The sequence below is a fragment of the Nannobrachium achirus genome (genome assembly GCF_963921795.1).
Source record: "Nannobrachium achirus genome assembly, chromosome: 12".
Lineage (NCBI taxonomy): Eukaryota > Metazoa > Chordata > Actinopteri > Myctophiformes > Myctophidae > Nannobrachium > Nannobrachium achirus.
In genome coordinates this window covers 26,893,642-27,037,820 of record NC_137832.1, presented here as the reverse complement: position 1 = coordinate 27,037,820, position 144,179 = coordinate 26,893,642, and the positions used below count along the sequence as shown (strand labels likewise).

General features: G+C 42.8%; 4 protein-coding genes across 5 annotated transcripts in view; 2 read left to right on the top strand and 2 right to left on the bottom strand.

Annotated features, from left to right (window-relative positions):
- Positions 1-1,986, top strand: part of htr7c (5-hydroxytryptamine (serotonin) receptor 7c) — a gene marked incomplete at both ends in the record, with an annotated part of 66,956 nt that extends 64,970 nt beyond the window's left edge. The window contains one exon of the mRNA XM_080738537.1: positions 1,203-1,986. Within this exon, the coding sequence (XP_080594663.1) occupies positions 1,203-1,986 (784 nt within the window). The remainder of the gene's footprint in view (positions 1-1,202) is intronic.
- Positions 1,987-75,760: 73,774 nt separating this feature from the next.
- LOC308296211 (general transcription and DNA repair factor IIH helicase/translocase subunit XPB-like) lies at positions 75,761-78,115 on the top strand (the record flags this gene model as incomplete). The annotated part of the gene is made up of 1 exon (XM_080739382.1): positions 75,761-78,115. The coding sequence occupies one exon, from the start codon at positions 75,761-75,763 to the stop codon at positions 78,113-78,115; it is 2,355 nt and encodes a 784-aa protein (XP_080595508.1).
- Positions 78,116-92,745: 14,630 nt separating this feature from the next.
- Positions 92,746-112,503, bottom strand: LOC308295197 (ATP-dependent DNA helicase DDX31-like). 2 transcript variants are annotated; one of them, XM_080738195.1, is made up of 22 exons: positions 112,450-112,503; positions 112,258-112,345; positions 109,629-109,748; positions 108,909-109,277; positions 108,291-108,439; positions 107,649-107,724; positions 107,293-107,336; positions 106,475-106,545; positions 106,255-106,364; positions 105,996-106,037; positions 105,378-105,442; positions 104,148-104,267; positions 102,724-102,830; positions 102,323-102,549; positions 100,782-100,925; positions 100,053-100,112; positions 99,815-99,865; positions 99,480-99,619; positions 98,150-98,234; positions 96,859-96,970; positions 95,996-96,191; positions 92,746-93,965 (listed from the first exon to the last, which is right to left on the bottom strand). In XM_080738195.1, the coding sequence occupies exons 3-22, from the start codon at positions 109,722-109,724 to the stop codon at positions 93,779-93,781; spliced, it is 2,451 nt and encodes an 816-aa protein (XP_080594321.1). In that variant the 5' UTR covers positions 109,725-109,748; positions 112,258-112,345; positions 112,450-112,503; the 3' UTR covers positions 92,746-93,778. The 2 variants fall into 2 exon arrangements, with proteins under 2 accessions (XP_080594321.1, XP_080594322.1); XM_080738196.1 differs by having other exon boundaries at positions 92,746-93,911.
- Positions 112,504-116,179: 3,676 nt separating this feature from the next.
- LOC308295484 (adenylate kinase 8-like) lies at positions 116,180-131,170 on the bottom strand (the record flags this gene model as incomplete). The annotated part of the gene is given in 11 exon segments (XM_080738534.1): positions 116,180-116,299; positions 117,001-117,076; positions 117,672-117,752; positions 118,902-119,043; positions 123,422-123,511; positions 124,378-124,509; positions 127,810-127,870; positions 127,872-128,011; positions 128,504-128,575; positions 129,642-129,729; positions 131,159-131,170. Coding segments are annotated over 11 exon segments (1,014 nt in total).
- Positions 131,171-144,179: the final 13,009 nt, after the last annotated feature.

The following is a 144,179-nucleotide window of genomic DNA, read 5'->3' as shown; positions in this document are numbered from 1 at the left end:
ACCATGCAAGGCACAAACCTGCTTTGATGATTTAACCACTTGAACCACTTTGTCTTCTCTAGGCTGGATTACTGCAATGCACTACTTATCGGGATCCCTAAGGCCGCGCTCACACATGTGCGTCACGCATCATCATCTTATCGTCTGAGAATGGCCACTGGGGGCGCCGTACTAATGCATTGTCAATGGAAGGTTGTTTGGTTTTTTGTCGTTGCCGTGTCTCTAGCTCAACCGCAGCCTGTACGCTCTTGAAGAGACACGGCAACGACAAAACACCAAACAACCTTGCATTGAGAATGCATTAGTACGGCGCCCCCAGTGGCCATTCTCAGACGATAAGATGATGATGCGTGACGCAGATGTCTGTACGGCGCCTAACAAGAGCCTCCAGAGGCTTCAGAACACTCAAAACAGCCCTGAGAGCGCGAAAATACGACCACATCACATCACACCCATCCTTCACTTCACTCTCTCCCCATCTCCTTCCTTCAGGACTGAATAAGAAATCTCTTTTCTGACGCATCAGTGCATCCACAGCAATGCTCTCCCTTACCTCAAAGAACTCCTTACCCCACACAATATTAGTAATGAGATTCTATGTATTTATGCTGTAGGCTCTTGATTGCATTATTTATTGCTCTACTGTCTTCCTGTATGTATTTTCTTGCAGTGTTGTTTCTGTTTAACAGAGACCACAATGGAAATAAGTCGCAAGACTTTTTTGTGTTTGTATTGTATCCTATCCTTGACGATGTTGTAACTTGTTTTTCCTGTATGATGTCATGTCTAAGAAAATCGAATCAAGTCAAACCACAAACCTCCTCTTGCAGCCTCCGTTCTACTAATACCAACTTTCTACTTCCAGGTCCAAGCTCCACAATCGGGCCTTCTGCTCTGCTGCTCCATGTCTGTGGAATGTCCTCTCTGACCCCTGGAGAGCACCACAGTCTACTTATCTCTTTTAAAAATGGACTAAAAATCTACCCTTTTAACAAAGCTTTTTCATTTTTTTTATGCCTCGGGTTTTTTTTTATCTACTTTTTAACACTAGTAGTCTTATGTTGTTTTTTGTTTTATTATTAAAAGCCTGTATACTTACTTCACTATTTCCCTCTACAGTTTTTTATTCATTCTCTTATACAAAGTTATTGTCACGTTAAACATTCTGTGCCAATTCATTCTTGTCCTCTCCTCTCCACCAGGTACCTGGGGATCACACGGCCGCTCACCTACCCAGCCCGGCAGAATGGTCAGCTGATGGCCAAGATGATCCTTGGCGTGTGGCTCGTGTCTGCCTCCATCACCTTGCCTCCGTTCTGTGGTTGGGCCAAGAATGTGCACACGGCCGGCGTGTGCCTGATCAGCCAGGATTTTGGCTACACCATATACTCCACAGCTGTAGCCTTCTACATCCCTATGCTGGTCATGCTGGTCATGTACTACAAGATCTTCCGGGCAGCGCGCAAGAGTGGCGCCAAACATCGCTTCACTGACCTGGCGCGTCGGCAGCGCTACGAGCGAGCGGAGATGACAGTGATGGCGGTCGCTGCCAGTGAGGCACTGCGCATGCAGGGCCTGAAGGCCCCCAGCGGAGTTGGAGGCAGCGCCATCGTGCCCGAGGAGTGCGCCACCTTATCGCGCCTACTGGGCCGTGAGCGGCGCAACATTTCCATCTTCAAGCGGGAGCAGAAGGCGGCGACCACGCTGGGGGTGATCGTGGGGGTCTTCACCGTGTGTTGGTTGCCATTTTTCATCCTGACCACGGCCAGACCTTTTATTTGTGGTGTGGAGTGCAGCTGCATGCCCATCTGGCTGGAGCGCACGTTGCTGTGGCTGGGTTATGCCAATTCACTCATGAACCCCTTCATCTACGCCTTCTTCAACCGTGACCTGCGCTCCACGTACCGGGACCTGCTCCGCTGTCGCTATCGCAACATCAACCGCCGCCTGTCAGCTGTGGGCGTTCATGAAGCCCTGAAAATGTGACGAGCAGAAGATCCTAAAGTGGCTGTACAGTACCTGTATAATTGCAGCTTAAAGGGCAGCCTGTGACTGATGGGTTTATAGATGGTAAATGGACCGCATATACCAAACATACTGCCTTTCTAGTCGGTCCTTCAGAGTGCTTTATTATTGTATTCGTATTCACCTATACACACACAGACGGTCGGAGGAGACGCAAGGCACCAACCTGCTCATCGGAAGTAGTTTGGGGTTAAATGTCTTACTCAAGGACACTTCGACACGCAGCCAGGAGGAGCTGGGGCCGGGGGGTCAAACTGAGAACCTTTCGATTGCAAGACACCTGCTGCTCCTCCTGAGTCACTGCCAGCCCACCTCCTGAGTCACTGCCACCCAAGATAAGACACAGCGTGACAGAACAGAAGGCTCTGTTGGTGGCGTTCTCTTCCACGGCAGTAGATGATCACTTAGACAGACTAGTGTCTGTATGACCTGTATGATGCAGTCAGTTCAGTTCTTTTTTTGAGGGGGTGATCACGGAGTGTAGTTGATGGTCTATTCAAGTTGGCAAGGCTTTTGTGCACAATCCATGGTTCAGCCCTGGTTCTATACTTAGTGACAAAGACGATGACAGACAAGCATATTTGTAGAAGGCAGCCAGCCATGCTGTCAAAATGTCAGTTCTTTTAGTGATCTATGTCTTAAATAAATCACTTGTGCATCGGAAGCTATGAATCTGCGGTGACTAATGTTTTTATAGACAAGCACACTTTGTCAATAACTTTGATTGAAAGTTAATTGATTTACCACGTTTTGCCAAACCGATGTGAAACCATTGGATTGTGACCATTACTTAACAGTCCTTAGGTCAAACCTAAGTATGAAGGGGAGGACTCACTGTCTATAGAACTATTCATACTGTATTTATTTTCCAGTATTCACAAGTGTTTTCAAGACAAAAATAAATGAAGTTGAAAAAAATAAGACATAAGATCTAAGAGAAATAAGATCTAAATGAGCCATTATGTTGATCAATGAATTGCCATGTCTCTCATTATCTGTCATTTAGGTCATGTCACCGAATTCAATTCCACTACTAGCTGATGAATAACATCACTACTGAAATCAGATGAACACAAACAACTCACCTCTTGCACTTTCTTCAGTGGTATCTGTATGAACACATGTCTGCTACTGTATTATTCATTAACTATGGCACAAAAACAAATGCATAGTAAATTCCATAGTACATAAGTACCACGTTTAACCCTCACACATGAAAATAGAAGTGCACAATATAAAGTTTGTGATAGAACAATGATGATGTAAGACATGTCTTTTTCTTTTACCATGATCCATTTAATTTCAGAGTTGGCTGCTGGCGTGCTGGGTTTTTACTTAAAAGCTGATGCAGGAAACTGGAAAATGAGGCGGGTGCACAGCTCATTGCCACTCCTGGGCCTGACACTCACAGCCTGAATTTTCATTTCGTTTCACTCCATTATTCAGTGTGAAAGCCTTCTCAGTGCAGCCGTTTTCTTAGATGGTGGCGTGGCCATACTGGATCATCCATCCCCATTGGGGGAAACCCCGCCATTCGACAGTGTCACCAGACCCCTGAGGCGTGGCTAGCGATACAGGGGCTGGAGCCAGGCTGAAATCCTGGTTCTACAAGAGACACAATAACAATGTCAGGAGGACACGCTTCTGCTCCATCACAGCTAAAATTCCAAGTGTTCATTTTAAAATGTTACACCCAGGGACATGCTGGGCCCCTGATTCAGCCCGGGAAAAAGAGTTGGAGAGGCCCTCATTGCGTGCTATATAGAGAGAGATCTCTCTCTATAGCGCTGCTGCTACTCAAAGATTTGCAATTTCAGATCATGACAAGTGACAAGCCAGTGGTCCAATTACATGAGTTATATTTCGTAGTTGTCGGGTGGAAACCTTGTATGTCCAAAACCGTTTGTTTTGTATTTATCATTTTAAAAATGAAAACAGCCGATCTACAAGCACACAACGCCTCGCGGTGCGAGGCGTTGTGTGCTTGTAGATCTGCTGTTTTCACTACTTTTGTGCGACAGCCTTGTATGATGAAGCAGGGCTTTACTTTGCGAAAAATTTACAAATTTGAAACTTGGAGATACAAGGTTTCTGCCCGACAGTGACGATTTACTTTGTTGGCCGCCCAGCCCCCAAAATGGAACGACATTTTAATTTAAATTTTTTCCTAATGGCCGGCCTGGACCGGCCGGGAATTAACTGGCCGTTTGGGAGTTGTCCCGCTTTTCCCAATGGCCAGCACGTCCCTGCTTGCGATTCAGGGGCTGGAGCCAGGCTGAAATCCTGGTTCTACAAGAGACACAATAACAATGTCGGGAGGACACGCTTCTGCTCCATCACAGCTAAAATCCCAAGTGTTCATTTTAAAATGTTACACCCTCAGAGTTATTATTGACACTCAGGACTTTGCTATGATTGGGTTGTTGAAGGTGTTTCCTCGTGCTCTTCTCAGCCAAGGATGTGGTTAACACCTCTGTGAATGCACTCCCATCTGAACAAATGAACTCTACATGACCTGTACCAAACCATGTCAAAGGTAATAATTTAAGCAGCGTGTGCTTTTGCTCTACCTCTGTTTTTTTTCTATCTACTGTACATAGAGTATGAACAATCCTACAGACAGACTGCTGTCCCGTGTCATATTTATAAATTAATATACTATTATTTATTGTGTTGGAGCTGACCCACGATGTAGCCCTCTGCTATTATAGCCTACTATAAGTGCAGTGTTACCGTTTTCCGAGATAACTTGTCGGGGTTGTGACAGTGGCAGTGCATTTCTTCACTTTGTAAATAAAGCAGTTGCTTTAAAAAGGTAATTGGGATTAGAGGGCTCCTGTGTTCACTCATGCTCAAATGCTGATCAGGTTCATGTGCTCAAAAAACGCTGGTTCAGTTAGAAAACGTTTATGTTTTTCACACAGTTGATAATCCTCTGGTCTATAAGCAAATCAATCCTTGTCAGTGTATTATGCAAATGTATTTCCAACTCAGATAGATATGTCATAATGAAACACCTTTAGGCATGCCATTTGCTCTTGAAATCATAATATTACTTAGTGAACTGACTAAGAGATTGGCTCTCATACAGCATCCTGAGCATTGATGCACACTACGTAACTGTAGTGTCAAGCAAGGTATTCATATGAGGAAGTGTGTTCAACCAATGTTCCCTGGATGAATAAAGGTTAAGAATGAGGTCTGCATTAGCAAGGTCAACAGAAGAACTGCCCTCGCCAGCATGTTGACATTTCAATTCATAACATGAAGTAACAGGCATAGCTAGTGGACCGCCTGCATCTCCTCCATGACAGTCCAAGCTAACAGCAGCAACGTCAACAGGCGTTACTCTCGGGCTATGAGCACATAAGTGCACACGACAGGCAGCCACTCTGCACTTATTAGAGTCACAAACGATCTTTATCTCTGCCAGGCCACCAGGCTGGGAGGCGGAGGTTACAGTGGCGTCAGTTAAGCAAAAGCTAGGGTATGACAAAGATGGGAGTCCTCATGGTGTGCGCGAAAAAATCAGGTTTTGTAAAAATTTTACCCGGTTTCTACGGTTTCTTGGGCTGGATTGGTTGTTCAAGTGCAGCTAAACCTGGCATGTTAGTAAACGTGCCACATTATTAATGTGGCACGTTAATAATTAATAATGCATTGCACCTGTGCAACTGACCTGCGGAACCTGGGCTGGGAATATACCATTTTGTCAAGATGGGGAGAATACAAGTGTGGAGAATGTAATTATAATACCTTGTTAAAGTGACCATTTTGTTAAATTTTGCATTTGTAGATATTTTACTGTAATTTAACAACAATAACCAGAACAGATAGACAAAGAGACATTCATGGATTTATATTTAAAAGTAACTTTTATTTTCCCCCCTGGACCCAGGGTATGGCAGCTGCTTACCCCTGCCATACCCAATTGACACCCCTGCTTATTAGAGTCACAAACAATCTTTATCTCTGCCAGGCCACCAGGGTGGGAGGCGGAGGTTATGTTTTCACCCCCATCTGTGTGTCTGTGTCTCTCTGCGTGTGTCTGTTTGTGCACAGCTAATCTCAGAAACTACTCGACCGTTCAGCTTCAAACCTTTTGTACACACTGGCAGTAGGCCACGGAAGTCACTCCACCCGAAATTGGCCTCATGGTGGTGCTAATCTAGGCTGCTTTAAAATTGTGGCCTGTAACTCTTGAACCATGGGTCTTACAATTAATGAGTTTATTCACTACAACAATGTATGTGTAACTAAGGAACTAATTCCCTGGAAATATATACATTTTTAGGTGTACAGAGTATCATTCCCTCTCTCTCTCTGATGAACTGTAAACAAACAGTGGTGTTGGATTGATTATGCATGCTCTGTCTTAATAGTAATAGATCCCTTACGTTCCTTTGCCTATTGCCAGTGTGTACAAGACAGGATTTGTAGCCACATTTCTTAAGAAAAGTCACACAGACAAACATAAAGAAACAGAAAACATAACCACTAGCCCTGCTGTCAGCCTTGCAGAGATATAAAAAGTGTGTTTAAAGAAATATAAATATTTATTTGGCCGAGACGAGGCCAGACATGAGCATTACAGTGATGAAAGCGTGCATTCTCGATCTTGGCTTGAGAGAGAAACAGCCTTATTTAGACAATATCTTTACTCTGTGGGGTTCATACGGTAGGGATGTCCGATATTGCCTTTTTTTTGCCGATAATCGCTTTTCCGATATTGTCCAACTCTTTATTTCCAATTCCAATATCAACCAATACTGATATATGCAGGCTTTTTTCATAAAATTAATGTCAGGTAACAGCACACAGCGCGCTGTGTGTGAAATAACACTGGCTTCGTTCCTAATGTACACTTTGTGTGTGTGTAGATATATATTATGTGTGTGTGTAGATATATATTATAACTTATTGGTGAGTTCGAAGTCACACACACACACACACACACACACACACACACACACACACACACACACACACACAATGATGCAACAGTGAAGTAACTAGTAAGAGGCCTCAGGGCGACATGCGGCCAGTGATGTATATCGGACCAGTTAACCATATATGGAGACCCCTGGTACCCATGGAGATCCATGTACTGTATATGGTACATCCCTTTTATGCCCATACATGGAGATCACTGTCTGAACCAGCCACACAGATATGGCATTCCCATATGAAGTTAGATCTGGGCTTAATATTGATGACACCAGGGATCTCCATGTATGGGCATAATAGGGATTCTGTTAGAGTGGTTCCCATGACATCACAACATACAATCCCTTATGCCCATGGATATTATGGGGCATCTATAATCAAGGATACTTGGTGACCTGGTTCTGGTTACCAAGCAAGGCGCAATATGATAAACCTCTTAAGGCAGGGTGTGACATTTTGTTTTTGTCCTGGTTTAGGCATAGAACGTTCTGAGCCTTCCATGCTTCATATCTAAAATATAATTAAAATACAATTAAAAAAGACCTGAACCAATTAGGAACAGTACCACCAGCCAGATAGGCCAACCAGAATGTGGAGTCATTATAAAAGAATTAATGATCCATGATCCATGGTGTTAAATGCTGCATTCAGGTCAAGTAATAATAAGGGAGAGAGTTTCTTGGCATCCATTTTGGTCATAATGTCATTTATAAATTTTACTAGGGCAGTCAGTGCCCGAGTGGGAACCTGCAGGTTGGACAGACTCAGCCACTCAGGTTTGGTAAATGAGACAATCTGTGATTTAGCACATGTTGGACTTCTACTCGTGTGGATAATGCATGTTAACCCACTTTTTGTTTACTTAATTCTAAGTTCAATCAAACAATCACTACATTAAAGTTGAAATATTAACCACACACTAGATCAGCAGGATCTGTATAGAATGATGCACATATACTGTATAGGCTACAACATACCGGTAGTGTAAATCCATTATTGTAAGTGTTGTTGGGGCATTGCTCAAGGCTACATTGCACAATGAAGCCTTGGTTGCACACTTTCTCACCAAAACATCCACTATAAATAAAACGGTAAACATGCAAATTAAAGGTTAATCCAATTTACATGGTTTGACCTGAAATATCAACACCTGCCCACAGACACGTGGCCAGCCAATCACAGTGAGAGTGTCTGCTATCAGTTGGTGTCACTCACTCCCTGAAGGGACTGGCCCATAGCAAATTAACGCGTTAAGGGGCCACTTACAAACTTGCAAATTGAGAGCTGCAATTGTTGTTTGCTTCTATTCTTATGTCTGGAGGCAGTTTTCTGTATTTAGTAACCTGCTAGACTGCTGCAAGGTAATTGTATTTGTAATGCTTTTTAACATGATCAAAGGAACAGTACACAGCAGTCACTCTCCCCCTAATCCACTTAAAAGGAAATAATCTAGGTATCTCTTAACCACATGATCCCTACCGTTGCTATTCTGGGTTAAATAATAGTTTAGAATTACAAGTTCGAGATCAACTTTTTTCAGCGAAGATATTTAGTGTTGAGCAAATCTTCAGCAAATACAGCCTCATCCACCGCCTCATCCACCCCCCCCTGCCGAGTCTGGCAACGTAAGGCTACTATTATAGAGCCCTGGGAGACTTTGGTCAACTAAGTTTTAAATAAATAAATATTCCACCTAATTGTGAATGTCAATGTTTCCATAACTGATTCCTAACTAATTTGCACTTGACATGAGGAGGGAGCATGCATTTGATCTTGTAAGTACATGATCAAAGGACACAACCTGACACAATATTCTTGCATTCTTTTCATAATTACACAACTTCAGTCCTACCCAGACCCAGACCCAGACAAAACTAAACCTCTCCATGAAGAGTAGCCACATATTAATCTTTCAATTTTCAAATGTATGAAAACATTTTAAAGGCCAGGTACATTCAGGACCAACTTTTGTGGTAATCAAATTGTGTAGTGTTGCAAAGAGAATTCAAGGCAGAGTTTGAGGATCTATTGGTTCAGTTGTAGAACATTTATTATTTTTTATTTGAGCATTTCCTACATGAACCAAGTTTAATCTAAAGTTAGTGTGTGGGAGATAATAAATGGACGTAACCTCGAGACCTAATCTGACTGGTGACAGTAAAAAATGAGGGGATCTCCCATCAATGTGAAACTGAGGTTTAAAAAAGGTTGAATAAATGATTGAATACCTCAGACATCCTGTTTCATTTGACGTTTTAGTCATTCAGCTGACACTAAGCCAACTGAAGCCTGCTTCCTGAAAGTGTTCCCTTGAGAATTCCTCAAATAGCTGATTTGCCATGGCATAATCAAGGCTATCAAAACTGATTGAGCAATGCTGTTATGTTATATATAGAGATTTTGATTGCATCCCTTTGCTGATTTGATTTGATTTGATGCAGAACCAATAAGGAATTAGGTTCTCATGACAAAAAAGGCAACACATTTGATATACTAAAATATGAAGGAATATAAAAACATTATCCCACCTAGAATTTACACATTAATCCATTCCGTTTTGTAGAAGGGTTTCAGAATTCACTCAAGCCTATGTAGTCTCACCACTTCAATGCAGCTGAACAGTTGAACTTTATTGTTTACATTCACCATGGTAACATGAGCCATGGCATCACAAGTTTTGTCGTTTCCTGCATTTCTCCTGCAGAGCTTCTTCAAAGATTTCCACCCTGGAAGGAGGTTTAATTTTTTTGCTTTTTCTACCCCCGAAAACGCTATTGTGGTCTGAACAGCGCCAGGGCGCCAGGGGGCGTCAGAGGTCTGCCTGCCCGCATCCCATTAGCCAATTTTAATATATATAGTAGGATATTATATGTACAAATGAGTTGAACCTGTTCTTCAATACCCACCCCCCATGAGCTCAGCAGTGCAGCCTGTATTCTCATGAAGCCCTTGATAAAGCCCTGCGTTGTAACCTGACTCTGCCAGATGGTGGCAGCAGTGTGTACCGCATCCATAGAGTTGTATATAAATAGAGGACTGACAGCCCCGCCCCCAGCTATTCATTTCAACTTAAGTTGCTCAGTGGCGTTTGAAGCACCCGGAAGACTGCCAAAAGTATCTATACATTGCACGCTGATTGGTTGGCCTGCGTCTATGTGCCAAATTTTTGATTGGCCGAGGCCCTGAGCATGCGCACTAGGGTAAACATTAGCCTTAGCAGTTAGCATACGCACGCGCAGTAGTGTTTAACTGCACTCCCAGGTTTGACCACTAGGCTAACGGCTGCTTCAATGCTCTATCGTGGTTCTGGGGGCTTGACCATATCTGGCGGAATCAGGTTACTGCGTTGTTCATTAACCTCGCCTCACCAGGCTTTCCCCTGAGAGAAAGCCTGGTCTTCGTTTACTAAACGGGCCGTTTGATCCGGTCGGGAGCGGAAGAGCTCTTACGTTTTTCTGTAGTCCAAAACGGACTACACTTGGCCGGAAACAACGACCGGAAACAGTTTCAACCCAGTTTAGCGCATGCGCAAGTAGTTAGCGCATGCGCAAGTACGGGTTAAAACTGTTTCCGGTCGTTGTTTCCGGCCAAAGTGTAGTCCGTTTTGGACTACAGAAAAACGTAGGAGCTCTTCCGCTCCCGACCGGATCAAAAGCCCGAAATTGGAAGCCAGCCCAGGCTAGTTGTTCATTGGCGGGAGAGCAAACCTTATCGTGTGCAGAGTCTGTAGACATTGCCTTTTTTTCAGCCTGTATTCTCACCCACCAGCTCCTGTGGCCCTTTTCACACCTCCGCTCACCAGTGCACATATCCACACGCCCCAATCCCCAGCCCCCTACCACAGGAAGCAGCAGCTTGTCTCCTACACACAATGTCAAACTACCGATATTCTCTTTCTTAAGACTGCTGCTATTCTTGACTATTGCTATTCTTATAGGTGATATTAAAATAAACAATAATAATAGGGCAAATAATAATAACTAGAAGGATGCAATTCTGGGAAATTGCAAGTGTGGTTGCACTGAAGTGAGTCGTGAGGAGTCCACTGGGAGATGAATTGTTGATTCAGCAAAGGACTGTTCCATTGGCAAGCCAAGTGTTTTTAAATTTGTGCCATTCATTTAATTTAGTTAACCCTAGATCCAACGGATCTATTGCCACATGCTTGCAATACAGTTGTCACAACTTTGCAGGTAGTGAAATCCTTCAACATTGTGGATCAGAAAACATAATTATCAAAAAAACACTAAATTTCCTTCTTCTCTTACAAAACTCTGTACAGGTCATTGATTTACAGATGTGGAGCTGATTAAATATTGTGCTACTACATGATGTAACATTTTTGTCCCAGGCAGGCAGATTATTAGGATGAAACTTGAAACTTGAAAAACTGAGTGAAGTTAAAACTTGAGTGGAGTTGTGAAGCGATTGAGGTGGGGACTAAATTGCGCAGCTTGTCTGTGTCAGTTTGTTGAGGCAGTAGAGTAGTAGAGTAGGTTGTCAAGTGGGGACTGACAGCATGCATTTGGTCCATGGTAATAGGGTATGTGTGCCAGTACTGCACAGTATGTGTGTTGAAGTACAGCCCAGTGCTTTAGCCCTGTCTACATGAGTTGCGGAAGCAGTCAATCTTCACCTGCCTCCTGTCACAGTGCATTGGTGCTGACACACAGGGCTATACACAAATCGACGGTTTCCCTCAGCCCAACACCTGTTCTAACGCTACCTCAAATGTCCTCTCTGCTCACTTCCTTGTGATTGACTCATACAATTAACAACACCAGTATTAACACCACCATACAATCCCTCAGCTGTGATGTCAGAAACGAGAATAGTGCTAGATTTCCAAATGATTATGATGACTGAACCATAATGAAAAGGTCCAGGGGTCAATCTCCGATCCCGTAACAACCTTGTGTTCAGTGTTCAATCCCCGGTAATTAGAGCTATTTGACAGGTCACGTGGCATTTTGAACACCAAACCCAATGAAATAGTGAATCCCTGCTAAATCCTGCTAGAGCCACCTTTTCTCTTTCGCTCTAAGCTACCAATGATGACATACTGGATCCACATCGTGCAACAGTTCACCATTGGTGACCTTACAGACCGACCTGAGCCCCATTGACTTCTATTACAAAATTATATATTTCAAAAAGTAATAAACACATGTTAAAAACATTAGTGGAGGAACTAATTCGGCCTACTGGCAAGTGTGTGCACAAAATAATTGGCACTGATCGTTCCAGCGGTTTGAGATAGCTCCGGACACACAGAGAGACAGCCAGGCACACAGACCAACCCTCTTATAGACAGGTAGCCTGCTGCAGAGCCTTTGAATAGAACAAATCTAATTATTTCAAGCCTTAATAAGGGGAGACGAGAAATTATATGCAAATTTCACTCCTTCTCCCAGATGAGCTATTAGTCACACATGCGCTTAACTCCTGAAGCAAGACAACAAAACGTGATTGGGATGCCAGTGCAAGTTGGCACAGCAATGAGAGTGTGATGTGGCATTTCAATACTCTGGTAATGGAGCAGAGTGAGAAGAGGAGAGAGGGCGAGTGCCAAAGTCCGTCCGGCCGTCGGCCGCAGCCGGCCGGTATATTTGGCCAGCCGGCCGGTAGTTGGAGAAGAGGCCTTTTGGGAATTGGAAGGTAGCTGGATTGACTCCAGGCTCGCCCAGAATAATATGTGTGTCAAAGTGCCGTGCCCCTGAGCAAGACACCCTGCCCTGTGTGCTCATCAAAGCCATAGTGTAGTGTAATGAGTAGTGTTGCATGTCAATAAATAATGAATGCAGCTTAATATGACCATGCAAGTCAGGAAGGTTGCATTGAAGACCCGGAAGCGTCCAGGAAGTGTCGTTTCCGGCTTTCAGGGCAGAATTAATTCACTTATCAAAAATGAATAAATATCATAAACGATGGAGAGCCACCCCCCTGCCAGAAGTTCGCAGTGATTAGTTACCAGCTACAGATCGTCAGCCAACCTAGCCGCCACAGTATGACAAAATCTCTATGCCAAATATGGTAAAAATTACCAAAATATAGGAGCTCCTATATTTCGCGTTACTTTCTCCTCACCGTTCTCTGTGATGTCACCACCTCAGCAAGGCTAGTCCACAAGGCGCAAGCTGGTATAAAAGGACTGAGTAATTTCTTGTTTATTTTTGGAACGTCCTTAAATGACTGTGATCTAAGATTCCCCTATAGGGATTTAAACACAAAAAATGATAACAGGCCCCAGGGGGATAGCGCCCTCTAGCGGCAGTGACGTCAGGACTTGAAGGTTGTCTATTCAATGCTTCCTCCATAGATCCATAGTCAGATAGATACAGATACGCCTCCTGGCACTGCACAACCCGAAGCCAAGGTTGAGTCTGTTCAGTCAGACAGCTCCCAAGTTATGCCGGGGCACACACATCCACAGGTTTTGTGAATTAACAGATTGAAGATTATTTATTTATCTTGTTTTAATTCCTAGGTGTCTTCTGGCGGTACAAATTGTGAATTGATTTATGCTAGGACCTCTCATCCCCTAATCTAGCATCTGGTACACACAAGTATAATACGGTAGCTTTGACACATAAAACCTTAGGGAGCACCTTACCAGCTTATCGTGATCTTGCTGGCACCTCCGTTCCACTGCCAAGATGGCTTACTATTGGCTTGCAGTTGTTCCTGGCAATTTGCTTGCCAGGAACTGCTCCCCGCCCTTCTCAGATAAGGTGAATTGTAAATTAATAATAATGACTATGCCAACTCCAAACAGCCCCCAAGACACGACACCAGCACTATTTGACCCTACTGATTCCCGAAAAACATTAATTATTGTTCTGCAATATAGATTTGCTTGCCAGGAACTGTTTGTTTGCCAGGAAGTGTCCACCTTCCTTTTCTCAGACCAGGTGAGTGGTAAATTAATAATATTGGCTATGCCAACTCCAAACAGCCCACGTGATGCCAGCACTATTGACCCCACTGATTCCGAAAACAGACATTAAAGGAGACGGACTGTATTCTGCAAAATAGATTTGCTTGCCAGGAACCGTCCACCCCTCTTTTCTCAGATGAATGTAAATGAATAAGAATGGCTATGCCAACTTTAAACAGCCCAAAAGACACCATGCCAGCACTATTTGATTCAGACCGATTCCAAAAACATTAATTAACGCATTCTCTGCCAGACGAGATTTCTCGTCAATTTGTCCTATACTATCCACAACTTTCCAACATCCCTTTGTGCATTGCGCAGAAGTTGCACGGAGCTTCCGGCGCCGCAGTCGAGAGTGATCTACAAGCTCACAACGGTTGCATCTACAACGCGATGTGAGCTTAATATGTCTGCTGTTAACCGGAAGTGTGGTGCAAAAAATTCTCCAGTAAATTCCCACGGAAAGAGGTGGATAGGTCCACACCAAAGACAAGATTCTTGTCATTTGCGTAAGTGGTTGCTATGCAACCAGACTATTGTTCTAGGTCCGAGAACTTTTATTTCACTTAAAGTAAACCAGTTTTCAGTTAATCTTTTTCTGTCACCTAAAGTAAACCTGTTTTCATTTAACTTTTCTGTAATCCCAAAAGTCCATTGATTTCAATGGACCTTTTTCTTTTTATCTGTATCTTACCATCCACTTGAATGGAGAAAGAGATTTTTTTATCTGGAGAAAGAGATTTCTTTTTAATCTGGAGAAAGAGATTTTTTCATCTGTTATCTGGCCCAGTGGGAATGGGCCTTAAACCTTGCTTTCCAGTTGGATGGATGGATATTAGGAACGAATCCCGAAAGGTAAGTTAAAACGGAAATACTTGAATCCTAATATTGCTGCATCTTGATTAATCCCACACCAACAGCTTAATTTGTAATGCTCTGTTTCTTCCTTTGAATAAGTTGTAGGAACAAGGAGAATTTGTGCTGTGTGCAATTCTCTTAAGCATTCAATAACAGATCAACGCATTCTCAAGCATTATCTTTATGGTATACCAGAGTAATGCTGTGTTCGTTTGCCTATTGTGTAAAACAATTAACTTCCTTCCTTTCCATATATTATTAATTTATGAAAAACAGAACTTCTCTCTCTTCATAAATAAAGCCATGTGTTGTACAGTACAGTATTTTTCTCATTGGTAGGCTCAAATTGTTCAGAGTCAAGTATGAAATATTTAACCTTATACATACGGCCCTTATACATAGATTAAAAGGATGTTAAAAGGATCCCTGGCTAATAAGCCTTACTGTATACGCCTTCTTAATACATTATAATTGCCCTCTATAAATTAAAACACCTTAAATATTTTATTTATATCAGAAACAGTTGTCTTTCACTGAATAGGGACCGATCCCTTTGCAAGTTGATGATGTCCATGAGTGGTCGTGTCCTATATAATTTATGTTTTGCATCAAAGCAATATTTAAAATACGTTGTTTAAGGCATACGGTATAAGCGTATTAGCCAGGGATCCTTTTAATGCAGATAATTGGATTAGGATATGTGTTCATATTTGGATAAGATGGAAGGCTGATACCGTGGAAAGACCGAAAGAGAGAGAGGCTGGGAGCAGAATGGAGAGGAGATAATGTAAGAAGGCAATATAGCTTCTGTTAGCTTTTTAATGTCCATCAGCAATGGTTGCGAGCTACTAACAACCATGCTGATGGACAGGGACATTCAAAAGATGTGTGTTGGCTGTGTTACAAAGATGCTTTTAAACTGGCCACAGAACTGTAAGATGGCAGCAGCAACATCCCACACTATTTTCATTAATGACACAAGAAAAATAAAACCTTACCGACAGACCAGACTATTTGGAAAGTTGATGAAAGCGTTTGCAGTTTGATCTACTGTTTTACGAGAAGATAATTATGCCACACAGGGAACTGGCTTTTTATTCCTACGTTCTTCTCTGCAGGGGGAAGACGCCCACTCTCAATTTTCACCATGGGGCCACACAGCAAAGAATCCCGTGTTGCCATGGGTTTTATCGAATGTCACCAGCCCCACACTCTAATATGATAATGACACACAAACACACATAGACCAGATACACCAATACGCATGCATGTGGGTGATATGTGGAATTTGGCCCTCCCAGGGCCAAATCATAATTATTTGTATTTTATTATTATTTTATGGCCGCAAGGATTATGTACTGTATTTCCCCCCCGTGTGTCCATGTATCCGTGCGCTCTTCACATGCCCAAAACTCCAGCCAGAGCCCAGCCCTGGCCTTTGGTGTTCGAGTCCAGCCCGGGAGGAACCTGATCCTGGTCTGAAATAGCCAGAGCCAATTGAATCTCTCTCTGACGTGCCCTTTCTATGATGTGTGCTCACCTGCTGTCTTTGATGCATGCAAACACTGACAGAACATGTATGTTGTTGCATACAAAACTACAAAATGTAAACTTTTTTATTAAACATAACAAGTGACTAGTGCAACCGGCAAAAATGCTCACATATTAATAGGCTTTAGAGTACCGACTGTCCATTACAGAGACACGTAAGCAGCAAGGAACGTGATCAAGAAGCGAATAACATTAAAATATTAATAGTGACTGTCCAACCATTACAGAGAAGCATAAGCATGCTGTAAAAAAATAAGTTATGTGTTCCAGCAGCAAATAAGTAGGCCTAATTAAAGTATTATAGTCATGGTCTATCTTGCTTTCTTTGGGGTGAACTGTGAAGAATCATCTTTTAAACATTACTGTATATCCCCCCAAAATAGATATCCCCTGAATGGTGTAGGCACAGGATGTTTTTATTATAATGAGTCTTGAATGCCATTGACTGTTTATTTTGAGTAGGAGAGCAACACTCAGGCTTGAGAGACTAATGTACAGTAATGCACTCTCCTTTCAAGGAGAGAGGTTCAATTCACTGGTGAATATTGTCGCGCTGTCGTAGCCTACTCTATTTCCTCCTGCAGCTTCTTACGCGTAGCACATCATACTCACATGAGATTTGCCAAGCCTCCTCTTCCATGCTGGACATGCCCAACAATGTCTTGGATAAAAACAACATACATTTTTTTTAATTATCACTCCAAGCCCTATAACAACAAACGTTGTATATATAATATGTATAACGTGTAAAAACTGTGAGTGACAATAAGCATCCGCAAGAGGTCATCAGTAGGCCATGGGTATGTTTAAGTGTACGAGGGAAGTGAAATGAATCATTGACTCTCACACAACTCTTGTTGTGAGCTTGTAGATCGGCTATTTTTGGCATACAACAGTTGTTCCACGGAGCATACAGTACATTAGGAATGAATCTTTCATGTTATGTGTTTCACATCTAATGTGGGCCTCCCCCATGGAAACCTTATGCCCACCTGTCGACACACACACACACACACACACACACACACACACACACACACACACACACACACACACACACACACACACACACACACACACACACACACACACACACACACAGATATGAGAGAGAGTGAGAGAGCTGCAAGTACTGTCAAGGGAGGTTATAAAGAGAAAGGCATTCCACAGTCAGTGCTCTGCGCTACTTCCAGATGGCTCACCATCATGCAGGTTTGATTTGCTTTGATTTGAGGAAAAAAAAACAATGGGACATTACTACAACAAGAATCTTTCTGCCGCAGAGTGAGAGGGCAGAAATTGTTGAGCAAGCTGTTATGACATGAATGATCCCATTTGTTTGCACCATTTTGTATTCTATTATTAACAGCCGTTTTCTTTGTGGAACAATAACTAGAAAGGTGTAATAAGTGTGGTTGCACCGACTCGGGTTGTGGGAATGCGCTGGGAGGAATAGCGTTGGAGGCCTTGCGGCAAGCACTTCAAATTTAGTGCTAATCGGATCCTGCATTTGTGATAATTGCCATTAGTGTTATAGCCAGATTACAATGCATGTATACTTTAATTATGTGAGTCATTAAAAAAGCCATATAAAGCCAAATCTTTGTGTTATGAATATGATTATTCATAACACATTATAGAAGCATTATCCATATTATTATGAGTGTAAATAACTATAATTATACCGTTTTATAAGAAGGAATTTTAAGTTATAACACAATAATATATCTTCTTTAGCTAGTGTTAACAAATCGTTCTTTGGACTACACTTTTACCCCTTTTTCTCCCCAATTCATTATGCCCATTTAACATACAACACTTTGTGTTGTCATTGCTGTTGTATCCTACTGGCTCCCCTGCCAGTGCGGAGCCCCCACCGGGAGAAGGTAGCACCTCCTTCCTCCTCCTTCCGCTCAACACTAGCGAGTTTAAGCTAGATGATTTTCAGGACGGCAACGCCAGGCGGACTACGGCTGCTATGACGTAATCGCCGTAGCGATCAAAATGGTTAAGCAAAGCCTCGGCGGCGACGGGTTCCCACCCCTTTCACTGAACGCTTTGGTTCCCATGGTGACGCGTACACACAGCAGACGGAGTAGGCGCTACGTGGGAAGGGACCTTCTGCCGTAGTAGAGACGGCTGGGGCGATGGCAGGTTTATCTATCGAGCGCGGATCATTTCCGTTTACCGTTGTCATCTGCCGCTGCCGTAGCGTTGCTTAAGGTCGCTACTCCCAGCTAGCTGACAGCCGCCCCAGCCTGCTGCCGGAGTGCATGCAGTGACAAATATTACCCCCACCGCCCGGCTTCCTTCTGCGAACACGGGCCGATTGTTTGTGTTTGTATCAGGGGGCCAGTTGTCCGGATTTAAAATGAAGCAAACACAGAACTAAAAGTTCCTATGTTGGCTGCTAGTTGCACTGTTCTGGTACCAAAAGCAACATGTTCTCCATAGGATTCCATTCATTTTCCTAAATTTTTACATTTGATTTTCTTACCTTAATAAACATTTTCATACATAGTTTATGGTTCCTGTCGCTAGTTTAAAGCCTTGTTTCAATCACCATTCGTGAAAATATGGTCCAATTTATGTTATAATTGATGTTGCAGGGTATACAGGAGGGGCTTGTGATCATAGGCTTGTGATGGTTCTTCTTCGTGTGCTTTATTTTCGGCAAGCTCAAGGCAATGTCACATGTATCCCTGCAGTTGCACGTGACCGTTGGCAGCCAATAGCATTCTTGGTACCCACATTAAAACAATGATGGCGACACCCACATAAGGGCAAATAAGCTTCATTTTCGCAGCATAGAAACAAATGGGTTCCCAGTTCCCACGTCCATATTTTTTACAGTCTATGGTTTGTATAGACACTCCTCAAAGCCGGACGCGCCACCACGGTGGCTTTGAACCACTCTAGATGTGGTGGTGGGCAGGTACTTTACCAATGCACCACTTGAGCGCCCGTTCTATGGACTGCTTTATTGGGTCTGACAGCACAGGGCTTCAGTTCCCCTCCTAAATCAATGATAAGATAACCTCATCAATCAATCACAAGGTTCACCGACCCTGCTATTGTGAAGTGAAGCATCATTGTGAATATGAGTGTGAGTTTTGATATTTTACTTGAGAGCCGAGTTGTTCAGATCCCTGCACATGGCTCGAAGGGACGAGATCAATATCACCATCTCAGTCACCATCAGTTGCATAAATTCCAGCAAGACAGATTCCTATGCAACACAAAGGCACAAGGTTCCATTTTTATATATTGGTGTAAACTGTACTCTCTAAATCCCTGCAACAACCATGTCTGGTCAAAGAGCAAGACACTGCAAATACCTTCACAGTAAAATCCTCATTAGTAAGTCTGGTAGTGTACGTATTTTACACTCTCAGTAGCCTCGGAAACCAAGCATTTCAAGAAGAAAAGCCTGGGTGAGCCCCCTTGTAACTGTGGTGACATTTTAATTGTAATTTTGCTCATATAAAATATATGTAGCCGTCCAGATATCTTATTTTACATCAGTATTGTTCATGTGAACTGGATTGTTTATGCTTATCCATTATAATGATCAAAATCGCTATGATTTATCACTCAATTTCCAATGCGGATTCACTTCCTCATTTACTCATGCGAGTGGCCACTGAAAAAGCAGCAGCGCAGCAGAGAGAAGTGAACATGGGGGGAGGTGAACAAATCCTATTGGCCGGTGAGATTTGCTGGGTAGTGTACGGGGCGCGAGTATACCTACCATAGGAGAGTTGGTTACATAAATTAGAAGGCGCGGCTTGTGATTAGCTGGAGCGGAGGTCTGGAGCGCTCGGCTGTGGTCACTTGGACTGCGCGGGCGGGTGTGAATGCGTTTATCGTGGGCTTGCCCAGGCCGTAATATAACGATTGCATTCACCACGGCTTCGTAACTCGCGCGGCCGCTCTTCGCGGCCACTCGCGCCTGCGGCGCTCGAGGGCGAAGAGCAGGACCAAGGTCCGCTGGCCTTCGCGCCGCTTGCAATGTCGTGGACAATAACTGTGACATCTAACCATAAAACGAGCGCTCCTTCAAACGAAGTCTCCTACGTTTGGAATAATAGCGTACGGGGCATAGAATGTCCGCGTTAGGCTAGCCTACACTCTCAGTAACAGAGGATTTGGCATACAAAAAAGTGATTTGTATTCAAAGCTAATTTGCGATCCCTGTTTGGGATTTTGGCTTTTAAAATACATGATCTCATTACAGAGTATAAAACAGTTCAGTAATAAACTAGAAAATATTGTTCCTTCGAAACAATTGTGGGCTTGCTTCAAGCCAGAAAACAATGGCTATAAAAGTACAAAATGTCAATATCGCAGGCAGTGCTCTCTTTGACGTTACTGACGCAATCGGACACTGCATGCATGATTTGAGGCATTTTGTTCCAAAAATGTGTGACCCGCTGGTCACACAGGTAAGGCCAATGTGAGAAGGGTGGCATCTGTTCCTTGACCTAGTGGGAATGTGCTTGCAAGATTTCATGCACATCGCAGGCTGTGTTCATGATTTGAGGTGTTTTTGGCCACTTTGTCGCTGCTTGCAGCTATATTTATTATTATTATTATTATTTTTTGTGTTTACTTCATGATAGGCATGTTAGATAAAGGTCCTTAGATTGTGTGTAGAATGTTTCATGCAAATTGCAAAAAAGAAATCCTAGAATAAAAACGGGTTTAAGCGTTTCACAAACTGCTCAAAATGATATAGCGCCCCCCTTTGGCCAATTGGGGTAAGATTGGTTTTAGTGATATCTATACTATAATTTTGCGAATGTCTGTCTGAGTGAGTGAGTGAGTGTCTGTCTGTCTGTATGAAACAGCGTTTCTCCTCGGTGGCTGGAGCAATTGATCTGAAATCGCATCACCATCAGCATATGAACACACCTGACATAACTGCGAAGCCCGTTTGTCACTTTCACAAATCGTATGCTGTATAATAGCATTTTTATGGTGTATCTATATCTATTTAGCCTACAGTACCTTTTGTGACCACACATGTTAAGGGAGGGGCGCTGTTGTTCAGGCCATGCACAATCACACACAAACCCACACACACACACACACACACACACGGGGGGGGAAGTGTGTGTGTGTGTGCAGGCGGGCAGGCGGGCGGGCGGGCGGGCGGGCGGGCGGGGGGGGGGGGGGGGGTTAGCCATTAAACGAAACGGGTATTTCTTACATTGATGCTCCTACATATTATCATGCACGCACCAGTTAAAGTTACTTTCCATCCCTCATATACTGTATGCACAGTGCACATCCCATAACCCACACACTGCACATCATTTTGGAGCTCATATCTTTGAACGGGTAAGGGCTAGTATATATAATCGACCACAATGTAACCTGGTCATTTGTATGAATACTTTTTGCAAACTGAAAAATCAATAGGCCTAAACATGTTTTAAAAAAATGAAAGAATGTAACCTGGTAAAACTAAGTGGAGATGAGAAACCAAAAAGTAGATTCAGTAGATTGTGCCATGCTTAAAAATGTTTGAGAACCTTGGGGGAAGATTCCAAGGCCTTCGATTCAAACACTTACAAACTACAACAGGGTTCCCCAATTTGTTTTCCCCAAGGGCCGAATTATGTCTAGGGTACCAAGCCGAGGGCCACAACATTGCAGGGGGCGACCGTGGCGTTCCCACTACACCAGCGACAGTTTTCGTCGTTGACGGGTGAAAATCTTGTATGTCCAAAACCGTTAGTTTAGAATTTATTTATCATTTAAACTTGTGAAAACAGCCGATCTGCCTTGTATGACTTGCGAAAAAACGTACAAATTTGGAGAAACGAGATTTCCAGCCGACAACGACGATATACTAGTGTTGTTGCTGCTCTTATACCACCATTATTACTGGGGTTGGTGTGGGCCAGACAGTAGCCCCCCGCGGGCCGCAAATGGCCCGCGGGCCGCCTATTGGGGAACCCTGCATTACAATAATAAAAACTGCAGAACTGAGCAATAGAAAATAAATAATAGAAAACACAATCAAGTGACAGCAAAACAAAAATGTGGCTACTTTGGCTTCTGTACAGCTCTCTGCCTAGCTTTGGATGTACCACTTCAGTCACGAACAAGATTAACTGTAATAGTGAAAAGTAGCTGTTGGAACTTTGTGTGATTAAGTCAATTCAAATGTCAGGTTATCTGTTGGCAGGAGATAGCACATATGATCCAAGTCTTTTACCCGCTAATGCGCCCTGGTTAATTAACAATGGAGTCAATATCACTGTCTAATTCTGACATTTTATTTGACTCCATTTCAAATTACCTCCTTAAATCTGGTCATTATTGCTGTAAAAAATGAAGCACACAGAGACACATCACTGAATAGAGATTACTGAAATTGAATATTTATCAAATCAAATGAATTGATTCAAGCTCCAACTTTATCTGAAATTAAATTAAAGCTATACTGTGTAAGTTGCTCAACTAGTGGTCAGTAGCGTTATAGCAAACCGCGGTCGCGTCTGCTTTTTTCGTCCGTTTTTCGCCGCGGACCGGGCCTTCAGACCACCGCGTCCGCCTCGCCTCTCCGAGACCTATCCATAGAGGTCTTTCGTGTCCCTCTACGAGCCTCGGTTGGGGAGCTACATGCTAAACTCCTAGCCCAGTGTAAACACTGCAGTGTATTTCCTGAAGAGCTCGGCAGTGTATGATCTGGGCTTTGATTGGCCGGTAGGGAGACACGTGTACAGAATGATGCATATGACGTAATTTTGCTGGGAAAAACAGCCCCGGTCACGGCCACCAGGGCTGAGTAGAACACATATAAAGAAAAGGCTTTGGGAGCTGAAATGAACAGAGTGGGTGTTCTAAAACTTTAGCGATTTAATAATTAGGACAATTTTAAGATTTGTTTTATTAAAAAAGTTACATAGTATAGCTTTAATTGGTGGATACTGCATAGACTACTCACTTGTCCTTAAATAGGTCAGGGTTTTTGGAGTTCATACTGTAAGTAGTAGATCTTGGAGCAAGAGGCTATGAAAAGCCAAAGTGGAAACTGCCCAACCAAGTGACTGCATTGTACTCTCTTGCATTCAATGACACAAACATTCAATAATAGTCCTCCATCTGTGTGAAGCTCTCTCATGAGGGCTGAAGCTCAATCAACAATGACAGGCAAGAGTACCGTGAGGGGATCAATGAATGAGAGAAAGAGAAATCATGTGAAGAGAAAAGGAGGGTGAAGTGAAAAGAAGCAAGATTGTTGAAAGGTCACCCAGACTCTCACTCCCAATTCTACGCTGTAATCTGAACTCTCACGTCTTCAATCTCCACCTTAGCCCGTTGCACAATGTAAACACGCAAGTGCTGATATTTCTACAACTAAGCTACAGTAATCGAGCAAAGGTAGAAATAGAAGTTTGACCGTCAGGCAGAACCTCTAGACAACCAGTAGCAGTCCTACAGAATCTAACTGTTTCAATAGAAGAGCAGGGAGACCAAATCTAACTTCAAGGTTTGACATTTTGTGCTTTCAGAGATGCTCTTCTGCATACCTTGTTTGTAACGACTAATTACTTGAGTTAAGACAAGGCCATTTCAGCCTATAGAACTGCAACTCACCGGAATTCTTTTTATTTTTTGCACCATTCTCTGTAAACCCAAGAAATGGTTGTGTATCAATTAAATCCCAGTAGATTTAGCCGTTTCTGAAATACTCGTCTATTAGCCAGTTTGGCAACAACAACCAAAATGAACTTTATGAACTGTAAATCCCCTTTCTTCCACATTCTGACGCTGTTTGAACTGCAGCAGATCCTCCTGACCATGTTTAAAGGCCTAAATTAATTGAGTTGCTGCCATGTGATTGGCTGATTAGAAATGTGCGTAAACGTGTTTGTTTGAAGCCAGGAAGGCTGCAAAGACAGAGCTGTGAAGGGATAGTGCTTGCTTGGTCCCTAAGCTGACTTCATACTAAACAGGATAAACAGATGTCTTAGGAAGGCCCTGGACTGACAGGGCCCTAAAAACAAATGTTGTAATGTATTGTTGGGCCGTCAGGTCGCAGTTACTATCAAAACCTCCACCGCCTGTCTGTCTGTCCGTCAGTCTGTCTGTCACGTCACACTTTTGCCCTACTCATATCTCCGCCATCGTTGCCCCTATCCATGTGAAATGTTCCACACACAATCCTTGTCAATCGGTACACAGTATGTCTACACTCATCTCATCAACGTGGATCTGTCCCATATAGCACCACCATCAGGCAGATTTTTTTTTAACACATAAAAAAATGTGGACCTAAAATCACGCTGCGACCTGACGGTCGCTTATCTCCCGATTAGGAAGTCTTACTGGTAGGGATGGTCCGATCAGGTTTTTTGGAACCGATCACCGAGCACCGATCACAAAAGTTTGATCACCCGATCCCGATCAATCACCGATCCGATCAAGTTATTATTTATATTTTCTAAATGTTAATGTTTTAACTTTATTTCATTCATTCACTCATGAATTCATTTATATATTTGCCTTATAGTTATTTACCAGCATTACTATGTATTTATTATCATAGCAGTAACTAATTATTCCTTCAGCACTGTGGAAATCAATACCCCAAAATGGCCTCAAGTGGGCATACTGAACGGCTGGTTGATCAGATGCACCGATCCGATCGGATCGGTGAATTTACCTTTTGATCTAAACCACCGATTATCGCCGATCATGCTTTGATCGGCCCGATCCGATCCATTGCCGATTGATCGGTAACATCTCTACTTACTGGTTTAATATTGTGCATCTCATGAACCTGTATCCAGAACACATACATTTGATTTCTGTAGATGAGAGCCTTGGTGGATGCTATTATAATGAGCTGTCAAGGGAAGAAACAGAGTGAGCACATCCAGGCTACTGTACTCTCCAACATCTCATCTGAGGCATTAACATTTAAAAGGAGAAGTGATGATTGCATTCTTGTGGTAATATTTAAATAAGGCTGTAGAGCATAAAGCCGTAAGAGCGGATAAGCCTTATATGCTCAGAAAGCAAGACAAAACTGTCTGATGAAAACCGCATCTGTCCAAAACCGTTCCTTTACTAAAAAGAAATCAAACCTTGGTTCAAAGTGAAGCGGTGAATTTTTATTCTGTGTGTTCTAGAGCTTTGAAATCTGCGTTCTAGGTCTATACATTCTGTGTTCTAGATCTATACTTTCTATGTGCTTTAGTTCTATACTTTTATGAATTCTGAATGAATGAATGATTTTGTCTGGAGGGCCAAATTGTCATGTGAAGCTTGACCAATCCTCAATTCTGCATGCACGGGACATGTACGGGACATGTACGGGACAGACATTCTCACTCCTTGAGAATCTATGCGAATCCTCAAAAAAACAGGTACGGGACAGACAGACAAAGCCACTCCTTGGAAGCGGCTTTCACCGCTTCAAAAAAATAATTAATTGCTCTACAAGCTCAGTTTTGAGCTTGACCTTGGAGATGGGTTCTTATAGTGCATGATGAAGTAGGTTTACGAAAAAACATAAGGTTTCTGCCAGCGCCAAGGATATGGTCAGAAAGCAACAGAATATCTGGGACGGTTTGAAGTGGGTATGTTCACTAATGAATATGCAGATGGGCACTTGAAAGAGATTTCAGAGAAACAGGGTTGCAAATGGGGTTCCAGTTGTTTATGACATTAGCTGCTGGATATGTTTTCTCCCCGTCATTAGCAAATGTGTGGGATTACACAAAGCTTGTAAGTTATGGAGATGTAAACATTTTTTAAATGGGGGGTGCTGCCTTAAAGCTATACTAACCTTTTTTGTGAATATTATCTATAAGAACGAGAAACTGACACCCACCAAAATTGGACAATTAAAGATTAGAAAATGTTGTTTCTCTAGGGACACATTTTGTCTAGACTTCTCAAATCAATCTGGGCTTCAAAATGCAGATGCTTTGCAAATGCAAGACTCAGCAATAGCATAACCCCTTTGGCACAAACAAAATGTGAAACTTTGGGGGATTTCCTTTGTCAAGCTTTGAAGAATATCACATATATACTGTATATACAGTATATATTTGAATCAATCACATTGCATCCATGGACAATGTACAGGGCAAAAACTATCAAGCAAGAGAAAAAGCTATCTGCAACCAATATTCTCCTATAAATCTCTAACACTGAAAGAATACAATACACACATCATCAGCCAAGGTTTACCCAAAAACAAACCTCCTAATTAACACGTAATTTAACTAATTCATCTGAGAGGTTATAGGTTGGGAAAGATGTCACTGAGATAGCCTACAGCAGGGGTCTTCAACGTTTTCAGGCCAAGGACCCCTTAGCTGAGAGAGAGATGAAGTAGGGACCCCCACAGTACTAATACAATTGTGTTGCAGATTAAAAATGTTCATAGATTTCTTAGACAGCTTAGACTTGTTTGACAGCACTGTCATCATGTTGGAGTAATGTGTATTTCCAGACATTTAAGCACTTGAACCGTCAAATACTCTTCTTTTCCCTCTAAAAATCTCTTTGCCAAAAATAGCCGATCTACAAGCTTACAACGCCTCACGCTGCGAGGCGTTGTAAGCTTGTAGATCTGCTATTTTTGGCTAATGTTACACTCAGAATAGGGACACTAGGGTTCAAGTGGTTAAGGTAAAACATGATCCTATCACACAAGGATTTGGCGGCCCCCCTGTAGCAACTCTGAGGACCCCCTAGGGGTCCCGGACCCCCTGTTGAAGACCTCTGGCCTACAGTACTTGTCTCAGGACAGTGAGCCACCTCCATTCCCCTGGTCCATACAGAGAAGCCCCCACCCCTGTGGCAGCGAGAAGAGGGTCATGACCAGGTGCAGAGCAACATTAATTATAGAGCATGATCCCATCTCTGCTTCCCACAGTGGGGGGCTGAGCTTTTGTATCGGCCTCATCAGCATGGTTAATGGAGCCATATTGTTTACAGGCACACGTAAATGTGTGTATTGTAATAAATCTCAAGGAGCTGTGCCAAGGATTGCAAATAATTAGGTTGGATCGAACCTTGTTGTTCCCAGCCTTTTCTCATCACACAAGGAGAAAAGCCTGGAAAGGAACTATGTCTGAAAGTGGATTGTAGTAAATTTCAAGGACCTGTGTGAAGGATTGCAAATAATAATGTTGGATTTGACCTTACTTGTTCCCAGAAATGTCTCACCTCACAGAGAGAAAAGCCTGGTACGGCAGAAAGTGTCTATTTTCGGCAAGTATGTGTGTGTGTGTGTGTGTGTGTGTGTGTGTGTGTGTGTGTGTGTGTGTGTGTGTGTGTGTGTGTGTGTGTGTGTGTGTGTGTGTGTGTGTGTATGTGTAAGGGTGGCCCAACTCACATTAACTGCCAGTATTTAAACTGGTACCCTTTTGTCATTACCTTGTTACTGAATTTGCCAATAAATAATTGTAAATACACCTTTTTGGTTTGATGTATATCATTAAGTATTACCATTAGCAGATTATATAATTATAAGTTTCCGACAACGCCACCTCGTTTAAAGAGGAAAGTAAGTGCACAAAAGGCACTACCTTTAAGGACACACAAGTTCGTTTACGGGATATCAGAGCAATATGAACATTGAGGAGAGACTGACCAGGACAACAGTTTAGAAAAAGTATAACAAATCTTTATTTCTAGTGACAGCGGCCTCTATAATGCCAAAAACACAATAATAAAATAAAAGGGAATCCTATAATCCTATGGCGCCACTAAGCTAAAACCTAAAACAATAAGAACACTTCCAACAATAAAACAATACTTCACCCCCCCCTTCTTATCGTATCGTTTCTTGGGACAGTTAAAGTGCACTTAGCGTGTAGTTCCAGGCCCGTTACGGCCTCAAATCGTAATAGTATAATAATTACGATAATTAATTATAATGCAAGGAGCGCAGATTTAAGGACGAATAAATGTTATATAACTAAGCAGATATGAAATAATAGGCAGAGTATCGTTTCAGCAGGTGGGAATAGTGACTTCTACAGCAGGTGGGATGGCACACACAGCGGCACACAGCTCATCTTTGGTCATCTACGTCTTTAGTCCACCGTTCTGTGAATACAAAGAATACGCCAGTATCCTTGTCGTGACGACTATACAGCTCAACTCTAGGCCAGTGACTTTAGTGACAGTGGTGTACAGGATTGGATACTCACACGCAGGCAGGCTTGTGACCTGCCGCTGCGAATAGTTCACACGACACCACAGTAGTCACAACGACCCCTCTCGTTAGCCGGGTAGCCGGTTCGGCTCGTCAGGACCCTCTCGCTCGTCTCTGGATGGCCGGACCCTGCCTGGTACCGCTGACACCCGGATCACCGTCTGGAATCCGCTGGGTTTGTAAGGTAAAGCGCTACTCGGTCCTAGCACTTTAGTTCAATAAAGTTCAGTTCAGTTACTGCCTGGCTCGGCCTGTGCCTGTCTCTCTGCTCATCACAGCCGGCCACCTGAGTCACTTCCCTCAGCCTGCTCCACACACACGTCTGCGCCCCTTGCTTGTCAACCTAGACTGAGCCTGGCGTTCCTCTTAAAGGGCCGCCTCCCACTCTGCCAGCCGCCCATTGGCTGGTCATGACGTCAGTCCCCCATACATTGGCCAGCACCGGCGTCTAGTTATCCTATCAGTTCGCAGTCAGACTCACACATGGAAAGAGAGGAGGTTGTTAGAGGGAGACAGCAATATAGCATTATCACAACGAAACATATTAGAGAAATTATACAAAACATGCTCAAACAAAAGGAAATAATTGTAAAAACAAACAATTATTAAAGAAAATAAAAAATGAAAAGGATAACGCTACTTCCACCCCCTCACACTCCCCCCTACTAAATCATTAGCAGTCCCTGCGACCAACTCAACCAGGGCTGTAGCGTACGGGCGGCTGCCCAAAATTAGCCCGCCCTGAACGTCGTTGAGCTACGGGGAAAAAACCATAACACTGCTGCCACACCGGCCCCACGACTGGCTGCTGGGGTGTCGGTTCGGGACACTGGGGCACCTCTGGAGGCGCTACACAGACTTTCAAGGCATTACGGTGCACCGTTCGATCTCGCCCACCCTTTTCTGGTCGAATCCTATAAACTAGCCCAGCTTCGCCCACTGTTTCTAGTACAACAAAGGGTTCTGGGTCCCACCAAGAAGCCAACTTCCCGTGCCCCTGTCTGTTCCGATTTCTCACCCACACTCGCTCTCCGGATACCAACGGTGGGATACCCGCCCTCTTGTCATACATGCGCTTGCGCTGTTCTGCCATCCTTTCCATCCTTTGCCCTGCGATGCGATACGCATCATTCAACCGCCGTTGGTGATGCTGAACCCAGTCCCCCACCCCAAATCTGTCCTGCCTAGGCTGTACTCCCAGTTCCACGTCTACAGGGCGCCGCAGATGGCGGCCAAACATTAGAAACGCCGGGGCATAGCCAGTGGCGCTGTGAGGAGTGTTATTATACGCATGAATCAACTCAGGCAGATGCTCAGGCCATCGGCCATGCTTATCAGTGTCCAACGAGCGTAGTAAATTAAGTACCGTTTGATTACAGCGTTCCACGCCACCATTTCCGGCTGGATAATACGGCGTAGTACGGCTCTTAGTAATACCATAATTATTACATAACTGTTGCATGAGCGCAGACTCGAAGTTAGCGCCTCTGTCCGAATGAAAACGGGCGGGGCAACCGTACGGCTGTATAATATGGGTCCATAACACCCGAACAGTGGTCTGAGCAGTTTGATCACGTGTGGGTATGGCCCAGCTATATTTAGTAAATAGATCTGTGGCTACAAGGATATTTTGACAGGTGTCGGCAGGTCGACCCAGGGTAAGGAAATCAATAGCCACCACTTCTAAGGGGTACGAGACTTCGAAAGGTTGTAAAGGGGCTCTAGGCTCGACCCTAGTTTTTTGTAAGCTACAGTTTACACAGCCCTCATGGAAACGACGTACCTCCCCCTCCATGCCTTGCCAGTAGAAACGCCGCCGGAGCTGCACCAGCGTCCGGTCCACCCCCGCATGTGCCGCAGCCACATGCATCTCTCTCCACACCTCCTTCCTCCTGGAACCTGGACAGACAACTTGTAAATATTCTTCCTGGGTGTAAGGGTCAGTCACATTACGGTACAATATCCCCCCCTCCACCCGCAGTTTCGTCCATTGGCGCAACAGCTGGGCCGCCTCTTTCGTCCAGCTCCTCTTCTCTGTCAACGTAGGGTGGATGCCCCTCTCCACACACCGCGTCACCACCTGGATAGCCTCATCATCCTTCTGTGCTCGCAGCCACTCAGCACCAGCCCAGCCAGCATTTCCTGCTGCGGGCGTTAGTTCCACCGTCGCGACCGCCCCGGTGTCTACAGGAAATCTAGATAGGGCGTCAGCATTAGCATTGTTCTTGCCTGGCCGGTACTTAATCTCAAACGTAAAAGAAGCCAATTGGGCCGCCCAGCGTTGTTCGATAGCGCCCAAGCGAGCTGTCTGGAGGTGCGCCACCGGGTTATTATCGGTAAATACAGTGAACCGCGCCCCAGCCAAATAATCTTTAAATTTCTCGGTTACAGCCCATTTAAGGGCCAATAACTCTAATTTAAAGGAACTATAATTAGCATCATTTTGTTCTGTTGGGTGCAAACTACGACTCGCATACGCGATAACTCGTTCCTTCCCATCTTGGATTTGGGCTAGCACTGCACCCAACCCCCGGTTGCTCGCATCCGTATATACCACAAAAGGTTCCTCATAGTCAGCATAGGCCAACACCGGAGCTTGGGTGAGGGCACCTTTTAGCGCATCGAAAGCAGCTTGACATTCTGCCGTCCATATAATCGGTTTCTGTGAGGACTTGTTATCAACGGGGACCCCAATTAAGAGATTATTCAGTGGACGGGCTATAGCAGCGAATGATTCTACAAAACGGCGGTAATAGCCTGCAAGACCCAGAAATGCACGAACCTCCCGCACCGTGGTTGGAATTGGCCACCCTCGCACCGCCACTAACTTGTCTGGGTCGGGGCGCACTCCCTCCCGGTCCACCACATGCCCCAAGAACTGCACTTCACGTTGTAACAGTTTACATTTATCAAGGCGCAGTTTCAGTCCGTGCTTCCATAGTCGCTGGAACACCCGATCCAGCTGCTGTAGATGAGAACAGAAGTCAGGGGAGTAGATAATAATATCGTCCAAATAAACTAATAAAGACTCAGCTACTTGTCCACTTAAACAGTGCTGCATGAGTCTCTGGAACGTAGCAGGCGCATTACACAGCCCGAAGGGCATTCGTTTGAATTCAAACAGACCCAGTGGGGTCGTAAAGGCAGTCTTTTCTTGATCACGTGGATCCATGCCTACTTGCCAATACCCACTGGCCAAATCAAGAGTCGAGAACCACTGTGCTTTAGTCAAACTGGTCAATGTTTCTTCAATACGAGGTAAAGGGAACGCGTCTTTATGGGTAACTGCATTCAACTTACGGTAGTCCACGCAGAACCTCCAGCTGCCGTCCTTCTTCTTAACCAGCACAATCGGTGCGGCCCACGGACTACAGCTCTCCGCGATGACTCCTTTCGCCAACATGTCACCTAACAAGGCCTTCATTTCTTTGTACATGGAGGGCGGCAGTGGCCTGTGTCGCTCACGAATGGGTGCGGCGCCCGCTGTGTGGATTTGGTGTTGCACGGCGTCCGTCCGCCCGAAATCTTCATCGTGTACAGCAAACACCTTTTCCCATCTCAGCAACATGGACTGCAGTCCCTCTTTCTCTCCCTCGGGCAGGTCAGTGCGATCAGCCAGCCCACCGAGTTCTTGGGATAGGGTGCGCACGGGTCCGTCTTCCGCAGCGCTCACCAGGGCAACATCCACCAGGCCATCAGCGGACATGGACAGGCTCAGATCTTGACTTCCCCGAACATCAGCATCATGCACAGGGTACAGTTTCCCCAACTTCTGATAGCGCCTCACCGTCAGGCTATAAGGAAAGGGGTTACAGAGACGAATAGGGACCCGCCCGCCCCGTACCGTAACCAAGGCGCGCGCCAACCCCAATTCCTTCATGTCTGGTAGCGCCTCGACCAGAGCCTCAAAGTCAGTTCCTCCCGGTCCCCGACGTGTGCGTCCCCATACAACCATTTCACTGCGGGCGGGGACCCGAATCCTTTGGCGACTGACGGGCCACACATAACCCAAAGACCCGTCATCATTAGTCACAGCCTCAACTCTTTTACAGGCAGCGAATGCGTCTCGCCACAACGCGTTCGCTTGACGCGGGGGAAACGCAACCCTCCCAGGCCATTTAAACAGTGTACGCCAGCATGCACTCACTACGTTCATGCCAATAATCAAGGGCTGCGTACAGTGTTCATCTTTAACAATTACGACCCCTCGCCCTGGGACTTGCACTCCCTCTAGCTCCAAATCAAATACCGCATAACTAGTGTACGGTATGTCAAGGCCATTTGCTGCTCTTAATTTAAACACAAGTGGCCCTGCACCTAAATCAGTTTGAGAGAAGTGTTCTTCAAATAAGCTCTGTTGCATTAAAGTGACTTGGGACCCCGTATCAAGCAACCCTTTTAAGTGAACGCCTCCCATCTTTACTTTAATCATGGGGCATTGCCCGATAAATGCATCATTGGCCCGAGTATGTGTCACAGATAAGGGGACTCCTGTTGCCTGGACCTCGGCAACAGGACGATTTAGTTTAACGACGGCTGATTAGTAGTGCACCATCTAGCTATATGTCCTGACCGTTTGCATTGACGGCATATGGGCCTCCCCTCCCCATCCCATTCATATCTCTGAGGTGGCGCGTACCGGCGCGCAGGTGGCACATAGGACGCCTCAGACGGCGGTGGTTGGGGACGCACAGCAGGAGCGGCAGCCTGGATGAGCGGTCGGAGTTCACTCATCAACTCTTTCGTCATACCGTGCAACTGCGTCTTGACATCCTCCATTATTTCTCGCTTCAGCTCATCTCTCCACGCAGAGGTCTGTGGTGGCACAGGGACAGTTACGGGGTTAATAGCATGACAAGCGATTTCAGTAGCTGGCGTACCTCCATGTTCCGTGTCCAACGTCAAGGCCTCCTGTCGCAGCGCGGCGAAGTCTTCGTCAGGGTGGCGTCGAGCATATATTCTCAGTGCTTGACCAAGTGGGCCCTCAGTTAACCCCATAAGAAACTGGTCTTTCAAGACGGCCTCGGAGGGGGCTGTAGTCGCATCATAACGCCGCAACCCACAAAATAATTCTCTAAGTCTCAGAATAAAGGCACTGACACTCTCTCCAGGGCGCTGTGCGCAACTATAAAATTGTGAGCGTACCTTTGCAACAGGGATTGTTTCCTTGTACACGTTATCTAGATGAGCAAAGATTTTGGCCACAGTATCTCGATCCCCCTCATCCAACACATTAACTTGCCGTCTAGCTTCATCAGTCAAGGTTTGTAATAGAATGGCAACCTTTTTAGCCTCATTAACATCTTGCGTCCCCAATAGCCCTTTAATCTGTACTTTCCATTCCCTGTACTTAAGTTCACCCTCTGTACCTCCAAACGTGGGCAGCCACGGGGCGCCCGGATACACCGGCATCATCATCATATTAACAAGTTCACAATTACACACTTATTCACTCTCTCCTCTATATTGCTCTGTGTCCGATCCTGCCGCTACAAACGCCAATTTATGTAAGGGTGGCCCAACTCACATTAACTGCCAGTATTTAAACTGGTACCCTTTTGTCATTACCTTGTAACTGAATTTGCCAATAAATAATTGTAAATACACCTTTTTGGTTTGATGTATATCATTAAGTATTACCATTAGCAGATTATATAATTATAAGTTTCCGACAACGCCACCTCGTTTAAAGAGGAAAGTAAGTGCACAAAAGGCACTACCTTTAAGGACACACAAGTTCGTTTACGGGATATCAGAGCAATATGAACATTGAGGAGAGACTGACCAGGACAACAGTTTAGAAAAAGTATAACAAATCTTTATTTCTAGTGACAGCGGCCTCTATAATGCCAAAAACACAATAATAAAATAAAAGGGAATCCTATAATCCTATGGCGCCACTAAGCTAAAACCTAAAACAATAAGAACACTTCCAACAATAAAACAATACTTCACCCCCCCCTTCTTATCGTATCGTTTCTTGGGACAGTTAAAGTGCACTTAGCGTGTAGTTCCAGGCCCGTTACGGCCTCAAATCGTAATAGTATAATAATTACGATAATTAATTATAATGCAAGGAGCGCAGATTTAAGGACGAATAAATGTTATATAACTAAGCAGATATGAAATAATAGGCAGAGTATCGTTTCAGCAGGTGGGAATAGTGACTTCTACAGCAGGTGGGATGGCACACACAGCGGCACACAGCTCATCTTTGGTCATCTACGTCTTTAGTCCACCGTTCTGTGAATACAAAGAATACGCCAGTATCCTTGTCGTGACGACTATACAGCTCAACTCTAGGCCAGTGACTTTAGTGACAGTGGTGTACAGGATTGGATACTCACACGCAGGCAGGCTTGTGACCTGCCGCTGCGAATAGTTCACACGACACCACAGTAGTCACAACGACCCCTCTCGTTAGCCGGGTAGCCGGTTCGGCTCGTCAGGACCCTCTCGCTCGTCTCTGGATGGCCGGACCCTGCCTGGTACCGCTGACACCCGGATCACCGTCTGGAATCCGCTGGGTTTGTAAGGTAAAGCGCTACTCGGTCCTAGCACTTTAGTTCAATAAAGTTCAGTTCAGTTACTGCCTGGCTCGGCCTGTGCCTGTCTCTCTGCTCATCACAGCCGGCCACCTGAGTCACTTCCCTCAGCCTGCTCCACACACACGTCTGCGCCCCTTGCTTGTCAACCTAGACTGAGCCTGGCGTTCCTCTTAAAGGGCCGCCTCCCACTCTGCCAGCCGCCCATTGGCTGGTCATGACGTCAGTCCCCCATACATTGGCCAGCACCGGCGTCTAGTTATCCTATCAGTTCGCAGTCAGACTCACACATGGAAAGAGAGGAGGTTGTTAGAGGGAGACAGCAATATAGCATTATCACAACGAAACATATTAGAGAAATTATACAAAACATGCTCAAACAAAAGGAAATAATTGTAAAAACAAACAATTATTAAAGAAAATAAAAAATGAAAAGGATAACGCTACTTCCACCCCCTCACATATGTATATATATATATATATGATAATATATTATCATCCATTCTTTAGTTAATATATTTCTGTAATAGAAAATATAATCATGATAGCTCTCTATACTTTACTATAGTCTTGTATTTAAACATTTTTTTGATTTTTTTTGGAAGCTTTGTGGAACAGATACACTAAGACAGAGAATAGAGTTGCCAGAAACATAATTAAATGGAACGTAACTGTAAAAGGTCTGTGGGCAAACGAGGATACATACAATCACAATGCAGTATTTCTACTACACACTACACAGTTACATCCTCAGTGTTAATTCATTGCCAAGTCTGATGAGAGTGTAGATGTAACCAAATGGACCGTGGACAGTTTTACTGTGCAGATAATAAAGAGGAAGACAGCACTCAGGAGGAACACAGGGCATGCACTGGCAGGATCCAGTGCAGTCTTTATAAATCTAAGAGTGTACAATTTTTATGCCATGGCCAAAGCTCAAGCAATCCAGAACAGTGTTTATGCATACTACACGTATGCCTGTCCCCTCAAAAGTAATCCAGTCACAGCTCACGCCACCTTGTGTATGAAAAAAGAAACACCTTGGGGCCATAAATAGTTTGCATGTCAAGAAAATGTCTGGTGAAGTGATTGTGAAACTTGTATTTGAAAATGGGATGACCAATGACAGGACATCGTGCTGAGAGAACTGGCAGGGATAACATCTGCTGTTGATCGCTCCAGGCTTGATTATGCCTGATTCCGCTGACAGGGTCCATTATGGATTCTTACCACTTGTATCTGATATGACATAAAAGGCTCAGCTTCAGTTGGACCACCTAGCAGCACACTGGTTCTCAAACGTTCCCAAATTAATGTGCATTTGGCCACGGACCTGGACCCCCCCCCCCCCCCCCCCCCCATATTCGTATGAAAATATTTTGTGACCCCCATACAAAATGTATGTTTCAAAGATATTCCAAATTGTATTTTTCTTTTCAATATTATTTTTTAATAGGCGATCGCAACCTGACATGTTGACAGCTTATAGATCGGCTATAAAAAAAATTGTATCGTTAAAATAGCCTATGCCTTTTCCACGTTTATTGGCCAGCCTGGCAAAAGTTCTCCAATTGTGTAGTACTGAAATGGAGATTTCTTTTTTTTTGAATATTTTGTTTTATTTTCAATTTTCTCAAAAGTATACAATGCACAAACAGCACACATACAATTCTCCCAATCGCCCTCCCCCCACCCCACATACAAACCCACATACAAACAAAACATAATACAAATAATAGTACATCAAAAATAATTATGGAAAATAAAAGAAACAAGAAGAGACAAATATACTGTGTAAACATTAAATAGCTTCAGGAGACAACCGACCCAGACCGAGTCAGCTATCCACGAGTTTCCAACGCCCCATAGTGCATTGCGCAGACGTCTGCACCGAGCTTCCGCCGCCGATTTACAAGCTCACAACGGGTTGCATCTGCGACGCGACGTGAGCTTGTATGTCTGCTGTTAAACCCGGAAGTTTGGTGCCGATAGTCTCCAGTAAACTCCCGCGGAAACTTGTGGATAAATAACTTACAACATCTCTGACACAGGTAATGACAACGTTTCCATATGGTTCAAATAGGGTTGCCAGATTTTCAAGAAAGTCTCAAATCCTGTTTGACTTCTCAGAATATAAGTAATTTTTTCTAGCGGAACACAGCTGTTCATTTCTGCGAACCATTTTGCAATGGGGACGGGGGAGTCAGACTTCCAAGTTATTGAAATACATTTCCTAGCAACTCCAAGTGCCACCTCTATAAACTTTATTTTGTGTTTTCTTATATTTGCACTGATGGTGGTGAAATTGTCCAATAGGCAAAGTTCAGGGTCTAATGGGAAGGGGGCATCTATAACTGAAATGGAGATTCATTTCATGAATAACTCATAGCTTTGAGTAACTACTCTGAGATTAATTTGAATCAAAGATCCGACGGCAAACACTTTTATTAAAGGTCTCAGTCCTAATCACCCAAGCTTTCATCCACACCGCCACAGAGAAATAAAATGCATCGGCATGTATTGCCATCTCCCAAGGCACAACAAATTCTTCATTAAGTGCCACATTTATATTGGCAATTTACTCTACCCTAAGGGGAAAATCAAAATCCAATCCAACAAAAATATTCAATGGGCTCCATGAATGAATCAGGGTTTGAGATACTTTACCTGGAGTTATTCACAGAACTTCTGCGTAAACAATTGCCCGCCTCTCATTGAAAATGAATGACTAATTATAACTTAATCATCATGTGTCGTGATAATTATTGTTATAGAGAGCCAAATACAACCACAGTAATCATATCATGGGCTGCCCATAATGTTCCACTCTGAAATTTCATCACTGGGAGTATAGGTTTAAGCTCACAATACACAATGTGTAAGCTTTTGCAGCAGATAAGCATTCTTCCCCACATACTAACAAGTCAACAAGGTGCTGTATGAAAATGTTAGGGATTTGCACACACACCTACTCATCATGAAAGTGTGTTTCAGAACAGATATAAATCACACCCAAATACATATATCAACATAAATCACCAAATGAACTCCATGACACAACACTACTCATAAAGGCCCAACACACAATCCCCCAATGGTTTCCTATACTTACATAACAACATTCAGGTGTAACATAGAGTATATATATATAATAGAGAACGGATAGTCCCGCCCCCAGCTATTCATTAAAATGCAAGTGCTCAGTGGCGTTTTGAAGCATGCGGAAGTAGCTGCATCCAGGTGCATTGTGGGGGAATTGATCATCTGGAATGGATGATCCAATTTTTCTTACGTCGACGAACGTCTTACGTCACGAAACGTCACTCAACGTCCATTGAACCCTATTGTAGACCCCAGCGGTGCTCTCTTTTGCTTGTGCAAAGACGTGTATGCATTTTTCACCCCGCCTGCAGTTCCAGCTTTGGCCACCATTGCTTGTGCTTCAAATATAGCCCTGGGTTCTGGGGGCTTGAGGTGTAAGTATATTTACTTCTTGGCACCAAAGTGCATCATGGGAAATCAACAGAGATATTCAGAAAGTATGGCCCCATACAAACATTTCAGAGCACATGGTCACTGTTCCTCAATCACACAGCCAGTGTATCGAGTGGATCAGGTGGGTATGGTCAGGTAAGGTATATCTAAAAGCCAAATTATTGTATGGGTATTGTAAGTATAAATAATGAATGAATTAAACTGTTAGAAGTTGGAATAGTTGTTGGAATAATGGAATCGTACAGACCTGCGGCAGCTCCAGTGTTGTGCACCTCACTGAGCAAACTGCAGACTGATTGTTTTATACAGGGTGTGGTGATGATTGCGGCTGGTTGTGACTTGGGGACCGTGAGCAAAACATTGCATGAAAAAATAAGAAAACATTCCATTTGAAAAAAAATTATATATATATATTTAATCTGAACCCTGGGTTACACATAGCCTATTGATGTAATCTGGGATAACTAATACAAAATACTACTTTAATGAATAATACTTAACTTGAAGCCTAGCGTATGTATATTTTGGGGGGAATATTAGCAACAGCGCAACACATTAAGAGCTTATGTTGGCGATGTTTGGTGTATTTTGTGTTTGTAGACAATCAGATCCCGTTTACCAAGTCTAGGGGGTTTAAGTGGTTAACATACTGTGTTTGTGTTAGTTGCAGTACTGGGCAAAGAGAAGCCTATTCTGTTTCAAATAATGATGGGTAGAAAACTAAGCTTTGGATTGTATGGCCTCCAGTTAAAATCAGTGTACCAGCTGGAACATCTATTAAAAGGAAAAAGAATCAGCGTCTGTCTGTCCTGTTCAACTACAGTACTAGGAAGACAACTATAATGTTCCCATGGAGCCTCTCAATGCCCAGAAGCAGAAAAGAGCAAAGAGCTGTCGTTGCTCTGGGCAACCTTCAAGTGTGAATGTGTGTAATAATATGCATGCTAAGCAGAGTGGTGCTTAACCCCCCCCCCCCCCCCCCAAACACCACCAACAGAAGAAAGTGCAAAATACAGTGCTCAGCAATACCATTACCTAGACAGATAAATGCAATAAAACGTTAAATAATATATTGAATGAGGGCAGAGCAGACAGATGGTTTCTGTACTGGAGATATCTATAGAGATTAGGGTTTTTGAGCTATCCAAGGACACAGTCCTTGTGAAAAAAGTGGACAAGCCACTATCAGATGAAAAATGTAACCCCGGTTCTCTGTTAATATCAGCGGGGTGTCTCACGTATGCGTTCCCCAAATGTGAGTCACATAAGCAAATATTAGAAAATGTAAAGTTTCAGGGACGTTAGATGATACTCTGGTCTAGGCCATTTAAAAAATACGTTCTTGTTTATTTGAACATTAAGATCTGTCCTTTAGCAACAAGGATTTTAGTTTGAGCGTGGTAATCTTTATTAGCAAAGAAAATTAATTTCACTCCCATTGATTTCCAGTCAGGCTTTCTTGATGCTGGTTTTAGACGGTGGGTTAAGAGAGGCATCAAGGACTTTTTTCAGGTAGTATTACCAGAAAATAAAATGTTTTAGATTTAGAAATATAGTGTCCTTAGAGACCATTTGTTTCATTATTTGCAAATAAGGTATTATATTATGCATAGCACAATATTAATATTATTATCATTAATTATTAGTGAGAAAAGTGCCCTAGACTCGTGCCTTTGAGAGAGAGGTCCAACACCATGTTCCAAGAAATGGAATGACATTTGGACACGCCAATTTCATTTAAGTTTGTAATCGTGCCAAAGCAATACAATTTAACATTAAATAAATAGAATAGTTTAACCCTACTCTCTCAGTCATGACTTTTCGTCTTGTTGTAAATTACAAAGGTACTAATGTAATAAATATGAGGTTTGGAACTGGACATGGACCCTGTGTCCCTTATCCTGTGTTTCCCATACTGTATACTGTACAATAGTGTACTATGCGTGGGGGCAAGGGGGAAGAGAGATCGATTCAAAGAAAACAAATTATCTAAATATTTATGTGTATCCTTAAACCTTTCCACTGCAGCACCATCAATGAGGATGGGTGCACGATCTCTCTGCAGCCTCCTGAAGTCCACGATCAGCTCCTTGGTCTTGTCGACGTTAAGGGTGAGGTTGTTCTCCCGGCACCAGAGTGCCAGTGAGTCGTTCTCATCTCTATACTGGTCATTGTTGACAATCCGACCTATCACTGTCGTGTTGTCCACGTACTTCATGATGGTGTTGGAGTTATGTATGGCTGTGCAGTCATGCGTGTACCGTGTACAGGGAGTAGAGGAGAGGGCTCAGCACGCATCCCTGGGTTGCTCTAGTGTTGAGGGTCAGGGGGTCAGATGTGATGCTGCTGGGGGTTTCAGTAAAAAAGTCAAGATATTCGGTGTGAGATTGCCTTAAGTGCTTGTCTGTCATACCTCCTTATACTCCTCCTGATGGTGTAGATAAAAAAAGAAAGGCTAAAAACTTTAAAAAAGGAAATAATGTGACAATGCTATGGAGCCTGCACGGGAGCCGCTTTCCCCCTCCATGGCGCTCCACAGGCTTTTTTAATTCATAATAAAGCAGATTAATGAATAGTTTATGAGAGCATACCAAAACCCATAAACACAAATAACAATGGGAAACAATACCCAGCAGCATGGTTTAAAGTGCTATATATTGCCACATAATATGCATAATGGGTCAGTGCAAGTTCAGATGTCTAATAGCTAAGGCGTAGGTGCTGTCTCTGAAGCGAGATGTTTTACTCTTAATGCTTCTGTATCGTATCTCCTGCCTGATGGGAGGAGATTGAAGAGGTAGTGTGCAGGATGAGAGTTGTCTGCTTTGATTTTTTTAGCCTCCCTAATTATTCTTATGGAAAAGAGAGATGAAAGTGAGGGGAGGCTACGTAAAATGATTTTTGATGCTCGGCGTACTACTCTCTCTAGCTGAGTCTTGTCCTGGGAGGTTGTGTGACTAAACCAGACAGTCATAGAGAAGTTAAGCACACTTTCTATCGTAGCGCTATAAAAGTGAATCATGGCTTCTTGGCTGAGCTTGAACTAAACCCGAAAACTGGCAAAAACTCCAGGCGAACGGACACCTCCCGGGTGAAAGGACAGAAAATAATAATTGGCGAACGGCCAAGCGGCCGAACAGACTTGCTACCACTCACCATAGGCCTCGCTTAATTCCATCTTGAACTCCTTATTTTTGCAGGAGTTGGCAACTGTGCTTCCATATAGTTATTCTTATTCCATTCCATACCCGTTGGATTTGTGCCGCATATTTCATGTGTGACAGAGGGCACCTCCCGGATGGGGTTGGTTAAGGTTGATGACAATGAACAGTAATGTGTGTTTTTGATGCCAGCTAATAAGACTTATGTGTGGAGCTTCCCAAATCAAATTGAAAGGGATTAAGAAATTAAGAACAAATTATAGGTTGGTGACAAATTATGTGTTGGCTTCTGGGATAAAGGAACGCTGCAAGCTCATAATGGTTTACGTGCGAAGCATAGTTTTGCTTCCGCAGTCACAAGCTGTCTGTTCTTCTTCTTCTATTCGGGTTTATTGGCGTTTTTTCCTCAACAGACACCATGATAATGTTTTAATATGTTTAATACTTTAATCCAGACGTGTCTAAAATAAACCTTTACGATCCTTTTCTTTGTTTTTGTGATTGTATTGGTGTCAGTTTAACCATCCTTACTACAACAATAAAAGTAAATGTTTTGTTAAAAATGTACCAATGCAAAATGTCCCCCAACAAAGAGGTTATTATGTTAATTGTGGTATACGTTTGTGGTATGATTTTGTCGTTGTTACTGTATGCCAATATATGATAAAACATGCTGGGTAACCTGAAGAGTGGGAATATCAGAACCAGGTAGCTTTGGAAAATGGTGAGAAATAAGGTATATAAAATATAGACTAGTCTACATTATCTGAAGGTAACAGCTAGGCACTGAGGAACATCACATTTAAGGCTTCATTTCAACAATAATTGCTAAAACCTGTGGATGTCACAAAGGCATTAACAATAAGCTGAAGGGTACATTTGTCTTGTTGACATGCATGATCTGCTATTTTTGAGAAATCATGATTTTTTCTCTTTTAGCGAATGTTTGGATATATCTTTTTAAAAACAAACGTTACTTTTTTTTAACTCAAACATTTGCTTCTGTGGGGTTGCTGGAACAAGATTTTGAGATTTGGGTCCGCGGCCAAATACAGGTAATTTTGGGGGTCCTTTGATAAACAGCGCTTTTAATAGGAATTTGAAGACATTAATTGGGTCAAAATATTTCAAAATGTCATGTTTAAAAATAATAGATTTACAAGCTCGCAGAGCTTGTGTTTGAGGGGATGGCTCATTTTTCAGATGTCAAACAAACTAGTAGCCACAGGTGTGACTGCTTAATCATCAGCCATCCCTGCTGGAGGATTCTGAGGAGTTTTGGGCCTTAAGTCAAATCAGATTTTTCTCTCAAATCTGAAACATGTTAAACATGTAGCAAAGATCTGATTGGAGTCAGGTTGGTTTCATGACGCCTGAACAAGGTTAAGGAAAGTGGTTATGAGCATTTTGGTTCACAGAGAACTGCCAACAGAGTGATAACAGAGTTCTGTTTATGTTTGTTTATTTTCCGTTGCACGGGATATCATTTTGATCATCGGGCAAGGAGCTAGTGAGGCTTCTTCATGGTTATGGTCTTAATATTCAGTGACACATAACCAAGGCCTACTGAGGCTTGAGGACAGAGGGCTCTCAAACTGAGATGTTACTGCTGCGCCTGCCTGCCAAACAGGGACTATAGCCAGCCAGGCAGTATTTATAGCAGAGCCACTAACAAGGAGGGAGTGAGGACAGGTGTGATTGATTGGGAGAATCCAATCCATGTAAATTGGGGAGGGTGGCTGACTAGTATGACCGACTATTTTGAGTGAGTGTGAACAGGGCGGTAACTGATAGTCCACACTGTTGTCTAACTGTATTGGTATCACCCAGTGCTTTAAAGGATGGTTAACTCTTTGAGACCTGTAACTCTACATTATTTTATGCTTTAAAGTTATACTATGTAACTTTTTTATAAAACATATCTTAAAATTGTCCTAACTATTAAATCGCTAAAGTTTTAGAACCCCCACTCCGTTAATTTCAGCCAATACAGGGGCGGGATTTCCCGGCAAAATTACGTCATCTGCATCATCCGTATACGTTGTGTTGGCCAATCACATCGCGGATCATACACACATGATACACTACCGGCCAATCACAGCGTGCTTGCCGTCTCTTCAGGAAGTAGCCTCCCTCAGCAACGCGACCGAGTATTTCCCGGTGAACCTAAGCGCAACGGTGGGGGCTTGGGAGTGTGGGGAACACGCACCACTGACTATTGCTGATGATGGAGAGGTTATATTACTTAGCCTGTATAGAGAAACGAAGCCATGTCGTCATTTGTGCGTAATGACGCCCTCTAGGGGGTTCATGCTGGTATTGTTTTGTATTCAAATCGCCATTGGGAAATTTGCGATTGCAGCATATAAGGACTGTGTTTAAAAAATAAACACACCATGTGCGCGTTTCTGTCAGCGGGGGGGTTCTGCATAGTTTATGATATTCATTCATATCTGATATAGCCTGTTGTCAGAGAAAATGTAATCAACGCTGTCCTAAATGTTGGAAACTACAGAGAGACACTCGTGTCTGGGACAGACTGTCGCTGAGAGCATGTCCGCGCACATGGTGTGTTTATATTTTTAACACAGTTCTTATATGCGGTGATCGCAAATTCCTCAATGGCGATTTGAATACAAAACAATACCAGCATGAACCCCGTAGAGGGCGACATTTCACGCCATTTCACGGAAGTGACATCACACTTCACTGCTGAATTGAGAATGAGAGGCACTCTTGCCGATTTAGTAAGAGACTCGTCGCCAATTGCAAGATATTTAAAAGTTATTTGGGGCCATGATGATATCCTTTTCTTCCCACAACTAGACTAAGGATTTATATTGTCTGTGTTATTGTTTACAACCACAATTATTCATGTGTGGCAAGATCGCGGTTCACTAGTTTTTAGTAGGCTATAGTGTAGGCTCAGAAGCCTTTTCAGAAGTTAATTTAATGTTTTCCATTTAATGGTTTCCTTTATCCTCATCTAATCTTGCGCTAATGCACGCAACTGTTTTTGCCATGTTTTAAGGCCGTGTAGGCTTTTCAGAAGTTAATTTAATGTTTTCCATTTAATGATTTCCTTTATCTAATGCACATTATCCTTAATGCACGCAACTGTTTTCGCCAGGTTTTAAAGCTATACTGTGTAAGTTGCTCAACTAGTGGTCAGTAGCGTTATAGCAAACCGCGGTCGCGTCTGCTTTTTTCGGCCGTTTTTCGCGCGGACCGGGCCTTCAGACCACTGCGTCCGCCTCGCTGAGACCTATCCATAGAGGTCTTTCGTGTCCCTCTACGAGCCTCGGTTGGGGAGATACATGCTAGACTCCTAGCCCATTGTAAACACTGCAGTGTATTTCCTGAAGAGCTCGGCAGTGTATGATCTGGGCTTTGATTGGCCGGTAGGGAGACACGTGTACAGAATGATGCATATGACGTAATTTTGCCGGGAAAAACAGCCCCGGTCACGGCCACCAGGGCTCAGTAGAACACATATAAAGAAAAGGCTTTGGGAGCTGAAATGAACAGAGTGGGTGTTCTAAAACTTTAGAGATTTAATAATTAGGACAATTTTAAGATTTGTTTTATTAAAAAAGTTACATAGTATAGCTTTAAGGTCTTATTTTAGTTGTTTCTCATAAGCTCGCAACCCTCCTTGCCCATCGGCCCCCACCTTTGCGCACAGGTTCACCGGGAAATACGCGGTCGCGCTCCCGCTGGTCCTCTCAAGAGGTGTAACCACTAACTGTGTCCCCCATACAACACACTACACAAACAGTTCTGGACACAAACCTAAATACTGTTCCCACAAAACAAAGTCCATGAAATAAATCATACAAGAAATAAAGAAAATAAAGCGACAATAATTCAAAATAATATTGTGGCAGCTAACCCCGTGGTTCCCAAATAGTCCAGTCATTTTAGGGTTAGACCTAGAACAAATTGCAATAGTAGCAAACTCAACTGATTTTGTATCCTCATTATGTCCTTAGTGAGGGAAAAAAAGTCCCAAGGAATCCCACCGGGGCAAAGTTTTGAAAACGACCTACCTACCTTCAATTACTATACACTACAATATAACGGAAAAAATGACTGAAAAAAAAATCTGCTTTAAGTGGGATATGAGGGGTCAAACTAGGTGTTTTTAATTATTCTGAATCCATTGCAAGCATTTGTTTTGCATGAAAAACATTCCTTGGGCTAAAAACGGACCCCAAAAGACTGAAAATTTATGAAAATTTATGAAAATTGACGTTTTGAGTGGCCATTTCTGGCCCAAGGAATGTTTTTCGTGCAAAACAAATGATTGCAATGGATTCAGAATAATTAAAAACCCCTAGTTTGACCCCTCATATCCCACTTAAAGCAGATTTTCTTTCAGTAATTTTTTCCTTTATTGTAGTGTATAGTAAGTTTTATTTATTTATTTGTTTATTTAGACGGGACAATGCATATTAATGAACACTACATGAATGCAATGTAAATACACCGGAATTAGCAAGAATGCTAAATTTCATCCGTAGTCCCCACATGAAGACAAAAACAAAACAAACAAAAACAAACAAAAAAAACAACAGACATAAGGAAAACCAAAACAGGTTGACGAACAAGAACACAGGAGGGGAAGAAAGAGTTGTGAGAGAGGGGGGGTGCAAGCTTTGCGTGGGGGTGAGGGGGGGGGGGGGGTTTGCAGGAATTTTGGGCGATAAAGGGCCCTGACAAAACGTGGGGGGGGGGGGGGGGGTTGAAAGGCGGGTGTATGGTTGTGTGTGTGCATGCGTGTACGTCTGGGAGTCATGTTTGTGTTAGCGTGAGTCTGTGTAGAGGCTTCCAGATAGCAGCCTAGGTCAGAATGTCTTTTCCGCTGGTGTCAGTGCGATAATTGTCTCTCCGCGATGTTTGGGCTATGAGACATCCTTGGCTGGAACAGTCCAGAAGACACAACAACAGGTGTTTGAGGGTGGGAGGGTGGGAAGCGCATGAGGGGGTGTGGGGGGGATAGGCTTTCTTCACAGTGTCAATGGGAACCTTGCGGGAATGGGGGGGGGGGGGTCCAATCCGTTGAATTCAGCTTGTTTTAGAGCGAGTGAAATAGAATAGAGTATTCACTCTAAATGTCCGTTTCCTGGTCCTCTGTATAGGGCAGTGAGTCTCTCCATCAAAGTTTACGATCAATCTCCATGTTGTTATCTCCGTAATGCCTCAGCTCAGCGATCAGTGTTCGCATCAGTCCGGGCACACGGCCCTCTCAGTTCATTGATCGCCCCGTTCAGAGTACCCACAGCCCTACCAATTTCAATTAGCATGGCAGGCAGCTTGTTGGCTCCTTGGATTGCTGCCGTCTTGCAAATCTTCCGATAATCCAGGGCAATGCTCGTGACCAATCAGCAGAAAACCTGTTATCATCGTTCCGAAAAGATACGTTCGTAAGTGAAGGTAGATAGGTCGTTTTCAAAACTTTGCCCCGGTGGGATTCCTTGGGACTTTTTTTCCCTCACTAAGGACATATTGAGGATACAAAATCAGTTGAGTTTGCTACTATTGCAATTTGTTCCAGGTTTGGCCTAATTTTGGCCTAAAATGACTGGACTAAAACGTTATAAGTGACCTTGTACCAGTGAACTAGTCATGAAATTGTCCCTTTTCCATTCAAACTTATAAAGGCTTCACTCAAATTTGACGTTTGCCTTTCCTTACGGATTCCAATATAGCGCCCGGGACCCAAACTATGTTGTGAGCTTGTAGATCGGCTATTTTCACTACTTTTTTTCAATTAATGGAATTTCTTGGATTTTTATTTTATTAATGAAATTACTTTGAAAAATATTTGAATTTCTTTTTAATTCATGAAAATCTTAGCTTTTGGGGGAATATTTTTTGAAAATGTTTTGAAATAATAGGCTAAATTAAAAACTAAAAGTAGGAAACAATAAATTAAGTGACCCATAAAAATGTGTCTGCGACCCACAAATGGGTCCCGACCCAGCCATTGGCTATATCAATTAAAACACAATAGGAATAGACAATGCAGCAGGTGAATACATACATACATACATACATACATACATACATGCATACATGCATACATGCATAGGCCTACATGAAATACAATACAATAATAAGAAGAAGATTTTTTTCCTTTATAGTATAGTGTATCTAAGTGAATGGGACAAACTTTCAGCAGCTGCCAAAAAATCCCCTAGGGATTTTGCAAATGGAATCATGGGTTTTCTGATTTGTTATACTCTGAAGTTTCCAAAAATATATAGTTTTCAAAATCCCCCGAAAATTTGAACGAATAACCTTTCATGTTTGGACACATTAAACTGGACTATGAGGTGGACTCCCTGCTCTGATTCATTTAGATCCCGTGGTAAGGTAGGACACCTACTGGTTGACAAGGGCTACTGCATTCCCAGAGGTTCCAATCCCAGGCAGGATTAAACCTGTTACCTGATCTGCTGGTCACCTGCTCAGGGGCGTCACACCACATTTTAGAACATTTTAACAACATCTGTATGGTTAATGAACACATTTTTGAGTAAATGAAAAAAAGAAAATGTACAGATAGGTGAAACAGAACAGTGTACATGAAAATGCATCATATGGAACATAAAATAATATAATTGAGCTTGTACAAATATTGTAATGATGTTGAAATACTGTAATGTGTCAAATATGCCATGTTTAAATCGAAGCCAGACTGATATGGGATTTATTATTATTTTTATGGGAGTCTAATGCCAATTTTAGAGAAGTAAAATTCACTGAGAACATGTCATCCTTGACTACTGAAAAATGAAAATATCAGCCTGATATATTGACTGGGGTTTAGTTAAGATACATTTTATATACATTTATCTTTAATGCATACTGTACATACACTATATAGACTTATTGTACATCATATACTATTGGTTAATACAGTATGTAATGTACAACCAATGAAGAAATATGCTCATATTAACAAGGAACAGTTGTTACAGTGTTCTTACAATGATCATGTATGATGGAGAAATATCATGAAAGTGTGTCATTTATGACAAGATAAACTTAACAATTTTGCTGCCATTTTAAACATAGCTCTAGTAAGCAGCTGCCAAATTGTCCTTACCTTTTAACGTGGGCACGCGCACGCATCGTGCACAATCTGTGCGCGACTCATCTAGTAGACTGTAGACTCGGTGACAAGCTTTCGAATAAAAAAAAACCCATTGAAATAGACATATCCGTTGCCACGCTGTATCTCTGCTTATCCTCCAGTGTTTACATGAAAAAGCATTGAAAAAAGCCAACTGTGCGCTATGGTAACAAGTGGACACGTTCGCGCACAAAACGCACGATATGTGCGGGGATCATAATCCAGGCGTGTAGAGACTGGATCAAAGTTTCCAAACGCAAAAATCCGATTGAAAAACGAGTGTTCCATCGCCGAGTAGCTTTCTCCTCTGTTACACTGTAAACCAACGGAGGCGGGACTATGGCCCAGGCTCAGACCGGATACGGAAAGCTAGATCCGGTCCAGACCGGAAATGACCGGATACAGTTAGGGGGGCGGGCCTAAAGAGCCAGAATCAGCGAAAATCTGCGATAATACTTTTAATCCTTTCATAATGATTAAAGCTAATTAAACTTCCGGGTTCGACGGGCATGGCACCGCGGTACAGCGGGAAATCTACGGTTTCTACGGGCATCGCCCAGAATGAGTTAATTAGAGACATTTTATCCCATGGGAGATATTCAGTTTTCAGCTTCATCCAGCTGAGTGCTTCTCACAGGGGATGTTCAGGGTTAAGTGCCTTGCTCATGGACACCTGGACACATTGCCGGGGGCCGGGAATCAAACCTGGGATCTTCTGCTTCTCAGGAGGGCTCTCTAGACATTGAACTTTGACGCTGCCGCTAAGTATAAGTTCATGAATCATCTTCATCGCTCACACTCATCTCATCAACACCTGTTAGGATGTCAGCTTCACTCATGGTGTCGACTACTGAAGAGGACGCTATTGGTCCAGGATGACTCTTCAGCAGCCAATCAGAGACCTTGGCAGGTGACCAGCAGTATGAACTTCCTGCTTCAGAGCGTGTTTCACCACTCACTGCAACACAAGACAACAGGCAGCAAGACATTTACAATGACAATAAAAACACTGCAACACAAGACAACAGACAGCAAGACATTTACAATGACAATAAAAACACTGCAACACAAGACAACAGACAGCAAGACATTTACAATGACAATAAAAACACCCCTGGATGTGAAAACATCTCTATAATTATGTCTCTGTTCCTCATATAGGAACCGATGATATTTTCACCTTTGTCCTCTTACACTAAAAAATGTCATCATCTCTTCAGGATTATTCTCCCCAAGGTTAATGACTATAGTATACACCCATCCATTCTTATGTTATTTTGCATGCGCGCGCGCGCGCACACACACACACACACACACACACACACACACACACACACACACACACACACACACACACACACACACACACACACACACATACTCATACTCACTACTTGGAGGAAACATGTTCATGCTGTTCCTTCTCCTGAAAGGTGGAAGGGTTGGTTCTTCTGGATCCTTCACTGCAAACTTCAACATCCTGTCGATCAGCTCCTGTTCTCTCTTCTTCCATTCCTCCTCTCTCTTCCTCCATTCTTCTTCTCTTCTGTTCCATTCTTCAGCAGTTGGCTTGTCTCCCTCCTTGAGGTGTCCTGTGTCTCTGACAGACCTGTCTTCTTTTGAGAATGAAGGTCCAAAGTGTCCTCTGTTTCTCGTCACCATGTCTTCTATTTTCTCCATCAGTTCTGTCACTTCTGAAATGTCCCACTTGACACCATCCAGAACATGGTACCTGTAGCCACATTTCTTCAGGAGCCACCTCAGAGGTTCTCCTTCAGACTCCATGTACTCCTCAACACGTCTCCCTCCCAGCCACCATCCCCTCATGAACAGAACCAGAGAGTCTCTCCAGACTCTGTCCACCAGCAGCTCCATGTGTTCCTCCACTGATCTCCTGTCAGCTTCAGAGAAATTGGACATGACATTAACAGTCACCAGGACAGCATGGGGTCCAGGAGAACACAGAGTCACACCGTGTAGAAGGACGTCTTTGGTCTTCTGTGATGGAGGTGTAGTCGACCAGGATGGACAGTTCACCACACTCACTGTTCTGTCAGCAACTCGTCTCTGTTGTCTGACACATTGTGTCAGTTTAGTCTGGGTTTTAAACTCCTGGAACATGAGGATTAATGTATGTTAGTCAAAATAATCAACTCCAATCTATTCTGTCCTCATTGAAGAGTTTTCTCTGGCTTACCAGAAATGAACTCACTGAATTCATTATTATGCATCACTTTGTCTAACAGAGCAACAGTAACACTACAAACATTACATTAATTATAACTAACTGTATGGAATAATAATTTAACTACTTAACTAGAAAAGGCCAGACAGTAGAGCATAAATGTCCACCAGGGGGTGTGCTCTAATGATAGTTGTGATGTATACGGTCATGTTTAGCTACAGTCATGAAGAACTGAGCACCATGTAACTCTCTCTCTCTCTCTCTCTCTCTCTCTCTCTCTCTCTCTCTCTCTCTCTCTCCACATTCATTGTCTATCTCTCATATCATCTTTTTCTCTGCTTTGCTGAACATGTGTGTGTATTGATCACTGACAGTTAATTGATCACATGATGTCTCAAACATTCATGACAGCAGATACTTTCACATTATCATCAGAAAACATTTATATTTGATCTCTTTACTGTTTACTTTGAGCTCATTCATTATAACATCACATTCATATAATATTTCTTTACTGTTTACTTTGATCTCATTCATTATAACATCACATTCATATCATGTTACTCACCTTCCATTGAGTGTATGGAAACACATCCCGCTGCAGAATGAGGTCTCCAGCTCTGCTCCTCTCCTTCTGCCTTCCACCAACCAACATCAGCCTGACATCTGCTAGACTCTGATGTTCTCCTGACACGCACACGCACACGCGCACACACACACACACACACACACACACACACACACACACACACACACACACACACACACACACACACACACACACACAAATATAATCATCACCTTCAAACAGAGCTTTCAGAGCAGTTCACACACAACACACACACACACACACACACACACACACACACACACACACACACACACACACACACACACACACACACACACACACACACACATAATCATCACCTTCAAACAGAGCTTCCAGAGCAGTTCTTTGTCTGTGTGTCTTGGTCATGAATGTGTGGACACGTTCCTGGATGTTCCTCTTCCTCTCTGACATCTTCTCATCTCCATCATCTTCATTGTGTCCACCTGTGTTTCCTGACACCATGTCCTCTACCTTCTCCAGAAGCTGTGTGACCTGAGTGACATCTGTCTTCTGGTTGTTGAGGACATGATACCTGTTTCCACATTTGTCAACAAGCCAGCGGAGGTCTTCACCTTCAGCCTCAATGTACTGCTCAATGCTTCTGTCTCCCAGACGGTCTCCATAGGTGAACAGTATCATAGAGTAACTCCACACGCTCTCTGGCTGAAGTGACATGTGTTCCTCTAATGCTACTCTCTGTGCTTTGGTGAATGCTTGAGCAAGAGGAACCGTCAGAAGAGCAGCATGTGGTCCAGGAGGACAGAGAGACACACTGTTCTGGATCTCCAGTTTGTCCATCTCTGAGGTGTCCTGTAGTGGACTGTTGTAGACCCAGCCTGGTGAGTCCACCACTGTCACATGTCTCCCTGCTACTTCACCCTCTCTCACCTCACACTGCACTGACCTCTGACTAACTTTAAAACCACTTCCTGTCAGAATGGTGTTTCCTGCTGAACTCTTCCCAGAGAACTGCCTTCCCAACAACACAATCCTGATGTCAGTCAGTCCTGTCAGAGAAAACATTGATTACTCTCACTTTGATGCTTTTTTTTATTTAAACACTTGATTAATCGACAAAATAGCAGATCTACAAGCTCACGATTTTCAAACATTTTGAACGTGTGTTTTTGTTGTGGTTGAGGAACAAAGCAACAATGTCCAGGTAATTCTATGATGTTGTTAATATGTAATACTCACATTGATACAAGTTAAATGAACACTAAGGTGTGTCCACTAGAGGTCAGTAGAGTACAGTGATGTATGCAGTGACATTATTACCATGTGTGTGTGTGTGTGTGTGTGTGTGTGTGTGTGTGTGTGTGCGCGTGCGTGCGTGCGTGCGTGCGTGCGTGCGTGCGTGCGTGCGTGTGCGTGCGTGTGCGTGTGTCTGCGTGTGTGTGTATGTGTATGCTTGCGTGTGCGCTCGTTCGTGCACGCGTGTGCAAATCAGCTTTACGGATTCATTGTCTTATCAGATTACTAACTATTTTAATAAACAATGTCATTAATTAAATATTTTTACTTTAACTGTTACCCTACAAGAATTTATTTTTCTTGTTTTTTTTTTTTACTTTTCATTAACTCCCTACAAACTTTCTTTAATTTTATTAATCAATATCTTATATCAATTATATTTGTACCAACAGTCAATCAAAGGTAGTGATTTGAACTGTAAGTGTTGGTTTTAACTGTGTGAGTCCTTCATAAGAGGAAGATACACAACATTGTTTTTGACAGCATTATCATTGGTTTGTTAATATTGTGGATCTTCGAGACCGGACAAGTAGCCCCCTGATTGGCTAGTCCTGGTCCATAGTCTCAGGAATCAGGATGCCTATCCCATAGCCTGGAGGAACGATTGTGCTACAGTTATTAATTCCCAAAAACAACAAACATGTAGTTGTTGGTCAATTTGAAAACTATTCTGGAATTGAGGTCCTTGACTTGATGACATTGTGCACAAGAGATATGATGCTCATCTGTCTAATAGTTTATGAGACTATAATCAAGGGAAACACACCGGATGTGGAGGCGGCGCAGACACGGTGCGTCACAACATACACCCCATTATTTTCAATGAACTGAAGGCCTATTCACACTACGCTGGTGTTGCGTGTGTGAGCCATGGTGTGAGCGCACCCATCCCGTTCATTTCCAATGGAGAATTGCGTGCAGCCCGTCCAGCGCGATACGGCAAAGAACGCAGAATTTCACGCAGAGTGCACGCATCAGACCGACTGAGAAATTTGAATAAAGCTCGTCTCAACCAACATTATTCAAATCTTGTGCGTGCGTGAGCTCTTGAAGCCAATGAAAGCAGCGCTGCTCTGCGTGTAGTTGTAAACTGAAATCAAAATACTAAAATCACTGAAACAACAACATTTTAACACTCATCTTCTCCTTTCTCTAATTACAATCTAAAATATCAACCCTTGTTGTAAAAAAACAAAGTTGTCATTTAAGGCCAAAATCTGAGTACTTCTTCCACTGTGTCTCCTATGTTAGACAAGCTTACGATACACCCACGTCTTCTCAAATGTCTTGGCCTCGCGCAGACGCTAGGCCTGCCCAACAACGCCATTGTAATGCGTCGCACTAAATGTCTTCATCCCTCTGCTGATATGAAATCTTAGATGTGACTGATGTAGATTTTTGCTGTGCGATCGAAATTAAAAACCCCAAACCCGACAAGGTAAACAAAGATCGAAATTAAAAACCCCAAACCCGACAAGGTAAACAAAGAACCAGAGCTCTCCGTGTCACTAGAGTAGGCCGTCAACTTTTTTCAGCCGAGCCTGAGACTCACTATGACGGTGAACTATTTGTGGAAAATAGACGAAAAAATCACACCCTACCATCGGACTCTAAAGGCTCATTCAGACACAGCGCGTGTTGTGTGTGAGCGCACACATCCCATTCATTTTCAATGGAGAATTGCGTGCAGCCCGTCTAGCACGATACGGCAAAATTGACGCTGAACGCACGCTGACAAGGAAAGATCTAATTTGAATGAAGTTCGTCTCGATCAACATTATTCAAATCTTGTGTGTGCGTGAGCTCTTGAAGCCAATGAAAGCAGTGCTGCTCTGCGTGTACTGTAGGTGTGGCTGTGGGGAATGACAGGGAAGTGATCCGACAGAGTGACTGTCAATCAACAACAGCCTCGCGGACCGGAGGCGCATAGAATTGCGTTCCTATGCGCTTTTACGGCGTGTATTTTATCTTGGTGTGAATGCGGGTTAACCCTCACCGGTGGTGTCAGACACACGCAGGTGCGAGTCTGCCGCCTCGCCTGCCGTGTCAATACGCCGCTGTTCTATTTTTCCAGCGTTGCCGCGCAGAGAAAATGTTCTCCCCACCAGGCGGAAATGGATAGTCTACGCCACGTGGCAGCACGCCACATCCAGTTGGTGTTACCACGTGCTTCACGGCCGGACTACACCAGAAAATGTGTAAAGCCCCTGGCTACACCAAGGAGGGAGTATTTGTGCAGGAGACCTGAGGAGTCTGTGTACAAAACGCATACGTGCGTGTACAAAATAGAACAGCATGCGTATCCGGGGCTTAATTGCGCTATCCGTGAGCCTGGTGTAGCCGGTATCATGATACGGCCGGGCTACACCAGAAAATGCGTGCTGTCTGTGCGTGTGCGAAAAGCCCCTGGCTACACCAAGGAGTGGGTAGGTGCGGGAGACCATGGGAGTTTTTGTACAAAACGCATACGCGTATGTAAAAAATAGAACCGATCCTATTTTTAGGGAATGCGTATCCGTGGTTCACGCTATCCGTGTGCCTGGTGTAGCCGGCTGAATTGATATATATTGGATCTTTCCAAAACGTGCATACGCGCGCACGCCCCGCATACACACTAACGCGTGTAAAAAGCCTTGGTGTAGCCCAGCCGATATATATTGGATCTTTCCTAACGCGTTGTGTCCACGCAGTAAATGCTACGCACTGACGCGAGTGAAAAGCCTTGGTGTAGTCCGGCCGTCACGCGCGTCAATACTTCGCCGCTACGCAGCCGCCCGCGTCCGGTGTGTGCTCCTCTGCAGACAGGCAGACAGACAGACTGACAGACCAACAGACAGACAGTTAGACAGACAGGCAGGCAGACAGACAGACAGACAGACAGACAGACAGACAGACAGATACAGACAGACAGACTAATAAAATATTCTTTCTTAAAGTAAAACAAAACATACCAACAGCTTTTGGAAGTCCAGTTGATTGTTTCTGAGTGTCTGCCCTCCTTTGTTCTGCTTTTCTTCTGATAGATCTCTCCATCTCCTTCAGTTCCTCTGAGACGTGTTCTTCTGTCTCATAGTGACCATTACTAGTCACCATCTGATCTACCTTCTGCAGCAGCTCTGTGACCTGACTACCATCTCCTCTGTCACTAATGTTAAGAAAATGGAAGTGGCCTTCACATTTCTCAGTAAGATATCTTAAGTCAGGGTCAGATCTAATGAGATCAGGTCTCATTTTGCTTTTATCAGCTACAGTGAACACCACAATAGTGTGTTTCCACGCTCTGTCACTTTGGAGAAATCTCACATGTTCCTCTAATGACATCCCTGTTCCTACATATGGGACGTCCAGTCTCACCACTAGGGCAAAGACATGGGGACCTGGAGGACACAGATTCACACTCTGTTGGATTTCTAACTGAGTCAGTTTTGGGGTCAGATCTAGAGGATCAGTAGACCACCATCCTGGAGTGTCGACTACACTGACGTGTCTCCCTGACACTAACTCTTGTCTCATGACACTCTTAGTTGTTATTCTGTTTGTTTTAAAAACATCTCTGCCTAAGATGATGTTTCCTACTGAACTCTTTCCACTGGGTTTAACATTATCTCTTCCCCCGATCAGAACAATTCTCAGTTCTGACGGGTCGCTGTTCTTCCCTGGTTGGAAAAATAAACATAATATTCATAAAGATCACAGATGTGACTAAACCAGTATCAGTTTGTTGGTTTCATGTGTTTTAATAGAACTCACCTCTGATGGAAGCTGAGGTTCCACTGGACATCCTGTCTACAGCTGTTGTTTGAACTGTAAAACAGTAACATTACAGTAAGTCACAATAATCTGCTGTTATTATTGTTTTGTTGTCATTACTGTTAGATCACACATTTGACTATATAATAAAAAGTGGTGGACACTGTGACTGGACACTCAACCCCAGTACTTGAGTCAAAGTATACAGTAGATACTCTTGGTCATGTTTGTAATGGAGTTAAAGTGAAGTTAAAGTAAAGTGCGTACTTGTTTAAAAAAACAAGTACACAAGTAACACAGTTTTGCATTGCTGTGTTAATAATTAGACAATTGCTAAACAATTCAGATATTTTCCAGAAATGTTCAAAGACTAACAATAAATATAAAAAAATAGCAGATCTACAAGCTCACAACACGTTGCATCGCAACACCTTGTATGCGACACGTTGTATGCAATGCGTATACTTCTAGATCTGCTATTTTCACTATATTTAAAAGGGGTTTAGTGGTTAGTGCTTAATGTGCATGAGTCTCAAAAGTACAATATTTGTCTAATATTTGTAGTATCCCAAATGTAAATACAATTCGAAAGTACAGATACTTAGATACAGATATACTTTAGAAGAAAATGTACTTAGTCACTGTCCACCAGCGATACCACAACATACTGTAATGCAATTAGTAAGACGGCTCAGGGCGACATGCAACGTCGCCCTAAAGGGCGAGGTTGCGCCAATTCTTGGCCATCTGGCCAGTGATGTATATCGGACCAGTTACCCATACCGGTATATGGAGAGACCCGTGCATGATAGTCAACAATGTTATGTCAAAACATGCCCAATGACGAGGAGGCGTGGTCAGCGAGCATGCAGTAAGTTGTGTTCCCGTGGGGCTCCGTCCCAAACTTTGCTAATTTACTATTTTAAGGAATTATTCCTCAACTTTTCCGCTCGAAACTCGATTTAAATGACGGATAGGAAGAAACATCATCACAAATACAACACTAGAGTGAGCCCTTTGGTAGTGGACGAGGAGTTTATCAACGTTCTGGACGCCGACAGCATGTCGCAGAGGGGAAGGGTGGCTGGCGCGCCGCCGGCTACTATCCCTACCACGGCTGACCTGATGAAGGCTATCACCACTTTTCAGGACAAAATGGAGCTTAAACTCACTAACATCGAAGCTACTATGGGCTCCATGCAATCCTCTCTGGCAACGGTCACCGAGAAAGTGCGTCACATCGAGGTAGCCGTGACTAGACATGACGACGAATTACAGGCACAGATCGCTGTTTGCAAGGAGCTACAAGCTAGCCACGCCGAGCTAAGCAAAAAACTACTACAGATGGAATTAATTTCCAGGCGTCAAAATATCCGCCTAGGTTTTATAGGCGAAGGCGAAGAAAAGCAAAACGCGGCCGACTTTGTGTCTAAGTTGATTCCACTCTTGCTTGGGGCGGAACACTTTCCAGACGGCGTGATGGTGGATATAGCACATCGAGTTGGGCCCAGACGTACCAAAGGTGGGCACAGGGCGATCATCGCAAAGATTCACTACCTCCACGTGAAGAACCTCATCACCAAGCTAGCTGCTCAAAAAGCCCCCCTACAATACAACAATGCCCGGGTGTCCATCTTCCCTGACATACCAACGGAGGTGTTCCAACAACGTAAGGCATTTTATAATGTTCGTGGAAGATGCAAGGCTGCTGGCGTTCAGTCAGGTTTCGTGGGCACACGCCAGACTCGCCTTCGCGTCACTATCAACGGTGCCACCCGGTACTTCGAGACCCCTGAGGCGGCGGATCGTTTCTTGGATGGGAGACCGGGCGGCGAGAACAACGGTGACGATGCGGTGATCGACAGCGACATGGTGGACAACGGTAACGACGGTGTGATCGACGTGGAAGGCGGCGCGGCTGGCGGCGATGTCGTGGAGGGTGATGCCATTGTGTTTGACGGCGGTGGTGGAGTCGTGAATAACGGTGCTTCTTCTTGATCTCATTCGCTTTTCAGCCTAGGCTGGGGAGCCACTGGTATGTAGCAGCACACTCACTAACTTACATTTGACTGGAACTCTAGGCTGCTACTCATCGACTCTTTGTTTTTTTATCCTACCTGGAGCATTCAGACTGAACATAGTGCAGCCCACTCGCCCCTCTTTTTTTTTATATATATGTATACATACACATATATATATAATATATTTTTTGTAACTCAGAAATCGGGTACTCAACCTAGACATGCTACGTCAACAGTAAACATTTTGTCATTGTGTTCTGTTCCTCAGCATGGATTGCTGGTTATGTTGACATGGCTATCGAACTTTATTTCAGTTTTCTCTCCACGGCGGTGGGCTGCATGGAACTTTTTCTCTTTTCTTTTTTGGACAATGTAGGATATAAACGAATTACTTCTCATTTCCGTTTTTTCTTTCTTTATTAAGGATTGTTTGCAGTTCTGTTTCTTGTTTGTTTTTGGTTCATGGTTGTTGTTCTCCTTCTTCCCTTTAGTGTATGTGTGTATGTGTGGGAATGAGTGTGTGGGGCTCCTGTTACTAAGTTGTGTGTGTCTGATTGCATGTATGCCTGATTAAGTGTTTGTGACTGTATGTGTGTGAGTGGGCTGTAGGCTAGACCTACCATAGATGTGTGTTTTTTGTTATTATTATTTTTTTTATTGTTAGTGTAACGCTTACATTTAGTAATGGGTACTTGGATGCTTTCTAGCTAAATTGGATTGTTATAAAACTAAAAGCGTGCGGTCTTGTAGTTTCACATATCCTTATCACATTTTACCTCACTGAAACATTTACAACGTATGCTGGACTCAGTCTTAACTGGGGGCGTAATCAGGTGTGGAAGGGTACATTATTACTCTAGGAGGTGTTGGATGTATCCAACTCTGAACACTCGCGTACCTTAATTTCGTTATTTATGGTGTTTTTGTTTACTATTTATCTGTGTGTGTGCGTGGGTGATTGTTGTGAGTAGTTTTGCCTTTTGGAGCGTATGTGTGTCGGGGTTTCTATACACTCATTTTCACGGTCTGGAATTCACTCCTCATCACTCGTAGTAGAGTGGATATCCAGCCTTTTTTAGTTGATCGGACTTTCAACACTTTGTAGTAGGGCGGATTTCGCCAATTTGGGTAACATGTTTTTTACTTTTATAATTTTTATTTGTTCATGTATCTTATCTTTGTTTTGTATTCGATCCTTGTTCACTGGTTATCTCTGTGTGTGTGAGTGCTTGAGTATAGTTTTGCTTGGTGGAGTGATTGTTTGTCTGGGTTTTTCCTTTTATTTATAATAGAGCATCTGTTTGACTGAGCAGATGTTCAGCACTTTTTTGTGTAAATCGGGGGCCTGGAGCGGGGGGGGGGGGGGGGGGGGCGTGGGGGGCGTTTGCATCTTTTCGCGGGGCGGCTTTTCAGTGATTGTGGTCATTTAATTAGCAACAACATAAAAAAGTATACTTTGAAATTCACACATCGAAGCCTAATCTGTATTAACACCTTCAAAGCCGTCCGCACTTGCCCGTACTTGCCTCGACCACCAATTAGCCGATCGTCTATTCCCGTACTTTCCCGTAATTTATGAAATTAATCATAATTTTTTGAAAAATACAGTTGCCGGCCGTGCTCTGTCTCTTTAAGAGACCTTGTGCAATGGGATCACGTCAGAAACGTGATGACGTCATCGGCTGGCTCTGCCACTGGGTCCATGAGCGGCCATTACGGCCCCTTGTTATCTGTATGGAGCAGGCTGGCTAGCGCACCCTCTCGTCTTTTTCCATCAGACGACAGACGAAATCAAGCCTTCGGAATGAATGGATTGCATTGGATTAGATCGATGTGCGTGCACAGAAGACGGATTGTATTTTTGGGTGCTGTTTATTATCGCTGTTTTCCCCGTATCGCTCCATGTTAATGACCGGAGGAGATCTGCCTTCTAGACCATCAAAATAAGGTTGGCCAACAAAAAAAACTCCGTTTGCTGGCTTGCACGGAGCGATCCGATTGTGTTGTTATGATTTCGTGCTTTGCTTTTTTAAAACATGTTTATAAATAAAACGCTGATTGCACGGCAGTACCGGGGTTCAGGGGGTTCTGCCGGGGCTTGGAAGGTGTTTTTAATGTTTGGACGGATTAAACATATAGGATTGGATTGGGTGGCTGCGGTCGGTGGGGGGGGCCGGCCTGTGGGGGGGTGTGGGGTGTCGCTTGTGCCTTTTTTGCTCCGGGCCCCCTAGATCGTAAATCTTTCTGTAGGAGGGTGGCTTTTGCCAATTTTGTACAATGTTAGGTTAAATGGAGATTACACCTTCTAATTTGACTTTGAGTTGTTCTTTTACTTCCCTTCATTATAATGTATTTGTTTTTATTTTTTTATTATTATTAATGCGGTTACTACTTTTGTATTATTATTTTTATCATCACTAGTATTTGTATTAATATAATCTCTTACCTCAATGTTAGCCGGGTTTCTGGCAGTTTAAATTAAAACCCTATGTTACCAGAAACTTTACTGTAAGAGTCCAAAGGGTGGTAGCTAAACGGATCCAGTCGACCACTGGTTATTTAAGTGAAATGTTGTACATACCGGATGTGGTCAAAATGTTAACAATTTACGGGCACTAATGGATGACTTTAAATATTCCTTTTCTTACTTATTTTATAAGGTTTGGGGGAGGGGCCATCGAGGGAATGTCACTAACGTCTAGTATGGTGTTTGGGAATCTAGAGATGGGCTTCCTGGTGGTAGGTCCCTCAACCTGGGGGGGTGGGGTGTCGGGCAATGGGTTTGTGTTTTTTGTTTTATGTTTCGTGTACTGTCTGGCTGGTGGTGTGCGCGTGTTCTCGGGGGGGTGTGCGGCGCTGGTGAGTGTCACACTTGTGAACGGTGTCAACGACACATAAATCTAATAGCGGGTTACCTAACGGGGCGTTAAGATTTCTTAGCTGGAACGTGAAAGGCCTTGGTAATCCTGTCAAGAGGGCGAAAGTCCTCACCCACCTTAAGTCCCTGCAACCCGATGTTATCTTTCTACAGGAAACCCATGCAAAGCGCAATGTGCAATCAATTCTCCGGGCAAACTGGCTGGGTCAGGCCTATCATGCCAATTTTGGTGCTAAAGCTAGAGGAGTAGCTATGTTGTTTCGCAAAAATGTTCCTTTCATCCACTCTGCAACATTGACCGATCCTGATGGGAGATTTCTTATTCTTAGTAGTCAATTGGCTTCACAAAATGTAACACTTGTAAATATTTATGGCCCCAATTTTGACTGCCCTGACTTTTTTCAAAAACTTTTTAACTCAATCCCTAACATCCATGCTACCAATGTCCTTATCGCAGGAGACGCTAACTGTGTAATGGACTCTACTCTGGACAAAAGCTCCACGCTCTCATCTAACCAATCAAAGGCTGGAGGCCTATTGAACACCTTGCTTAAAAGCCTGAATATTGTTGATATTTGGAGATTGGTTAATCCTGCGGGGAGGGAATATTCATTTTACAGTCCAGTGCACAAAACTTCGAGTCGCATAGACTATTTCTTCCTAGACTCTAAACTCTTATCCGCGGTAATTGATAGCACATATCATCCGATCCTCGTCTCCGATCATAGCCCAGTTACATTGGACTTACAATTTAAGGATCTAGACAATAGAAGGAATAAGTCTTGGCGGTTTGATCCCCTACTTCTTAAGGACGAAGTTTTCCGCAAAGAAATGGAGGGCCATATCTCCTTCTTCTTTGCCTCTAACGATAATGGAGAGGTCGATGACTCTGTCCTATGGGAATCCTTTAAAGCTGTTATGAGAGGTCACATAATTGCATTTTCGACAGCCAAACGTAAGGTTCAAGAACAGTCTCTGAGATTAATAGAGGCTACTCTAACTCAATTGAATAAAGACTATCTAGTCTCCCTCTCGTCAGAAATACTGGGCAAAATTACGAAATTAAAACTCTATTCTATTCTACTCTACAACTCTATTCTTACTAAACGAGTTTGCTCCCAATTATTAAACTACAGACAAAAAATATTTGAATTTGGAGACAAACCACACAAACTACTGGCTAGATTGCTTCGACAATCCCAAGCCTCCCAAGCCATCCTCTCTATCAAAAACAAGAACGGAAATCTAGTTACTGCCCCTAAAGAAATAAATAATTGTTTTGAAGAGTTTTACCGTGACCTTTATAGCTCCAAAAGTACTTCTAGTCAGGAGGATATTGACAATTTCTTGCAAGAATGTGATCTCCCCTCATTAAGTGAGGAAGCAGTGGCGGAGTTAGATGCAGACATTACATTAGGGGAAGTCAAGATAGCTATCCAGCAGGCTCCAAATAACAAAGCCCCTGGGCCGGACGGCTTTGGGGCTGAGTTTTACAAGGCTTACTCCAGCCTCTTAGCGCCTTTCATACTTCGTATGTTGAATAACTCCAAAGAATCAGGCTCTCTGCCGAAGGGGCTGTACCATGGTAGGATTTCCCTACTACTGAAAAAGGACAAGGACTCTTCCCTAGCATCCTCATACAGACCCATTTCTCTTTTGCCAACGGAAACCAAAATACTGAGCAAAATTCTTTCTTCTAGGCTTAAAGAGCATATTTGCAATATTATTCACCCTGATCAGAATGGGTTCATGCCCTCCAGACATATACAGTATAATATGAGGAGGCTGTTTAATCTAATCTACAATCCTGCACGTAGTACGGAGGATGCGGTCGCGATCTCCCTTGACGCGCAGAAGGCCTTTGATCAAATTGAACATCCATATATGCTTTCCGTCTTGACTAAATTTGGCTTTGGAGATTCTTTCATTAACTGGATTAAGGTCATATATCACGAACCATCGGCCTCAGTCCTCACTAATCAAAATGAATCGAAACCATTCAGGCTTTTTAGAGGCACGCGCCAGGGGGATCCGATCTCACCTTATATCTTTGCGCTTGCATTAGAACCCTTAGCTGCGAGGATACGAGCCTGCTCAGTAATCCACCCGATTGCGCAACATGGTACCTCGCACAAAATATCGGCCTACGCTGACAATGTGGTCTTGTTTATTTCTGATCCAAGGGCGTCCATCCCCACATTACTAAACCTCATCAATGAGTTTGGCTCTTTCTCAGGGTACAGAATAAACTGGGAAAAAAGCGAATTGATGCCTTTATCAGATGTTTTGTGGACAAAACCTTTCTGTCATCCACCCCATTCAAAATTGTCTTGGATAAATTTACGAGTCTGGAAATTATAGTTACAAGTAAATTGAATCACTTACTGAATGCGAACTGGGACCAAAAAATAAAACAATTGCAGAAAAACATAGAGTTCTGGAACACCTTACCCTTATCAATGGCCAGACGTATTAACGCCATCAAAATGGTAACTTTACCTAGATTTTTGTATGTCTTTCAATCAATCCCAACAAGCATTCCTCAATATTACTTTAAGAAACTAGACTCAATCATCTCCTCCTTTATATGGTTTGGTAAAACTCCCAGGATTACTCGTCCACATCTGTGCAAAAGTAGGAGTGAGGGCGGATTTGGTCTCCCTCAATTCAGACTATATTACTTGGCAGCTAACTTAAATTTTATTACTCAATGGTTTGATTGTTACCCAGGCTATAACCTTGAAAGTATGCCCTCCTGGCTAAGAATGGAACACTTGTCATGCACAGGCACATGCTTACCCGCACTGCTAAATAGTCCTGTTAAGTTTAAGAAAGATATCTATAGTCATAACCCTATAATTCAGCATTCTCTTAAAATCTGGTCTCAAATCTCAAAATTGATAAAAGCTCCCAAATTGTATATACTCCCATTTGTGGCAATCATGCTTTTAAACCAGGCCTGACCGACCCAGTTTTTCGTCTCTGGAGGGAAAAAGGAATCGAATCCTTAAGTAACTTGTATAGGGATGACCATTTTGTTTCTTTTCAACAACTTAAGCAGTTGTGTCAACTTCCGGCATTGCACTTCTTTAGATACTTACAGATTAGATTTTTTTTCAGAACTCATGTCCCACAATTTGAACAAAAGACTTGTCATCCGATACTAGAGAGCATAATGAGAGTCGACTCCTTTGGTAAAGGTGCAGTCTCGCAATACTATGCAACTTTGCAAGATTTGTCTAGCCCACCCTCTCTCCCATTTAAAGAGAACTGGCAAAGAGAGCTAGATATTGATATCTCGGACGAAACGTGGGAGGAGTGTATTGACAATATTCATCACAGTTCTATTAATGTCAGGCACGGCCTCATCCAATTTAAGATCATTCACAGATTACACTTCTCCCCGACTAAAGTGCATAAATTATTTAAGGATTCTTCTCCCCTGTGTGGCAAATGTTTTATTGAGCAAGGTACCTTAGCACATCAATTTGTTCAATGCCATAAGTTGCAAAACTTTTGGAACCAAATCTTTGACTTTCTTGGGAAAGCTTATGAGAGGGTCCTCCCTCCTGCTCCGTTAACTGCGCTCTTCGGGGTGCTGGAGCCAGGGTGGGCCCAAAACAACCGGGAGAGTCAAGTTGTTAGGCTCTCTACATTGCTCGCCAGGAAATTAATCCTTCAAGCCTGGAAATCAGTTAAACCTCCATCCATTGACATGTGGATAAAGGAACTAGGAGGAGTCTTGCACTTGGAGAGAGTAAGATTTGTCCTCACAGATAGGGAGCCCCAGTTCCAAAAAATATGGTCACCTATCCTGCGCCTTTTAGAGTCCCTGAAAAGAGCAGACAGTGCTTAGTCGCCCTATAGGATCACCTGCTAACTTTTACTGATAAATTACAATGTGTGATTACTCTGAGTGCTGTTCGCCTATCTCCGGGGACGCGTGCCGCCATCAGCCATTTGTTTGTTTGTTTGTCGTTTGTTTTTTCTTTCCTTTCTTGTCTGTTTTGTCATTATTGCTGTTGTATTATTTAAGATTTAACTGTCAGGGTTTGTTTTTATTGTTTATATATGTATATTCGACTTTTGTAATGGTATAAGGTTTTTTCTACTCTGTCATATGGTCCAATTTGTTTTTGTCATAATGTTTGTTCTCCATATCTGCTATGGACGATATGTCTTTAAAAATGAAAAATACTAATAAACAGATGTTTAAAAAAAAGAATTACTGAATGCTTTAACCAGTGAGGGATGGCAGATATACAAGCTCACAGTGCTGCGCTGCGAGCTTGTAGATCTGCTATTTTTGAAAAAGTCGTGAAAATGTGTGCAAATCTTTGAATATATGTATTTTCAAAGCGAACGTTTGTTAACTCAAATTTTGCTTCTGGGTGGTCCCTGGAACTAAATATTTTGAGATGCAGGTCCGTGGCCAAATACATATCATTTTGGGGGTCCTTCACATGAAAAGGTTTGAGCACCACTGACATAGTAGTCTCTCAAGAACAGACTAATTGAGCTCCAGTTAAGTGAAAAGGACCTTTTCTTTGACGACGGCTGGCCAGATTGCTGACATAGAAACATAGGTTTTTCAAAAAACCTTAGAAGGATTCAAAAGACACTTATAGAATCGTGTAAAAATTCTAATTTTCGCGATTTTTCGGGAGTGGCGGATCTACAGGCTCGCAGCGCGGCACTCGTTGCCGCGCTGTGAGCTTGTATATCTGCTATTTTTCAATAGTTAAAGCATAAAATTATGATACACAAAATGTGTATCCATTATGAATGGGTTAATACTATATACTGTATCTTCTTGTGTGTTATTTGGGATTTTCATAACATGATTAGAGCACATTCTGACTCTGACCCGTACTGCCCTGCAGGGGCAGAGTGCAGTATTACTACGTTTTCGAATTTCACCAAAAAATGGGTTTAAAAGTGTTACAGCTTATCAGTCAAATGAGATACAGATATAAAAGTGATATTACACTGATTGTACATCTGTTCTTCAGGTAATTGTTCATCCCCCAATATCATGAAGGCTAATTTGACCGTTGGGAGACACAAATAAGTCGGTGTCTCCCAAGGCGTGGTTGCTGCACTCTGCCTTTGTAGGGCAGCGTAGCCATCCTGTGTTAATTGCTTGTTATGTTCATCACCTGTGTCCTGTTATGCATTGTGTCTATTTATACTCTTCTGTGTCAGTGCCAGTTGATGCAATATTTGTGTTGTTTTGGTCCCTTAGCCTTCAAGTAATGTTTATATTTCCTAGTCCTTTCCTAGTTCTTACTGAGTCCAGCCTCAGCTGCCTGCCTTTGTGTGTTTTCCATGTGTCCCTGTACCTGGCCTTCTGATTATCGCCTACTTTCTCTGGTTTGGTTGCCAATAAACTGTCTATTCACAAAAAAAAAAAAAAGAAACATGCCCAATGACCATATATGGCCATTCCCACTTCCCAGATATGTTCTTAATATTGATGACTTAGGGACAGGGATCTCCAAATATGGGCATAAAACATCAATCATCATCCTCACATGTAACGCTTCTCTGACATAATATTAGTGTGTTGACACTAGACCTACTGATTTAACTATTTACCACTGCAGTATGTGATAGTCAGTCAGAGCACATTCCTCACTGTCTGTCATTTACTGCATGGAAACATCAACCTGTTGGAATGTAATCAGTGTACAAATCACTGTGAAACCATTTCAACCCAGATCTACCGACAGGAGTGACTTAAAAACCAGGTGATGCACGTTCGTTCCAGACGGCTCGCATTGGTTCATCTCAACAAACTAATCTCAGAAGTTAAAGGAGTAGTTCACCCCCCAAAATGACTTTTTTTCTATTGATTACTCACGCCATGGAGACTTGATTTCAATAATATTTCTTTGTATTTGTCGCAATCCTAAGACATAATGAGAAAGAAGTAGTCGCCAGCACTCAAGGAATATCCTTTTTACATGATTTTATTTACCTCAATGGACAGTGTACGGGCGCGTTTCGGCCCTTCGGCCTTCCTCAGCGTTGCACCGAAGGGCCGAAACGCGTCCGTACACTGTCCATTGAGGTAAATAAAATCATGTAAAAAGGATATTCCTTGAGTGCTGGCGACTACTTCTTTCTCATTATGCTTCTTTGAGCTGTGCACCTAAAAGCCTTCATCTAACTTGGAGTGTTGCGGGCTGTCTGCTTTATTGCAGATACCTTTCTCTACTAGCAATCCTAAGACAACAAATTGATTACAGTACATTTACCCCCGTTGATTCCGGATGGGGACTGGAATCAATGGGGGGTTTCTATGTACTGTTCAGTGCTCTGATCTGATATGGAGCCCACCTACTGTATCTGGTCATTTGAACATGCGCACGCCTGCCCACCCACACACACACACACACACACACACACACACCTGCCTGCACGCCTGCACGCACGCACAGTGTGTACAGAAAGTACAGCAAACACAATTTCCACAGACCCAGATCAACCTGCAAAGTGATCTGATCCCAGTTCAGTCTATAATGTTCAGAAGCACACACTGCCACAGCCATCCTAGTGAAACACCTGATATGATCTGTTTTCACAAACTTCTTCCAATAGACTGTATTTAATAAAGACATTTTAAAAGCATCATCTTATACTACCAGTATAATGTACAGTCATATGGTTCTATTGTTGTACAATGTAACACCATCAAACGTGTGTGTGTGTGTGTGTGTGTGTGTGTGTGTGTGTGTGTGTGTGTGTGTGTGTGTGTGTGTGTGTGTGTGTGTGTGTGTGTGTGTGTGTGTGTGTGTGTGTTTTCTTGCCCCAGCAGTACTTTGTCCTCAGCTGAAAGGGACAGGTACAAATAGAATCACAAGGGGATCAGCAAATGGCGACCACAAGGTAGCAATGAGCAGCACCACTGTTGGTCAGTCATCGTATTCATTAAAAGGGATACACTTGTGGAATGCCCTACCAACTGAAAAAAAAAAAAAAAAAAAGACCTCAAAATGTTTTATGAAAAGGTTAAATGTTGGTTAAAGTCAAACCAAAGCTGCGAACATACTGTATGTAGGCACATTTTAGAATGTTAATGTCACTGCTTTCTGACTGTAATTTGGGAATGTTGTTGATTTTGTACAGATGTTGCACTTTTTTAGATTAGAGCTTCATGCATGTACTTTTTGTAATAGACTTTTTAGGTATACTGTATATACTGTAAAGACCTAACCAGGGACTGGGGTCACAAATTAGCCTTGGCTATAAGCCCTATAGTATATACTGTATATCTAAGGCAACGGTTTCATAACTTTTATAACTTGATACATTGTTTTTATTGTCCCTGTCAAATAAACATATAAATAAATAAATAAATACATAAAAAACTGGTTCAGTCCTTACCTGTCAATGAGTTCTGTTTGTCCTCGGTGGTTGTCAGCAGAATGAGCTTTGGTCTATAAGTTGTTCTGTAGTTGAACTGGAGTCTCACTGTGTCAGATGCAAGATTAATTTATCTGTTTATAAAGAAGAGGCGTGATGCGCGGGGAGAGAGAGAGAGAGAGAGAGAGAGAGAGAGAGAGAGAGAGAGAGAGAGAGAGAGAGAGAGAGAGCAAAGTTTCCACAGAACGGGGTGGGAGTCAGAAGAGGAGGAGTCAGATACGAGTTGATACCTGATATTAAAATGTTTTCTATGTCCTGGTAAGATGAAGTGGTGAAGCTGAGTGCAGAGACACAGAGAGAGAGAGAGAGAAAGGCTGTCAAACTGGTTTCCTTCCTATAAACATCTGATCATGTCCACACATGACACAACATCATTAGAAAACAACAAAAGAAATGAGATACATCCACAAGACTCCAATGCATCCCCCCCCCCCCCCCCCGTTTCTATTATATTGATATGGAATCTAGTATATTTAGTTTCTTAAGCTATCCACTTAGCCCAATACTTATTGTCTATGCTCCACCAAAATGCACTCCAATTCATCAGCTATGTATCTCCAGAGTTTGCTCAATTTGTCACAAATGGAAAACTGCCAGACCCAAATGCAGACAGGAACACGATTAGTAAAATGTCAACAATTCACACACGAGGGGGGAGGGGTGTACAGCACAATATGGGCATGCAACAATGCCAGCCTGTGAGGATGAGGTGAGCGGGCACTACACTGTTTCTCTGATTTATGGTTTCCCTTGCGTCTAAGCGTGTTGCATGTCACCCTGGATAAAGAGCGTCTGCTAAATCAGTGGTTCTCAACATTCGGGTCGGGATTTTGGGGGATCCCTAGATGATCAGCTTAATGTGCAACATTGTTTTGATGTTTTCTCACTCAGTAAACAAACCAACATACAGTAAGTGTAGGGTTTCTCACCAAGCAGCGATAAAGTGTCCAAGCCATAAAAAGCAGGAAAGCAAAAAAGCATCAAGGGAAAGCAAAGAAGAAATCAAAGAAAAACTAGAAGCAGTGTTCTTCCGAACAGGACTCCGGCAGGTCAGGTAGGTTTTTTTTTTGGCCTACTGGTGACTCTATACTGGTGCCATGCGTTCTTTGGCCTTTTCAGCGTCCGATTGCCTTTCACGGCAATCGGACGCTGCATGCGGGATTTGAGGCATTTTGTTAAAAAAATTGTTTTGCAAAAGTTGACCCGCTGGTGGCGCTATAACAGGCCAATGTGAGAAGGGTGGCATCTGTTCCTTGGCCTAGTGGGAATGTGTGTGCAAAATCTCACACACATAGCAGGCTGCGTTCATGATTTGAGACATTTTGTTCAAAAAGGAGCAATCCTGCAAACCTTGGAATCCAATGTTAGCCAATTAGATAGAATATGATATCGGACAAATCCGTCATGATTACATCACTGTAGAGATACTGTGTACTGATTTGTGTGATTTTCGGATAAAATCTGAAGGAGTAATATCGAAGAATGTGTTTTCGGCCGTCTGGTGGCGCTATAAATGGCAGATCTGAAAAATGCAGGGCACAGGTTTTTCCTTGGCCTCTGAGTGCATACAAAGTTTTACACTAATCGGTGGAGTTAGGTAAAAGCACAAATTGACCTCTACACAACATGTATGCAAAAGACTATATGCAACAGACATAAAATACTGTGATACTATTCACCTGGACAGTTTGATGCTGTACATAGTAAGCCTTGCCAAGCCATGAAGACCATATGACTCGGCCGAGCCATGAGTCTCATAGGGCAGGAGCCTATCTCCTGTTTCTGTAGCGTCAGGCAGCTTAATGTACAAGTACACCCCCTGGACATGACACTAGTATGTCGCAGGGACCCAATCCAACCCTTGATGCTGACTGCTGAGTGCCAAGCAGGGAGGCACTGGGTCCCATTTTTTAGAGTCTCTGGTATGACCCGACCCGGGTTTGAACCCGGATCTCGCAGTATTAGGGCAGACACTCAAACCACTAGGCCACTGAGCTGGTATATGATATCATTGCAATCCTTGGACATCACAACATAGGTGTAGACATCACAGTTTGTATTATAATGCTTGGTTCAGGAGTTATGATGCAAAATACATTATTAAGTAATGGCGGATATTAAAATACGCAACAAGGGGGGACATTTTTGGGAAGGCTGAATATCAGACATTGTTCAAGGACCCATGGATTTATGCTTATATCAACCTCTGGCGGGATTCGATCAAATGACCTTCTGCATGAAAGGCATATGCCCTGACCACTACACAAGACAGCCACAGGATCAGTTAACCATGTTTGTTAAAAAAAAGACGTGTCAACAATAAAGAGTTTGACATATGCACATGCCATGGACATCCAGGATGTTAGCATCAACTCAAACCTGACGTGGGGTTTGAACTCACAATCTTCCGTATACTACTCTACGACAGTCACACATGGTGTACCAGTCATTTAAAAAAAAGAAGGAAAAAAAACAAACGTTTCATATAATGTACTTGACACACTGAGTGCCTTCTTTCAAAATGATATAGCGCCCTCCTTTGGCCAATTGGGGTATGATTGGTTTCAGTGATATTTGGACTAACCCTCTACAGTAGTTCATCATGAAAATTTGACTTTGCATGTATGTTTTAGAGGCATAAGAATAATTTGCATAAAACTGCAATATTTATTGAATTATTAAAAAAGAATGTTACAATTTACAAAACATCTGATCTGATAGATGTAAAAAAAGTTCTGTGCACATGACGCGAAAATTCCGGAATAAAAGCGGGTTTAAGTGTTTTACAAACTGCTCAAAATGGCAGAAAATCTAAGGACGGAGCTTACTTAACAAAGACACAGATGGCTTCCGCTTGAGTCAAGGCACGCGTGTAAGCAAGTTGCATGTCTTTAAATGAAACGAGGCATGACTTATGCCCGTTTAAAGTTTGAATTTTCAAACGCTTCGTATAGCACCCCCCTTTGGCCAATTGGAATAAGATTGGTTTCAGTGATATTTGGACTAACCCTCTACATCTTTGCAAAATGCCATGATCGTGTCACTTTGCATGTATGATTTAGAGGCAGGAGAATAATTATCATAAAACTGCAATATTCAGTGAATTATTAAAAAATAATGTTTCACTTTAAAAAAGAATCCGCCGAGACAGATCTGACCGTATTGGTCCAAAGTTCATGTAAAAAAAGTTTTGTGCGCGTGACGTGAAAATCCCAGGAGGAGATAGATTTTTACTGTTTTTCATATAATTTAAAATGGTGAGAGTACTAAAGGTCAGAGGTCAAAAGTCAGAGTGTAAAAGTTGTTTGGCATGAGGAGACGCATAAGTGTATACAGGTTTCATTGCTGTACCTCAAACAGAGCATGAGCTATACCTGTTCAAAGTTTTCATTTTCAAAGGCTTTCAAAGATTGTTGCGAGCTTCGTGTTTTAGCCGTTTGGCATAGTCCTCTGCCATACTGCCGAGTTTCGTAAAAAGCGACTGCACGGTCAAGCCACTAGAGAAAAAGTGGCGGAAGAATAATAATAATAGTAATGATGAAGTACAATATCAATGAGTGGCCTTTGCCACTGCGTGGCTTGGCCACTAATAATGAGAAAGTCCAATATCAATGAGTGGCCTTTGCCACTGCGTGGCTTGGCCACTAATAAAAAAAAACAGCTCTATTTTCTTGCAATTATAATTTAGATTTTGGCCATATGGCTGCCATCTTGAAAGAAACAGTGATAAAAGTTCCAAATTTGAATTCTGCATCATAAAAAATGACCGATTTGACACCAAGATCACTCATATCTAGGGTTACCAACCGTCCCGTAAAATACGGGATCGTCCCTTTTTTGGAAACTAAAAGACGTGTCCCGTAGTGAACTGAAACGGGACGCTCTTTGTCCCGTATTTTAAGGTTGGGGGATAAATATGAATGACGGGATGATTTAATTGAGAAATGACAGCGATTCTGCCTGTCAGAGAGCTTCCACTTCCACTCTGCTCTCCTCTGAGACGATAAGTGCTGCATCCCATTGCTGTGAGAGGCGCTGCGCTGTTTGTAAGCAGCTGATTGGCTTATTAACATACGGCTCTGAGTGTTGCTAAGACACAGTCTCCGCCCCCTACACACTCCCTTCCCAAGCATGGGCTGTAGGTTCACTCCACAAGTTGCCTGCGAGAGACGATACGAGTGCGTGCGAGCGACCATACGATACGACAGTGCTCGGCTCAGAACATTGTTTAATGTCTTAAAAAAACGTGTGACAGAAGATTGTGTACAAACATATTAGACATGAATCCATGATAGGTGATAGGCTAAACAAAAAGGTGAAAAAGCAGGCAAGCAACAGAAAATAAGCCATGGATATTGGTATTCCTGGGAGCACTACAGTAATCTTGTCTGCCAACTAAAGCGACCCCAGACAGGCTGGTATGTGAAATAACATAAGCATGCGTTGATTTTGTTTTTAAAACCTAATGGTTATTGCTGTATGCCAATATGATTAAACTAGTGTTGGGTACCAGAGAGTGGGCACATAAGGACCAGGTAGACCTAGGCGATATGTTTTGGAAAATTGAGAGACACCCGAATTAATATTGTGAAAGGAAACATATGATTTAATATAGGAAAATACCCGTTTTAGCCAACTTTATAACCGAAAATATGCGATTTTTCGGCCCAAAGACACCCGAATTAATATTGTGAAAGGAAAAATATGATTTAATATAGGAAAATGCCCGTTTTAGCCAACTTTATAACAGAAAATATGCGATTTTTCGGCGCCGCCTTCGGCGGCGCATGTTTCCTTATAAAGTGTCCCGTATTTGGAACTCTGGGAGTTGGCAACCCTACTCATATCAGACAGTCTTACAAGTGACGGCTGCCATTGGTGGCCATCTTGAATATTCAATGACAACTTTTCAATTATCCAAAAGAATATAAGTACAATATATGAGAAATATGTCTAAAATATCATTATATCCATTACTCATAAGGAAACAGTCATTGCTGGTGGCCATTTTTAAAAATGGCTGCCATGGGCGCCATGTTGAAAATTCATGATGCCTCCATATCCAAATCTTTTCGGAATCCAAATTTCATGCTTTTATCACAAACTGAACGATTGTTTTGGTTACTTGCTGCACTATAAGGGGTAAGGCATGGACGAAAATATAGCTGATGATCTCTTCAGGCCTTTAAAGGAGTAGTTCACCCCCAAAATGACATTTTTTCTATTGATTACTCACCCCATGGAGACTTCAATATATAATGTTTTTGTGTCTGTCACATTCTTAAGACAAAAAATGTATTATAGTAAATGTATCCCCTTTGATTCTGGATGGGGACCCAAATGCATGGCCCTGGATGGGGACCCAAATGCATTTGGGTCAGAGTCAATGACGTGTTCTCAAAAATGTAATTTATGTTGTTAGTGTTCGCATAAAAGTAATTTATGTTGTAAATTTACCGAATGTCTTGCCACCGTCTGACCGTCTGTCTGGATGCTGACATCACTGATACTAAACAGTGTCGCCACCATGGTAACAATGCCCAACTGACAACAACAAAGCCCAACTGACATCACTGACTGACATCACTACAGTGCCCAAATGTGGAAATGACGTCACAAACTGGCCTGGACACGAAACACCATATGGGCATAAAAGAGTGCCAGACAGACAGACAGACAGACAGACAGACAGACAGACAGACAGACAGACAGACAGACAGACAGACAGACAGACAGACGTAAACAACAGGTATTGCACAACTGAATATGGATGGTGACTATTCTGCACAACAGACTGGGTTCTCCAACATTACTGCTACATTCAGTCCCTCATCACACACTGTTGCGAAGGCTCTCAATTGCTCTCACGTCATACGGGCAGTTGACAGTTTGCTATGGTTACTCATTGAAGCTGAATCTCCATATATGGAGATAACCTACGCATCACACAAGGTCTGACCTCACCAGCCCATACTTGGGCATAGACGACTTATATCTCCATATACGGAGATAGCCATATATGGAGATACGATGACATCACAGAGTCCACAGCTGATGATGTGGCGTGATGTCATACAATACACAAACGAGCCCTATATAAAGGGGCAATTCTCACCAGGGAGAAAAGCATTCCTCGACTCAGCCCTTACAGCCAGGATCACCGAAGCCTATAGCTTATCATCACATCCAACCATCTCCCGATCTTCAGCTAGTTCTCCCAGCAAGACTTCAGGGCCTTCCATACGATTCAAGGCGGTTAAGTTCTTACCGGACACCACTGCGGTCTAATCCTAAAAACCAGTCCCTTTGGAGTAGCTATTTTCTGCTTAAGCAGCAAGATTGCTAGGCTTCAACTTATTTGATAGGAGTTATTTTTGCGACTGCACAGGCATCTGTCTTAAAAGACTAACATAGATTAGATTAGCCTAATGATTAAAGCACTTAGGTTAGGCAGGTTTGGTTAGGGCCTAACCAAACCTGCTTAACCTAAGTGCTTTAGGGCCTAACCCAGCATCACCATGACAACCATAACCAGTCATCAGTACATCACCATGATGACACAAACCTAAATTTACTTAAGCACGATGAACATAACCTAACCCACACTATGATCATTTAGTTAAGTGGAAGGGTTGAAGTGTGGAATTCATGGGATTGATGTTAATGTAACTGTGACCACAGCTGGGCTTTGTGGAAATTCGTTCTAATCCTAACTAACTATTTTATGACATTATTACAATTTCAAAAACTAAAAGTGGTTTATTCAAACGCTGCTGAAATGGGGAAAAGGGACAAAGGAGACCGAGACAAGAAGTCCAGAAAGCGTAGCTATGAGAATGATGAGGAGGAGGAGGAGGCAATGGGCAGTGAGTCTGAGGAGTCCATACCTGCAGCTGCAGGGAAAAAGGTGGATGAGTCTGGCATCAAAGAAGATGCGTATGGGGCCAAAGACTACCGTGCTCAGATGCTCCTGAAGAATGATCACTACGCACGTCCCCTCTGGGTGGCTCCAGATGGACACATTTTCCTCGAGGCTTTCTCACCCGTTTATAAATATGCGCAAGATTTCTTAGTAGCGATTGCGGAACCTGTATGCAGGCCTACCCATGTCCATGAATACAAGCTGACAGCTTATTCCCTCTATGCAGCCGTCAGTGTAGGACTGCAGACCTCCGACATTGTGGAATACCTGCAGAAACTCAGCAAAACATCTGTGCCTGATGGCATTGTGCAGTTCATCAATCTTTGTACAATGAGCTATGGCAAAGTGAAATTGGTGCTCAAGCACAACAGGTACTTTGTTGAGAGTGCCTTCCCTGATGTGATTCAGCGCATCCTGCAAGACAATGTGATACGTGAATGCCGTCTCCGTACTGCCGAGGGAGGGGACACTGAGCTCATCACTGAGGTTATCCACAGTAAATCTGCAATCTCTAAGTCCATACAGGACAAGGGAGAGGCATCCACTTCCCAGCAGACGGCTGAAGGTCAAAGTTCAACACCTCAGGTTCCCGAGGACATTTTCAGCTACTACGAGCAGATGGATAAGGAAGACGAGGAGGAAGAGGAGACTCAGACTGTGTCCTTTGAAATTCGACAGGAGATGATTGAAGAGCTGCAGAAGCGTTGCATCCAGATTGAGTACCCTCTTCTGGCTGAGTATGACTTTCGTAACGATACAGTCAACCCAGACATCAACATGGACCTGAAGCCCACCGCTGTGTTACGGCCCTACCAAGAGAAGAGCCTGCGCAAGATGTTTGGCAATGGCCGCGCTCGCTCAGGAGTCATTGTGCTGCCTTGCGGAGCGGGCAAGTCTTTGGTGGGTGTGACGGCTGCATGCACAGTGCGTAAACGCTGCCTGGTGCTTGGCAACTCCTCTGTGTCAGTCGAACAGTGGAAGTCTCAGTTCAAGTTGTGGTCCACCATTAGCGACTCGCAGATTTGCAGATTTACGTCGGATGCCAAAGACAAGCCCATCGGTTGCTCTGTGGCTATCAGCACCTACTCTATGCTGGGCCACACAACAAAGCGGTCCTGGGAGGCGGAGAGGGTTATGGAGTGGATGCGTAGCCAGGAGTGGGGCCTAATTATCCTAGATGAGGTTCACACCATCCCTGCCAAGATGTTCCGTCGTGTTCTGACCATTGTGCAGGCCCACTGCAAGCTGGGCCTCACTGCCACACTGGTCAGGGAAGACGACAAAATTGTGGACCTCAACTTCCTGATTGGACCAAAGTTGTTTGAAGCCAACTGGATGGAGTTGCAGAACAACGGCTATATTGCCAAGGTCCAATGTGCTGAGGTGTGGTGTCCAATGTCTCCTGAGTTTTACAGAGAATACTTGGCTATTAAGACCAAGAAACGCATCCTTCTCTACACTATGAACCCCAACAAGTTCCGTGCCTGTCAGTATCTTATTCGCTACCATGAGAAACGCAATGATAAGATCCTCGTCTTTGCTGATAATGTCTTTGCCCTGAGGGAATATGCCATCGCCCTAAAGAAGCCCTATATCTATGGCCCCACCTCCCAGGGGGAACGAATGCAGATCTTGCAGAACTTCAAACACAACCCCAAGATTAACACCATCTTCATCTCCAAGGTTGGAGACACTTCGTTTGACTTGCCAGAGGCGAATGTTCTGATTCAGATTTCATCTCATGGTGGATCCCGCAGACAAGAGGCCCAGAGGCTTGGCCGAGTGCTCAGAGCCAAGAAATCAATGGTGGCAGAGGAGTACAATGCCAACTTCTATTCCCTGGTGTCCCAGGACACCCAAGAAATGGCTTACTCCACCAAGAGGCAGAGGTTCCTGGTAGACCAGGGCTATAGCTTCAAGGTGATTACCAAGATGGCAGGCATGGAAGAGGAGGAGCTTATGTTTTCAACCAGAGAAGAGCAGTATGAACTACTACAGAAGGTATTGGCTGCTTCAGACAAGGATGCTGAGGAGGAAGTGGTGACAGCGGAGGTGGGCGTGCGACCACAGTTCTCGAGGCGACTAGGCACCATGAGCTCCTTGTCGGGTGCAGACGACACCATCTACATGGAGTACCACCATAGTCGGAGTAGCAAAGCCTCCCTGGCAAACAAGAACATCCATCCACTCTTTAAGCGGTTCCGCAAGTAGAGGCACAGGCACATCTCAAAGGGATGAAGGAAAATGAGAGCAGCTGGAGATGATGCTGCGAATGATGTGCCTCCAATAATGGTGATGCTGTCATCTAAACGTGATTGCTCTTAAACTGACAAGCTCTCCATTCCGTAAGCTTTATGTCCTGTAACTGCTGCTTGTAATAATAAGTACACTGCACTCTGCCGAGATGCCAACTTGCGCATTGTGCACTCGTCCATATACTGTATGGCCTACTTGTGCGCCTGCAGAGCGCGCAAGTATACTTTCGTTGTTGTTCGGTGCTGTCTGAACAATGCTCCCTCATTTGCTAATTGCCCTGCCTTTGCACTGTCAACCAAAGACAGACGGCACCGAAAGTAGTACTTGCACGCTAGACAGGTGCATGTAATTAAGCACACATAATGTTCTGGTATAAATAACCTAATGTTAACTAGAAAGGTGCAATTCTGGGGGTTACAGAAAATGTCAATTTAAATCAATGGACTTTTGGTCAACATAAAGGTCTACAGACAATAGCCTACAGCAACCACACTAATTAATGACACTTCTTGTTTTTCGGCCTCCAGAGATATTGTCTAGTCCAGGGGTCTTCAACAGGGGTCCCCAGAGTTACTACAGGGGGTCCTCCAAATCTTTGAGTGATATAAACTTTTTTTCCTCCTTTTTTATATTAACCACTTGAGCCCTAGCGTCCATATTCGGAGAACTTAAGCCAAAAATAGCAGATCTACAAGCTCACAACGCCTCGCAGTGCATTGTAGATCGGCTATTTTTGGCAAAGAGCTTTAGTGTAGAGGGGAAAAAGAGAGAGTATTGACAGTTCAAGTGGTTAAATATCTGAAAACACAAATTGACATGAACAATAGACACACTGATGATTGTGCTGTCAAACAATGAAACTATAAGGAATCTATGAACAGGTTGCAGGGGTCCCTGCTTCATCTCTCTCTCTCAACTAAGGAGTCCTTGGCCTGAAAACATTGAAGACCCCTGGTATATTCATTGTTTCTAGAGATTATTATTTTCTCCAGCGTAGCTCTTAAGAGGTATAGCATCTATAAGAGAGTCTGTGTGTCTGTCAGAAGCTACTGTAGCCTCACAAACCTCTGGACTTACTAATTGTTGTTCAAAATAAAATCCAGACCACTGCCTGGCTTATTGCTTTAACCACTTGAACCCTAGCATCCCTATTTGTGGGGGGAACATAAGCCCAAAATAGCCCATTTACAAGCTTGTAGTAGACCGGTTATTTTCTGCGAAGAGATTTGGTGTAGATGGGAATAGTACAGAGCTGACCCCAGTCAAGTTTACTAAAGTAATTATAGTTTAATTTAATTTCAGTGATTTTAAAGTATCATCTCTAAGATGCATTGTGAACATTGTGAGATTGATCTCATATAATGCTCACACATTGTAGATGGACGGTACTTTAAGATTCTGTTTCTTTTGATATCACTTCTCCGTCTCGTATCCCCTGATTCAAAGTAATGCTTGTACCTCGCCATATAGCTACACGATTTGCAGCTGCTAAGTTCTTCATTCAGACATATAGAAAAGTTTCTTTCTCATCTTGATGTTCATAAATACTGTTTACTGCCAAAACAAACAAACAGAAAAAAACAAAAATGCAATACAAAGACAAAATAAGCGCTAAGCGTTTTCCTCCCCATAGAAATCTGTTATAAGGAAACAGCTTATCATGGCTTAACGTGCTAAAACTCTGACCCGAGACACTGTCTTCTGTCAAAGTGTGTGTGTGTGTGTGTGTGTGTGTGTGTGTGTGTGTGTGTGCGTGCGCGTGCGTGCGTGGGTGCGTGTGTGTGAGTGTGTGTGAGAGTGAGAGAGAGAGTCAGCATAGCGTTATAGCCTCATGAAACATTTATCAGTTCATTATCCCAGGGAGGATATGCTCTCCTCTTCCCCTTCTCCTCCTTTCATGTGCTCATCATTGTGTTTGTTTATCTTGTCATCTCTCCCTCTCATCCTTGTTACTCTTCGTCCCGAAACACAACAAACACAGAGCGAGAGTCCAGCGGTACGCCGCGCACACTTCCCGCTCGCTCTGACAACTCTCTTCTATCGCTGTCTTTGTGCGTGTGTCTGTCCGTCTGTCTGTCCTGCTTTGTCTCAGATGTGTACTGTATGTTCTCAGAGCTGTCAGTAATAATCTCTCAAGATTTATCTAGATTATTCTACAATAGTAAAGAAAAATGTAAAAATAGTGTGGTTTGCCAGCCAAGGAGTGTGTGTGCAAAATTTGGCATGGTGCCGGAGATAAGAGTCGGCCAAAAGTGTGGCGAGATGTGACGGACAGACAGACAGACAGACAGACAGCCAGCTGGTGGAGGTTTTCATTGTAACTTGCGACCTGACGGTCGCAATGAAGGGATCCCAGATCGAGTCCTTGGTAACATCCGAACAGCTTCCAGATCTGTTCACAGATAAACTACATCTGTCTGTCTGGATGGACAGACAGACAGACAGACAGACAGACAGACAGACAGACAGACAGACAGACAGGATCATGTATCCTTCTTGTTCCCCTCATAATCTCTTGAACACCTTCAGGAATAAAGACATTCATCTCAGATCCACCAGAGAGGAACAAACCCACATGAGGAGAGAAAATGAGTCCAGAATGTTCTTTGGCTGTTGTAGATGCAGCATCATAGCATGCATGCACAGTGCACACACACAAGAATGACATGTTGACACCCAGTGTATCTTATTTACTGCGTTCTACTACATTGTCTCCTCAACTCAATAAAAACTGACCTGAGTACAACTGGAGTCAAAAAAACTTTTACATTCTTTAAGTACTATCAGTCTGTCTGTCTGTCTGTCTGTCTGTCTGTCTGTCTGTCCACCCGCCCGTCTGTCATGGAGTTGGGATCAGAGGTAAGCCCTGAAGAATTCTCAGAAGTAAGAAAGATGAGCTCAGTTCAATATATTAGTAATTTAAATTAGCTTCATTTGCATTACATATTACACATATTTTAAAACAAGAAAATTGAAAATAGAAGACTTACACTTACACTACAGTACTATAATCTGTGAGAACAGAGGAAAGATTAATGAAATCTAAATTAACAGTGTAAAACAAACAAGTCAATGTGCCAGTAATTAGACTATTGTACTTATGACTATTGAAAATATCTAGTAGTGTGTGTGTGTGTGTGTGTGTGTGTGTGTGTGTGTGTGTGTGGTGTGTGACTGTGTGTGTGTGTGTGTGTGTGTGTGTGTGTGTGTGTGTGTGTGTGTGTGTGTGTGTGTGTGTGTGTGTGTGTGTGTGTGCGTGCGTGAGTGTGTGTGCGCGCGCGTGTGTGCGTATGTTTCACGTGGTGTTTCCTCAGAAGCTGCGTGAGACAGTCTCTGTCCATGGTCCTGAAAACAGCTCGCGACTCCCCGGATCAATGGATTATCTTTTAGGTCATGATATAGGCTATCCAGTAGCTTTTAATATTAATAGTAGGTCTAATAATAACAATAATGCTAATAATTAAAACCAAAACGGCCTGCTGGATACATTAATATTAGCTAAAATAAACCTTTTCTAAATGTTGTGTAGCCAGGTACTTTTGTTTCACAAGTTTCTTTCGAATTCAGAAACAAAAACCTATAGGGAACTTTCATAAAATTCCCTCTGTGTGTTTGTAATTTCGTTGTTTTCAAGACGCAAACCGGGTAAGAAGTTTCAAAAGATTTGCATTCTGGAGGACTGAACTTTTGGAACTCTGTATGTTAACTTATAAAGACAATCACATCTGAGTGTATTATCCTCTGGTCGGTCCATGGAGGTCTCCCGGTTCGGTATCGACACTCTCCTGTCCCGCCGGCTGGCCGGCCCACTCCTCTCCCGGGGAGACTTGGCCGGGGAGAACCGCTCCTCCCCTCCGGAGCTCAGCCCGCGGTCGGACACATCAGACAGCAGCGGCTGCTCGGAGAACAGCGGCTCTCCGCGGGGGAGGAGACGGCGATCGTCGCCTCCTTCCCCGCGGAGAGAAGCTGTTCTCCGGCTGGTCCAACAGCAGCCCCCCCGGGCGGCCCCCCTGGCCCCGTCCTTTCTGATCCGGGACATCTTGGCGGACTGTCGGCGGCCTCTGGTGGCCTGCGGTGCATATTGTGACCCGGGACAACCCGAGGATGCAGAGCCGTACCACCAGTCCAGACTGACGGAGGATTACATGGAGAGAAATGACAGCAGCTCCTCATCTGACACAGAGTACAGAGGTAATTTATTTTGATCTGATTTAAAAGTCTCTATACTGGATTTTGTTTGCAAATGATTAAATTACAGTTGCAAGATGCCTGATTTAAAAGTCTTGTCCTAATTAATTATTGAATGAATGAATGAATGAATGAATGAATGAATGAATACATTAGATAGGCTACATATTTACCATTATAGCCTAAAAGTAAATTGACTGAGAATGGCTATTTGATTTAAAGGTTTACATATTTTCATTTTGGACGCCAATGGATGTAAAGTTAAACTAGACTGGCCACTAAAAGAATAATTAATAATTAATAAGATTTCTTTGATAAATATATCACTATTATTATTATTATTTTCATTCAACCCTCACTAACTCAATAATCTGTTAGATGTGGTGACTGCATGCGTGCTAACAATAATTAAAATGTTTCGTTAATTATTAATGATGAAATGATGCAGGGGCCAGTCAACTACCTGATTTAGAAAAAATCAGGTAGTTGATCAAAGACAATATCAGTGCAAATCCCCATGAAGTAATTAAATAACATTAATACATAATCTATGTAGCATATCATGCCATCAAAACAATTGATATGAATATAATGCCATTAAATACAATGTATGTATAAATATAATTAACCATCAATATAAATAATGTATAGGCTATATAAACACAATTAAATTACATTTATATTATGTGTATGTGATGTATGTGTACACCTGTTAAATATCACAGAGTATTTTTAGGAGATTGTTAAAAACCTTTTTTTTATGAATAAAATGTAATTTCGTCCAATATGGTAGACTAGACTATGTTAATACAATATAACTTATACAATTGTGGTTGTATTTTGTCTCCCTGCTCTTCTATTTCCCTACCTAATTCAAATGGGGTACCACAAAAATGCGTGTATGTCCGTATGTTCATCTGCAACTCCACGTTCATCAGTTGTTCAATTGTCTAAAAAAACAATGCAAAAATCAATGACGCCTGAGCCTTGCTGACCATCTACTTTTCCACCTTCAGATGTGTCACTACTTCTCATAATCACAAAATGTTTACACATTTTCTCCAAATATTGGACTTTAGGCGGCACAGGGCCAGACTGGGGCACCACACAGTACAGGCAGTGTAGGGCCAGGCTGGGGCACAACACAGTATAGGCAGTGCAGGGCCAGACTGGGGCCCCACACAGTAGGCGGTGCAGGGCCGGGACAGACAGTCACCTGGGCACTAGGGATATGTGGGCACTTGAAGAGGTGGACACCTGGACAACACAGCACTAGGGACATATGGGCGCTTGGGGAGTCGGGCACCTGGAAAACTGGGCACTTGGAACATCTGGACACTTGGAGATGTGGACACCTGGACGACTGGGCACTAGGGACATGTAGGCACTTGGAGAGGTGGACATCTGGAAAACACAGCACTAGGGACATATGGGCGCTTGGGGAGTTGGGCACCTGGACAACTGGGCACTTGGAACATCTGGACACTTGGAGAGGTGGACACCTGGACGACTGGGCACTAGGGACATGTAGGCACTTGGAGAGGTGGGCACCTGAACAACTGGGCACTTGGGACATGTGGGCACTTGGATAGGTGGCCACCTTGACAACTGAGCCAGATTGGGGGACCACACATTATGGGCACTGCAGGGCCAGACTGGGGCACCACATAATAGGCGGCGCAGGGCCAGACTGGGGCACCACATAATAGGCGGCGCAGGGCCAGACTGGGGCACCACACATTATAGGCACTGCAACTGGGGCACCACACAGTAGGCGGTGCAGGGCATGTGCCACTAGGGACATGAGGGCACTTGGAGAGGTGGGCACCTGGACAACTGGCCACCAAAACCATATAGGCATTAGGGACATGTGGGCACTTGGAGAGGTGGGCACCTGGACAACTGGGCACTAGGGACATGTGGGCACCTAGACAACTGGGCAATAGGGGCATGTGTGCACTTGGAGAGGTGGGCACCTGGACAACAGGGCACTTGGGACATGCAGACACTTGGATAGGTGGGCACCTGGACAACTGGGTACTAGGGACATGTGGGCAAGTGTGCAAGGACTGACACACTCATACCGATCTCCATATATGGCCATCAGTTTGATCACTGCTGCAACATAACCCAAAGGGCCGCGAACTTCTAGTCTTCTATAACAAGCAGGCAGCTCTATTAGCTCAATGGCAAAAAACAACAACAAACAAACAAACAAACAAACAGCAATTGCGAGGAAACCGGGTTCAAATCCAGGGTAGAAGTGGAAAGTTACATATGGAGGGTGTGAATAGAAACATTTACCATCATAGAAATTAAAATAATAAATGATTATTGTGTTATTTATGACAAGTTAATGAAGACAAAAGTTTAGTTTCAACGGTCATCTGTCTGTCTGTCTGTCTGTCTGTCTGTCTGTCTGTCTGTCTGTCTGTCTGTCTGGCTGTCTGTCTGGCTGTCTGTCTGTCTGTCATGTGAGTTGAACAAATTTGTCTGGTTTGATAAATCAGTAGATGCTGGTTTGATCTCAGAACTGTCTGGTTAACGAGTCCCTGATGACTCAATTAATCAGATTACCAAGTCTGGTATCAAAGCACGCACGCACACATGCACCACACACAGACGCACGCAATTTTACTACACAGTTATTATATGAAATATAAACCTATAAGAATGACCCCATGACCTTCTGAATGAAAAGAAATATAGGAAGCACTTATTGCTTCATAAGTCAAAAATATAATACAGTGTTAATAAACCTCAGAGGAGAGACATCGTTGTATCTTATCTTATCGAAAACACATGAACCCCAAATAGCAGATCTACAAGCTCACAACGAGTTGTTGTGTTGTGAGCTTCTAGATCGGCTATTTTTGGTGAAGAGATTTGGTGTACAGGGGAAAATAGTGGTGCATATACAGGGTCCAATACTAGGTCTAGAAGGGTACAACATTGAAACAGGTATAGGGTAATCACCAGGACAATGTTGGCATAAGTCAGTGTGATTTTTATTTTAAAATACAATAGCCTATATGTTTTTATTGTTGTCAATTAAATGAAGCTCCCTCACATCTGTATGCAATTGACATCGTGCATATAATTCTACATTCATTAAAAAAATCTCTGACTGCATTGGAAGGGAGATGGGAGATAGGTGAGATATTGCTCAAGCTGAGTCTAATGCTCATTTCCTGATGTGAAAGAAGATTTTCAATATTATATATATTGTCAAGTTTCAATATTGACAATCAAAATCTGGTGGAAATATATTTTTTTTTATGTGGCGTCATAATAAAACTTTTTCACACCAAGGTCCATTATTCAGCATTTGAGCCACGGACCACCATTTGATGAGTACAGTAGCCTCCCAGACCCCAAACTCCCAGATAACAAAGGATATTTGTGTTAATGTTGGATAGGATTTTGTTCCATGCTGTATTGTTTTGGTACCATTGGAGAGATAACAGGTCAATCAAAATAACAATTACATTCTGTAATTGCGTAGACGTCTTATAAATTAAGTAATGCAGGTGTTTAACAACTCTTGAGTGTAAAATGAAACCAAATGGACCCGTTTGGGTCCAAATAATGGACCAGTATGGGTCCTTTTGGTTATATAAAGATATATAAGGGTCCATTTGGTTACCAACTCTCCATCATTTAGCTGTGGACCACCTGGAACCCCGTGGTTGAAAACCACTGATCTAGAAAATAAAAACATGGCACTTCATTTCAATGGTCTAGACCAGTGGCCTTCAATGTTTTCAGGCCAAGGACCCCTTAGCTGAGAGAGAGATGAAGCAGGGACCCCCACTACATATTGTATAAATGTGTGATGGAGATTTTCAACAATTTCATAGATGGATTCATAGACTTGTTTGACAGCACTGTCATCAGTCTATTTTGGATTCATGTTAATGTGTATTTTAAGACATTTAACCACATATTAAATGTCTTAAATGATATTTTGTAAACTTGACCTTTCACTATGTAGGCTACTTGGTCTGCTCTTTTTTTACCTCTACACCAAACCTATTTGCCGAAAATAGCCGATCTGCAAGCTCTCTGCGAGGCGTTGAAAGCTTGATCTGCTATTTTTGTCTAAAGTTCTCCTCGGAATAAGGATGCGAGGGTTCAAGTTGTTAATTTAAAAGAATGATTCTATCACACAAGGATTTGTCACCCTCCCTGTAGTAACTCTAAGGACCCCCTGTTGAAGACCCCTGGTCTAGACTCTAGGCCATCCATAATATAACAGATCTGTTTCTTATCTGATGATGATGATGATGATGACGATGACCACAGCGATGATGGTGATGTGTTTTTGTGCCCCAGTCAGGGTTGAAGATCAGGGCGCGGGGGGCTCGAGGATGAAGAAGCCTCGCAAGGCTCGGACGGCGTTCACGGACCACCAGCTGGCTCAGCTGGAGAGGAGCTTTGAGCGGCAGAAATACCTCTCAGTGCAGGACCGCATGGAGCTGGCTGCATCGCTGAGCCTCACTGACACACAGGTCAAAACCTGGTACCAGAACCGCAGGTAGACCAACTCACTGAACCCATTCTATACATGTATTCTAGATCCTAGCAGTTTTCTGAAAAACATGTTTCTATCTCATTGGTGCTCAAACCTTTTAAATTCAGGGACCCCTAGAATTATATGTATTTGGTTGCAGACCCCCATTTCAAAATATTTAGTTCCAGGGAGGGACCCCCAGGGCCCCAGAAGCAAAGATTTGAGTTACACATGTTTGCTTTAATATATATATATATATATTATATATATATATATATATATATATATATATATATATATATATATATATGACACTGATTTACTATGACACTAATATGGCACATTATGAGTCTACTAGTACTAGGGGTTCTCAAACGTTTGATTTGCAAGGATCCCCAGAGTTACAGACCTGTTATGGTCATTCAGAGCTATCTCTTTATATGTTTCTGGAAATATTATTGTCCACTCATTTTATATGCCCGTGGCAAAAATGGAACGTTAACAAAAGTATCCGCCACAAGCCAACATCAAGGTGATGACCCCTGCACTGTGGCCTCAGGGCATATGATTTTCTGAAGGGCAGAAGGCCAAACTGAGGGCCAACCGCGGCCATGGCCTTCATGGCCTCTGTGAAATTCCTGCCCTGCAATATATTATCATCTCAATATCTATATCGAGGTATTTTGTCAAAAGATGTCACAATACTTTATTTGATTTCGTCCATATTTGCCCAGAGCTACCATTCGTTCTGTCTCCCTCCCTCCATTGCTCCACCTCTCCATTACCCCATCTTTCCATCTCTCCCATTTGTATCATAATGTAGAAAATTACGCGCGAGACATTTACGCATGAATAATGGAGTACGTGGTGCGGTAATCAATAATTCACGGCACGTGCTGTAATTACACAACCGACTCTCTAATGATCAATAATTTAACCCCTATCATAATGATCAATAATTTAATGTGATCAGCTGTCGGATGCTCCATAAACAAATAAAAAGCTTTTAGCCTTGAACATATTATAAACACGTTTTTATAGGTTTCACTCAACGTATATTTTGTCCTGAAGGTTAGAAGGATCACAACTATTGTGTGCGGCCGTTTATTATTATGTCTATTTTGTTATTATCGCTACTTGTCGTACTGATTGCTAAAGCGCTTTAAGGCAAAACATGAATAAATAACTGCGCTATAAAATGTAGCAATTTCAAATCTCAGCAAATTGATTTTCCTTCTGAAATGAAAGGAATCAAACAAACCGGGGTGTGCTTTGGAAATTCAATACACTAATAAGAAAAAAACGGTATGGCCATTTATAAACTATTTGGCAATTAGGTACTAACTGGGTACCATTTTCATTTTTTAACGCACTGTATATTTATCTGTCCAACGTGCCAGGACCAAGTGGAAGCGTCAGACGGCGGTGGGTCTGGAGCTTCTGGCGGAGGCAGGGAGTTACTCTGCCTTGCAGAGGATGTTCACATCCCAGCAGTACTTCTACCCTCACCACCCTTCTGCTTTCCCCAGCGTGGACCCGTCAGCCTCGGGACTTTACCTTGCAGCGCCAGCCGGCTACTAGTGGGAGAAATATGTGAAAAAGGTGTTCACTTCCGTCAGAAAGCGTGAAAATTTGCACCTAGGGGTATTTTTGTGCGCTGAATTCAAAAATTGACGGATCCAAGCACTTTTCTCTAATCCACTTACCATGCAGGGAAAAAAGACCCCCCAAAAATCTTCTTTAAGTAGCATGTGAGGGGTCTATCTAGGGGGTTTTCATGATTCTGAATCCATTCCAAGCATTTGTTTTGCACAAAAAACATTCCTTGGGCTAGAAATGGACCCCACAAAACTATGGTTTAGTGATGAGTCATCACTTTTCACAGTATTGTGGTGTCCATTTTTAGCCCAAGGAATGTTTTTTGTGCAAAACAAATGCTTGGAATGGATTCAGAATCATGAAAACCCCCTAGATAGACTACCCATGCTACTTAAAGAAGATTTTTGGGGGGTCTTTTTTCCCTGTATGGTAAGTGAATTAGAGAAAAGGGAATATGAGAAAAATGCTTGGATCCATCAATTTTTTAATTCAGCGCACAAAAATACCCCTAGGTGCAAATGTTCATGCTTTCTGCCGGAAGTGAACACATTAGCCTATTTTTGTTACATATTTCTCCCACTATACACAGCTCGCCCAGAGGCCCCCGATTCCTTGGGTGCGGGTCCACAGCGAGACCGGCGGGATGGGTTCAATACCCTGGGAGGTCCGTCCTGGACCCGGGAAATGAACAAACAGACATTAGCTAACAGAAGGATAATTGTACTTGAACAGAGAAGTGATTTTTTTTGGGGGACAAGAACAGACAGTTTAACACTTAACGTCCATGTGATACACCAATCTGTGTAGAAAGAGCCTAAACACAATGTTTACATGGTCTGACTTAAGGCAGGGGTCTTGAACGTTTTTCAGGCCAAGAACACTTTAGCTGAGAGAGAGATGAAGCAGGGACCACCACATATTGTATAAAATTGTGTTTTGTTGTTTTTCATAGATTTCAGATAGCTTCACTGACACTGAGTGTTTGTGTAAGCTCCTTCTTCCCAAACCACCTTCACGCCTTGCAGGCTATTTTAAGATTTGGTTGCCCCCCTGTAGTAACTCTAGGGGAGCCCCTTTTGAGTTACAGCTGCCATTTTGGGGTATATTTCAGAAATTGTGTGTGTTGATATGTTTCAAAGTGACACGAGTTACAGTTCCTTTGTTCTTACATAGACGGCACCACACAGCTCCATAGAAAGTCTGTGAGTAGATCCTATATTTAACTGAATAAAACAGTGAGATATTTAGTACTTAACCACACAGCCTGTAGTTCTGTATGTTTGAACCGTGGAAGAATCTTTAGTTTCAGGTTTTAGCTTTAGTAGGTACAAACAGTTTTAGTACAACTGAAGTTTGCCTCGTCTACCTCGTTAAAGTCCATGGCCGTATGTTTCGTCAAAATGCTAAAGATCATTGTGTAGAATTTGAAAACACCACAAAAGAGCTGGATCTTGTCAGTCAGCTCAATTGTATTATTCATTATGTTATCAGGTACTCTGCTGTCTGATATTGTACTCCTCGCTGTTGTAATGATGTTGAAACAGAGCATGATTCTTATTGGTAGGCTTGGTCTTTCTGTGTAAAAGTGAGGAGATAAGTCAACTTAAAAAGGAGTCATGCATTTCCATCCACGGAGGAGAGAAGCCATATTGTTCTGAATTACCACAGTGACACCTGCCAATCAAGCCAAATCAAATGATATAGACTAAAAGCAAGGCCTATCCTGGGTGTGCGTGCGCATAGACTGTATATTGTTATCAGAATGTCAGAATTTGCTATTAAAAAACAAGTCATGGTGTCATGTATACCAAGTATCTTTTATCTTTTATTGTATTATTGTTTAAGGACTGACAAACTATAGACCATTAGCTAGAATAGAAATATCATGAATGACCAACCTGAATGGACTGCCATACAGGTTGCATTAAAACGGCAAGAAAGAAAGGAGTTGATCAGTCAAATGTGTTGTGATTTTGTCCAACATGTTCAACACTTTTGACTACATCAAAAAAGACAAGGCCTCTGTGATTTTTAGCATCCCCAGAGGGGGGGCTTGACCCCAGCTTGGGAAACACTATAGGGCATATCAGTCATTCATTGTTTCATTTATGGCCTGTTGTGATTAGCTTGCATATTTCATGAAGAGTATTCACGGTTAGCGATTCCTTTCTTATGAGGATCTAGGGTTATGGAGACAGTATAGGGCGGACAGCTGAGAGACAGAAGGACAGAGAGAGACAGACAGACAGACAGTATACAGAACAAAATAAAGACAATAGTGCAACCAGATGGAGATTACTATTCCATGATTCTATTCATGTCATTTAAAGAAAACACAAACCCTCCCTTAATGTACAATGTGGACATTTTGTCCATAAAAAACGGTAGACATAAAACTGTGGACAACTGGAACATTTAACCATAGATTTACCAAAAGATTAGATGATAAAATATGAAACATTATTTATTTATCACATAAAATATTAACACAGTTAAAAGGAGAGATTATACATTAGAATGAGCAAATGCTCACTATCCATCTCCTTAAGTGGAGGAGAGGGGTGGAAGGAGAAGGGCGGGGGTAAAGGAGAGAGGATGGGGGGTTTTGAGCTGAGGACATCAGTTCTCAAACCATCCTCTTTTCTCAACAACTATAACTTTGGCGGGCAGAGCCACACCGCATCAAGTTCTTGGTCCAGGCTGTCTACGATGTACTCCCATCCAACCTTCACTGCTGGGGTTTGGTCGATACACCAGCATGCCTGCCCCCTGTGCCAGAGAAAGGGGACCCTTGAGCACATAATGAGTTGCTGCCCAAAAGCTCTGGGGGAAGGCCGATACCGATGGCGTCATGACCAGGAGCCCAAGACCATCGCAGATAGCATCTGTAGTGGCATCACCAGCCCACAAAGAAAGCCATCAACTTCATCAGAGCTGGGGAAAAGCCGAGAAAAACACAGAGAGCTACATCAGGGCTTCTCAATACTGCACAGGACTGGCAGCTGTCAGTGGACGTGGGCAGCCAACTCAAGTTCCCCCAGCATGTTGTTAAGACTACCTTCAGACCTGACATCGTTTTGGTGTCAGAGGCAACAAAGAACGTTGTCATGCTGGAGCTCACTGTGCCATGGGAAGAGCGAAGAGGGAGAAGTATGACAGCCTAGTCAGCGACTGCCACAGACAAGGCTGGAAGGCTAGGTGCTTGCCTGTGGAGGTAGGGTGCAGAGGCTTTGCCGGTCAGTCTCTGTACAGGGCCTACACTGCACTTGGCATCACAGGAGAGAGAAGGAGAAGGGCCATCCGTAACAACACAGAGGCAGCAGAGAAAGGCTCTGGATAAAGAGGGCGGATCCGTGGTTGAACGCTGATGGGGCACAAGCTGAGGCGTCATGAACCTCAGCTGGGTCGCCTGAGAGAGGGTGTCTGATGTTCGTCGGCTCAGTTGACATTTTCCAAGTTCACTCACTCACTGCAGGGTTTCTGTTCATCCCAAAAACTATGGTCCCAACCTCAGGATGATGTTAATATCAAGCCAAGCTCTTTGTCTTTAATGGCCATCTGCCAGAGGGGTTACACTTGAAGAGTACTTGATGCTGTTTGGGCAAAGGGTATGCAATATTTATGACTTCTCGACTTTCTGGAGTAGAGCATATATTATGAATAAACACTAAACTGTTGGTAGGTGCCAATGGTAAAAGCTGGATAATCTCTGAGCCTTGCTAAACAAACAGCTTATCGTTATTACTTATCGTGTTTCCTTATGAAATATGTTCTTGCTGAAATGTCCTGTTTTTGTTGTATTCTTATTCTGGGATGGACAATCACAAAGTTTATGACCAAATAGCTCAACATCAATAGTATGAAATAGATATTGAAGATAATATCTTGTAAAGATATATCAATTCGAACCCCCCCCCTCTCTCAAAACTCTCAGCCAACAGCCAATCTACAAGCTCATAAAGCTTGCATTATAGTGTCTTGTGATCTTGTAGATCGGTTATTTTGGAGGGGGAAAACTGTAAGGCTTAAGTTATTAAATGCAGGAAAAGACAACATGTATACCATATCATCCCGGACAATATCTAGTTTCATATCACAATATCGATAATTATGATATTGCCCAGTCCTATTTTAGAAAAGTGCTATATAAATTCCTGGTATTATTATTTTAACACAAATCAACTTTTTCTATAGCAAAACCACAAATAGTAGGAAAACATTTTGAACCATTAGAATAGTTACAATGTGTATTGTTTATTGCAATAGATACATGTTTGTGCACGCCTTGGAGTTTTGGTAATCACCACACACTATTGCTATATACTGTATAAAAGGTTATGCATCGTTTTTAAATTAGCTACATCAGTACATTGTGCAAACTTATTTGCACAATAATGTCCCAATACAGCAACACATTCTATACCCTAACACATTGAAACCACTTTCAACCTGATGTCATTATCTTGGGTCATTATAAGCAAAAATGTTGCATTTAAATTGGTTCCACACAAAATCGTGGAAATAGCCAATCTACAAGCTCACAACACATCGCAACGCGCTCTAAGTTTGTAGATTGGCTATTTTCACTATAATTACAGGTGTGCTTTGAGATTTTGACTTGGTACAGTGCTGGGCACAAGAAGTATGAAAACCCCCTGTGTTACAGCATTTGAACAACAGTGCACCATCTAGTATACAGTTATGCATACAGTACGTAAACAGACCCCAAAGAGAGTAAGATCTTAATTGGGGTTTTGCTGAAGATGATTTCAGAAGTCACATATCGGGTAACAGAGAAAGATCATCAGCGTATCGTTGTTATCGTGTGGAAACCTTGTATCTCCAAGTTTCAAAATAGTACGCTCTTTCTTAACACTTACGATGTCATTATTTTGGTAATTGTTTGGCTACAGTGTGCCGCCATTCACTTGCGCTTTATTTTGAAGAGCCCGGAAGCCACTATCGTGTCCATGTTGTGGAAATTCACGGTCTTGTAATGGCGACCAGCATATTTATTTTCACACGGAAATGAAACATTCTAACCGCGGCTGACAGTCACGGCCCGGTGTCGCAGTGAAAAAAAGTGGTTCTCTGCGATCGAAGCATTTTTGGAAGTAGATTCCGAGATAAAGACGTTTTTTTGCAGCAGCAATGAATAGGAGCGATGCAAGGCATTGTGTGCTTGTAGATCAGCTATTTTCACCACTTTAATTTGTTTTTAAAATATAAAAAAAAAAAAACGGTTTTCGACATACAAGGCTCCACCCGACAACAAGGATATTCATGTGCATGGACATTTTGCTGGGATGGGAGCTCTCTCACTCCACCTCCTCCTCCTCAGACTCCACCTGCCCTCCAGTCTTCTTCCTCCTCCTCTTCTTCTTCTTGGAGTCCGTCATCCCACTGGAGAACTCTGAACGCAGCAGACTGGATTCTCTCTGTTTCGCTGACCTGAAGACGAGAGACAGGGTTGTCAACTGCAGTTCACATCCGAACACCCGGATGCTGTTGAAAAAGAAAATAAATCTGTGGTGCAACAGACAGATAGACTACACCAGCAGTTCTCAATCTTTTCTGGATCAGGATCAGCATTTTCAAATGTTTATTTTAATGATCAAACAATCAAGTTGGATCAATAGAACTAACATAGTATACATTATTTATCTATTTATTAGTTTATTTAGTTGTTAAAATCTTCATGTTTTGCCAATTGTTTGGGGGCCACTTGCGCTATCCTCCTGGTCTAATGGTGGGCCCTGGCCCTTAGAATCACTACACTACACCATAAAGGTAAAGGGGAGTAAAGGGGAGTATTTCCAGGCGGCCTCTGCAGCAGGGGCAGTTACTTTTACTTCTTCACCCAGCAGATGTCTGCTAGGTGAAGGCTCAGATGAGCACATGGGCAGGGGGCTGTTAGAGGTTAAGTGTGTTGCTCAGGGACACTTCACTGGGTGAGCCGATGGTCGAACCGGCAATCTTCCGATTCCCAGACGGCCTCTCTACCCACTCAGCTACGACCCATTTAACTACAGTCTATCAGCCCAAATCACTGCAGGGAGCCATGTTCAACCAGCTGGCTGATCAATACACACACACACACACACATCCCTGGGGCAGAGTAGACCGGTTGAGGGTTCAGCTCCCTGGGGGACATTTTACTTTTTTTTTTTTATTGATCTGACACTGGGTGTGATTTTTCAGCAACGCCCTCCTCCACACTCACACAAAACAATTAAACTAGTGTTGGCTATCAGCCTTTCCTCATGTAGTCCATATGTTAAAGAGAAGCTTCCCAGCATCAGCAGGCATTCCATTAAGCCGACAGAGATGCTTGGACCAACATACCTCTATGAGTCTGTATTCTTTCTCATGAAGGCTTTCAAGTCACACACAGTGACATGTGACCACCCTGTGGCCTCTTTGACAACTGCAACCAGCAGTTACCACCCAACCCTTATGGACGGGTACACTCTAAAATAATTAGTGTTAATCGTAGAAGTGGAACCAAATATGGACCTGTAAAAGGTATCACATTAATACCAGGTATAAACAGGTCCAGCAGATACAGATCACATTAATACCAGGTCAGTGTGATGCATTGTCTATGAACCAGAGCACTGGAGTCTCCCACGTCAACTGCATTCACAAGGAAGTCAATAGAGACTTCATTATAGGTGTGTGTGTTTGAGAGAGAGCGGGAGAGAGTGTGGTCAAACAAACTTGTCCAGACAGGCCCACTGTGAAAAGCTGTTTACCACAAGCTACACACACACGTCAGTCAACAGTGTGTAAATATGGATGTGTGTCAAGGGAGTCACACTCATAATTGACTGTATAAATAAGGTTGTGTGTGTGCATGTGCCAGTCAACTCAGCAGGGGTTCTCTGTTAATGAGCAGGGTCAGGAACATGTGTCAGACTCAGACACGCGCGCCGCGCCCCACACACACACACACACACACACACACACACACACACACACACACACACACACACACACACACACACACACACACACACACACACACACACACACACACACACACACACACACACACACACACACACACACACACACACTCTTTCTATTTGTATATAATATTTCATTCTGAGCATTTTGCGAATTTTAAGTCGCTGTACTATATAAGTATAAGCCATCATAGTCATTATAAACCTATATGTTCATACATACACAAGTACGTTAACCATCTTTGTCATAAAAACTATATATTGTTGCTGTCGGGTGGAAACCTTGTATGTCGAAAACCAGATATAATTATTATGATTTAAAAAGAGTGTTTTAAAATTGTGAAGATGGCAGCAATGTGACACACATATTCATTCAACCTAAAAAGTTTAAATATGGAGCTACAAGGTTTCTGCTCGATATGTTCTTACACAATACTCGGGTAATTTCGGAATCAGGGGCCATGTGAAGAGCTCTAGCCCAGACCACAGGGATTTCAATATATGGGAATAATCTAGGCACTACAGACAGACGGAAACAGATATATAATGTAGATTAAACAAACCCACCTAGGCGTTCTTCCTTTGTCCTGGTTCTTGGTCTGCTTTCTTCCATTGTCTTTCTGTCCAGCAGCAGACAGGTCTTGTGGAGCATCTCTGAGGCCAAAGCTCTTGGCCGCGTGTCCCAGGTGGAGGCCGCGGATGTGGAAGATGTGTTTGAGAGAGGAAGGGTAGGCTGCGTAGGACCTCAGGAATGACTGCAGGGCTATAGATAACACAATACAAAAACTATGAGAGAGGACGGAGAGGCTGCACATAGGACCTCAAGAACAACTGTAGGGCTAGATTAATTTATTTTTAATCCACCCCAGAGATGCCAGACTATCATCTACGCCAGGGGTCTTCAACGTTTTCAGGCCAAGGACCCCTTAGTTGAGAGAGAGAGATGAAGCAGGGACCCCCACAACCCATAGTTTCATCGTTTGACGGCACAATCATCAGTGTATATTGGATTGATGTCAATTTGTGTTTTCAGATATTTAACCACTTGAACAGTCCATACTTAATACACTTGACCTTTCACTCTGTACTTAGTCTGCTCTTTTCCCCCCTCTACACCAAACCTAAAAAATAAAAATAAAAATAGCCGATCTACAAGCTCACAACGCCTCGCGCTGCGAGGCGTTGTGAGCTTGTAGATCTGCTATTTTTGGCTAAAGTTCTCAGAATAAGGACACTAGGGTTCAAGTGGTTAATATATAAAAGGAGAAACAAAAGATTCTATCACACCAAAATTTGGAGGACCCCCTGTAGTGACTCTGAGGACCCCCTAGGAATCCCGGACCCCCTGTTGAAGACCACTGATCTACGCAGTGATATTAAGTCTGGCCATGCCAGGCTAAGGCCGCTGACACCACCTCCTGCGCTCTCACCTTTCTTAGCATTCTGCACGTTCTGTGGGTTGGAGTGAACCAAGTTCTCGAACTCTGTCTGCAGGACCGTCGCTCGCTCTCTGATCTCCTGCTCTAAAGCCTTGGAGGAGGTCTGAGGAGACACAGGACACACACACTGTGTTCACTGCTGTGCAGGCATGTGTATGTCACGGTTTTAAAGAGAAACAGGACGGTCGAGAAACGGAGCACTCGGTGTGCAGCACGGGGCGGAACAAGCGGTCGCCCACAGCAACATCCTCCAGGCGGAGCCGCGCCCGCTCGATTGTCCACGACATTGCAAGCGGCGCGCAGGCCAGCGGACCTTGGTCCTGCTCTTCGCCCCCGAGCACCGCAGGTGCGAGTGGCCGCGAAGAGCGGGCCAGGGCCGGCCGCGCGAGTTACGAAGCCGTGGTGAATGCAATAGTTATATTTATGCCCAGGCCGTAAGGCCTGGGCAAGCCCACGATAAACACCCTGTCCAAGTGACTACAATGGAGCTAATGGCTAAGCTAGGCTAGGCTAGGCTAGTAAATACAGTCGCAAACGAGTGACGTCAGCGCCTTCACTAGTGAATGCGAGTGAATGGCTGTCGTCGCCACCTGGTGGTGATTAGTGTGTGGTGAACGACAAAACAAGCGCTCTTACAATGAACGTCCTGCGTTACCCAAACATCCTGTAACATGTACACATAGACATCAAAGGGGTCTTGAGCCCCAGACCTTTAATCCACATGTAAAAAAGTGCCCTCTCCAGACCATGAATGCAGTTTTAACTATGGTGAAGGAAATGCAAAATGCCCTCTTTATACCTGAAGGCAGCATTCAAGAGAACTGCCTCGTCCAAACTCTCCTGAACTTGAATGCAGCATCTTATGTTGAAAGAATTGCCCTCTCTGTGTAGAAATCAAGCATCGAAAATAGCCGACCTCGAGGTCTGCTATTTTCGATATTTTCAACAAAAGGCCCCTTTTAGAAATTTCGGGCCCTGCCTCTCTAATCAATCATCTAGCGATGTGTATTACCTGCTTATTGTAAGTCGCTTTGGAATAAAAGGGTCTGCTAAATGCCTAAACTGCACGTCCCTGCTGCTGTGTGTCTGTTACGAAAGTCAGTGTGCGGCGTCTGTGATGAGTCTGTGATGTGTGTCTCTCTGATGTGGTGTGTGTGTGTGTGTGTGTGTGTGTGTGTGTGTGTGTATGTATGTGTGTGTGTGTGTGTGTGTGTGTGTGTGTGTGTGTGTGTGTGTGATGCACATCAGTGTTGTATATTATGTCTGTCTGTCTCTACCATACCTGACTGTGGTACTTGCCCCGCCCCTTGTATGTGTCATCCAGCATCAGATTGGACAGAATGTCCAGCAGCTTGATCTCTGATAGGCTGGAAAGAACAACAAACCCCACCCAGGCCAAAATAAGTTAATGATTGGTAACTTATCATTATGATTGGTAGGGTTAAATGATTATAACATGATCTCTTTTCCTGGTTTTGGTAAGAATTCTTGTTCTCAATGAGTAAAATCCGATCAGTACTTTATTTTTTTTTCAAAACCTGTATGATGCGAATTATAATTATTGAAACGTTTGAGAGCATTGTGATATGCATTTGTAATTACAAATAACTTTATCATAATGTAAATACCTTCACAGCTTTGAAGTACAGTCAACACACAGACACAGGGCTCTATTTTGATTGTCTTAAGTAACAGCTCTAATGCCTTAACTTAACGGCCTGTCCATACTGCCTCCGACGACCCAACATTTCATCGAAAAGGTCCGGTTCAACTACTAAATTACGTCACTCGCATCTTCTGAAAAACATTACCCAGATTTAGAGTTCGGAAAGCTGAACGTCTGAAAGTCAAAACTCTCAGACGAAAAGTTGGGTGGTCGGAGACAGAATGGATAGTCCTTTAAGTTAAGGCATAAGAGCTAGTACAGGGCAACTTCACCACTTTTCAACCTATCTTCATGTAATTGGTCCTCACTAATGTTCATGATGAAATAGCACAATTTTATTCTAATCAGTCTGTGTCTCATAGGAGGGCTGTGGGCAGTTCAGAAACCGTCTGCCAGTGACATCATCAATGGAGAATCTAAGCTAATAGAAACTGTAGGCTTTCTATTCCTGAAAAGTTACAATGTTAATGGAAGCCATTGTTCTCGAGATAATAAAAATATAAATTTATTTTTCAAAAATTGTGCTTAAAAAAAGAATATACCAAATGATAATGTCACTGGCAGTTATATCTGCCTAAAATCCACAAAATTGAGCTATTTTATCGTGAACATTAGAAAGGACCAATTATATGAAGATAGATTATATGAAAAGTGGTGAAGTCGTCCTGTAAGACAATCAAAATACAGCCCACAAAGTAACTCAATAAGAGGATCAAAGACGTTCAAGAACTCTCTGTAGTTCCTAGAAAAGGTTCCTCGAACTATTTTTTTGGTTTGAAAAGCCAATAGGCTTTCTAACCAGTCTGTGTACCATGAATGAATAGTTTAGTTTATTTTCAGTGCCTTACATCATTACAAAGGAGGAAAAAATCAGTTTGATTTTGCACACATCTTGGGGGCACTGAAAAAAGGCGTAGGGCTGAAGCCGAAGCATCAATCAACACACCTGATATTGTGATTGGCCAGGTCTGTGATGAAGGCGGCCTCAGCAGGCGTGAGGAAGAGGAGGCAACTTCCTCGAGTTCCGATGCGAGCCGTCCTCCCCACACGATGGACATACTCTGTTACACTGGTAGGAGGATTGTACTGATGCACACACACACACACACACACACACACACACACACACACACACACACACACACACACACACACACACACACACACACACACACACACACAGGCTTGGTGAAATGCTATTGTTTGACTAACTGTGTAGCTCTTCTTAATTTGAATGATTAACATTAACAAAATGTTTTAATAAGAATGAAGAGATCTTACCTGGATTATCCAGGTCACCTGTGGCAGATCTAGACCTCTCGCTGCGACATCCTAAAAACGTGCGCATGCGCACGCACACGCACACACACACACACACACACACACACACACACACACACACACACACACACACACACACACTTTCAACCTGGTGCCCCTACATGTACTGTGTGTCATAAAACAAGCAGAATAGAATAGAATAGAGAAGGTACACAGTAGAATAGAATAGCATACGTACGGTACACAGCAAAACTCCAGTCTTGCTGACAGAAAACTCCTCAAACGCTTCCGTTCGTTCCTGGAGACACAACCCATGATTATTACTGTATGGCTGGTAACCACTCATCAACACACTAAGTTACTAAACCATATCATTAAACTGTGTATAGTCATTTATAATAACAGACATATGATATTCAGAAATATCTCTAGTAGGTTTAAGGCTTATTCCCACTGGGCCAGATAACAGATAAAAAAATCTCTTTCTCCAGATATTTTTCCATTCAAAGTGGATGGTAGATACAGATAAAAAAAATATTTGCCACAGATAAAAGTATCTGTGGCAAATATCTGTGGTAGATATTCTTTTTATCTGTATCTACCATCCACTTTGAATGGAAAAATATCTGGAGAAAGAGATTTTTTTATCTGTTATCTGGCCCAGTGGGAATGGGCCTTTAATCTTTTTCATTATTGAAAAACAGATAGATACACACTATGTACACCAGTAAGACTCCCTAATCGGGAGATAAGCGACCGTCACGTCGCATACACAAGGCTTTAGAAGGCAATCGTAGCCAATCAGGAGGGAATAAATAAATATTATTATTATTATAGGTTATTATAAATAATAATAATACAAAAACAGCGATACATTCATTCTAGCTATAATACTAGTTTATTATTACTCAACAGAACATACAGATGTGAATTAAGGTTATTATGGGATGTAGGGGAGACCACTCACCTCCTGCTTCATGTTGCCATGGAGACGCAGGAATTTGATGGGATGCTTCTGATTGGCTGAGGGCCGGCAGAGAACGGAGTTGAAGAGGGACAGGAGAAACTCCACGGCCTCACAGCTCGATATGAAAACTATCAGCTTGTTATCCTGCACACAGACAGTAGGGCATTCACCAAATATTACAATATACAAATATCAAAGTCACTATTTGACGTTGTTCACCAAAGTTCAATATTCACTTTTTTTAAATTTTTGTATCGTTTTCTCTTAAAAGATATAGGGTTTATAAAGCTTGGCTAGATAGGAAGTCATAAGAATGAGTTGTCAATGCCCCTGGTGGATGAATTTGTTAATGCTCTATACCAGGGGTTCTCAAACCTTTTTAGGCCGTGACCCCCAAAATAAACATATTTGAACTGGGGACCACATCCTGACAAACACTTGGAATTGTAGGTATTACATTTAATGTGACTTGGTTTCCGCAGATAAATATTGTGAAAATAGCAGATCTACATGCTCACAACGCCTTGTGAGCATGTAGATCGGCTATTCCCTCCTGATTGGCTACTATTTGTGAATGCCCTAACAGACATACATTTATGTTTGGCTTTTAGGCTTTGTAAACAGAAATCTGCATAGGCAGATATGAGAAATTACTTAAATATATACCAAGAAATGACTGACAATGACCGACACCAATCAAAACAATGTACTATGGCCAAAATACGCCATATTTAAAACTTAAACTTACACATTTTATACTTTCAAAAAAGTATTTAACCCATTTAGACTTGGAACACCTATTTGTCGTTATACCTTTCAATCCGATAACACCATTTGTAACATTAGCTGTTGCTGTTTTTTTGACATTTTTTAATAAAAATAAATTGGTTAAATAGTGAAAATAGCTCACAAAGCATGTAGAATGGCTATTTCTGTTGCTTTTGAAAAAGTTTGAAAACATATTTCACCACATGAATTTATATTGATGAATGGAAACGATTAAGAAAAATAACTGTGATTATCTCAAATAATTGTGACATGCCTACTATGCGTTAGTAACGTAGAGTATTAGTAATACTAGTAGTACTAGAGCATTATGGGATGTCTTTCTTTTTTGAGCGGTGGTCACAACGCTCCTATACGTGGCCGTGTGTGTGGGTCTGTCTGTCTGTCTGTCTGTCTGTCTGTCTGTCTGTCTGTAGCCTGCAGTAACCTTTTCTGACCACACATGTTAAGGGAGGGTCAGAAAACACACACACACCCCCACACCCCCACACCCCCACACACACACACACACACACACACACACACCACCGCTCAGTTCACACGAGTGTGATTTTTTTATCTGAACTGAGCTCATGCTGCACGCCGCTTCTTATCACCTGACAGGGGGAGCTTCACCGTTTGGACATAGCCTGTAGAAGGAACATCCCCTGGCGCCCCGACTGGCCAGGGGGAGGCAGTATAGAGACTGCAGGATTACTGCATGTTTTTGTGAGGGTATCTAGACTATCTACCCTCTCCCTGGGATGTTTCTCTACCTTGCACTTGTCCAGTATGAAGGCAGCCAGGCAGACCAGACGCAGTTTAGAGGGAACCATGACAACGTTCTGCTGCAGAGCCTCCGGTACAGAGAAGCTCTCCGATTGGCCAGCAGCTAAGCCGGGGTCAGGGGTGACAGCGGTGGTGATGTCATCGGAGGAGGCGGGGTCAGACGCGTTGATACTGACAGGGTTGTTCATACACACTTCAGCCAGTCGAGACAAATCTGGAGAACGCACGGCACGCACACACACAAACACAGTTAGCCTTGCCTGCCTGACTTCAACAGAGTTGTATTCTGTGTTCTGACGTGTAGGTGAACGATAGACTATTATTTTGAAGATTCTGAATCTGTGCTTAACACATTTTTTACCAAAATCATATCACACACACACACTACCTTGAGTCATGGTAGCAGACAGTAGGACGTTGGTTCTGTCATCTGCAGCAGAGTTTACTGCGTTCAGAATGACTGTGAGATCCTTCTCAAAACCCAGGTCTAACGTTCTACAAACACAAAACATATATATATACAAATTAAACTCTCTCTCTCTCAGGAGGTGACAACCATAAGAGACAAGAAGTGGAGGGAAATAAGAGGAGTAGGAGGAGAAGCCGTAGAAAGAGGAGAGGAGGAATGGAAAGAGAAGAGCGGTAGAAGGAGGAGGTGAACAGTGTTGATTTCGTCGACTAAAACTATGACGAAAAACGTTTGTCGACTGCGTTTTTTTCACTGACGAAAATGAATTAAAAACTAAGCTGTGATGATTAAAACTAAGACTAAATATGTTGTCAATTTCGTCGACAAAATAAAAACTAGACTAAAACGTTGGACTATAGTGGAGAAGTGTCATTTTATGTTTGGCTGCTCTCAGGTGTTGCGTGATGAAAATAGCCGATCAACAAGCTCACAGTGAGCTTGTAGATCTGCTATTTTCAGCACGCAACCAAGTGTAAAATAAGTCATTACGATGCCATCAAGGCCTGCCAAAATACATTTCTGTTGACTAAATCAACTGTAGATTTAGTCACCTAAAAACATATGATATTAAAAACTGCTTCACAGCCAAATCGCCTTCCATCGCCATTTTGAGGAGGGTGAGGCAGCCAGATCGCCAAACGTCGCCTTGGGGATCATTTTCTGATTTTTTGGGTATTTTTTTGACATTTTTTGAGCTATAAATGACCATTCTAGGTTCATTTAAGCTAAAGCAATGAATATGAGCTGGAAATGACATCATCGATGACGTAACCCGGAAGTCGTTTGCCCATAACATAGCATAGGCCTTTTTTTAGCATTGAAAGCTAACGTTTTTCTTATCAAACTTTACCATATTTAAACGGATTTTCATTCGGAAAAAAAGTGGCTGGGTGACAGAGTGGTCACCCAGCATCATGGTCGATTGTTTAAAATAAACTGATTGCGCGCGTGAGGGCGTGCACGATGCTGTTGTTTGGGTGCTCCGGCCAGCCGGGCCGTCCCATTATAAACAAAGGCTGCGGTCACTCTCTGCCAGTCTAATAGCCAGCATTGATCACTTAATCGTGGGCGCACTCTAGTGGTATACAAATCCACTGCAGTTTACAATTATATTCTGCCTCATGGGTTGTTGTATTGTATGACTTAAAAAATAATAATATTCCTGGCAGTATAGGCGCACAAGCATATTGTAAATGGCTGTGTATGTGTTAAGTCGACTAAAATTAGACTAAAACTTTTCAGGTGACTAAATTCTGACTAAAACTAAATTACATTTTATTCAAAAGACTATGACTAAAACTAAATCAAAATTAGCTGTCAAAAATAACATTGGAGGTGAAGACCTGTCTGCCTCGTCCAGGACCAGCCAGCGTAGGGAGGTGAAGGAGATGTTCAGGGTGTGTTTGATATGATCCACCAGACGTCCAGGAGTACACACCAGGATGTTTATACCTTTACGCAGTCTAGAGAGAGAAAGAGAGAGAGAGTCAGAGAGAGGCACTGGAAAGTGACAACCACAGTACGCTACATTTGTATTCCTAGAATGAGTAGGGCACTTGATTTCAGACACCCCGATGGAGGTGTACCGTCGGAAGTGGACTTGAGCCGCAAGAGGCACCACAGAGCGAATTATTATGGAAAATATTAATATCCAGTCAGGGTGCAGTGTTTTCAATTTATTGAAGATTCATTTCACATCCTCTGCCACCAGTGTTCATTTTTTTCAGCAAATTTTGATTTAGTTCTAGTCCCGTCTTAGTCTTCTGAAATAGTTTTAGTCTAGCCTACTCTTAAGTCGACTAAATATCAAAATATCTTTTCGGATTAGTCTTAGTCTTTTAGTCTTCGTCTTTTAAGCTAAGTCTTTTGGGCTAAATATAACCACATAACTCTGAACAAGTTATTGTCTTCTACTGCCTGTTACTTGGTCAAACTAAACCATACATAACACAGATGTATTTGGCTTTAATTTCATTGCAGTGCAGTTACATACCAATTACCAATATTTTGACTTAATGTAGATTTAGTCTTAGTCTTTTGAATAACACAAATAATAGTCTTAGGCTTAGTCTTCTGAAATTGTTTTAGTCTAGTCTAGTCTTATCGACAAAATATCAAAATCTTGCAGTCTTTTAGTCTTAGTCGACGAAATTAACACCGTCTGCCACACAGGTTGTTGAAGTGTGCATCGCTGCATGCCTGGCTGACATCTCACAGTGGATGTCTTACCCCCACCCCAAGCTCAACATAACTGAGCTTCACTTCCATTCCAAAGCTATTTAAAAGAATAGCCTCACATGTGATAACATGCAATGTAGTGTCTATAGGGCCTACTGGGCCTTAAATCAATCATTAAATACCTATGTCATTAAGCCGCTGCCACAGGCACTGTTAGGAAGCCTGACAAACAGTAGCAAGCGACAGAAAGTGGTAAATGCAATAGGATCGGTTACCGTGCTCAGAGCCATTCTGCCATGCATAACAGCAGCTATTTAATGTAACACAGAATTTTAACATGATGTGGTTTAATTTATAACATAATGTACATAGATAGACAGAGAGACAGTTATTACCTGGCTTTCTCAGCCTTCCTTTTCTCTCCTCCCATCAGAACTCCAGGAACAATCCAGGTAAATGGCTGAGGAGAGGGGTCAAAGGTCATCATTAGACTGTCCTTCAGAACACAAACAACAGTGTCCCATAGAGCAGTGCTTCTCAACCTTTTCAAGCTGCGACCCCCAAAATAATCCTATTTTAACTGGGGACCCCCTACCCTGACTAGCACTAAGAGTTGAGGCATTACATTTTGTATAACACGGTTCTATTGTGAAAATAGCTGATCTACATGCTCGTAGCATGTAGATCGTCTATTTTCACAATTTCTGCATCTAATATTTGACAATTTGGCAAATGTTAATTTGTCATTTTAGAGGTATTAAAAAGTCCTTAAATTGTCATGTGGAGATACCCTCTATACACCCTCTAAAAACTTTATGTTGGTTGGTTTACTGTTGAGTGAGAAAACAATGCACATTAAGCTAATCATCTGGGGACCACCCAAAATAATTTGGGGACTCTCCTGAGGGTCCCGACCCACAGGTTGAGAACCACTGCCATAGAGACAACCAACACAGTGTCCCACAGAGACAAACACTGTCCTAGTGAGACAAAACATTCACAAACATACTAACCTTTACTAATTTCTGGAAGGTTTGAAAACTCTGCAGGGCCAACTGGAAGAGAGAGAGAGAGGGGGGAGAGAGACTGTCTCTGTCAGTCGGAAACCTCATATGTCCAAAACTCATATTTTTCTAAATTCAAATTCAAAAACAGCGAAAGCAGCAGATCTACAAGCTCGAAACAAGGCAGCGACTTTTGAAGCTTTTCTTTGATGATTATGTGTTTAAACACATAATCAATAAGCGGTTAAAAAATTTAAATAGACAGTACCTCTCTGGTTGGTACTATGACCAGTGCTAGCGGCCCATCCGCTCGCTGGATTTTAGGCTCGACTGCCTGAAGTGACTGCACAATAGGAATACCATAGGCCAGAGTCTTACCTGCACACGCGCACACACACACACACACACACACACACACACAGTTAGTAGTGACTGGAGCCTGATGTTGCTACGCTACATGTGAACATGAACATCAAGGTTGTTCTTACCAGAACCAGTCTGAGATCTGACAACAGCGTCTCTTCCTGACAGGAGCACTGGGATGGTATGTTTCTGGACACTACACACACACACACACACACACACACACACACACACACACACACACACACACTTATTAGAGGCATTGTAAACGGTGGTAGTAGCACATGTGTATTTGCAATAGAAGTATAGCGTCAACACAAATAATGAATCACCCTGCTTGCAGCAGTGTGTAGCATATATACCTTATGCCCCTTATGCCTAAAGGTTTTCGTTTTTTAACCGCTTTGAAAAACATTAAAAATAAAATCAAAAAGGCGATCTACAAGCTCAAGTGTCGATGTAGATCGGCTATTTTCAGTATTGCAAAATGTTTTTCAAAATAGTAAAAAAAAATGCGTAAAAGGTTAGGCATAATGGGTATACTGGGGGACAAGATCGTCAAACTCCACAAATGGCTGGATTTAAATGTAATGTGGTGTGAATATACTGTATACACTCCACTGCCCTGGAGTCCCCGAAAAAATAAATGATCATTCGGTGGAAAATGTCTAAACGTCATGGTCAAAATGAGAAATGTGAAGTTGTGGAAAGATGAGGTTTGATGAGTCAGTTGTTACCATCGTTCCCTGGCCGCTGTGAACGCACATAACCGAACTAACCTGAGCGAAACTAACCCTGAAAGGATTTTGTATTCCCATACTTGAAATAACTGTCTTGGTGTGTGTGTGTGTGTGTGCGTGCGTGCGTGCGTGCGTGTATGTGTGTGTGTGTGTGTGTGTGTGTGTGTGTGTGTGTCTGTGTGTGTGCGTGCGTGCGTGTATACCTGGTCATGGTGCTGATATTCAGAACCTTGTTGAGAGTCGCCACCTGACAAACAAACCAACCAATCAGAACACAGGATACTCCGCACACACAAAGTTACAACCACTTCACAGGGGAGACTCTCCACGAAGAAATCTGATGAAACCATGTGATGGTGACGGAGATAGCCAAAGGTTTTTATGTTTTCTGCAAATTGTGGGTTTTGGACAACAATGTTTCTTGCTAACAGCAACAATATGAAAATGTTAAGTACAACATGCACAAAACAGACAGAACAGACAACAGCTCTCTGCGTGTGTGTGTGTGTGTGTGTGTGTGTGTGTGTGTGTGTGTGTGTGTGTGTGTGTGTGTGTGTACCAGGTGTGGATGGAGGTCGAGGTCTGTGAATGAGTCCGTGGTGAAAACCTTCTCCTTCAACTGGGACACGTTTGCTCTGGCGATTGAGAGAGTGAGAGAGAGAAAGAGAGAAGAGAACAGTGGATTCTCTTTTAAAGTTTAATTTACAGCATGTGCATGTCAGAAGACCGTTCAAGTTGTTTGTCGTAAAATACACACATCGGTTTTGTAAATGTGAAGCTAAAGATGCGTTCACTGGATTTATTGCATGTATAAAAACACATGGCAACAACAATGCGAACTGGATTTTAAGACACTCACCACACACCAGTCAGAAAGGGAGTGGCAATACTAGGGCTTCATGATTGCAAAATTTAAGTTGACAAATGAATTGTCATACAAATAATTGCGATTAACGATTTCATTGTGTATTTGGCGTTATATATTGGAACATACGAATAGCCTTTTAATCTAAAATAGCCTTTTAGGCTTCGTAATCCAAAATAGCACGGGGTAGATTTGACAAATAACTTACGTATACAAAGTAATTACTGACAAAACCCCTGAACTCAAGTCTCCATGGGATGAGTAATCGATGAAAATGGGGGGAAAAAATAATAATAAAAAATAATAAAAATTAAAAGTGACCGGCCTAGGTGATACCTGTCTATTTGTGGGATGTCAGGGTTGTGTTTGAACAGGGAGGAGGTCTTAACGCCTCCTTTTACTCCGTGTCGCTCCCTCTTCTCTCCGTTCGTCTGGTGTTCCTCTTTCATTCTCCTCTGCTTCTTCTGGCTGGGTGGAGTCATGGCCTGGGAGCAGGAAGACACTTTTTATCATTTTACAATCTATAACTGGGGGTCCGGGACCCCTAGGGGGTCCTCTGAGATACTGCAGGGGGAGGGGGGCTGCCAAGTCTTTATGTGACAGGGACTTTATTCTTTCCTTTTGACACCAACCACTTGAACCCTCGCATCCCTATTCTGGGGGTAACATTAGCCGAAACTAGCTGATCAACTACACAACGTGTCACAGACGCATTTGAAAGTTTGGCCAATTCGGTATAAAAAAGGTCTTAAATCCTAAAACTGTAACTGAAGAAACGAGAGTGAGTGAGAAAACAATGCTGCACATTGAAAGAGTACCGTAGTTCACCCCCAAAAATATATTTTTCCCAAGTCTCCATGTGTTGAGTAATTGATAGAAAAGAAAAAACACATTTGGGAACCACTGCATTAGATAAGAGTATCTGTTAAAGCTGTGAGTATGTGATACAGTGACCTGCTGCTCTGTGGCTTTGTCCTCCTCTCTCCTCTTCTGTTTGGAAGGAGGTGTCCCTGATGATGCCTTCTGTGGGGGCGTTTCATGTTTGGAAGGAGGCGTCTCTGATGATGACGTTATCCGAGGAGGTTTTTCCTCCTTTCTCCTCTGTTTGGAAGGAAGCGTCTCAGAGGACGGCATCTGAGGAGGCTTTTCCTGTTTGGAAGGTGGTCTGTCCGACGATGTCATCTGAGGGGGCTTCTCCTCCTCTCTCCTCTGTTTGGAAGGCGGTCCCTCCGACGGTGAAATGAAAGGAGGCTTTTGCTCCCCTCTCCTCTTTTTGGAAGGAGATCTATCTGATATCTTCCTCTTCTCGGCTTTTAGTTTCTTCTGCAAAAACAATGCAACATGATTCTAGATAAGAGATTGTAGCTGATATGTTGTCTTTATCGGGTTGAAACCTTATATGTCCAAAACGGATACTTTTTCAGGATTCAAATAAAAACATGTGCAAAACTAGCAGATCTACCAGCTCAAAACGCATCGTGTTTAAGAGGTTTCTGCCCGACAGCAACGATATACTGTAGATATTGTTTTAGTGGGTGTATTTCATGGACAGGTCGTGAGCCTAATATTGGGTATAAAATGGTACCTACCCACTGTCATGAGCCAGGACTGGTTATAAAATAGTACCTCCTCACTGTTGTGAGCCCAAGGTTGGGTATATAAAATGGCACCTACCCACTGTCGTGAATGAGGAGCCTTCTTCTTCCGACAGGGGGTGAAGGAGGTGGGTACGGTAATGTTGAGACATAGCTGGCCCTCAGTAGATGACATCACGACGTCAAGCCTTACAACTTCCTGAGAACAATACATCAAAATGGATATATTACACAGTACACACTGGATATGAGTGTCTGCTCCACAAGTGGGATCCGGGACTGAGCCCCAGGGATCCTTGACGACATGGTCTCTAGCAAAATTAGGAATGCAGTTCACGATTATTTCACCAGCTGAACTTGATAATGATATAATGCATGAGAATGGTTGTTCAGAGCATAGGTTTCTCTCCACTGTTATCTCCCGCCCTACATCCGCTCCACACGTTCCAGACTCTTCTCCCTTCTGGCTTCCAAACTGTGGAACAAACTTGCCCTAGCCTTGATGACCTTGCAGGCTTATGCAAAGGCTAAAATGTCATTTAGATAGCATGTAACATAGACAGTTAAGTCTGACATCATTTTGTAGGCAGAGGAGAACTTCTGGTGCCAAAGGCACCAGCGCTCGTGAATCTTTTTACTATAAGCACATTTTTCTTCTCTTTCTTGTTGACAGGAAAGTGGTAGAATTATACTAGACGTTTTCTTGTCTCGGATCTGTTGAAATAGCGAGGGACACAGCACTGCCCATATTGACAATAAATCTGCTTGAGGGTCTGACTAAAAATGATGTAACGGCTTAAGAAGCCCATTCACATGGCCCTGTTCGAGCGCCATCATGAGGCCGATTTTTGCTTAACACATTTTTGGACAGTACTCCAACAGATTTGGTCCAAAATCACACAAATTGGTATCTATACAGTCATGTGATCAACATGAATCTTTACCATATCTTTACAATTTACCATATTCCATCCTGATTGGCTAAGATTGGCTTCCAAAGTTTGCAGGATTACTCCATTTTTGGAAAAAATGCCTCAATTCATTAACACAGCGTGCAATTTTGATGTCACGTGACAATTTTCAAATCATAGTGGCCGATCCGTGTTTTTACCTATAACTCCACTCCACCGATCAGTGTAAAACTAGCGTCCCTAGGCCAGTGGTTCTCAAACTTTTTCAGGTCAAGGACCCCCAAATTGACACTTATTAGCCCGCTGACCCCCATTTGAGAGGATATGCCACTATTTTGCCATGGATAAGAGAGGATTTTTACAGCTCTAGCACTCTCTGAGTAACATACCCAATAAGGGTCCATTTGGTTCCTAGCTACCTGGATCCCTTCCCTCTTTCTAGCAGGTTGGCCAATGATCCATGGGTCGGCGGTTCGAATCCCGGCTCCTCCTGTCTACATCGAAGTGTCCTTGGGCAAGACACTGAACCCCTAGTTGCTCCCGGTGAGCTGGTTGGTGCCTTGCATGGTTTCCACCGCCATCGGTGTATGAATGTATGTGTGAATGGGTGAATGTAATGCACATTGTAAAGCGCCTTGGATAAAGGCCACCATTTACCGTTTTACCATTTACCCTCTGAGGGAGTTCCAGGGGGTCCCCAAATGCCTCAAATCAAGAACGCAGCCCGTGATTTGTGTGATATTTTGCACGCACATTCCCACTAGGTCAAGGAACAAATGCCACCCTTTTCACATTGGTCTGTTATGGCGCCACCAGCAGGTCAACGTCTGCAAAACAGATTTTTGGAACAATATGCCTCAAATCCGATTACCATGAAAGGCCCAAGAAACACATGGCATCCTTTTCACATTGGCCTATTATAGCGCCACCGGGAGGCCTCAATAACCTACCTGACCTGGCTGGCGGAGACCTGTGCTCAGAAGAGCACTGCTATGGGCTGTTAAGTATGACATAATGTTGTAGGCAGAGGAGAATTTCTGCCCCCAGTTTCCGTGAATCTTTTTACTATTTTTACTATTTACACATTTTTCTTCTCTTTGTTGTTGAAAGGAAACTGTTAAAATTATACTTTAGTCGTTATTTTTGTCTCGGATCTGTTGAAATAGCGAGGGACAGAAAATGCTCTGGGGGCAGAGTTCTCCTCTGCCTACAAAATGATGTCACGGCTTAAAAGCCCCATACTGTAACTGTTTATTTTAGACTGATGATTTACCTATGATCCTAGATTACTATTTTCTATTTGATGTAACACAGTATGCTTACTGTTAGTCGCTCTGGATTAAGACAGAGCATCTGCTAAATTAATTAATTGTAAGAGAAAAACAAATGTACCAAATCTAACCTAACAACAGTACTGTTCGTTATCATCTTATCATATCATCTTATGGGGTCCTTGACATGAAAATGTTTTGAGAAACACAGCACTAAATGACATTATGAGAATATGAGTGGAGGGTTGAACTGTAAACACACTGAGGAGGGTTAGGGTTGAACATTGACATGTCTGTAGGTGGTGTCCGTCCGCATAACCTACAGCAGAACGTACAGTCAAGAGCACACACACACACACACACACACACACACAGTGGAAGCTACTTGTACTTAATGCTACACACTGATGCTGTATTATGACAACACAACTAAACTACGTGGATACTAACCTCGCCTCACCAGGCTTTCCCCTGGGACGTGGATACATACAATCAATGTAGTAAGTAACAAGAGTTCTTCTGTTACCTTGACAACGTGGTCTCACAAACACACACGTGTTGACACTTCTTCCAGCTTTATCTCTCAGCGTAGCGGCGTAATTAGTAAGTTAACCCTTGAAAAACAGAGGTACTTCATATAAATACATATACTATGATTGTTTTTCACTATCTAAATGAAGGGGACTGAAAGGGAAGGAAGCCAATTTAAATCTGTCACCTATAGCTGGAGCTGGTCCACTGCGTTCTGTTCAAACACGTAGTGAAAATCGCATTAATTTAACACACACACACACACACACACACACACCATAGACACACACATAAACACATGTGGGATACTTCCGTATACGTCATTGAAGCCCCGCCTCCTTGTATAGATGTACTGCTTGGACATGCGCATCTCTCTCTGTCTCTCTCCCTCTCAAACCCTCTCTCGCACTTTATTAACAAAATATTATAAAAGATACACCTGAAAAAGGAGATAATATATAATAATAATATATTTGTACGTTAGTTTCATCGATACATAATGATTTTGAACGACAAACGCAGGTTTATTCTGAAATTTTCCAAAGTAAGGTTCTACCGAGACTTGAACTCGGATCGCTGGATTCAAAGTCCAAAGTGCTAACCATTACACCATAGAACCGAACGAGAGTTGACGAAGCCCCATTGTTTATATAACTTGATTGAATCCTCGATTCAGTCGAAACGTTGATGTGATTTTGGTTTTCCTGAACAGGAAACACAGCTATTGTTGTGTAGCAATGATGCTTGATTTAGAAGAAAGACAAAATGGTCCACAAATCCTATGGCGACGGCAGATCTCACGAGCGTTCTATGTTTACTTTTGCTAGAAGGTCCCGCGAGAGTGTTGCTGCTGGGACAGATAGATATAACACCATAGAGTATGTATAACACGGACCGTAAAGGAGTAGTTTCCCCCTGATTTGTTTCTCTGACAAAAAGCCATACGTATAAGATCTTGGAAAGGTTCTATAGCTTGTGGCGATAGGGTCCAATATTTAGTTAATTGACAGTGACCATCACAAAAGATGCAACCAATATCTGAGCATAATAGGATTTGTCGTTGATAGAGAATTTTCCCAAAGTAAGGTCCTACCGAGATTTGAACTCGGATCGCAGGATTCAGAGTCCTGAGTGCTAACCATTACACCATAGAACCTTCATGTCTTTCACTCTCATACAATTGCTATTATAGATCTCATACAATTGCTATTATAGAGGTTGTCAGAAGTTGTTTGTTTGTTTGTTTGTTTGATTGATTGATTGATTGAAGACTTTATTAGAAGTTCGCATAGGAAAAAGTACAGTTTCATGACGGTACAGTTCACTGGTACAAGGTCTACTAAAAGGAGATCCTAGAAAAGACTATAAGCTTAATGACCAAACCACTGAAGTATCTCATATAACATTGAATGACAGAACACAGTACTATGCAGTAGATATAGTCAGGGAAAAAAAGGGAAAACAATTTAAAAATAAAAAAATAAAAACATACAGTAGTAGGGAAATACAAAGAGGGGTGCCTGGAGCCCGGGTGTCCTTTCCAATCACGCGTCAGGCGTGGGTAGGGCTGGGCTATGTTTGTTTTTACCAGTTGCGAACGGCTCCTGCCTGTAAGTGTTTTTTTTTTTCAGGGCGATTTTAAAGGATGCTAGTGATCCACACTCCTTTAAGGCCTTCGGTAAGGCGTTCCACATTTTTGTGGTATAGCAGAAGAACGAGTTTGACCCTTTCTTTGAGGTGACTCTGGGTTGAACGTCCGTGATTTGTGGCGCTGCCTCTGGTGTTGTAATTATGGACATCCTTAACCTTTATAAAGTATTTTGCCAGGTACATGGGTATCTTAGTGGTGTAGTGTAGACTATCTTGCACACCAGGCCCATTGCAAGTTGCTGTACTCTGTCATCTACTCTGAGCCACCCCACTCTTAACTGGTGAGTAGTGGTGAGGTGAGTCTGATAGGGAAGGTTAAGCAGGACCCTAATTAGTTTGTTTTGGGCTGTGTGGAGCTTAGTTTTTAGGTGTTCCTAAATTGATTTAAGTTGATGTAGGCCTAGAGATGACCACAGCCCTCCAAAATCAAACAATCAACGTGCTCATCTCTCTTCCAGTCCTTCTGGTGATTATCAGATGGCTGACAGCCTTCAGTCAGAGGAAGACATTATTAAAGCTAATAATAAGTACTAATGAACACCATGCAGCCGGGAGGTTTGATGACGGTAGATGATACACTTCTATTTCTGTTTTCACTTCAAACTGCTTTATTCATATCAGTAAGTCAGTCAGTCAGTCAGTCAGTCAGCCAGACAGACAGACAGACAGACAGACAGACAGACAGGCAGGCAGACAGACAGACAGACAGGCAGGCAGACAGACAGACAGACAGACAGACAGACAGACAGACAGACAGACAGACAGACACGCAGGCAGACACACTCACAGACAGACAGTCTGAGTCTGTGAGGGCCTCAGTGATGATGATTTTACCAAATGATGGTAATTAATAGTTGTGTGTTTTAATCCTTTGGGGGGGATGGGGCTGTCAATGATGCTGTTTGACTGACACCTTTATATCCTTTCTTCCTGTCAAGATGAGAAGTTGAGCAGGAAGTAAATGAGTTGTGACAGGAGCTGATGGGATGTAAGAAAGCCTGCCTCTGTCTTCTCATTCTGTCTCTATACCTTCTTCCCTTCTTCACTCCCTCCAGGGGCGTCACAAGGGGTGGGGGAGTGGGACTGAGTTACTAGGGCCCAAGGTGGAGGGGCCTTAATTATTTTATACTTTAGCTATTGAAAAATAGCAGATATACAAGCTCACAGCGTGGCACCGAGTGCTGCGCTGCGAGCTTGAGCATCATTTTGGGGGTCCTTCACATGAAAAGGTTTGAGCACTACTGACATAGATTCAAAAATCAAACCTCGGTTCGAAGTGAAGCGGTGAATTTTTATTCTATGTGTTATAGAGCTATGAACTCTGTGATCTATACATTCTTCCAATTCTGAATGAATGAATGATTTTATCTGGAGGGCCGAATTGTCATATGAAGCTTGACCAATCCTCAATTCTGGTCTCATTGGACATTTTTAATCATCCAATCATCCAATCATCAGACCGGGACGGACGTTACACACATATTTTGGATGTACGGGACAGATAAAACCTGTTCATTCTGGACTGGAATGACCATATATGGACATGAACGGGACACACATAGCCACTCCAGATAAAACCTGTTCATTCTGGACTGGAATGACCATATATGGACATGAATGGGACACACATGTACGGGACAGATAAAACCTGTTCATTCTGGACTGAAATTACCATATATGGACATGAACGGGACAAACAAAGCCACTCCTTGGAAGCGGCTTTCACCGCTTCAAAAATAGCAGATCTACAAGGTCGCAGTGCGGCACTGTGAGGTTGTATATCTGCTATTTTTCAATAGTTAAAGCACAAAATAACGTGTAATAATGCGTTCCCAGTCTAAATGGGTTAAACCCCCTCCCCCTATGAAGAACATTCATGGGGCCCCCGCAGTGAATCCTTGTACCCAGGGCCCAGAATTTGGTGCGACACCCCTAAGTAGAAGTGACCAACAGACAGTAGAAGACTGTGGTTGGACTGGGCAACAGTGACCATTAGTTGAATCAGCTCCCAGTGATCACCAGTAAAAGACAGTACTGTGACAGTGCGTTCATATAATACCAGAACATTCGGTGAAAATAGCAGAGCATTTGGGAAAATAGCCGGTCTACGAGCACAAATTATCAAAATCTGTACAAACTGACTTTGCAAACAAAAAAACAAAAAAAAATCAATACATTATTATGTGAAATAGAATAATAGAATATTTATGTACTTATGTATTTATTTCACTCATTGAACATTGATAGTAGAAGTGGTCTTCTGTTCTTTAGATCCTCTGCACTCTAGTGGAGGAGGCTTTTCTGTCCAACAGTCTGCTCTCTAGACTCTCAAACACAGTGTGTGGCTCCTGGTCAGCATTAACAGACACTGCATCTACATACAGAGACTACACATACACACAAATACACACATAGGTACAACACAATAACACAAATAAAATAAGGTACTATATAATTTCTTTCATCAGAAACCACAAAAAAGAAGGCGAAAAGGCTGACAACTAACGTTACAGACAGCAAGCAATACCACGCTCCCCCATGCAAACTGTAATTTGTACAATTTGTGTAAGAACTTGTATACAGTAGTACCACTATTTCCCAACTGTGTCACCAGGTCTGGTCGTGTGTAGTTTTAGTTTTTGCCACTAGATGCCCTTTTCCCCTATTCTCCTATCCTTCGGTCTCTCATGCCAGTGTTCCCAAACATTTTCATGTCAAGGACCTCCAACTGAATATCGTTGCTGACGGGCAGAAACCTCATATCTCCATATTTTAACTTTTTGTAATGTTTCCGCACTACTTGATCATACTAAGGCTCGCACAAAATCATCAAGGATGATCAAGTATTTGAGAGGATTTTGTGCTAGTGTGGCCCCATAAGAGAAGATTTGTCAACACATATTTCAAAAATGTTTGGGAATAACAGATCTACAAGCTCACAACGATTGTGTCCATTACATTCTATTTTGTCGTTTTCTTTATGAATAAACGGTATGGAAATTTGATGAACATAAGCCTGCCCTCAGCGGGATAAGCTTGGTCAATGGTCAATGACACACGCACACATGTGTGTGTCTGTGTATGTTACCTTCAGTGGAGCAATGTTAATCTGGTCTGGAGTCTGTTCTGAACCTCTGGAGGAGCTGGATGATACACAGAGGTACCTGACGAACACAAAGAAGGACTAGTTTAGTTTAGATTAGAATGATTTATTTGAGTTTGTTCTAATATAGTTTTGATTTAGTGTTGTCTAGTTTAGATACATTTATATTAGTTTACATTCAGCTTAGTTTAGTTTAAGAAAGTGAAATTGGCAGCTAGACAGTGTAGGGGAGACACAGAAGTGATTACCAGGGACGTGTAGAGCATGTTAGAGAGGCAGGGTCTGAAATTTCTAAAAGGGCCTTTTGGTGAAAATATGGAAAATAGCAGACCTCCAAGCTCACAACGCGTCTTGCTGTGACACATTGCGAGCTTGGAGGTCGGCTATTCTTTCAACATAAGATGCTGCATTCAAGTTCAGGAGGATTTGGACAAGGCAATTCTCTTGAATGCTGCCTTCAGGTATGGCATGGAAAGAGGGCATTTGCGTTTCTTTCACCATAGTAAAGACCGCATTCATGGTCTTGAGAGGGCACATTTTACAGATGGATAAAAGGGCAGGGGCTCAAGCCCCCTTTGATGTCTATGTGCACGTGCCTGGTGATTACTTCACAGTAATGGGATGTGATAGACAGACAGACAGACAGACAGACAGACCTCTCTCCACTGACTGGGTCTGTCGTTCTCAGGGTCAGCCTCTCCAAAGCAACATCGTCTGTCATCTCAAGAAAGAAGACTCTACAGAGGATAGAACACATTTACAATACTCTATGTCACAATATATTCACAAGGTCTCGTCTAGGGCTGTCACGATTATGACATTTTACATGACGATTAATTGTCACCCAAATAATTGCGATTAACGATTTAATTGTGTTTTTGTCGTTGATAATTACATTTCTGTTTGGCTTGTGGGCTTTGAAGTTGCACATGGCAGATATGACACATAACCTAAATATACAAAGAAATTAAGGACATATTTGACAACTTTACGCTTTAAAAAGAACATAGCCGATCTACAAGCTCACGGCGTGTGGCATCGCCACAAGTCGCTCTGACATCATTGTGATGTCAGGGGAACCAAATCCCTTTTATCGGCATATATGGAGATCCCTGTGATGCCAGGGGAACAAATCCCCTTATGCTTATATATGGAGATCCCTGGGATGCGATGGGAACCAAATCCCTTCTATGCCCATACAGTATGGAGATCCCTGATGTCCACATCACTGTGACATCACTGTGACTCTGTCCCTTTTATGCCCATATATGGAGATCCCTGATACCCTGCTACCAGGGGTCTCCATACTGTATATGGGTAACTGGTCCGATATACAATCACTGGCCAGATGGCCAAGACATAGGGCAAGGTTGCTTTTCGCCCTTAGGCGTCTTACTGTTATTATATACTGTATTCTGCTTTGACAATTTATGTATATATTCTTATTTTTTTCAATGACTGTACTTTTTTCTTCTTCTTCTTTTCATTCTTCTCTGTAACTTTATAACTTTAACTGCTGTGCTGCCTCTGGGCGACTGATTTACCCCATTGGGATAAAAAAGGTATCTATCTATCTATCTATCTATCTATCTATCTATCTGTATTGTGATGACATGTGAAGCATGACAACAGTGACAACATTGTGTGTGAAGCTTTTGTGCATAGGGTAACAAAACGCTGGTACACTTTGTTGGCAAAACCTTCTCGGACAGAGAACAATAGTGTGTTGCCTAAAGCAACTACACTAATAAATAAATCAATACCATGGTCTTTAAGCAAGTACTGGACTGAAAGGGTCGCTAGTAGTAGTAGTACAGTAGTAGTAGTAGTAGTAGTAGTACAGTAGTAGTAGTAGTAGTAGTAGTAGTAGTAAGTAGTAAGTGTACCTGCTGGGTATATAGTTGCTCTGGTTAAGTTTTTCAGCCTGTTGTTGATCTCTAGGGAAGCCGTGGAGAACCCAGCCTCTGGTGCAACAGTCCAGTCTGCTCAGACGTTCTGTCAGGATTTGCAACACCAGGCTGTCTGGAACTACAGCATTATCAATCAATCATTACCACTCATCAATAACACTCATCAATAACACCCCTGTCAGGGTCTGAGGCTCTGTGATGATCACAATCATACTGTAGCATGTTTCAGGTCAATGCCTTGTACTTATTGTTGCTGTCATAAAAAAGTAACAGTTTTGGACATTCGGGTTTCCACTCGACTGAGCTGTTCATGTGTTCATTTGTATTATTTATGGTGTTGATTGTAATGATGTACTGTATGCTCTGTTTTGTATGTTACTTGATTTTTTACCTTGGGGACAGAGGATGAAAACTAGCATCTCTTGCTAAATCCTATATCTTTACAGTGCATTTTATGTGTATATTAAATACATATTGTCCCTCTCTCAAAGTTAATATGTTTTACAGTAAGTACCACATTCAGTTAATAGTGTTATGTATGATAGGAATAGACTTCTTATGTAAATATACAATAGTGTTATTTATTGTACATATAGATAGTTGTGCTACTGTATACACCAACACGGAGCTAGAAAGGAACGCCCATAAACGTCACATCCGGTTTTGCCGTGGGGGAAAACAATGCACTTTTCTCCATGTAGTTAATACAGCGTACACAGTATACTATCGTTTTAATCACGTTCAGAGCGATTTTTTTGGACGATAAAACACTCGACAGCCAAGAAAAATCCATCAGAAGGACTTCTGGAACGCAATCGTTCACTCGCCGTCGTAAAGTTCACGTATTATTAAGATAACAAGCCTATTATGAATGACTTGATTGATTGATTGAACAGACCGCTGTGCTGCACGGAGCTACTTTACCTCGCCACCTCGTCTAAACTACTACTCCTCCCTCTTCAAAACCTCTGGAATAAAACGGGACACAATTTTACTCTTTACGTTGACCACATATTCAGTCTACTACACCAAATCTATTTTTGCCAATCTATGCAGTGCTGGCATATAGGATATAGAAGTCGGAGTTCAAGTGGTTTGTAATCAGAGTCAGAATAATATTCCCCGCAAATTACACAAGCACTGACTGAGATGGAGATCTGTCGTTTCTGGAGGCTCCAAGTTACACAAGCATGAGATGAGATCGGAGATCTGTTTTTCTACTTTTATCTACTCTACTCCCTGTGTTACAAAAAACATGTTTGCACATGCAGTGTTCAATCCTGGTAGAGACACGTAATATTAAATTAAACGTGCCACAATATAAAACCAACAGCCAGGCCCATTAGTCGTCAATAGATTTGAAACGTGAATATGGATTTGCCTGTGCTATATTATGTAGGCTAAATCCATTCCCATTGCCTAATACACTTACAATGGCATCCTCCTCCTGTGTCCTTCCTGTGTTCCATGAACATCATTGCTGAATTATATGGCCTTTGTTTTTTAATATTGTGATAAGTGTAATTGATCATGTTCATGAAAATGTGAAAGTGTGTCTCTTACCAGGTGATTAAATCAGTCAGATAACCATGGCATTGATCCGACCAGTCCTATAAGGACAATAATTAATCCAGATGCTACTGCAGATAGTTTTTGGTCCATTTGCAGTAAGGAATCAATGTAATTAAGTGGTTTATAATGATCAGACTCAGATTATCCCCTGTGCATGCGTCAAAGTTGTACAATACGCACCCGTGGGTCCCCCTCTTCCCTCTATGCTACAAAACCTGTTTACATTATGTCTTTAATCACCTAGTAGAGACACAATTACAATATATGATCAATTAAACTTACTATAATATCAAAAAACAACAGTCGTTAAGTCGTCAGTGATGTTTATAGAACACGTCGTAGTGAGTTCAAGTAGGATAGAGACCTGATCTTTGAATATATGGCAGGATCGACGCCAGTTTAAAAGTATTTTCTGCAGGTTTGAAATTAGGATAGAATTGTGTGTTGTGTCGTGTCAGTGTGTAAATCCTTGCATGATAACAAGCTGTTAATGGCTGTAGACAACTGGAATTAATTTAATGTGCTCTATAACCATCACTGATTAATTAATGCTTTTCGTTTTTTGATATGATAAGTTTAATTTATCATATAGAAAATGTAACAGTGTCTAATACCAGACGGATAGTCTAGATAACCCATGGTCTTTGATGATGCGACCAGTCCTTAACACTTATGTTGCAATGATTTTTTCTCTTCAATGTCTCGCGTTGCCATGGTTACCATAGACTTCCATGTAATTGTGCAAGTGTGTAAAAAGTGCACGCCCATGCCTAGATGATGCAACACGTGTGTAGATGCTGTTCACAGCTTTCAAACAAAAAAGTCCGCTTGGAAATCCGTTCAGGCATTCATGATTTATCAGCCATTATGTTTTCTACAGATGTAAACAAACATGGCTGCCATGTTTGAAAGAATGGGTTGGTATGGGGGTTAAACATGCAATTTCGCGATCGCGATCATGCCTAATACATTTCTGGAGGTCCAAAAAAGATTTTTGAAAAAAAAAAAATTGAATTTTTTTTTTTTTTTTTTTTTTCAAAAACGGCCCAAACTCGGGAAACTCGGGGTTGGCACAGCACTAGTACCAATACAAACTCGGGAAACTCGGGGTTGGCACCATATGTGTTAATAATATCAGACAATATTTAATCCCAATGCTGTTTAATTTTAAATGCATCATTTTTTGTCCATTGGCAACCAAGGAATCAATGTAAGACATTGCAATTAATTAAAACATCGCTATACTATTAAAAAATCGGATTTGAAAACACGGAAATACCCATTCTACTAATTGGGGTTGGTGCTCTGTTTCCCCCACGCTTGACTCCGCCCCCAGCTATGACGCGCTGATGACAGAACGCCGTGTTGGTGATGTATAGTAATAGTAATATGTTCAAATTATTGATGGTGTTATGATTGATTGATTGATTTATCTGATTGTTACGTTATAAAGGGGAAATACAAGTAAGCTGAAATAACACGTCAAGGATAAGAAAACACAATAAAGTCAAAGACTTATTTCCATTGTACGTACACGTACCGGTACATACAGCTAATAGTGTTATACTGGTCACATATACTGTACATATTTCTTTCTAATAAGCAGTCATGCAAACTGCTGTATTTTAAGAGTAGTTTTCATGTGTTTTTGTGTTACATTTTGATCTGCTGTCTTGTGTTCCATTTCATCTGGATTCTATTCATGTTGACTGTGACCAACCAACCAACAGTACCCTCTGGGAGCCATTAAAACTCAGTCTATCTTATCTCACACAGTTCAACGGCGAGTTCATACAGTGTGTGTGTGTGTGTGTGTGTGTGTGTGTGTGTGTGTGTGTGTGTGTGTGTGTGTGTGTGTGTTGTGTGTGTGTGTGTGTGCGTGTGCGTGTGCGTGCGTGCGTGCGCTGTGAGGTATATATGGTCTGTAAACAGAATGATTATGCAGCCTTTGAAGTTCAATGAGACTGTTAATATCAGCCTGTTAGGTGTGTGTGTGTGTGTGTGTGTGTGTGTGTGTGTGTGTGTGTGTGTGTGTGTGTGTGTGTGTGTGTGTGTGTGTGTGAGAGAGAGAGAGTGATAGTGTGTGGAGGTTCTTGTTAGCTATCCAGACTTCACTGTTAAAATCAACATTGTCCCTGTTTAACACAAAGACTGTGATCACACACACACACACACACACACACACACACACACACACACACACACACACACACACACACACACACACACACACACACACACACACACACACACACACACACACACACACCATTGCTTTGATGATGAAGAGGCTGTCAAACACTCTCCAGAGTGAAGCTGTCACCATGACGACAGGGAGATAGAGAGAAAAAAAAACACAAAGTGATAATAAAGAGATGGATGGATGGATGGATGAATGGATGGATGGATTGATGGATGGATGGATGGATGGATGCATGGATGCAGGGGGACAGGAGCCAGCAGGGGACATTAATGTATTTTATCTTTCTAATCAAATTTGGCTCATTGCTGAGACAATGCAATGGAAATTTAAATATTGTACACCTAACGTGCCTCTGTGCATAGAATTTACTGCGTGCACGCAGCACGTTTGGAAAGATCCAATATATATCAATGATATCGGCTACACCAGGCTCACGGATAGTGCAAGCTGTAAAATATATGCATGCTGTAAAAACAGGATTGGTTCTATTTTGTACACGCGCGTATGCGTTTTGTACACAGACTCTTCAGTTCTCCCGCACAAATACTCCCTCCTTGGTGTAGCCAGGGGATTTTCGCACGCGCGTGGACAGTGCACGAGTGCGCGCACTGTTAATGTGCATAGGATCATAGGTTCGGGATTTGTAGTGCGCCCCCCATTCAGTTATTACACTGGCCCTGAGTAAAGTGTGTGTGTGTGCGTGCATGTGAGGGTGTGTTACCTCTTTGTTCAGTCTCTATGTAAGGTTTGACCAGTCCTCCCAGCCTGGAATCGTCTGCTGCTGCTGACTTTAACAACCGCCCACAACACACTAAAACACAACATAGACAACCATTTAAAAAACACAATATGTATGACGTGCAATTCATCTAAAAGTTACCAGCACAGCACATATACTATAGGTAAAGAGCCATGGTGCAACCCTTAAAAGGTTACCAGCAGAGTTTAGTAAAGTGCTGTCCAGTCAAGGGGGCAAATAACATGAGTGTCGTAGAAACCATTTTTGTCGCCATGGCTTCCTCTGGTCCTGGCAGCTATGCAAGCAGGTGTGTAACTGATGACAATTAGGACAATGGTGCTCACAATCTGATCACCTGGAGGCAAGCCTACACCCATACACAACTCGGGTTGGGACGATATGAAAATGTTATGTCACGATTATTGTGACCAAAGAAATTGCGATTCCCCAACATCCATTATCCTGGGGAGGAACATTTGCCAAACAATAGCAGATCTACAATTGGCTATTTTTTGGCAAAGACATTTGGTAGAGGGTGAAAAAAAGACTGTATCAAGTACGTTATTTCCAGGTCTGTTTTACCAATTATCAAGGGTTTATATGCAGCACAGCAAATAAAAGGTGAATTGATAATTGATCCCAGTGCATGACGCAGGATAATTTTATGATAAATGTAAATCTCCACGATACGATTATTGTGAGTGTTTTTTATCACGATAAATGATAATAACGATTATCGTCCTATCCCTACTCAAAACACAGACTGAGATACCAAGTAAAACTGCATTTGTACTTTTTATCCTACTATTCTTTGGCTTGATGCAAGCTCAAATTTGTTTCTTTAGGAACAAATATTTTCGAGTTTACATTTGTATCTTGGCACCAATGAAAAGGAGGGCTCAGACAGTTAAATAAAGGTTACTTTAATGTGTACTAACCGTTGACCATCTTGTATTTGTCAGAGAGCAGCGTTGCCTGATGACTCTTGCCAGAGCCAGGTGGTCCCAACAGGAGGATTCTGGGAGTGATGGGCGCCGCAGAGCGACCAGGTGTCAGCACAAAGTTCAGCACTGTCAACACACCAGTGGTAAAAAGGTAATTGCTACTCACAGTTTTTACCAAAGTAAAAGGACCATGTTACCTGTAAAAGTCCAGTAATCAAAATGCATTTGAGTTAAAGTACCAAAATGTATCTGCTTCAAATAGAAATGGCATATAGAATGGCATAGGTCTGCGCGGCACACAGAAAGATGCGCAAGACCATCAAACCACTCCATTCCCATTGAAATGCATTGGCAGAATCCACCCTCATAGGTAGAATAAAAGTGCAGTGTGACCGTGCCCTTACACAAGTTATCATAAAGTATGTGTAAAATGTATCTGAAAAATCTTTTGAAAATAGACAGTTTAAATAGGGCTGAAGTGGTTAATGTATGTTTTGTAATAATAATCAGCCTCTACAAAGTACAGTATCCAGTACATTGTAGTTGAGTAAAAGTACAATATGTTTCTCTCAAATGTCGAGTTGTAAATCAAAGTAAAAGTATAGAAAATTGGAAACACTCCAGTAAAATTAAAGTACCTAACACTTTTATTTAAAGGTGATATACCATGAAATTTCACTTGTCCTATTTTAAAACCTTTTTTTGGGGTCCCACTAGCACCTTCTATCCTCACAAAGTCCCATTTCTGACCATTGTGTCTTTCTCTGGTTTGAGGCATTACATTTAGTATAATACAGTTAGTTCTATTGTGAAAATAGCTGATCTACATGCTCACAACGCCTCGAGTTGCAACTTGCGAGGCGTTGTGAGCATGTAGATCGGCTATTTTCAAAGATTTTCGATAATTTGGCCAATGTTTAATTTTTCATTTTAGAGATATTAAAGTCCTTAAATTGTCTTTAAATTGTAACTTCATGTTGGTTTGATTACTGTTGAGTGAGAAAACAACGTTGCACATTAAGTCAATCATCTGGGTACCCCCCAAAATAATTTGGGGACCCCCCCCCCCCTGGGAGTCCCAACCCACTGGTTGAGAACCACTGCTTTACACCGCTGCAAATTACAGTGTTTTACAATTGCTTACTTGCATGACTCAAAACTGAGTGCACCTTTTCATAACTCTTCTTCACCTAATCAGCTCAACAACAGTCTGTGTGGATCAAACTGTGAGTGATTTGTCGTTGCTTTGACACAAAACACATTCTAATGAAGAAAATTCACAAATTGTTTTCTGGCTCAAACTCAACTACCTGCAAAACAGTTAAAGTGAACTTCAAAGCCTTGCAAGTGGACAGCAATTTTGCTACATCACAAATACCATATTGAAATATTCAAACCAAAATAGATATTATTGTTATTGAGACCAAACTGTTTGAAGTTTTGTAAATGAGACCAACCACAGTTGGAGACCTACTGTACGGTACAGTATCCTGGTGATTTCCATTTTATTAACGTCTAAGGGCTTTTGATCATACGTTTACTTTAGACAATGTTTCAACAGGAACAGACGTCTGCCTAGGGCTGTCACGATTACATATTTAGGTTGACGAGTAATTGTCACACAATTATAACATAATTAATAATTTTATTGACATTTTTGACATTGAACAATGGAGCATATGAATACAAATTGTAAAAATTGCAAATTCAGGGCAAATAATGACAAATAATTTAAATACACAAATAAATGAATGACCAATTTATTAATTTTCGAAAAGAATACAAATAATGGAAACAGCAGATCTACAAGATTACAACGTGACACGTACGAAAATCTATGAAATATTTTCAAACATGGAAACGATTATGCAAAATAATTGCGATTATCGGAAATAACTGCGATTAGGCTATTATGTCATAATTGTGATAGGCCTACATCTGCCATTCAGTTTAGACACATCCAGTCAATGCTTTGTTCAATGTATATAATTAGAAGATACCGTACATCCAATTTGAATGTCAGGTCAGGATAATAAACATATCAAAGCAAACTTAAATGATCAGATAAGCCAAGGTACGTAGATCAAAGCAACACTGGAAATATTGAGACCAGGGCAGGAATTTCATGGAGGCCATGAAGGCCATGGCTGCCGTTGCCCCTTTGTTTGGCCTTGTAGAAATGGCATTCTGAGAGCACAGTGGCCTTAATGCCCCAGCTGACTGTACCACTTTCTCCTCTGTCTCTTTCTGGTCAATATGTAGACAGTAGACAGCGGTGTCTCTTTCTTGTCATGTAGACACCAGTGTCTTTTGTTGAGATTCTGAAATCTTAACTCCCCCGAGTCCCCATCTTTAAACCAATCCAGTGACTTTGAATTTTGCAGGGCTGAGCATGGATCAGATTGTAAATACCATAATTTATCTATTTCACTGCCGATTAGGCCCTTAAATTCAACAAATTGGACTAAAATCTTGTTTTATTTGATGGCCTTCCTGCCCTGGCGTTTGGCCTTTGTGCCCTCAAACAATGGACAACACCAAAGGCCAAGTGGCCTTGCCCCTGAAATGATGAAATTCCAGGCCTGATTGAGACTGATGACAAACTAATTAAGTATGTAGGAGAGGCTTATTGTCCGTATCGGCAGGTGCACGGGAGTCTATCTCCGTTTCAAAAAGCACATCTGGGAGTTAGATTGCTGTGGTGCGCCGCAACACCTACCATCACCCAAGCTGTGCTACTGTACCCCGAGGTGGCAGTGCCCCGATTCGAAACCAAAGACATTGCAGTCAAGGGGCGAGTGCTCTACCAAATGAGCAACCCGATAATTGATAATTAAATCACAATAATCACAAAGGTGTTTCCCCAACTGTGACCGGGAATCTTCCGTTTGCTGGCCCCTCTACCTCCTGAGCCACTGCTACGCCCAACAATTATGATGCTTGCAGAGTTCAGTGTTTGCATTTGTACGTGAGTAGGGCTGTCACAATTATTACATAATCGCAATTATTTGACATAATCGTCATAATCGTTTACATGTTATATATATTTTATTTAAAGTAAAAAATTGTGGAAATAGCAGATCTACAAGCTCACAACGCGTCGCATTGCGACGCGTTGTGAGCTTGTAGATCGGCTATTTCCACTACTATCAATGTTCTTTTTTAAGTATAAAATTGTCAAATATGTCAGTAATTTCTTTGTATATTTAGGTTATGTGCAACTTCAAAGCCTAAAAGCCAAACAGAAATGTAATTGTCAACGTCAAAAACACAATTAAATCGTTAATCGCAATTGTGTGAGTGACAATTAAATCGTCATGTAAAATGTCAGAATCGTGACAGCCCTATACGTGAGTGTGTGTGTGTGTGTGTGTGTGTGTGTGTGTGTGTGTGTGTGTGTGTGTGTGTGTGTGTGTGTGTGTGTACCTTGATGGTAGACGTCTGCGTGTGGTTGGTCAGTATTGACCGCTTTCAGGACGTGCCGGTATAGCGGAGATTAGACCCGTAACCTCACGCCGGTACCGCTGCAGTTCCACCAATCGCTTCTCCTCTGACTGGCCCCGCCCCTTCTCTAGTCGCTGAGCTACCGATTGGTCAGATGGCCAGATGAATGTCTGGTGGTACACGTCTACATGGGAAATGACATCACACAGGAACAAATGACCTCAGACGTGTTACCACAGAATCACGGAGCTACAGTAAATGTTAACATTTTTATAAACATTGAAATGTTATTATTCTAAACAAACATATATTATTTTCGATCTATTACAAACCCAATGAAGCCTTGGATTCATGGATGTTTTCTAGTTTTTGTCGCATTCCAAAGTAAAATGTGATGACCGGCGGAAAGATGGCAGCGTCTCCAAAAGGAGACTCCGCAAGGCTCCTAATTATTATTAAATTATTGGTTTAGGAATGCGACAAAAACAAAACCATTTCCAAGAATTCAAGGCTTCATTGGGTGTGTAATTAGAAAATAAGTCATTCTTTGGGTTAACTACTCCTTTCATTCAAAAGTTTGCACTCACTAGTCAGATCCACTGAGCTGTGTGTGTGTGTGTGTGTGTGTGTGTGTGTGTGTGTGTGTGTGTGTGTACGCGCGCGAGTGTGGACTGACCTCCAGTCACAGGGTCTAGCATTCTGCCCTGACTCCGCTCTAGCAATACGTCATCTGGTGCCTCTAACATCACTACACACACACACACACACACACATGCAAACAAACACAAACACACACACGCACACGCACACGCACACACACACACACACACACACACACACACACACACACACACACACACAAATACAAACACAAAATTCATTCCAGTCTTGATCATACTACAGCGTCACACAAAAGTATCAAAAGTAGCAGATCTGCAAGCTCAGTTCCAGCTACTTTTGCTATTTTAGAATTTGAATCCTGAAAGGTTATTTTGGACATACGATATACAGTATAGGGCATGGCAGTGGCCATTTTGTGGTGCCACAGATAGGAAACCCATACGTTTTCTCCCTGGAACCAAGCCATCCAGGTTCCTGGTGAATCATGACCATAAAACATTTGATTCTGTGTCAATAAATACATTAATTAATTAATTACTTCCTTACTTAATTAATAATTAATTAAATATAGTATATAATATAATTCAATATTAAAATGTTCTTTTACACAGAATCAAATGTTTTATGGACATGATTCAACATCAGGAGCCTGGATGGCTTGGTTCCAGGCTTCGAATAATTGATATATAAATACTTTCTGACATCTCTATGGGAAACATTAATGGTGCTAAATTGCTATATTGCACTACAACGATTGATTGATTGATTGATTGATTGATTGATTGAAGACTTTATTAGAAGTTTGCATAGGAAAAGGTACGGTTTCATGACGGTACAGTTCTACTAAAAGGAGATCCTAGAAAAGACTAAGCTTATTTCCACAGGAAACCATTTAAGTATCTCATATAACATTGATTGACAGATGAATAGAACACAGTACTATGCAGTAGATATAGTCAGTAAAATAAAATTAAAAAAAAAGAAAGAACAAAATACAGTAAGTCAATACAAACAGTAAGTATATACAAAGAAGGGGCAGGGGAGGGTAGGGCTGGGCTGGGCTGGGCTAGGTTTGTTTGAGGGGGCAGGGGAGGGTAGGGCTGGGCTGGGCTAGGTTTGTTTTTACCAGTTGCGAACGGCTGCTGCCTGTAAGTGGTTTTTCAGGGCGATTTTAAAGGATGCTAGTGATCCACACGAAGCAACATGTTGGGGGATGATACCATTCTCCTGTAAAGACAGAGCTTGTAGTCTGGACTGAGGAATGCCTTCCAATAGCCAGCCCTGAAAATGCACAACACATTATTTACCTCTAGTCTCAAAGAACTGGACTTGAGCTACGGCTGTATCGCTTTTTTCCCCCCGTCTATACCAAAACTCTTCTGCCAAAAATAGCCAATGTACAAGCTTGTAGACCAGGGGTGTCCAAAGTGCGGCCCGGGGGCCAAATGCGGCCTGAGGACACATTTTATTCGCCCTCAGCTTCATTCCTAAATTGTGTTATAAACGACCCACCATCACCGCCAAGGATATTTTCCCAGATTTGTCAGGATTGTTCCATGTTTTCCTTCTGAAAGGGTCAAAGAAACGCTATTTTATTGTATTTTTTACCGTGCACATCTGGTTACATTTGGTAATGTGAAATAAGGCTTATTTAAGTTTTGTTCAGAGCACACACCTGACAAAAGACCATTGATATTAAATATTGATGATGATGATCGTTAATGGTCCGACAGAAAGTACATTTTGTCCGAAGATAGTCGGCCCTTGGGTGTTTTAATATTTTCTAATGTGGCCCCCTTTGAAAAAAGTTTGGACACCCCTGTTGTAGACCATCTATTTTGACTATTTTGTACAGGGTGGCTCGGCAAGATGCCAGCCACAAGACCGTCTGTGTGAGAATATACATGTGTCTGGAGTTCATCTTGCAAACAAACTGGCGGCAAACTCTGTTTACAGAGAGCCAATAAGCCACAGAAATACCTCCGAAATAGTGTCACATATGTTTTAGATGTTTGGAATATTCAACTTAATTTTGTGATCCTGAAACCTTGCGCAGATTTGCAGTCAAGCATCACAGATTTATGTTATAGATGAAAGTTTGGAGCCATGCTGTTCCCATGTGGATCCCGAGACCATAAAATTATTTTTAAACGGAGCTTAAGACAAAGCAGAATTGAAGAAGTAAATGAAGATATAATACATGTAAATAAATTGCATTGTTCTTTCATTTGGTTGGGCTATTAATATGACACATGTTATGACATACTTTATAGGTGCACTTGCGCATGCGCGCACGCACACACACACACACACACACACACACACACACACACACACACACACACACACACACACACACACACACACACACACACACACACACACACCTCGTTATAGCCCTGATTGAGTCCTGATTGAAATTCTAATACGGATTTCTCTCACGGCATTGACCCCTAGGGTCTCACTGTTGTCTTCTAATCCCTCTGCCCCCAACTCACACACTGTTAGGGGAGACTGTTACAATAATTAATCAGATAGATAGTTGTAGCCAGGGGGCTTAGCTGTCAATCACGCTTGTGTGTGAATACACGTGTGTGTGTGTGTGTGTGTGTGTGTGTGTGTGTGTGTGTGTGTGTGTGTGTGTGTGTGTGTGTGTGTGTGTGTGGGTGGGTGGGTGTGTGTGGGTGGGTGTGTGTGTGCACGCACTCACACAAGCAGTCATGCTGAGTGCTATATGACTGAGGCCCTGGCGTTTAGCCTGCAGCTACAAACACACATTAACAGATGAAAGTAGCTAGTTAATCACAACCGAGCTCTGAGCTAACAACACACGGGAGCTAAACACTAAATGCTAAAAAGAAGCAGACATTTGTCCAGTTTAGGGAGAGAAGTGAAGCTAAAAGCGAATGTGTTGTTTTATTCTATTCCAAATACATACTCTAAGCTCTAATCCACAGGGTACAACTATACGTATACAGTAGAGACCAGTGAAACAAAGCTATACTACTACAGTAAGAAGCAGTAAAAGTAAGGCACAACTGCAGAAGTAAAACCACGAAAAATATAGTCCAAATGGTTAACCCCCAAATTGATCTACCGGTATATACAGCCGCGGACCCCCATCTGAAAATGAATGGTTCCAGGCAGGGACCCACAGAAGAGAATATTTCTTTCCCTAATTTTTGAAAAATAGCAATTGTACAAGTGTGAGGGGGTGGAAGACAGCGTTATTCTTTTTTCGTTAAAATGTATTTCTTTGGAAACTCTTGTGTTTTATTATTATTTCTGTTAACACCTACTGCCTCTTAATCTGAAGGTTGCTTGGTGCCTCGGCGCCACGTGGTTTCCTCCATAGGCCGCCGCTATTATTTTGAAGGGCTGGAAGGGGGTTGTTTTTGTTTTTTTGGATTATCACTTGACGGCAACGATTACGTCATCTAGTCACATGACAGTGTGGGACAAGAAGAGGGAAGATGGCTGCGCCCTGCCTTGGCCCTTGTTTACATTTAGATCTGCTGCAAAATGTCTCAAAATGGCTATTTTGTTTAAATGAAGTTTCTTTATGGGCCTCTCCATTGACTTAACATTGAGGAGCTTCACTTCGCGTGCACGCCCAACGTGCGTTGTAAACAAATCGCCGACATTACCGATGCGGGCGGGACCGGAGCGACGTACAGTAAGTAATCATATCTTTACTGTATATACAGTAAGATTCACAGTCCTCACCGTCAACGGCGCCATGGTATTAACCCTTTCAATGACGGTGAGGACTGTCAACGGCGGCGAAAAAGTTAAGTGAATGCTATTTTATATGTTTCCCTTATTATACATTTACTTATTTGTTTGTGTTTAATAACGTTATTTCTCCCTACATGAAACTCCCCTTCTGATATATGTGTGTGTGAAGAGCCTGATAGGTTAACCAGCGGCCGCTACTCGGCCAATGAGAAGAGACTGACGTCATGCCCGGCCAATGAGAGGCTAGTGTCGGGCAGGGGGCGGCCTTTATAAGTGGGACTCTGTCACTCTGTTACTGAACGTGAAAGGAGGAGGACGTGTGTGTGAGGCAGGTGAACAGGCAGAGGTGACCAGTGTTATGAGGGACTGAGGACAGACACAGGAGGGCATGAGCAGTGAGCCCTACCTAGAACTATTGATGATGAACTTGAGTGAGCTCCACAGTGCAACGCAGTGAGTCAGACAACACGGTGGCCCAGCAGAACCGGTGAAGTTCCCGCGGACCATCTATCCTGACCAGGCGAGCCGAGACGAGCCGCTCCATCCGAGCTGACTAGAGGGGTCGCAGTGGTGACAGTGGTGTCGTGCGCAATACCCGCACAGGCAGCCATTGGCTGCCTCCGTGTGAGTAGAGAATCTGTGCACCATTTGTCTCTTCAAGCCACTGACCTGAGTTATGCCAATAAGTTAAAGTATACAAGGATACTGGCCTATTTTCCTTGTTCGCAGATACGAAGGCCTGAGACGTAGATGTTACTGAAGAGTTGCTGTGTCCCTCTACACGTCTTCTACTCACCCTGCTTATTATCATAATTATTATTATTATTATACCTGCCTGCGCCTATTAGTATTATATATATAACACACGTCCTATTTGAGTTAATGATTTGCAATATTCATATTATTATATATACGCCTTAAATTGCTAAGCGGCGAATATTGCACCCGCACTTTAATTGTGCGGTGGGAATTGATAAAGGGAGGAAATTACCCGGGTTGTGATCTTATTGTTGGTTGTTTTTAGGTTTTTTAGTTAGAAGCGCTATTTAGGAGTGTTAGGGTTTTATTTGTGTTTTGAATGGTTTTATGGCGTATAGAAGCCCCTGTATTTTAGATAATAAAGAACTTGTTATACCTTTGGAAATACTGTGTCCGGCTCCTTCTCTCCTGGGTTTATATTGCTCTGAACACCTGAAAAACGTACCTGTGTGTCTTAAAAGGGTTATTATTATATATCTCCTTTTCCTCTTTTATAGAGGTGGCGTTGTCGGAAGTCTTATAATTATATATGGAAATGCTAAGGATAATACTGAAATAATACACTTGAATCAAAAGGTGTGTACTATAATTATTTATTTGCAAATCCAAGAAAGTAAGGTGTTGACAAAGAGTACCAGTTTATTCTGGCTGTTAATGTGAGTCTGGCCGCTCTTACATTTGACGTGGGTCGGCAGGATCGGGTACAGAGCAATATAAAGGAGAGATTGAACAATTGTGTGTGATTTAAACTTGTGGTTCGTAATGATGATGATGCCGGTTTACCCAGGCGCCCCCTGGCTGCCAACGTTTAAAGGTACGGAGGGCGAAACGAAATATAGAGAATGGAGGGTACAGATTAGAGGGCTATTGAGCACCCAAGATGTCACAGAGGTAAAGAAAGTTGCTATCTTACTACAAACCTTAACTGATGAGGCTAGACGGCAGGTCAATGTATTGGATGACGGAGATCGAGACACAGTAGAAAAACTGTTTGCTTATTTAGACAGTGTGTATAAAGAAACGGTCCCTGTCTCAAAAGTACGCTCACAATTTTATAGTTGTACACAGCGCTCAGGGGAAAGTGTTAATGCGTTCATTCTAAGATTGAGAGAACTGTTTTGTGGGTTGCGACGATACGATGCCGCTACAGCCCCCTCCGATGCCGTTCTCCGAGATCAGTTTCTCCAGGGGTTAGCTGAGGGCCCGCTTGGCCAAGCCCTGCGCATATATGCTCGACGTCATCCCGACGAAGACTTCGCCGCACTACGACAGGAGGCCTTGACCTTGGACGTGGAACATGGAGGTACGCCAGCTACTGAAATTGTTTGTCATGCTATTAACCCAGTAACTGTCCCTGTGCCATCACAGACCTCTGCTTGGAGAGAGGAACTGAAGCGAGAAATAATGGAGGATGTCAAAACACAGATGAAGGGGTTTACGAAGGAATTGATGAACGAAATGAGACCGCTCATGCAAGCCGCCGCTCCAGCTGTGCGCCCCGCGCCGCCGCCACCACAGCCAGCCTACGTGCCACCGCCGCGCCGGTATGCACCACCACAGAGAAATGAATGGGACAGGGAAGGCAGGCCCATCTGTCGACAGTGTAACCAACCGGGCCATATAGCTAGATGGTGTGCGAACGGCCAGCCGCCGTTAAACTGAGTTGTCCTGTCGCCGCGGTCCAGTCGACAGGAGGTGAGTCATCTGTGCTACGAACCAGGGCCAATGATGTGTTTATTGGGCAATGTCCCACGGTTAATGTGCTAATGGGGAGCGTTCGATTACAAGGGCTGCTTGATACGGGGTCACAAGTCACTTTAATGCAACAGAGTTTATTTACTGAACACTTTTCCCAAACTGATTTAGGGACGGGGCCGCTCGTTTTTAAGTTACGGGCAGCAAACGGGCTGGATATACCCTACACTAATTATGCGGTATTTGATCTAGAATTGGAGGGAGTACGAATCCCGGGGAGGGGGGTCGTCATTGTTAAAGATGAACACTGTACGCAACCGCTCATTATTGGCATGAATGTAATAAGTGCATGCTGGCGTACTCTGTTCAAATGGCCTGGGAGGGTTGCTTTTCCCCCGCGCCAAGCAAATTCTCTATGGAGAGATGCGTTTGCTGCCTGCCAGCGCATTGAAACGGTGACGAATGATGATGGCTCCTTGGGCTATGTGTGGCCTGGTCGCCGTCAGAAGATACGAGTACCTGCTCAAAGTGAAGTGGTTGTATGGGGACGCACGCGCCGGGGCCCGCAAGGGACTGACTACGAGGCGTTAGTGGAGGCCTTGACGGACAGGCACCAGCTGGGGGTGGCGCGCGCCTTGGTCACTGTGCGGGGAGGGCGGGTTCCTATTCGCCTCTGTAATCCCTTTCCCTATAGTGTCACCGTGGGACGGTACCAGAAGCTGGGGAAATTGTATCCGGTCCAGGATGCTGATGTCCGGGGGGACCGGGACCTGAGTCTGTCCATGTCTGCGGATGGCCTGGTGGAGGTCGCCCTGGTGAGTGCCACGGAGGACGGACCCGTGCGCACTCTGTCCCAGGAGCTCCAGGGGCTCGCCGATCGAACTGATCTACCCCAGGGGGAACAAGAGGAACTGCAGGCTATGCTGACGAAGTGGGAGAAGGTGTTTGCTGTACATGACGAGGATTTTGGACAGACGGAGGCAGTACAACACCAGATCCATACCGCTGACGCTGCGCCTATACGTGAGCGACACCGGCCGCTGCCGCCCGCCATGTATAAAGAGATGAAGATCTTGCTAAGTGACATGATGGACAAGGGAGTGATCACTGAGAGCTGTAGCCCGTGGGCCGCGGCGATCGTTCTGGTGAAGAAAAAAGATGGCAGCTGGAGGTTCTGTGTCGACTACCGTAAGCTGAATGCAGTAACGCACAAGGACGCGTTTCCCCTGCCGCGCATCGAAGAGACGTTGACGAGCTTGACTAAGGCCCAGTGGTTCTCGACTCTTGACTTAGCCAGTGGATATTGGCAGGTGAGCATGGATCCACGGGATCAAGAAAAAACTGCCTTTACGACCCCTTTGGGGTTATTTGAGTTTAAACGAATGCCCTTTGGGCTGTGTAATGCGCCAGCCACATTTCAGAGACTTATGCAACACTGTTTAAGTGGCCAAGTGGCCGAGTCTTTATTAGTTTATTTAGATGATATTATTATATACTCCCCTGATTTCTCTTCTCATCTACAGCACCTGGATCGCGTGTTCCAGCGGTTATGGAAACACGGGCTTAAACTGCGCCTGGACAAATGTAAGCTGCTACAACGTGAGGTGAAGTTTCTGGGCCACGTCGTGGACCGAGAAGGAGTGCGGCCGGACCCAGACAAATTGGTGGCAGTCCGGGGGTGGGCCACTCCAACGACGGTACGGGAGGTTCGTGCGTTCTTGGGCCTCGCAGGTTATTACCGCCGGTTTGTGGAGGGCTTTGCTGCCATTGCACGGCCACTAAATAACCTGTTAATTGGGATCTCCGTTGATAATAAGTCCTCACAGCAGCTGATTAGGTGGACCACTGAATGTCAAAATTCATTTAATGCGTTAAAGAGTGCCCTCACTCAAGCTCCTGTACTGGCGTATGCGGACTATGATCAACCTTTTGTGGTTTATACAGATGCGAGTAACCAAGGCCTGGGCGCTGTGTTGGCTCAAATGCAAGATGGGAGAGAACGAGTTATTGCTTATGCAAGCCGCAGTTTGCACCCCACTGAACAAAATGATGCTAATTATAGTTCCTTTAAACTAGAATTATTGGCTCTTAAATGGGCTGTCACGGAAAAGTTTAAGGATTATTTGGCTGGAGCTCATTTCACGATTTTCACAGACAATAACCCGGTGGCGCATCTCCAGACAGCTCGACTAGGAGCCATAGAGCAGCGTTGGGCGGCGCAACTGGCGTCGTTCACGTTCGATATCAAGTACCGCCCAGGAAAAAATAATGCTAACGCTGATGCCTTGTCCAGGTTCCCCGTACAGCCTACGACAGTTGCGGCGGTGGAGCTGACGCCTGCAGCCACGAACCGCCTTGGTGAGTGGCAGAGCGCGCAGAGACAGGACAAGGATATCCAAATGGTGATGCGGTGCGTAGAGAGGGGCACGCACCCCACCTTGACGGAGAAGAGGAATTGGACGAGAGGGGCGGTCCAGTTATTACGGCAGTGGACGAGGCTGCGCGTGGAAGGGGGGGTATTGTATCGTCATGTGACTGACCCTTATACCCAAGAAGAATACTTACAGATTGTTTGTCCCAATTCCAGGCAGGAGGAGACGTGGAGAGAGATGCATGTGGCCGCTGCGCACGCTGGTGTGGATAGGACTCTAGCACAGCTCCGCAGACGATTCTATTGGCACGGCATGGAGGGGGAGGCACGTCGCTATCATCAGGGGTGCGTTAATTGTGGCTTACAGAAAACTAGGATGGAGCCTAGGGCTCCTTTACAGCCGTTTGAAGTTTCCTACCCTCTAGAAGTGGTGGCGATTGATTTTCTCACGTTGGGGCGACCAGCAGACCCCTGTCAGAATATCCTTGTAGCAACTGATTTATTCACTAAATATAGTTGGGCTATTCCGACACGTGATCAAACTGCTCAGACCACTGTCCGTGCGCTATGGACCCATGTAATCCAGCCTTTCGGTTGTCCAGCTCGTTTTCACTCGGACAGGGGGGCCAACTTCGAGTCCGCCCTTATGCAACAATTATGTAATAATTATGGTATTACCAAGAGCCGTACGACGCCCTATTATCCGGCCGGAAATGGTGGCGCGGAACGATTTAATCAAACGTTACTTAATCTGTTACGTTCTTTGGATGCTGACAAGCACGGCCGATGGCCTGAGCATCTCCCCGAACTGGTTCACGCTTATAATAACACTCCCCACAGTGCCACTGGCTATGCCCCAACGTTTCTGATGTTTGGTCGCCATCTGCGACGCCCCGTAGATGTAGAGCTAGGAGTGCAAGCTCAGCAAAATAGGCTTACTGTAGGAGACTGGGTCCATGATCACAGACGGAAACTAAATGACGCTTATCGTACTGCAGGGCATAGGATGGGAGGTATGGCCGAGCAGAGAAAGCGCATGTATGACAAACGGGCGGGTATCCCACCGTTGGTACCGGGTGAGCGAGTGTGGGTGAGGAATCGGAACAGACAAGGCCAAGGGAAGCTGGCTTCATGGTGGGACCCCGAGCCGTTTGTAGTAGTGGGCACGGTAGGAGATGCGGGGGTGGTGTATAGGATTCGGCCAGAGAAGGGAGGGCGGGATCGAACGGTGCACCGAAACGCTTTGAAAGTCTGTATAGCGCCTCGGGAGCTGGGTGGAAGCGTTGAGCCGGTGTCTCAACCACCAGCGACTGGACCAGTCTGGAGGCAGTGTTATGGGTTCTTCCCCACGGCTCCGCGCCGTTCGGGGAGAGTAAATTTGGGACAGCCACCACAGCGGTATAGTCCGGGTTAAGCTATAGCTGCAGGGACTGCCAGCGATTTAAGTAGGGGGGAGTGTGAGGGGGTGGAAGACAGCGTTATTCTTTTTTCGTTAAAATGTATTTCTTTGGAAACTCTTGTGTTTTATTATTATTTCTGTTAAGTGAATGCTATTTTATATGTTTCCCTTATTATACATTTACTTATTTGTTTGTGTTTAATAACGTTATTTCTCCCTACATGAAACTCCCCTTCTGATATATGTGTGTGTGAAGAGCCTGATAGGTTAACCAGCGGCCGCTACTCGGCCAATGAGAAGAGACTGACGTCATGCCCGGCCAATGAGAGGCTAGTGTCGGGCAGGGGGCGGCCTTTATAAGTGGGACTCTGTCACTCTGTTACTGAACGTGAAAGGAGGAGGACGTGTGTGTGAGGCAGGTGAACAGGCAGAGGTGACCAGTGTTATGAGGGACTGAGGACAGACACAGGAGGGCATGAGCAGTGAGCCCTACCTAGAACTATTGATGATGAACTTGAGTGAGCTCCACAGTGCAACGCAGTGAGTCAGACAACACGGTGGCCCAGCAGAACCGGTGAAGTTCCCGCGGACCATCTATCCTGACCAGGCGAGCCGAGACGAGCCGCTCCATCCGAGCTGACTAGAGGGGTCGCAGTGGTGACAGTGGTGTCGTGCGCAATACCCGCACAGGCAGCCATTGGCTGCCTCCGTGTGAGTAGAGAATCTGTGCACCATTTGTCTCTTCAAGCCACTGACCTGAGTTATGCCAATAAGTTAAAGTATACAAGGATACTGGCCTATTTTCCTTGTTCGCAGATACGAAGGCCTGAGACGTAGATGTTACTGAAGAGTTGCTGTGTCCCTCTACACGTCTTCTACTCACCCTGCTTATTATCATAATTATTATTATTATTATACCTGCCTGCGCCTATTAGTATTATATATATAACACACGTCCTATTTGAGTTAATGATTTGCAATATTCATATTATTATATATACGCCTTAAATTGCTAAGCGGCGAATATTGCACCCGCACTTTAATTGTGCGGTGGGAATTGATAAAGGGAGGAAATTACCCGGGTTGTGATCTTATTGTTGGTTGTTTTTAGGTTTTTTAGTTAGAAGCGCTATTTAGGAGTGTTAGGGTTTTATTTGTGTTTTGAATGGTTTTATGGCGTATAGAAGCCCCTGTATTTTAGATAATAAAGAACTTGTTATACCTTTGGAAATACTGTGTCCGGCTCCTTCTCTCCTGGGTTTATATTGCTCTGAACACCTGAAAAACGTACCTGTGTGTCTTAAAAGGGTTATTATTATATATCTCCTTTTCCTCTTTTATAGAGGTGGCGTTGTCGGAAGTCTTATAATTATATATGGAAATGCTAAGGATAATACTGAAATAATACACTTGAATCAAAAGGTGTGTACTATAATTATTTATTTGCAAATCCAAGAAAGTAAGGTGTTGACAAAGAGTACCAGTTTATTCTGGCTGTTAATGTGAGTCTGGCCGCTCTTACACAAGCTCTCAGTGTGGTACAAAGTAACGTGTTGTGAGCTTGTATATCCATGCTATTGTCTTCAACTACAGCAGAAACGGGTAATACGGTACAACTAGCCTACAGAAGAAATGATTAAAACTAAGGCTACAGCCTGCAGTAACCAGTAAAACGACAGTCAATTTAAGATGCAACTACCGACAGAAATAGACAGGTAGATAAATAAAGACAGACAGACAGAGATAAAATGACAAGTATATAAATAGAGACAGAGAGATAAATAGAGACAGATGAATAGACAGGTATGTAAATAGGGACAGACAGAGAAGTACATTTATAAATACAGAGACATTAACAGTAACACTTAATCTACATTATAATAAATAATCAATATGTCTTTTTATCAAACAATAGATTAATAATCAATCCCTGTTTTGGATATATCATTATAGGCAAAAGGTTTCAAAACTAAAAAGAAGAAAAAAAAAAGAATATATATATATATATATATATATATATATATATAGAGAGAGAGAGAGAGAGAGAGAGAGGGGGGGGGGGGGGGAGAAAATTGTCAATTACAAGCTCACGATGTGGCACAATGCGTTGTGAGCTTGTAGATCAGCTATTTACCCTGCATTTGCATGACCAAAACAACGCTTACATTAAGTGGTTGATCGATTCACAAATTACGAAAACGCATCGCCCCTATTATTATGCTTTTGTGTGACACTGTAGTCTTTAGTATGATCCAGTAGTAGGGCATTCATTTACAACAACAGCGATATATAAAAGAAAAGGCCTATTGGTTTTTGGAATAATCAAAAAAGTAATCAACAGAATAATTACTAGGAAAATAATGGTTATTTGCAGCCCAGTTTATATATACAGTTACCTGTCTGAAACAATGTGGTGTGTTCAGTCTCTGTTGTATCAGCCTGAGCAACACATCATCAGGAACATCCTATAAACAAACATGCAACTCAATCAGTTATGAAATACTTCAACCAGAACCAGGGGTCTTCAATGTTATCCAGGCCCTTAGCTGAGAGAGAGAGAGAGAGGGAGCAGAGACCCCCCACTAGCCTTCATATTGTATATCGGTAAAGTGGGGGTATTATTAAAGGGGTCTCTTTAATAAACAGAAAATACAATTTTGAGGTAGGTGGCCAGTATTCAGCCAATCAGGAGAGAGTACTCATTCATCAGCTTCAATTCTGTGGGGATTCAGTTCCAATTCCTCTAATAATTTATTTGTGTCGTCACTTCTAATTCCACTCGTTTATCATGTGCCCTGTGTCAGTTCTCTCTCCTGATTGGATAAAAATGTTTAACCCAACCTGAAGATGTTCTGTTTAATAAAGAGCTGGAGAGACAGGGAGACTCCTGTTGCCAGGGGAACCAAATCCCCTTTATGCCCATATATGGAGACCCCCAATGTCATCAATATTAAGCCCATATCTGTGAATGCCAATATATAGTCACTGTGATGTCAGGGGAACCAAATCCGTTTTATTGCTATATGGAAATCCCTTTGGCCAGATGGCCAAGACATGGCGCTTTTCACCCTTAGGCTTAGGGGTCTTACTGGTGTATGAAATATTTGAATAATGTTAAATGACATACAATGCATACGTGTGTGTGTGTGTGTGTGTGTGTGTGTGTGTGCGCGCACGCGCGCAGTATACCTGCTGTGTGTGTATATTTTGAAGGCCAGCGTCCCGCAACAAACTGTCAGTCGTCAGATGAACCATTCCTAGATGACAGCACAGCTTCATCGCCTAGAATTCATCATCATCATCATCATCATCATCATCATCATCATCAGCTGTCCGCTTATTTATATCTAATTAGTTATCTCTAGGACTCACTATAGTTGTCTTCCCAGAAGCAGGTGCACCTAGAATTAAGATTTTCGGCACTGAGAAGAAAGAAAGAAAGAAAGAAAGAAAGAAAGAAAGAAAGAAAGAAGCATGTTTAGAGCTTTTTAGTCATTTGCTCAGTTCTATAATTAATTTCACAGAATGTAGAACTACAGCTACATCTAGTGGTCAAAAATCAAAATGATCTGATCAAAAACAATCCTGGTAATGGCAGGAGACACATATGGGGCAGTACTAGTTGATGACATGTTGTGATGGAGATGTAGGCTACTTATTATAACTCCATGGATGTAGGATGCAATCTGGCTAGCCATCGTCAAGGAAAAGTTCGATCGCTCTTAATGCAGAAGTCTGTAATCGAGAGACTATGTAGGATGTAACCTGTGGTAGTTCAAGAAGAGGACAGTGTCTCTGAGTACTACATTACCCACCATCCACCCTGTCTCTCCTCAGCAGTGAGATATTGATTGATTGATTGAAGACTTTATTAGAAGTTTGCATAGGAAAAGGTACAGTTTCGTGACGGTACAGTTCACTGGTACAAGGTCTACTAAAAGGAGATCCATGAAAAGACTAAGCTTATTTCCACTGGAAACCATTAAAGTATCTCATATAACATTGAATGACAGACAAATAGAACACAGTACTATGCAGTAGATATGTAAAGAAAAACAAAAGATAGGTGATTGGCTCCTCTGGTTTATCTAATATCAGACTGCTCACCATGGTCTGAAAAAACAACAACACTATTGCTATTACTATATTATTATAATTATATATAATAATATATATATTATATATATATTATATATATATTATATTAATATTATTATGATCTACTATTGCATTGTGTCCGACTTGAGTTACTAACTGTAAATTGGAAGATCACAGGATAGGCCTAGTCTGGTGGAGTCAGCAGACTCAGCACCAACACTGATATCAAATATCTCATGCGTCTCTGCGTAAACAGATATTTGTGGAGGATCAGAGGTTTGACCGTTTCATCCATGATGAAACGTCTTCTTCTGCTCCAAGTGAAAACAAACTTTTATCGTTCTGCTCACAGGACGAACACAGGATGTTAATTAATTCATAATGATGAACTAGTCTAGTAGCCAGCCCATAGAGCCCCATTGTAGACCCGGACATTTTGAGTCCCCTAAAGTTTTATGTTAGAAATGTTGAGTATGGGTCCCCAGCATGTAAAAACCACCGGATGCTAACTTGTATATGTTGAGCAATTTTCATAATCAGCCGCTAGAGTTGGTGTCCCATTAACTTTACATTACAGGAAAAATAAGCAAAAAATTAATCTGCTTTAAGTAGCATATGAGGGGTCTAACTAGGGGTATTTTATGATTCTGAATCCATTGCAAGCATCCGTTTTGCACGAAAAACATTCCTTGGCGAAAAATCGGCCTTGGTTTAGTGATGAAAAGTGCAGAGTCATCACTTTTCACATGTTTCTGGGGTCCGTTTTAGCCCAAGGAATGTTTTTCATGCAAAACGGATGCTTGCAATGGATTCAGAATCATGAAATACCCCTAGTTAGACCCCTCATATGCTACTTAAAGCAGATTAATTTTTTGCTTATTTTTCCTGTAATGTAAAGTTAATGGGACACCAACTCTAGCGGCTGATTATGAAAATTGCTCAACATATACAAGTTAGCATCCGGTGGTTTTTACATGCTGGGGACCCATACTCAACATTTCTAACATAAAACTTTAGGGGACTCAAAATTTCCGGGTTCACATTCTGGCTACTAGACTAAACCCAGGTCTTCCACACATTATAACAAACTACATGTAAAGTATCAAAGTAGAAACTAGAAACACAAGTTACTGTAGGATCTTATAGAAATTAACCAGACATTAAACCTCCACTTGTTGTTGCTATGGAAAACGTCATCCGCGTGCAACGTTTGTGTGCGTTGCCTGGCAACACTGTTCTACTATTGTGAGAGAAAAAAAAATAAAAAAAGTATGTATCAACCTTTTATATATACTCTATGCCTATGGTATCAACCTACCTGCCCCAAATTGTTCATATAGGGTGTGCCAAATGTAGTTCTAAGAGCAGCCATTTCTTGGGTCAACACAGCCTTACACAGGTGTTGATTGGAGTAAAGCAAGATTAGTTCTATTCAATCAAACAATTGAAACACCTTTGTTTTTACCCAAAAGATGGCCGCCAAGGACTACAATTGCGTCACCGTTGGCACCATGGTTGGCACCTCCAGACAGTACATCCTGATAACAGCCAGAACAGTTGACCGTATATGGAGTTCAATATTGACGTTTTTGGGGGAGGTATGGTGTAAATGTATGCTACTTAGTAAGGGGCCTCGGGTCAGATACTACGTCACAATTTGAGTTAGCTCGG

Coding starts and splice junctions, on each gene's coding strand:
- LOC308295197 (XM_080738195.1), bottom strand. CDS start 109,724: ATGTCATCTACTGAGGGCCAGCTATGTCTCAACATTACCGTACCCACC. Junction 100,926..102,322: donor TCATACTGGACAAGTGCAAG/GTAGAGAAACAT, acceptor GTCTGTGTGCAG/GATAACAAGCTGATAGTTTT. Junction 99,866..100,052: donor CTGGAGTTTTGCTGTGTACC/GTACGTATGCTA, acceptor GCACGTTTTTAG/GATGTCGCAGCGAGAGGTCT.